Source organism: Pipra filicauda, unplaced genomic scaffold, assembly GCF_003945595.2.
Source record: "Pipra filicauda isolate LSUMZ 115617 unplaced genomic scaffold, ASM394559v2 scaffold298_size1015687_pilon, whole genome shotgun sequence".
Classification (NCBI taxonomy): domain Eukaryota; kingdom Metazoa; phylum Chordata; class Aves; order Passeriformes; family Pipridae; genus Pipra; species Pipra filicauda.
Window position 1 is genome coordinate 736,656 of NW_024104418.1, and position 144,179 is coordinate 880,834.

The 144,179-nt window shown below is 36.7% G+C and overlaps 1 long non-coding RNA gene across 1 annotated transcript; it reads left to right on the plus strand.

The window, feature by feature from the left end:
* The first annotated feature begins 61,528 nt into the window (after positions 1–61,528).
* Positions 61,529–113,061, plus strand: LOC120323601. Its single transcript, XR_005564226.1, has 3 exons — positions 61,529–61,655; positions 111,977–112,140; positions 112,811–113,061. It is a non-coding gene; the product is annotated as an uncharacterized LOC120323601 (long non-coding RNA).
* The last annotated feature ends 31,118 nt before the right edge of the window (positions 113,062–144,179 follow it).

A 144,179-nucleotide genomic window follows, 5' to 3' on the forward strand; every position in this document is an offset into this window, starting at 1 on the left:
CAGGGAACTCATTCAAAGGCAAAAAAGATGTTGTTACATGACCCAAGGAGAGAATAGTATTCTTATTCTTGATGAAAATAAGAGGCCAAGAAGGAAATTTCAAGGTGATTCAGAGACAAACATTGTTTACATTCAATTAAATTTCAAAGCTAAAATCCCAACCGAATTGCTTTCCAACTACTGTGTGTTTTATGCCGTGGTGCCATATGCTACAGTTTGGAGTACTGTCTCCCTCAGTTGTCTTTTAATTGGCTTGACCTATGGGAAAGATGGCAGAAAACCAAACTAATTATATCAATTCACCTTGTGGACTAGAAAATCTGCTGTAGAATGACATCTCAAATGAAAAAATAAAAGTGAAGCAATAGCAGAAATGCAATTACAGTGTCTTTACATATCACATATGTCGTGCATGCTGGACCCTGCTTATTGCAGTATCATCTTATGGAATTTTAAGGATTTTCTTGACAAATTAAGCAGATTCAACAAAATAGAACTCTGTGAGGAAAAAACAAACAAACAAACTCATAACATTTATTGTCCATAGAATTCTTTTTAAAGACATTAATGGTACTTTCAAAATGAGCAGGCCCCAATCCAGAATAACTAGCTCATTTTCAAATAGAAATAGATTTGGTATTTTTATACCTTGTATGCAGCATATATCAGTGTTACTCTCCATTTACAGTGCTTTAGATTGAAATATCATTTCTAAACTGAGAAACTGGAAGCTGATGTCAAAAAAAAAAAAAAAGTGAAGTAGATATCAGATATGTAAGAAAGTCATTCAAGCCACAATTGCATGTTCCACATGTCAGCAAAGTAAGCATCTTATCCAAACTAATGTCATATCCACTTTACAGACTGATATTTGAAATGACGAACAATGGAAAGCTTGTGAAATGCTGTCCCTGGTACACTTTATAGCTAGTGTGGAGTGCATTAGATATAAATGGGTAGTGTTTTAATGTCTATTTACATTGAAATGATAAAGTCTGATTTACCTGCTTTTGACCACCTGAAAGGTAGTAGTGTATTCTAGTTCCCTACTCTTTGTTAGGCCAGTGTCTCTTACTCTTCATTGACATTGGAAGATGTTGGGATAATTTACTTAACCATCAGAGACTTCAGACTGGTGAAATAAGCACCACTTTAAATCCTAAAGATTTAATCCTAAAGATTAAATCCTTGAAATAGATTCCTGAGAGATTTAATCAATGTTTTTCCACTAATAGCATTCATAAATATTTGCTTATTTGTCACAATCCATCTATATATTGGTTTACAAGTATGAATATACACCCTCAGTATGTATTCAAATACATGCCTAGTTTCCGACAGGCTTTCAGAATGCATTTCTATTGGTATCTTGGTTTTATAGATAAGAGAAAAGCCTCCAAACAAGCCCACTTAAACAAAATAGTTCACAGAATAAATATAGAGACTTAATGAAACCACTGGGAAAGAATTAATTAACTGTCTCCACTAAACAGTTCAACTTAAATACAGAAAAGCCCCTGGATATCTGTTTAATTTTGACAACAGAAATAAGCACTGCTTAAATAGTCAAAGAAAAGTCAAAAGTCTCAGCTATGAAGAGAGTATACCAACAACAATGATGTGCACAAAGGCTGTTGCTGTCTTCCATGTAGTTTTCCTGAAGTCCTAGCCTTTTCATTTTCAGAAATGCAGTACATTAAAAAAATTTCAGCACTTCACAGGATTTGATACTTCGGGTCTAATCTCAAACTGAGCTCATTTGTTTATTTGGCTAATTTAGCTTTAAGCTCACTAGCAAATTTTTGTTCTGATACACTGCCTGCCAAACTCAATATGAATCTTATCATGGATTAAGATGGCACTGTGTTAGACAAGTCCTTATTTTAAGTTATATATTCCAGGGGTTTGTGGCAGATGATCTCTGAAAACTGGACAGAGATGATTGCTGCAAATTAGTTATAAACCAGTCCTGTTACTGTTACAGTGTCATAGTGGAAAAAGTTAAGCAAAAATTGCCAGTATCAATGAATCATAATAGCCTTCTATCTATTTTTTCTATTTAGGTAGTAGTTTACTCCAAAAGCAATTACAGAAAATCGGCCTATCTGAGGGAGAAAAAAAATAAAACAACAATTGAGTAAACAGATAAATTCTCTGCAAAATATTTCTCCTACTCTTCACTCTGTGAGAACACCTAATATGTGCTCTGGAGAGATAGCCTACACTCTCTGCAGACAATATCTATAAGGTGCTCACCTGAGGCACAGCTCTTGTCTGCAAACGGGAAAGCATTCGTAGCGCCCTTTGAGCACCCTGCATAGCAAACCATTCTCACAGATAAGACTTCTTCACCCCTACACCTCCAAAAGAAGATACTGGAGCTTTATTTCATCATATACACAATTTGCGTTTGAAAGTAATAAAATCCAAGAGGTTTTGTGAGTTTTTAAAAACTCAGCTCATCTATGACTGACTGGGGTTTAAATCAACATCTCTTTGCTTTTTTTGCAGCTCGTCTAGAATCATAGTCATCTTATGGCAAGAGCACAGCAGACTACTGCTAAAGATCTTTATGATACCACAAACTTGACACTGCTAGAGCAACAAAGAGCAAACTTCTAAAGAACAAACAACTTGTTTCCATGTAAGGACTTTCAGCAATTCAGTATGCTCTAGTAATTCAATCACAAGCTGTTACGTTATGTGCAAGAGTCCCTGGGTGAAATGGTGTAGTTTGGGTTATGAAGCAGTTCAGCCAGGATGATCATAATTGTTCCCTGCAGCTTTTAGATGTATTAACAACAACAACAAAAAGTAAAGGAACAGCTGAAACTGCCATATGTAGGGAAGGTTGAATTGTTCCTAAATCTTGTCTTTCATTTTGTTTTCCTCAAGTGCTGTTCTGACCTAAGATTACATCTTCTTTGATAGAGATGATATGATCTGGCCAACTAATCATAGTGTTTTTTTCCTAAAGACCAACCAACAAACCAACCAGACTCAAAGATCACAGAGATCCCATAATTTTTAAGGTGAATTGCAGGAAAATGAATTGAAACAGCAGATAGTCTGAACTTGAATGCGAATTAAGAATTTTTATTTTTCTTCACATTACAAAACCTCCTAGCATTCATACATAACAGCTCTTTAAATAACCACAGAAACCCATCAAAGTGTTAAGGCCCTTGAGACCAGTGTACATCCAAAAACATGGAGACAGCTCATTTTAATATAAAAAGTGCAATTGCTGCTCTGCCATGTAAAAAGCAGAAGGGAAGTGCATTATGTTTGGGGAATTGAAATCTTCAAAATACTATAGCTTGCCAAATTTTGATTTTCAATATGAAACTATTCTTTCCTTTGAGTTCTTAAAAGAACTCAATAAGCCCAAGATTTTTCCACTACAACTGAATGTTGAGTGCAAACAAACTTCACAATAATAAAATAATTTTAAGAAACTTCAGTAAATATCTCAGAAAAAAGTGCATAAGCATCAAGTAGATCACTTCTGAAATTTCCAGTAATACACTACCATGTTCATTTTTTTTAGCAAAAATTCTTAGAAAGAAAATGAAGAATATAGAAAATTCATGTGGAAGAGTTTCCATGTGGGAAAGACTATGTACTTGTCATAACTAATCAGTTGCAGAGAGGCTGTGATACAAAACCTCTACTGGACAAGTCTCTGGGCAACCTGTCCCAAAACTGAAATTATTTCTGACGAGTGGGGTTTGTACTAGTCCACAAAATACTTTCAATCTTAATTATTCTACAACTGTAAATACGTGGAAATCCCCACTGACCAGAATCAATCATAAAATCATCCTCAACTTTCTCTGATGTATCATACATTCTACTTCGGTCTCATGAGGTTGTATGTGTAGTCCACGACCCTCACCAAAGCAGCTTTCTCTTCTTGTCTTCAGAGAGGCACACACAAAATATCAGGACCCAGACACACAAATGCTTCCCACAGCTTATTGCTTATCCAATCCACATCACAAAAAATCGGAGGTCACTCATAAAATGAGCAAGTAGGGTAAAATTTCCCAACTGAGCTTACCACACAATGACCCAGTTTGTACCATTACACACTCCTCGTCTCCCCTTGATGAGGCCATTTTCTCCAGCTTCTCCCAAAGTTGGAGAGATTTGAAATCTGAAGCTATGCAGCAATCTCAGTTCTCCACCCACAGGCAACTGGTGTTACCATTGATCGATCATGCAATCTCTGCTCCGGTACCTCCCCCTCCTTCTTTACTGACCTTGATGTCTGCAGAGCTGTTTCTCTCACATTTTCTCACTCTTCTCTCACAATTGCTGTGGTTTTTACCCCTTCTTAAATGTTATCACAGAGGTGCCACCAACATCACTTATGGGCTCAGTTTTGGCTAGCAGCAGATCTGTTTTGACCCAGCTGCAGTTGCTGTGATTTCCCACAGAAGCCACACCTGCAGCCCCCACCACCTCCCCACACCATTACCAAAACACTGCCACATAAACCTGTGAAGCAGAAACCTAAGCTAAGAAATGGCTTTCTCAAAGTCACAAATTATATCTTTGGCTGAGGAATAAAATTTAAAAAAACTACCAACAACAACAACAAAACCCAACAGAAACAAAAAACAATCAAACAAACAAAACCCAAAGAAAACCCCCCAAACAAACAAATAAATCCAGCTCTCCAAAACGCTAGTCTACCACTGCACAGTCTCTTCCTAACCTGATTTTGCATTGATGCATTAGAGATAACAGAGTACAAGTATTTCATCAGTTTTGTTCGAGTCAGAGACACAGTGCAGGATAGATCCTTGCTTCCGTAATTCTAATTCTAAATGGAAAGAAACCATAGTCAAATAAATTATATGAATTTGAATTTCTCCCTAACCTCCTAGAATAATTTAAATGACTGAGTTTCTCTCTTTTTTTTTTTTTTTTTTTTTTTTTTTTTTTGGAGAGGCCTCCAGCCCTGTATCTTCAAGCTGCCTTTTGCAAAACAAGACTCTGATTTATAGGTGTATAGTATTAGAGATTCCCAGCCCACTTGCAAAACCAGACTGGGAAACAATTTCACATCAGCAGGAAAAAGGGTTTTACAGGGAAAAAAGGAATAATTAAGGGCCAGCGTGTACATATTAATACACGTTTGCAAATGTAGACACCACAAAACCCAAGTCAAAATAACACTAGAAAGAAATATCCTACTGCACAGTAACCATTGCTCATAGTGAGAAGAGAAATATAAAATATGGGATAAGTAGTGAAATAACACTATACAGAAGATCCACTATATTTACACTGAATCATATTTTCCGTTTCTGCTTTCATCCAATGATGTGTATACTAAAAGAGGGTTGCCACTGAAATTTGATGTTCCAGTAAGTACCAGCAAACATAGAATGTGATCTGGAGCATCATTTGTATTGGCGAAATTCTCAGCTGGAGTCCCACAGAACTACAAGATATTAAATAGATTTATTGCCTATCAGTTTTATACCAGAGGGAGAATATCTGCTTCTCACAGTGAAGAGATGCATTATAAAAAAAGTAACTGTGATACTAAGAAATCATCATTCAGCCAAGCTAAAATAAATTATAAATTCCCTCTGTGGCTGATTTTTATCTGGCTGCACCTGACAGCAAAAGTTTTCACAGGCAGATATACCCACAGATTTTAAAAGGAGATTAAACAACATTTTCTGGTATCAGTTTAACCCTCTCCCTCCTCTTCCCCATTTTCCCAAGCTGTTGACTTAAACAGAGAAAACCTTTTATCAACTTTTCTTCAGTCTGTAGGCATCTCAAGATATAAGTTAGGCAAAATGTCAAGTATAAATTTCAACTACCATTTAACACCTTCAGAAAAGTAAAGGAGGCCACTGTCTCCTCTAGAATTCTCTGCCACTTTCTGGAGATTCACAGCCTTCAAAAAAATGTAAAGGACTAAAAGGATTCTGATGTCCTACAGCATGTGAAAAATAAGATTCTGTATCATATTTCTGTGAGTAACAGAGACTAAGGGAACTCTGTGCTAACAAAAAATCCAAGCTCAAAAAGCAGATTTCTTGATTTTTACAGATGAACTATAAAGTGCATTCTCTATTGAACATTTACTACATAATAAAGTTATTACATTATGTCATAAAAAAACATTGCATAATTCAACTCACTTTTGTTTTGTCAGGGTGTATAAATCACAAATTATAGGAGAAGGAAGCACGCACCAATAGCAAGCACAAGCATCTTTTAAATTCCATAGATTAAACAGGAAAGCCACAGATCAACAGTAAATCTGAAGTAGTAGTCTCATCCTCTTAGCATAAATCTGGTGTAATCTTACTCAAAAGTTTTACACTTTTTGTATCAGTGCAAATGACCAAAGAGCAACAGACTAGCAGACATTGCTTTATTATTCTGAACTCGTTGAGTATATTCTTTTCATTCTGTACTCCATAATACGTGTTTTTTTCATGTGTCTCTCTTGGCTGCACATCTCTCTCTCTTCTTTATCTTTTGTACTTTTTTTTTTTGTATACAGTCATTTACCTACTCCTAATGGATTTTAGAGAGGGATGTGGAGCACACTTCTCAATACAAATTCATTTGCCAATATTGAAATTCACATCCTTTGCCTTTCCTGAAATGTAATTCTTCTGAGAGCTGAAATTCATTTTACTGTGAGCACAAGGCTGTTGTTTATACAGGATTGTTGCCCCTCCTCATGGGAGCTATTGTCTCTGGCAGTGAGCATTAGGATTTGAGCAATTGTACTATAGGTTCCAGTGAAACTGTGCTCCAGTTCTTACTCTGAAGTCCTCAGAGTAGGAAAATGCAGAGGCACTTAGGTCTTAATATAACAGGCAAAATGTCTTGTAAATGACTAAAAGAATCTGTACGGTTCTGGTAAACGTGTAGCCAGAGATCACATCTAAATTAAACCACAACACATTTCATATGAAGAAGAACAGGGAAAGAGCTAGATTTGACACAGGGTGACTCCTTGTTAATATCTATGACGAGTGACTCTGAAGCTGAAGGGCAAATCTAGTACTCATTGTGCATGTGTGATAGATTAAACATGAAGGAAACAAAATATATCTTTGTGTAAACACTGGATTCAACCCTTTCCTTCTTTCTCTCATGTTTGCCTTTTGAATTGAATATGTTAATTAAGTTCATTGAGAATTTGATATGTGTGAGGGTAAATAAACAGAATTATTTACCCTGCCAGGAGAAGGTCCCCCTGCAATCAGAAGCAATAATTTAGCCTATGTTCTAGTTCAATTTTTCTCCTCATTTCTCTCTTCATTATTTTTTTCTTTGACCAATTCTTCTAGTAAATATTCAACAGCTGACTTCATCTGGAACTGTGTTACAGGGTGGGGACAGAGAGGATGCTAGAGCCTCAGTCTTGCAATTCATTCTGTGCAGACAGAAAAAAAGATAGGTTTAATGATTAGCACACTTATTCAAACAAGAGACCCAAAAAGACAAGATAAAATATTGTTTGTCCTGTATATTGAAACAAGTAGGTATTCAGGTTGAGTCAATTTATCTGAACCTAGCAAAGGAATTTCAGTTTAAAAGAAAAAATTTGAAGGCATCAAAAGTAAGTCATGAGTAGAGCAGAAGGGTTTCAAATTGGGGTATAAAACTCCTCTGTTTCTTTGTCATTGCCTAGGTCAGAACAATACAGATGAGTAAACAAGATTTTGAAACAAAATGTGCTCAGGACCCTGAGGCTGGCTGTCCCAAAAGAGCATTATCCATGATCTAAAGCTCCCTGGGCCTCCAAGGCAGGGTGGCCACATTTACAACATCTATGCAAATGCTCCCCAGATTGTGTGAGCTCCCAGGCAACCCTTGGAAATTAGTGGCATGGTGACAAATTCCGAGGCCAGAGATGTAGCAGGGATTTTTTTCAGAATCACAGAATACCCTGAATTGGAAAGAACCCACAGGGATCTTCAAGTTTTCGGTGAATGATCCCTCCATAGATTGAACCCACAACCTTGGCATTAGGCACCAGGCTCTAATCAACTGAGCTAATATCATGCCCAGCAGGGATGAGCCAATGACAGTCCTCTGCTCTGGCTCTGCTCATATGAGTAATTTAAGCCTGGCTACAAAGTTTAAGTACTTTAGTTGTTGTTTTTTTGTGAATGGCTGAATCATCCATTCTTGCCAGCTGAACTGCTTGAGACCTGCTTCGCACATCAGTGCAATTGAGTTCCATAAAGCACAACTTTGCCATCCGTATACCATAAGTTCAGTTCCGTGAGGCTTCTAAAAGAACAATTCGTGCTTTGAGGTGACTGTTGCTTCATTTTAAATCCTTTGTCAGGCGGTCTGAGGATGTAAGGACTGCTTTGACAGGTAGCGTGTATGCATGTGCACGTGTGTGTGTGTGTATGTGTGTGCAGGTAGTGGGAGAGAAAGATAATGAATGCTCCCTTTAGACTCACGATGCCAGATATCAAACACCTGTAGAAACTGCATACCCACATTTGCAGAGGGAGTTCACACATCCCTGCCAAATCATCTCCAAAGCAAAGGACATGTAACTACTCAGCAGATCAGGACAGGTGAAAGCATTCAATTAGAAAGGAAAGCCTAGGATTCCCATCCCTCTGGAGATGTTGCTTTAAATATGTAAACTATCAGGGAGAAAACTTACTATAAGTGATCTTCTGAAAGCAATCCATTACTACTCTGTCACCATTTGGCCTTAAGAAACTTCAGCGCTTTTGTAAAAAGGAAAATATTAAAAGCATGGTCCCAGAAAGGCCTCTCTGTAGTTCTTCATTTAAGGCAGCAAGAGGCCTGAAGTGAGGTCAGATCCTAGCCACGCTGCTAATCCCGAATGCTGAGGTACAGCTTTCTGATAGGGCTCAATAAGACACCTCCATCCTGGAAAAGGCTGTAATTTCATACACATCTATAAAAACTTCCACTCAGCATGCAAAATGATGCAGAGACCTATACATATGCACAACCAGGTGCTGTAAACTGCTGTGTTCTCCTTATTCAATAGTCTGTAATACTCATCTCTGGCATACAGTATTCATTTCTGTACTGCGGACTTGAGCTGAAAGTCATACATCCAAAAGTTAATGGTAACATTTGATACTGCAGTAGCCAAGTTATTTTCACATTCTGACAATTTACATTTCTGACTTGCATTAGAGAAGCTCATTGGAAACCTGGTCATAAATCCAGATGGGAATTATATGATGGGGCAGAATACATGTCCTTCAAGTCTCAGGTCAAGAGCTTGTCACTAAAATTCCAAGAACCTGGACATGTGAGAGCTCAGAGTAATGAGCTTTCTCTCTCCTTACTTCTCTGCCAACCTTCAGAGTTAAACAAACCAGTTAAAAATGAAAGACAAAGTTTCTCACATGCAGATTTAGCAAATTAGCATTCCATAGGCAAGGAAAAAAAAAAACTAAAAAGCTAAAAAATTTTTTTAAAGTGGGTCAATGTATAAGAAATTTTAGGCTAAAAGAGAATCAGGAATTCATATCCTTTTTCTGCCTTCACTAGGAAAATAGCCATTTCAAGTACCATTGACAGGTGAGAATTTTCATGTAAATGTGAGTGAAACAAAAATTCAGAAATATTAGCATCATACATGGAAAAACTATCAAACAGTTCATGTCCCTGTCTGGTTTATATCCTATTCATGTCAGCTGAACATCAAATTTTTTACATTTGGGACCGAAAGTTTTCAGTATTCTGATGACATTATAATTCTTGATTTACAGCCATGGAACTAGTTCCTGGAGCATTTTCAAACAGCAAAATGTCTCAGGAGCACATATTTCCAAGCTGTAGTTTTAGCAAAAAACAAAAATAGCTCTCACTGGATAATATGTGATAGACACCGCATTCCCTGCCAAAACACTCGCTGCCATCAGAGTACATCCAAGGTGGAAGAAGGCCAGTGAACAGCCTGTATATAATACAACATGCAAGATAACAGAAAGATATAACTTTGTGCTTCCTTTCACTGCATACTGACTGTAGGCTCTAATGCTGTCCTTTGTCTCACAGCTGCAATGGCCCATGTATAAAGTGGTGGCCTACATTCTGGAGAGGCAAGTTTCTTCCAGTATCCAGAGTGTTTCTGCACATTTTTGACAATACTCTCATGCTCTTGAGCTGGTGTACCTGGTGTATTTAGTACACATATCTATTAGTGCAGTTTCTCAAATTGTCAAAACTTTCTGCCTTTAAGCACAGAAAATGTGACTTGTACAGCATGCCAAAGTACTTTTCCATGCTAACAGGTGAGCTTTACATTTGCACTTCTTATTTCCTCTTTTCAAGTTACAGGTTGAGGATTCTTCATCTGTTTCAAAGTTAGGACCCTCACCTGCCCAGACTCCCTGACTAGAGTTCCATCTGTTTTCCAGCTGCACGGAAGACAAGACAACCAGCAGAGCTGACACTGGCTGATTAAAGACTCAGAAAATGGATTCTCCAGGACAGAATGTTGCCAGAGCATATAATACATGCCACAAAGTGTCAAAAAAACTAAGTGTTAAAATGTACATTTTCTCTAAGAACACAGTAATGTTTCCTTGGAATATATGTAAGGTTCTCTCATAACAACCAGGCTAAGAGCATCAGGTTGATCTAGTTATAGTAGTTACCCTACATTTTTCTGTAAAACAATCCATCTGAATTTCAGGCTTATCTTCTGTAATTTAGTCCTATTAATTAGTCCATCAGGCCTAATTTAATATTATCTGTAATTCTGCATATTTAGCACGGATAGACTATGCACTAAAAGACCAGCTGTAGAGCTGTCAAGTATGAAGTACTCCTACAATAGCTCCTCCACTTTGTGTTAGATACTTTCCAAGTGATTCACCTTTAACTGCTCCTACTTTCCTCTTAGTATTGTTTTAACTGTGCATTTCCTATAGGTTATTTTTACCCACACTACCTGCAGCTACTTTGTGCTAGTATATGCCAGTGAGAACAGGGGCTTCCCTGCCTCCTTCAGCTGCTTTTCTTGACTCTGCCCACCCACCCACTCACACTGGTTTTTATATGCTTACTAAGGAGCACCATACACCGTGAGACTAATATAGGTGAAGCTTTCCTTTCCCTTGTTCTCCCCAACGTTTTTGTTGCCGCATGATTCCCTGAGTGGCTTCTTCTCTTTTGGCAGCAGGGGATTGAGGACAAATCCCTGTTGTGACTGAGGCTGCTTTTTTGATAGGATTGCTGGTTTGTACCAGTTAGACATACACAATAGCCTTAAATCATGGTGAGAAAGATTACCCAGATCAGCAGTATCATAATACTCTTAGCTCGTCAAGATAACAGTGCAGAAAAGATAAAGAAGTGAAAAGTGAAGAGTAGACAGTTGCTGTCCTGAATATTTATGAATGAAAATCATGACCAGAAGATCTTATTAATTCCTGAAAAAATTTGGATATTACTTGAAATTTCCTTTTAACACCAAAATATTCCATTTAATTTTCATTTGCAACATGTTTTCCTTTCATGCACTATTATCTGGTAAATTTGGGTAAAATTCTTCAGACAAAGAAAAAATTTTAAAAAATCTGCTTTTTTCCCGTGCCAGATAGCAAAGTATATCGATTTCACTGTGGTTGGAGTAGAATATATTTAAACTTCACATTTTATACATATATTGACTATAAAGGCTATGGTACTTTCAGGGTCATTTGAAAGGAAGTGCTCGCAAAGATAAGATTTATGAGGGCTTTAAAACACACCATGTCATATGAGTTGCAGTAAATAGTCTTAATTATTAAGTGACAGCCTCAAACATATACACACAGCTAAGTAACTGCTGTGAAATTCCAAGCCAGCTGAGTTAAGGTGCAGGGATTTGGGAAGCACACTGGTTTTTTTCATACTACAGGACAGAGACATGGAGTTATACTAACTGCACATATTAACATTTCCGTACCATGGATTTCAATTTCAACTAGAATAGCTTCATCTACTTTATCCATTCTTTGATAAAGGGGAGTGGGGGTAAGAAATCTCATGCAAAAACCCAGTGTGCAACACTAAAGGTAAAGCAGCAGGTACCCAAAGGTTTTTAAAATGCAGAAGTAGAACAAAATTTCACACTTAGCCTATTTATAGTCATATGCAACTGTTACAGTGTCCATTCAATGACAATTACCTCATTTCTAATACAATACAATAGAGATCTGTTTGATTTCTCCTAATACATCTACTCCTGTATAATAACCCTTTACTGTATTTCTGTGTTGCAAAGAAAGGATGAAGTTTCGTACAGCACAGGTGGTGACCTACAACATTACAGTCCCATCACGGCCTGCTCTGCAGAGCATGGCCACTGTGAGATTATGATGTAATAAAGTCATCCTGGCTGCACAGTTCTTGGATTTTATGGTTCTTTCCAGATGTTTAGTCCCAAACTGCATATCTATTCAATCACAATGGCTTTAAAGTACGTTTATGAATATTTATTTATTTATTTTAGTGCTTTCAAGTAAATCTATAAAGGAGAGTGGAATAGCTCCAAGAAACTAGAAAAAAAATGGCAGATTGTGCACTGTATCTAGAGTCTGGGTTTTCACTGATAAGATCTTCTCTGTAGTATTTTCTTCCTTCTTTCCAGTTAGAGAGTTTGCTGTAGTACTGAGCAGCTTTGATGGTTCTGCGTTTCAGCAGCCTGGCATTACTTGAGTGAAACAGAAGTCACCAGTAGTTTTCACTGAGAAGGAAAAAAAAATATTTTTTTCTCCCTAGCAGCGTTTTGTCTTGGGAAACTCCAGCCAATATTTTGTTTATTTGCTTTCCTCTTCTTTTTAATTTTGAATCTCTTTGAATTGTTCCTGCTTATTGTCTTCTTTCCTAACTGCCTCCCACAACAGTAGAGCGGAGAAACAAAATAAAACAGACTGTTAGAGAAGGGGAAAGAGAAAGAGAAAAATTAAAATAAAATTTGGAATTATATAATTACAAAATGGAAGCATCTACTTTTTCCACATACACTTTTCAAAAATCTGAAGTTTGTTTGGCTTTTCCTTATCCAGAAAAATAAATATGAGCTCAGTTCAACTGATTTATACTGTCCCCTTTCTGTCATGCAACATACAGTTGGTCGTATTTGGGGCATAAAGAGAGAACACGCCTCAAGTTTCTTATCCAGAGAACCAGAGGCACACAGCAGGAAATCCCTTAGACATCCACAAGAAGGTTGTCTAAGACTTCAGTGTTCCTTACCCGCTACAGTCTAGTGAATGTTGCTGAAATTTAGGACATTTAAGAGATTCATTTCTTACTTATGTAATCGTAAGGAGTAAGTTTACTGCTGTTTCAATATGAATGAATTACTCTCCACTAGAAAAAAAAATTTGAAGGTCAAAAGTAACCTAAAATAAATTAGCAACAATGTAGATTACTGTGTATTTGGTACGAATGGGGTCCAACTAGCTGTGAGTAGCTTAATAGTTTGTGTTCTGTGTATGGCAAACATTTTAAATAGATGTCTGCTTTCTACATCTATGATGCTAGAATAAATCTAGCACCCAGTGATAAATTGATGTTGGTTTCAGCATCACCACCTGGAAAGTCTTATATGGAGCACCATAAGTGTGTTAGTGACCTCATAATATATTACATAATTTTGTAGTAGTTCTTTCTACACTTTTATATGATTCATATTCCCACAGCAGCATACTATTCTCATAGTTGTCATCATTCCATAATATTACACAAATGGTTATTATTAGTGTTAATGGGTTTTTTTCCAAATCTCTGCCAACAGCTCTTATCCAAAGATAGCGTTACATTTGACTAAGACTAAATAATTCTGAAAGTTTTGCAGGCAATCTGAGGATTAAACATCTGTAGAAACAAATGTGAGATTTGTCAGATAGTTTATTCTGACCATAGGTTAATTTTTTTCTTCCTTTTCAGTGTCTTTTATTTTTTAAATCTTGTGTACTTTTCAACAGCTACTTCTCCCTCCTCCCAACTGTTCTCACAAAAAAAAAAACAAATTGCAGTGTTTGATTTCATCCCATCTCAACTTACACATGGTAGGAGCAAACTAAGATATGTTCTCCTGCTAGACATTTCTAAGCAAATTTCCCACCTCCCTTCTTACTGTCTGTAAACCTTTTGTTTTTATTGAAGTCACCCTTCAGAGAAGTTCCACAGACACTGTGTGATCTTTGACACAGACCACGCAAGTCCTGCCATAACCAAACCCTCAGCTTACCTGGTGGCCTCCCCAACAACAAGTAGATTCCCTATGTGTGCTAACAGCTGCTCTTATAGGGGTTAAATTCCTTGCCATAGTAGCACTAAATTAGCAATTTTTTTATCTCCTACATGTGAAATAAAATGACAGCAGGTCATTCTGTCCCTTTCACCTATGGGATGTAGTGGGGTACCAGCAACTTTTGCAGGATTTTCCTGAGGCATGGTGTCTTGGGGATTGTCTGGTCCATCATTCCTCCTGACAGCAACAACAGGCTGGATGGAGACACTGAGTAGGTTAGGTGCCATCCTCAGACTGTCATTTTGACCTTATGAGTTAATGTTACATTGTGAAGAGGTATACATATAAAACAGCCATTGGACTGAGGGTCTATAATTGTATTTTCCGCTTATGAAGCCTCCAAGAACACCTTTGAGATCATAAACTTTTCCTGTCTATGGTATGTTTGGGGTTTCTCAAATCTTCATAGGGAATTGGTGTGTCTGACTCTGTGTTAAGAAAGTGTGAAATATCTAGACAAAAATTTTTGAACTCTTAACCATGAAACTCTGCTGATACAAGGTGGTGCATACAGCAAAAGCAGAGTTCAGTAAGCCACAACTTCTTATCGATTTTTTTAATATAGGAACAGGGCATCTACAGAATTTGTTGGCCACAGAGGATTCACACACTAACTGGCTACAGCCAATTTTCACACCTGTTTTTAAATAATGCCTTTGTAAACACAACCACAGTTCAAATTACTTTGGCACCAGAACAACAAGCAGAAATGAATGGACAAACATGGTAATGACTCACACTGTCTCACAGAAGGTTCCTATCCCAGAATTCTCCACAGATAAAAATCAGACTATCTTTTTCCTTTCCCCAGCCACTGCTACAACCTAAATTAGCAATGCCAACCCATTGCAAAGTGAGAGGCAGTAGGACTTTACTCAGTATGGATCAAAACCAGATTATCATTGTGTTGATTAAGGAACAGAGAGCACCTATCAGAAACTGTTCTGAGCTGACTGAATTTTCCTATAGCAGAAAATTTAGCAGCCACAAGCCATCCCCATTCCTAGCTTTGTTGGATGGACTTCCCATAATGATCAATGCAAATCAGCCTTTGCCTGACATTCCCAAGTATTCTACTCCATATATACTCCCTGTTCAGGGAATGAAGTGATTGGGACCTCAGGCATGCCCTGATGTGCCTAATTGTTGTCTAGTTGCATTGATATTGGCTTCATATTGAGACTTTATCTGTTTACTTGGTAACTGTGATTGCATTCTTTGTAGATCTGCCAAGCCCACTGCTAACAATACATGCTAGAAGTTATTCCATTCCTCCCTCGAAATGTCTATACAGCATTATACAGCCTCTTGCTACCCAGTAAATAGGCTTAAAACACAACCTATAAGTCAGAATTGTAAGGAAATTTATGGAAGGGATCACTTAATGTAAATAAAAAACTAAAAAAAACAACTCTGAAATACACACTATGGACTACACACATATAAGGACAATTCTCAAAAGATGCAGGAAAATAATGTCAAGTACCATTCAAAATATTCCAGGAATAATGAACTTTTTGAGATAGACAAGATATAGGGTTGTAGGCACTTACATTCTTTTTAACATAACTTCTTTTTCAGAAGTTCTAATAATAGGTTATACCAGTGGAATCTGAAGAGAGGGCCCAGAGCCTCCGACTTTACCCTATGTCCTAGTTAGGACAGCTGAGAGCAGTTCATCACTGGATGGGTGTAACCCAAAACTGTGTATTCTATAGCCTTCCATGCCATTTCCCAGAAGCTGTTATCAATGAACCATTTACACCATCTGCACATAGAGCCTGACTCCTCAGGCTATAAACTGGGTACTAAGAGGCCTGCGAGATAGGAGTTGCTCTTGTCCTCACACCCATTAAGGAACCCCCCGCCCTGAGGGAGGTACTGAGTATTCCTGCCTGAACTGGAGGATATATAATCTTGGAGTCTTGGGACCTTTCCTACCACTCGTGGGATCCAGAGGAAGACTGCAGACCACCGCTCTCAACCAGACTGCAACCACCACTCTCGACTGGACTGCAGCCACCACTTTTCAACCAGACTGCAACCACCGCTCTCAACCGGACTGCAATCACCACTCTTGACCAGACTGCAACAGCACTCTCACCAACAGGTTTTCCCCTCTCCTTTTCCTTTGGACTCAGGGGGCCCAAAGAACACCACTCTGTTCATGCCCCAGGGTGCTGGGTTATACATTTGGGTTTTGTGGGTTAAAACCAATTGTTTGTCTGTATAATTATACTTATTGTATTATTTTATTAAATTGTTATTCTGACTTATAATCTCTCTTTTGAGTTGAGTTCATTTCCCCTGCCGGTTTACCTTTAAACCAGCACACCCTATTAAACAGGGAGACTCCAGGAGCAATAATTCTTTCAAATTCTTTCAAAGAGAGACACTGTGTGAAGCAGTGTACTGATGGGATGCAGCCAGTGCCACTGCACCTCTGATACCAGCCTCAGATTGCAAGGGCTGTCAATGGTTTCATCTCAGTTCTCTGGATTTATGCTCTCTCAAGTGTTACAGCATAATAGTGGTACAATTTAGCTCAAGCAAGATAAAATTATCAGCTTTCTTGACTGTCATCAACAGCTTAATAAAGAATTTAATTTGCTGAAGCAAATGTTGGAGTGATTTTGTTTTGATGCTTGTTTTATTTTTTTTTCTCCAGAGTAGCATCACAGACTGGGATATCATTTATTTGCATCTCTAACCAAAAACAGAAGCTGTTAAGATCAGAGCTGCTATAATATTATTAGTTTCAGTTGTGTGCAGTTGGCACGGGATTTACTTTTCTGTAAAGGGACACTAATTATCTCTTGTTATCAAGAGTTTTAAAACAATTTTCAAATATGATTCTAAAGAACTACATATGTCAACAGTCCTACAGCAGATAACAGAAGAATTTAAAATGTCTATCTTCTTTCAGTCCATTTTTCTCACTGCAAAAGAGCTGTGTAATACTCAGCTCATAATTTGATAAACCCAATCCTGAGGAGAGGGAGGAAACAGATGTTTTATTTCAACATGAGAAACATTTTTTTTCTCCTCCACTGTGTTATTAGTATAGATTCAAAGGCACAAAAATGATAATTCTGGCCTGGAAAATGAAATTCTTCAGGGACCCTTTTCAAACTGATTTGCTCAATCAGAGTTCTCTCCATCTACCTGATCATGGCTATGGTTCTTTAGAGAGTTTAGTCAAGAGATGATTACAGATGACGACATCAAGGAGGTTCAGGTTTAGTGCCATCATGGTGACCAATCAATAATGTGATTGTCCAACTCAGTATTCAAGATCTGTGCATAAATCTTGTTATTTACTAACTTTTCATGTCTTGCTATGAAAACAAAATTGATGTGCTCTTACAGGGTAGAAATGCTCATTGTAAGAATATTTTGTCTGGCATAAGCATTCATGTCTCCAAGACAATTCCTTCAGTCTCCTTTTGGCTTTTTTAAGATTAAAAGTGTTTTCATCCTTCCAGTGATTTGACATTTTATCCATGTTTCATATGTTTCAAACTCAAAATAAAACCTGGTTGTATTTTTGTGCATATCCAGATCTCTAGTAAAAGATGCCTTCACAATACTTTGACCCCTTTGATATTGGTTTTGGAAAGACAGCCTGATCAAGGAAATTCAAATTCTTAAAGTTATTAAAAAATAACAAAAAACCTCCAAACAAAAAAGAAAGCTTATTGTGAAATAACAACAGGTTCCCCTTCTTACTTGGTAAGAGTAAATCAATTTGTTTCTCTTGATTTAAAACTATTGAAGTCACATCTTGGTTCATAAATAATTTTACCTGGAGAATCACAAGATATCTAATAGTTCTGCCATTTCTACGCATTAGATGTTCCACTTCAATTAAAAGTAGTAGAATCCAAAAATTCTTTCAAAGTCCTTCTAGGCAGAAGGAACTAATAACAATTCACACTGATTAATTAATAAAGACTCAGAGCGATCCGGCTTTATTTACTTTGCTGCACTGTAAATTTTGACTTTAGAATCTAGTTCAGTGTTCTTATAATTTCCTTCAGGAAATAGACAGTCTTGCCATTTACATTGGCTACATTCTGGTCATAGTCTCTATGTCATCAAGTCCAAGGAATTCTGTGTTTTGGCCAGAGTAACTGAAACCTGGATCTGGCAGAAGATTTACCAAATTTTGATTTAGATAGTTTGATTTCTGTTCTGCAGTGTTTCAGCAAAAAGCAAGGTAATACTGTGACCACTTAAAAAAAAACCCTATAGCTAACATCAACTTTCTGTTGAGGAATATGAAACTGTGCTGTACTCTGACCATGTGAGAATCCCCAGAATTGCTCCACTTCAGAATTCACCAGGACAGAACAAGATTATGAGGTGTTGTGGGTCAAACACTTTGAATAGGAGCACTCTTGGCACAATAATTTCATCATTCGCCATTTAATGAGAGGAAAAAATAAATGTTCAGTTATTAGCTTTCTCTTAGTATCATGGACAAGGTTTTTTGCCTTGGTCTATCCTTATCGTTTGAAGTTTGATGATTGGGTGAGATCAAGTGCTTCTCACACAGATTTTGCCAAAGGGCTTTTTTTTTATACCTGAGGAATCAGACATAAATATTTATTGATGTATAACATCTGTGTGAAAGCCAAAAAAAGCTTTAAAAGGTGAAACTAGAAGTGAGAGTAGAAATTTAAAGCTACCAGATTTAAGATGGTTCAAAGATTTCAACCTGTGATGTGTAACAGTTTGCAAAAATGTTTTTCAAAAGTAGTTTTCCCTAACACTTTTGGGCTATGAGTGAAATCTCTTCTGTTTATTATTTCCATGATGTTCAGATTCTTATCTGATATAGTGTGAAGGATTTTCTCCTGAAAAAACACCTGCAAAAGTAAATAAATCAACCTACAGTGACCAGGCTTAGCTAACAGGAGAAAAACAGAAATCAGTCAGCACTTAAGTTCTGCACTACAAACAGAGCACATTTAAGAACATAAATGAAAAGGCAACAGAGGGAGAGAGAAGAGAAAAAGCAGAGATACGATTTTGAAATAAAACATAAATGAAAAGCACACTTAAGATGCATCACTAAACCAGGTTAAAAAAAATTAAATACATTATCCTAAAAATAAGAAGGAACCAAGGCAAAAAAATTTAGAACTTGAGACTAATCAAACTAAAATATAAAAAGAACAGAAGGAAAATGCACAAAATAAGTAACTCTCAACAACTAGAGACAGATAAATGGAAGCAAAATAAAAGGGATAACCTGCTTGACAAAACCAAAGGTATTCAATTTGTTGTAAAATAACACTACAGAACAATAAATCTATACAGGCAATGCAAAGAACATTAAAGTTATCTGTATTTGAGACAAGAATTCAGGCCTCCGGTGTTTGTAGGAATGGCTGCAACAAGATTTTAAAGGGTTTTCAAACCACTAAGAGTTTTATTTCCTTGCTTTACTTATTTTTACACAAGCAGCTGCAAAGTAATAAACTACAGGATAAGCACCAAGTGATAATAGAATTTGATAAGACAGAACATGTTCAGTGCAGTATAATTCATGCCAGATGGTGAAACTAGTAGAAATTACAAACAAATAAATGATATTGCTCATTCAAGTCCAAAGCTGACCTCCCAGAATTTGCAAGGGGGATGTCAGATAAAAGAAAACGTCTTTGCCCCAAAGCACAGTTTGACATCAGGTACAGTACAAGAAAGCTCAACGTGCCTAAGCAATTACCTGTCTTCTTCCACATTTATTACTTGACCATATTTTGGCCCAACACCAAGTCTACTCCAGTTCTAGGACCTCAGTACAATTGCTACATCCTCCCATTCAAAAGATGAATTTCCCTTCTCTTCCACTACTGCTTGACAACTCCTTTTCATAGCAGGGAAACATTCCTGGTCCAGTCCTAGTGCAAGACTTACTGCAGACCGCTGCTAGGCTCTTGGGACTAAAAGAGGAGAAGTGGGAGGAACAGCAAAACCATCAGAAGCATTCATTCTTGCAGCTCACAAATATTACACATGCCCTAGGCCTGATTTGTTAAAACAGAAGTAATTCTATTGCTAAAGGGGAATTTTTATAATACAGACTCCTGCCAACAAATAAATACTTCAAGACTATTGATTGCCATCAGAGAGACCATCATCTGCTAGAGTTTTGCCATTTCTAGTCTAAGCAGGCTTCAAACTAGCAGCCAAAAGATTCTTTCTTATTCTGTGTCAGCCACCCACTTCCCTACAGGGAGGATAAGATTTGCCAATACTTCTGTAACACATTCATGGGCATAATAAGAAAGGGTATTGCTATTAACTGGCCGCAGTACTGACACTCTGTTCCCAATTAGCAGAGGATGCCTGTTTGTACGCTTCAGGCTGGTGTATGCATCATCCTCGCATCCAGTTGGATGTGTGGCAGTAATTGCTCCAGCTGCAAAGCTGCCATTAAGGTCAGAGGTCCCTCCAGCCTCAGAGGTTTCCTGCAGCTGTGCATCCTCTTGTCAGCCTAGCTGCTGCAATGGAGTCTCAGCCCTGCTGGGGTGACTGCTCTGCTTCCATTGCTCTTTTGTAAAGAGTAAGGGCCTGACTCCCCAGGGCCTTGGGCAGCATGCTGTCATTTACCTCTATGCAAACTGGGTACAACATACTGCTGGAGCACTACATTAGGCGGATGAAAACTACTAAGATCAAGCTAACAACATGAGATGGTTTCCTCTCAGCAAGACTTCAATAAGACTCTTTCAATTTAACTGTAAAATTCTCTGCCTTTTGCTGTACTGTAGATTCAGCAGGGGTCGATTCTTTCACAAGAAAGCCTCTGAGTTGGTTTGTTGGGGTTGTTTTTTTTTTTGTTTTTTGCTGAGTTTTTTTTTAGATTTCTTGTTTTTCTCACAGCTCAGCAAACACAATCAAGGCTGCCACTGTAAAGGTATCTTACCAGGCTTATCTGATTCACACAGCAGGCTCCAATGATGAGAACAAGAGATCCGATGTGAAAGCAGACTGATCCAGAGGGAAAGAATTGTAAGCAAAGATAAAATTTTTAATGGAAGAGAAAAAAATTTTAAGGAACTAAGCAAAAAATGCTGGTAAAGAACAATTGAATTGTTAGCTTTAATTACAGAAGAACAAATGAAAGATAAAGGAAACAAAAAAAAGGACTACTGTCTCCCAGAGATGAAAGTGGCACTTCCCCCCCCCCCTTCACTTTGTAAGGAAATATGCCCTTAATGTAGGAGGCAGGATGGACTCAGCAAAACTGCAAGAAAAGGATGCAGGACCATCATAGTAGTAAAAAAGGAAGAATGCAGTACAGTACACATTTGTACCCTGTAACCTTTAATGGCCCAGAAGAGAGCCATACCTATTTCCTTACTTCTGGGCTTGTTTCTTTTTTCTGTGGTTGTCGGAGTTGGCCCTCTGCGGCCCCGACGGTCAGTAAAGAAGAAAGGGTCCAAACGCTTCAAGGGTTGGTGCAAAAGAGAGTTTTTTATTAACATGGCTCCTGCCTTTTATAGGGTAGGAGCAGAACTTGCTAGAAACATGTGAGGAGTATGCAAAATACAACTCTATAAGGAAAGATAGGGATATGGTTAACATTTTAGGGAAAGAGTGGTCATAAAAGGAAACACTGCAATGCAGCAAACTTTGGCTAATGGGGGAACAGGATCAAGAATACAAGGGATATAAGAGAAAACTGGGGTACAATATAAGAGGGAATCTATACAATAAGATATAAAATACAACATAAGATTCAAACACATATCTCCAAAATGACTGTAAGTGTTAAGAATACATTTGTCTCATGGGTATCTCCAACATGTGGTTACTAGTTCTCCAGTTTTTTTCATTTTTTCTTGCTGGAATTTAACACAATATACCTTTGCTACTAATTTTATAACTGAATGGTTTGGGATATGGTTGGGTTTGGTTTATTGTGTGTGAGGTTTTTTGAGGGGGTTTTGGATTTTTTTGGTCAGCTGTATCATTTTGTGGAATGAGAATACATAGCCTGAAAGAAAGTGTGGCTGTACAGCATCTTCCCCTCCACCCATAGGGGTAGGGACTGTCATAACAGTGCCTAAGTAGTTCAAACATCAGCCATGCTATATATCCAAGCATGTCTGAATTGCAGTCAAAGGTAGAACTGTACAAGCTAGCTTTGAACTAGACAGCTTGTGTGCCAACAGCAACGTCTCAGCATCTCCATGGTTCTTCCTTCACTATTCCAAACTAATTTCTTGATGTGATATATATATATATATACATATATATAAAGAGAACTACAGAGTTCAGCACATCTGTCATTTCAATCTGGGCAATATTAGTTATAATAGTATCTCTTTCGTAGTAGAATTAAAGTGATGCATAAGGGTAATAAACTACATTTTAAAAAAGACTTTTAATTAATCCTTATTTTTTTTCTTGGGGAAATATCATTTTTCTTTCTCTAAACATCAGAAGAATCTATTCATTATATTTGATAAGTACTCTATCCATCCCCCTGTAGACAAGAATATCTCACAGTATGATGCATTTCCATCTCTCTCTATGGAATCCCAATATTTGCTGTTAAATAAAACAGAAACAGAGTCCAGTCTCTGGGTAAATGGTTTGGCTTAGCTATATCCACACTACACAGCACTTAGTATTCATCTTTCCCTGAGCCTCAGTCATCTTAAGTCATGCTTATCATCTCTGTATGTTTTTTTCTCAGTTGAACGTGTCTGGACTACTGAGAAATCTGTGTTGCAGTCTATCAGTGTTTCGCTGACTGAAATTGGGGGTGTTTTGAAGGCTTTGGGACGTAGCCCAAGTGTGGGCACATGGGAGTGCTTGAGGATGCCAGTTTTGCTGGGATACTATTGGAGGACTGTACAGGGCAGAATTGCTACACTACATATCCCTCATGTGTGCGGAGATGAGAGCTCCCTGACACATACTATGCCCCAAATTTTACCCAGACATTGTTTCAGAAAATTCTGCTGCCAAAAGCATGACTGGGAGCATGATAGCATTTCAGTAACATGCCTGATGACAGATTTATTTAGCAATGCAGACAAAGCTTATGATACACACATTTCTGACTAAATTTTCTACCTCTTTTCTCTTGTTCTTTTATTAGAATACCCCTGGTAAAAGGATTGTACAATGCAATTGAGTCAGTGGAATCTTTTAATAGGACACAGAAGTCAGCAAAGAAAAGAATAAAGTCAGGAAGCACGTATAAAGAAACAAAAACCTGATTATAGCAAGACATTACATGCAATTAATAATAATCCACAGGAAAAAAAGGCCTGGATAGCCATGTCAGCAGCAATGTTTCCACTGATACAGTGACCTACTCAAACGTGAAAATTATTCTGTTCTTGGTGTCACAGATCACTGTTACAGCAAAGCTACAAGCGTTTCTCAGGGTCTGTGGGCTTGTTTGCTTTTATTCCCCTAAAACAAAATTATGAAAGAGAAGAACAAGCTAGGAATCCAACTGCAGAGACAGTAACAACTGCCTTTTACTGAGAAGCTGCTCTAGCAGTTCAGTTGGATTCCTTGGTGCTTTGCAATTAGTTATGAATTTTTTAAGCCCTTTTCTCCTTGCAGAAGACACAATGGAGATTACACAGGCTAATCGTGGTGTGTGAGCCAACACTTCCATTAACAGGCTCTGATGTAGTCACAACTCTGCTAACTGCGTCTGAGCACTGATCAGTCTCTGGCACAGAAAACCTGAACTAAGAATAAATGTAGACTGCAATCACATTTAGAAAAACACCTACAAAGAAAGCCAATAAATATGTGGAAAAAGGATGTGTCCTGTTCTTCTAGAGACATTCACATTACAACTTATTTTGCTGCAGTTAGTTTTCAAGTAAGAGAAGGCAAAATCATTATCTGCTGACCAGTATAATTAAAGAAGTGATTACTTTAAGAAGTAATTGGAAATAAAATGCAGAACCAGTAATCAGAAGCATAGACCATATGTTTTTAAATATGACCAAATCATCTGCATAGTGTTTATGTGCAATAAATAAAAACCAAATGAAAAATCTGCTGACAGGAAATAAGTAGCAATAAGGGTAGAGCGATATGTTAAATCCTTCATTCCAGATCATTTAGGCAATGTTCCGTTCATTTTAGATTCATGAGTAGAAGCCTTTATAGATTGGGCATGCATACCATAAATCTCAGGTTATCCATTATTAGGTGGCATTCTGCTGCTTGCAATTGTACATGTTTACTTTGTGCATAATTAACTGCATAATAGCTGTCTGTGTTCTGCACAGAATTTACACTCAGGCTCTCATCAAAACGAATGACTCTAGAAAGTAGGCCCGTTCCAATAAGCTATCCGCAATCTGCATTTTCTAATGTTGGTTCTCAGAAAACGGAGTTGGAGCTTTGATTTTCCAGCTACAATTAGAGTAAAATCCAGTCTTTCAAAGGCCCTATGTTTGTGTTTTCAGGATATTCTATTAAATCTTACAGAAATAGCTGGAACGCCAAGGGGTGGAGACGAAGTGAAGCTGAGTATACCTAACAGAAGCTGGGATGATACATTTCCATAAAAATAATAAATACAGAGCAGATCTGGACAGGCAATTGATCATTGCACAACTCCATGATATGGATCAAAAACTTCACCTTGCATTTTTTCTATTTCTGTGCATGATTACTACTATCAGGTCAACTACTTCTGCCATCCAGTTTCTTTATACACTGTACATCAGCAAAAGCTTCCAGACTTCTTTCTCCATAATGCAGGAAAGGAAAAAAAAAGTAAAATAAATTCATATTGAAAGAAAGCAGGGAAAGCTACCAATATAATCAAGAAAGGCTCAAAGAAAGAGGGAAAAGCTGCTAATATGAAGGCCAGCAGTTACAGATTAAAATGAGACAAGATATAGATGAGTGGAACTTGACTGTTTCATGGAACTGCAAGATAAAGTCTCTATATTTTTAAATTATCTAGATGCTACATAAAGAACATGTAGTACAAATGTGGGTCTGTAGTGAATATTATTTTACAGTTGATCTGCCACATAAAGGAAGTGTTTTATAATAGGAGTTGTTTGAAAATGATTACTGAAAATATGTGGGAAGAAATCTTATAACCTACCCCACTGTTTGAAGGAAGAATTGTGATAAAATGTTACTATCATGGTACAGAATAATATAAATATTCATCACAAATAAAAATCTCTCTCAGATTGGACAGCTTTAAGCTAAAAAGCATGAAGAATATAAATGACCCACTAATGCTAATGAGTTCCCATTTTTTCCCCATGAAATGATGAAGGGTTACACTTGAGGGAGACAAGTTATATGCAAAATTAGTTGCAAAGATAATAATATGTGTTTTATACAAATTCCTTTGTTTCTGTTGTTTTACAGGTTACCCTAATGTAAATTGCTATTTTTTTCTTACAAACTGTACACTACGTTCATTTGGGGAGGAGGTGGGGAGGGAATTGTTTGTTTCCTGGTTTTCTTTTTTACCTTTAGAAGAAGCTGTGGTTTCTTTCAGAATAGCAGTGGGAGGGGCTCTTTTATTTTTCTAATTGCTTTGCTTGGAAGGGATTCTGCTCAGTCTACACCCTCTACACCCTATATTCCCCAGAAAATTTTGGTATATCTGATTTGTGTAATATCAGAATGTAGGATTTTTCATTTGAGGAAATTCCAAGATATTGCAAAGCAAATGAGAGTGCCTTTCCAAAAATCACATTAAAACAGAGATATATTTCTACAGCCTGGCATGGTTTCCTTTATTTATTTTTCTTTCCAAACTCTTCACTTTTGAAAATTACATATCAAAACATATCAAAATCAAAATGAAAACCTGCCACATTCATCAAGCTGATGTCTATACATTTTTAAATTATCTAGATGCCACGTAAACAATAATTAATATCAGCTCAGGTACACAGTGAGTATTATTTTACACTGATCTGCTGCATAAAGAAAGTGCTTTATAATAGGAATTGCACTCAGTCCTCATGCTGATTAGCCTGAATGCATTTTTCTCTTCCTTTTTGGTTTTGAAATACAAGGGATGAGGAGCTAGCAAACAAGTCCTACTGCAGGATTTTCCAGGCTGAGAATTATTTATTTCTTCTCAACTCAGATGTTACAACACTGCTGCTTTATACCCTTCCTTTTAGCAAAACATCTCAGTATTTGTGGGTTTTTTGTAGGTGATTTATTACCATATACAGTTACCTACATTTAATAAATAAGATCAACAAAGGCTCTTAAGAACCCGGTGGAAGTCAAAAGACCTTTGTGCTTATTTCCCATTTATACCTTTGAGAATCCCTGCTCTCACCCCTGCAAACACCACTATACAAGTTGAAATAGAAGTCTGTATTCATCAAACAGCTACTCTGGTAGAGTCATCCTTTTCATTTACAAGACCCCGTCATCTTTCTTACAAAAAAAAATAAATAAAAAGGAACAAGAAAAGAGATGGAACTCTTCAAAGAGAAGTAAGATAGAACTTTAGACATTAAATGCCACCAGAACCCATGTGTGCTCAAGGGTTACCTGCATCGAACCACATACAGGTGAGTCTTAAGCAAACTCTGTCTATCTCTGCTATGATCAAAACCAACACTTCACTTTGAACATCTGATGTCCCTGGCTTTTAGAAGGCTTGTTGATATTCATTAATTGATCATTTGATTCTTTTCAATTTTTTTTCTCTTTTTATATTTAGATAGTGTATACCTACTATACGTGTACAAATGCATAACAAGATATATACATAAAAGCAATTTGTTTCAACAAAGCTGATCTGCTTGTAATTTTAACATCCTCATGAGAATATTTTGTGCCATGAGAAAGGTAAAGAGATACTTTAGGACTTGTACTAGTTTTATAATTTTATTATTTATTGTACAGTATTGAGAAGCACGCTTGAATGAGACGAGAACATTTATCTGATGATTTTAAATGTGCATAATAAGAAACAAGAAGCTTTCTCAGGTTAGTAATCTTCTTTTTAAGCAACATCTGAGGATTTTAGGGTAAAAAAAAATTCCCTTTCTTTATAACACTCAATGGTGTATAAATTGCTTCAGAGATCTTGAGAAACAAAATTTCCCAGTCTGGTACTTTCTTCTTCCTGGAAGTAAGCAGTGAACCAGGGAGTGTGAAAATGTATGTCTGCAGCTTACAACCAGTCAAAATTTAGGTAATGAATTCCAAGGAATAACAAGAGAGGGGAAGGGTAAATCTGAGCAGCTTTGAAGAGCTACATCTGACTTAGGCTACAGTTTGGTTTTCTCCATGTCAGAGAGGGAGTAGTGACTTCTCAGCTCCTCCTTGACCTACTGGATTAGATTCTTTTCATCTGACTGACTATAGTCATTGACAATACAGGTATCTGTGTATGAGTGGGTAATGCCTGGTTCCCCTCCTGGGTGATGAAGAGAAAGAGGTGTCTCTGAGGTTCAATGCTGTATTTTCCATACTTCCTGTGCGATGTACCCCAGAAAACCTCTTTCTCTGAAAAGGGAGAGAACTGAGACGCATACCTTGGCAATAAGCACACACACTGCAAATGTCTATAATTTGGTCAGAATAATCCAGCCTTTTTGTTTGCTCTAGTTCTCTAGTTCTCAGCATCCAAGCTGTTTAAGGCTTGTCTTCAAGAGCTGTAGCTCTCTGGTACAAATATCAACAAGTCGGGGATTTTTTCTGCAAATTCGCAGAGACAGAAATCCTGCAGCATTAGGATTTAATATGGTCTGATCAGATGAATCATTCTAGAAAAAAATCTTGGTCAAAGCTCACAATCTGGGTAACTGAGCAGGTAATGTCTGACTCCTGGCTCCATTTTTTGGTCACTCTTCTGCTTCAATAATGTCTGTCAGATGTGATCTACCCTTTCAAGCTCTTTCCATTTTGTTGCAAGAGCTCTGACTTTTTTCTGTCTCCTGAAGTGCTTTGTTTTGTGATAGAGAACTGTCCTAATTTGCCTCACCTGATGATCTATATTACAATCTATGTTACTGGGAAAGCCAAGACACAGGGCAAACACATTTCCCTATCCAAGTTGGTGGTGTGAGACTGTTGTGCTTTGTCCTACATGAGGTCACACTGCAAAGGGTTCCAGTGGTTCCAAAGGATTCCATAGAAAGCAGGCAATAAATTTTAGTCCTGTTACAAACTTATCCTAACAATATTTACTTCCAGGCTGATCTTAAGACCTCTAGAAGAAATTCTAGAAGTTCTGGATTCCATAAAAACCTAGTTTTAGTCACTTTCATCTGTGCAAATGTACATTTTGTAGACAGTAAGAATAAGGTGTGCATCTCTATTCTCTGGGTAAAAAGTCCCGTTCCCCTGTGAGGCAGTATATTTTTCAAGAACAAAGAGAATCATGAATTTTTAACATATAAAAGCAGGAAAATTAAGGAAATAATTGCATGTAAATTTATTTCATCCCAAACTTCCATTATAACAGCAGATATTTTTTAAATGAACTGATTTTACATCTTGCGTGTCTAATCCATCGTCTGGTTATAAAGGAAGATCCCAAAGAGAATATCAGTGAAGTACAAGCTAAGCAACAAAAACATTCCTGTTTTCTGATCAAGTTTTCATTTTTGCAAATTGTACATATAAGTTCAGAGAACAAAGCCAACTTCTCTAGTGGTTTGTAAATATTTACAGTTACTATCTTGGATACAATCCTGGGTCACTGCTAGATTTACCCTGCTGATTTTTCTTGTTCTAGGATTTTGATCAAAGATTCTATTGGGAAAAGCCATCTTCCACTCTGCCAGCTTTGTTTATTCAAGGTAGCAGGATTTTTCCTAATGGTAAAATGTGTTCTCATCTCTAAACTGTGCTAAACTGATAAGTGTGAAAATGATGACTGCTTAGATCTATATTCCAGTATGTGTATATGGATGCAAATAAAACAAAAGATATTTAAACTTTATGTTATGGATTTCTCTTTTAGTAGGTAGAGGAATTGTAATGCCCTGGGCATTTTTAACTGTTCTGCAAAGGATTACGTCATAGAAAATGAGCACTCTACAAGTTGTCTGATATAAAGAACCTATAAAATTTTTTTAAGTATTAAAAGAGGTTGTACATAACTGTTTTTTACATAGTTATACTTCAATCCACACTTAGAGTTCAGTTTAAATTGTTTTCAGAACATGGTTCCCGTTAATACAACAGGAACATATTTTTAGCATCAGAAACTGTTACATAGCTAGCTTGAGTCCCTTCTTTGATATTTTATAAATATCAAATCACCAAAATAAAAGAGCATAGTCACTTCCACTGGAAAGACGAACGTTTCTCAAATATATTGCCTCACAGTCAGATTCACTGACATTGAAAGTGCTTTTCACAGCCATAATCTCCTAATTGTTGCACAATGACAACACTCAGAAGTCCAACAAACAATTTCTTGCACACTTGTAAAGTGAGCTCAAACCAGACCCTCTATTAATCATATCACTAGTATTGACTGCTTCATTTATTTCCCCATCTAAGTCTTTTAGACATACTTGAATGAAAAGCATGTCAGCCCATAATTCCTAGCTTCTGTTCAGTAATGGGAATGACAAATGTATAGTTTGCAGCAATTTGTGTCAAACCAATGTCATGTTATTTTTAAACTGTATTTGGTAGGGAGTTTGAAGTGTTGTGAATAGGGCTATCAGTCTCTCTACCACCTACAACATCTTTGGAGACAATTTTCATCACATTTGAATAATGTTTTGTCACAGGAACAATTTATCTAAGATCTGGAAGCAGCATTTATACACAGTTTTCTTGCATTTACCATGTGCATTTTTCATAGTTTTAAAAAGTTAGAAAGAAACATGCCATTTTCCTTTCCATCTGACTGGAAATTCTATTAGTGCTTGTCATCAGTAAGGCAAAAAGGCCATCAGACACAAAGCTAGTCATTCTGCAATGGCTCATCCAAACACTAAGTCAGAAATGACACCATCTCTTCCCCAAGAAACTGAGTCTATCCTATTCTAACATTGGTGCCTGCTATGTCTGTAAGAGTCATAGAAGGAAGTTAACCTTAGTGTCACCCACAGCCTAGTAATTCATGATTAAAGAGCCATATATTATATATAAGGGAAGATGGAGTCAAGAGGAGATTTCATTGACAAAAGAGAGGGAACTTCTATCAAAACCCAGAGAAGACATCTCCCTAAGTTTTGAGAGACCCTTTTATACACAACAATGTGTATTACTACTGCCTGTATTCTCATCTGTGCAGCAGTCAGGGGCTTATCTGCAAAGAGTCGCAGATCACCATGACAACTTACATCAGTCTAGATGTTTGTGGTTTTTTGTTCTGGTAGAAGTTTAAATTCTGTTCCTTCCTTAGTAATCTTAACACATGAACAATGAACCAAGAGCCTATGTGTTTATCTTTACTTCTTGTTTACTATCATATGCCTTTCTGATAGCTTTCACCTATTTTCAGCAATTTTCAGCTTAGTACCTGATTTAAAGATATCTTTTCTGTGATAAATATGGCTTCAAAGTTAGGACTATGAGGAAAGTTGCAGTATTCTCTAGAGATAACATATGACTATCAATAAGCCAATTCAACTATCAAAAGTAATTTAGCCTATGCAGGAAACTTTGCATAGGTTAATTTATCTTAGTTATTACTGAATTATGTTATATGTACTTGGGTTAGTTGGGTCTCCTGTTCTTAAAGTTGGCTAATTTAAACTTAACATTGTGTTGTTATGCTGACTGCAGCATAAAACAATGTGGGTTTTTGCAGAAATACTCCAGCATGAGGTTGAAGCTCCATAGGCAGTTTCACCAATGCCCAAATATATGCCTAAAAGAGAAGAGTTTCTTGACTTTCTGTATTGACTGTGAAGGAAACCAAGCCATACCTCTTGGATGTCTAATGAGTAAAGGTTGAAGTGAAGTGACACACATCCCACCATAACCACCTCAACATTTATCACTGTTTTCCAATATTGTTTTCTAGTCTAATTTTCTAGCATGTGTGGTATTCTCTATATGCTTTGCTATTTGGGCGGAGACAGCATATGCTGGAAAACTAAATGGGGACATTTTTTTTGAACAGGGAGATCAAACTTTATTCCTAGGAATTTCAGTGTTTAGTGGAAGGGCAAGCCTAATAGTTTACCATAAACCCAGTCAAAGATATTTAATAATGAAAAGCACTATTGCTAACACATGCTCTCTGTAGTATCACCTCAGATTTTGACATTCCAAGAATCTAGGAGAAATGTTGTAACATTTTTATCACAAACATTTACTACCCCACTACTGCAGTTGTGTTAGAGATGTGGACACAGGTCATGTCTGTGATGGATCAAGACACTGGCATTGCTAGTATTTAGCCTTGTCAAATCCATTTAAAAGAGATATAATTAGGAATGCCCTCACCAACCTTTTCTGGTTCACAGCCTAGTCATGGGGCAAGTAATTACTGACTTAATTTTACTGTGTTCTCTGAAACCGCTTATTTAAATGAACAGAGATTATCTCTTCTCTGAGGACACCAATTTTGTAGATATTATATGGCTGATCAAGTTCACTAACTTGTTGTTGAAGGCATAACATTATTTCTGTGAAACCAAATAAGTAAATCACTAACCATGGTCTTTGACAAGTTACTGCGCTGTTAAGAGTTGTTATCCTTTCAATGAGGTGTTACAGGGAAACTACATCTGCTTACCGCTTTTGACAGATGGAAGTCAAAAGACCCCCAGAAGCACTCTATTCATGCTTATCTTGGTGTCCTTGCCAATGTTCTTTCACCCAGAAGTCAAAGAAGTCCTGATCCCGAGTCATCGCTGAACATAATATATTTTGCAGTAGGCTACATTGTCATTCACAACCCATTTATAACCTTTTTATTAAAATATTGTCAATACTAAACACATGAATTTGACTTTGCAAAGACAAACCTTTGAATTTAGAGGAACTTTTGTTTCCACTCTTTAGAATAAACTTTCTTGGTCTGGTCTCTAGAAACTTTCCCATAAGTAATTAAGGGAAAATAATAATATACCTCCTGTTTTGTGAAATGGTGTGAGATCATAGGCAGATCATCTGCCCTTCAAGTGTATAGATGACCCAGGATGCAGTCTCCAGAGAACTGCATCCTGATCTGAATTCTATGACTGAAGACTGATTTCTAATATAAGTGAGACTATGCGGTAACCCAGCATGCATAAAATGAGTAAAGGACTTTATTTACCCTTATCTCTAAGTAAAGCTTCAGCTCTTCACTCTTTCCTCATATACATTTAAATGACTTCAAGTTCTCTTTATGTTCCAGTCTTAAAATGATACTTGATTTATTTCTGCTTTCTAAGATTTGTGCTTAAGGAAAAAGAAAAGAAACTTCATTAGATATTCACTTTGACATTCTGGCCCCAGAAGAAATAACATTAGTTTCATACTTATCCATCTGCTTTCCTATTTTAGCTGGAAAATCTCTGCTTATAATTATTCTAGGGACATGTGGGCAACCTTCCAGTTGTGCCATTAAAATCCGTTACATCCTAACAACATGTTAATTAATGTCCTCTGATGGTTCTGCATGCAAAACTGCAGTGGAAAATGTGTCCCAAAATGAAAAAGTTTGTAATTCACAAGCAAAATTCAAGTGATGTCTCTTACTTTCTTTGGCTGGTATAAAATCTTAGTTTAACACATATGCAATCATATTTAAATAAAAATTCTTTGAATTTCACAATAGAATAAATAAAGTACTTTAGCTCTCACAAGAACAAAGTTGACCATTCGTGTTGCCTAGCAACTCCATTTTGTTACAGGAAATCTAATATTGTATCGTAATGATTTGGGGAGTATTAGTTAGAAGTAATAATTTGCATGAGAAGTATATAAATGCCTGTTCTCATTAGGAACTACACCTCTTTTCTAAAATTGGTCAGCAGTAGTTTGGAGCCAGCCATCTGTCTGGGAATGCTTTTCTCCATATGAAAAGGCAGATGAACATCATACTATCAGCAGCATATTGATGGAACAATAAAGTGATTCAGAAATTAACAAGGGACAAGAACAAAACTTGCTTGGCCTTTCACAATGCTAAGGTAGTAACATATTGTGCATTTAATAATCTGTCCCATTCGAGGATTTCAAAGACCTTTACAAGCATTCAAGTTAGAAATTATAAGTTATCATCAGTACCCATGGGCAGGACTTCCACTGACCACTTCTAGCAGTTTTTGGTTTGTTTTATTTTTTTACACAATTTTTTATACTGGTTTAATTTTCCTCTACTCCACTATGTTTTTACTATTATTATTATTTTTTATTTTTCATCTTTCTTTTCACTAGAGGAATGATAATTAGCACTTGGGATACAAATTAGGCATTAATATTAGCATTGAAATGTGAAAGTTGTATATGCTCCAGCTCTGTGTTCCTACGTAACATTTCTGTGGACAGAGCCATTTTAGATTGCAGACTCAGAGACAAATTCACTGGAAAGAAACAGGCTCTGGTGGGTTATTGTATATTTTCAGTTTTTTCCTGGATGTTGCAGTGGGTTTCTGTGTCTGGATTTTGGTAGCGAGGGGGGGCTACAGGAGTGGCTTCTGTTAGAAGCTGCTAGAAGCTTCCCCTGTTCCATGGAGCCAATACCAGCCAGCTCCAGGATGGACATCCTGCTGCTGGCCAAGGCCAAGCCAATTAGAAGTAATAGTAACACCTCTGTGATAACATATTTAAGAAAAGAAGATTGTGGCGCAGAAGAAAATTCCAGCCAGGGAAGAGCGGAGTGAGAACATGGGAATAACAAAGTAGACACCAAGGTCAATGCAGAAGGAGGGGGAGGAGGTGCTCCAGGCACCGGAGCTGAAGCCCCTGCAGCCCGTGGTGCAGACCATGGTGGAGCAGCTGCAACCCTGCAGCTCATGGAGGACCATCGGGGTGCAGAGACCCACCTGCAGCCCATGAAGGAGCCTATGCTGGAGCAGGTGGATGAATGAAAGAATGACCCCGTGGGAGGCCCAGGAGGGAGCAGGGTCCTGCTGGAGACTTGCAGCCCATGGAGAAGGAAGCCCATGCTGGAGTAGGTTTTTCCCGGGTAGGACTTGCAGAGCCTGTGGGGGACCCACGTCGGTATAGCTCATTTGTGAAGGACTGCACCCCATGGAGGAGTGACCCAGGGGACAGCAGTTTGGGAAGAACTGCTGCCTGAGGGATGGACTCACTCTGAAGAGTTTCATTAAGGACTGCCTCCCGTGGGAGGGATCCAGCGGGAGCAGGGGAAGGACTCCTCTACCTGAGCAGCCACAGAAATAACAACTGATCATAAACCCCATTCCCTGTCCCTCTGCGCCGCTGGGGGGGAGGAGGGAGAACATGCAAGGAAAAAGCGGTGGGGGGAAAGTGTTTTTAAGACTGTTTTATTTCTCACTCTTTGGCTCTTATCCTGTTAGTAATAAATATAAGTACTATCCCCACTTTGAGTCTTATTTTACCCGTGAAGGTAATCAGTAAGTGACCTCTCCCAGCTGTTATCTCAACTCATGAATTCTTAGCTGTTTTTTTCTCTCTCTGCTCTGTCCAGTTGCAGAGGGAGAGTGAGAGAGCGGCTTTAGTGGGTACCTGGTATCTGGCCAGGGTCAACCTACTACAATGTTAAATTTGTTTTTGAATATGGGCCTTTAAAAAGCTCACGAAGACAAAAACCACACGCACTGCATCAACACATCAATATTAATAGATTATTTACATTTACTAAATTCTGACTTTTTACGTCCAAAATTTTAAAGTGAGTTCTGTTAGTGAAGTTTTGTGTTTCCGTCTGTCTTTTTTTCTCTTGAGGAATTGTATTTATGGACTTCTTAAACTTCTCCCAGAGGAATGATTACACTCTGATATATTGTTAAAAAATAGCACCTTATAAGCCTACAGTTCATGTGTATAATGAATACAAGCACAGCAGAAATCAATTCCATCCAGACTGTAAGAAGCTGGCTTGGCTTCTGGAATCAGCATTTTCTTCAATCAAGAAGCACCAATTAATATGTTTTGTTTTAAACTTGCAAATGCCCCCACTGGAATATGACCTCCCTTGAGCTCTCCACAACTAATTTCTAACAGAGGTTAGAGAAAGACTGAAAAAATGAATATGCTATTGTACCCCCCATGGTGTTTCCTCTCAGTTAATATCAGTCTAGGCTAAAGAACATACTGAGTGAAAAGGTACATCTGTACATTCATATTAAATAACCCCTTTTAAAGTTCTCTTCCTTTGGTTCATCTTACTGCTTTCCACTTTCTCACTTTTACTTTTAGCTTTTACAGCCGTATTAGATTCACAGTCTTATGTCTGTGTTATGCAAAGATGGAATTCCTTTTGCTGCCCTAGAGTTCCTTTGGTACTTTCTGATGTAAGAAATAGTCACCATTTCTACCCCACATATCTTTTGCCTGGCACTTCAATATCATGTGAAGAAGTGGTCTGTCGCTACAGACTAAATAGAATAAATATATCTTCTAGACGTGTGACTTTACAGAACCTACAATGAGATCACCTTTCCTTCCCATATTAAAATATCCTCTGTTTAATGTTTTACAGAAATCATCCCATACTTTGATTGCATCTGCCACCATTACCTTTACCTCTTTTTGTTCTACCACCTAGTTCTTTTAATTTTCTTTTTTTTTGTCCTAGTAGAAACAAAATCACATGAAGCATTCAGGGGGTAGCTCATTAATTTCTGACTCTGTTTCCTTGTTTTATAGTGAGGAATTCTCAAATTCTGTTGGCAAGTTGACTTCTGTAGACATAAAGATGAGACTATTGAACATAAAGATAAGCACTCGCACATTTACTGCGTCAGAGTTCAAGGACCATTGCATATTTTCCAATATCAGGAATAAAGAAAGGCTCTGGCTAATTCTGATTAACTGCCAAGATATAAAGATCATATACTTTATTATTTTGGCATATTTATATTCTACTTGATAAGTTTAAAATTTAAGCCTACAAGATTCAGAACCACCAATCATTCCAGGAGATTGTTTGAAGACCAGCAAATATCACTGAGTATCTAAAATGCTAAGCCAGAAATACTGAGCTGGTAGCAACTGAACACATAATCCTGCACAACTGAAATATATTCGGGGATAGATATTTTAGGGAGTAGATTGAAATTCATCTGTGCATACCTCAGAGGCACAACTAAAGCATTTAATGATTCAGCTGAAAGACCTGTTGCTGCTGAATGGTGCAGTCCAAATATCTTATCACTGGACAAATGAATCATTAAGGAATGGGATGTGCCGCTGATTGAAGAGATGGCTAATCTCAGAACAGATCATAATATGTACCTTACTATATGGTTTCCATTCTTCATACTCATTGAAAGGATCAATATTATAGGCAAAAAAGAACGATCTCTGTTTTAATTTATCAGGCTAAACCAACAGCTAAAATACCAGGTCACTGTTGTTTCTGTCTGCATCTGCATGCTTTCTCCAGTGACGAATTTCAGATCTGAAACTTTTTGTGGGAACAATTGGTAGCAAAATGGATCTAGTTCAAACACACATAATTCTTTTAAAATTAACAAATAGACAACCTATGGCCCTTGAGGTCAGTGTCCTGATTTCAGCTTCTTTTTCTGTCCCTGCACCAGAGAAACATGAAAACACACTACTTCGCCTATTATTAAAGCAGCCATTGCAATAGACTGCACAGTGCATGTGTTTAGAGCTTTCCTGTAACACGTGTATTATAAAAGAACCAGCTTATCTGTCTAGGGGCAAAGCTTACCTACAAAAGTACTAGACATTTCCCAAGTTTAAAATGCTGATGAATAAATATACATTTAGCTTCACAGAAGTTTCTTTTTACATGCCAAATTTTTTAAACGCATTACTGGTGTGTCTTTGCAAAAAGTTTTGGCACTAGATGTTAAAAACCCAAAGAACATTAAATTACATAGATGAATGCACTTTATAAAACACATAATGGTATTATGGATGGTTCCAAAATATTGAGACACACATTATTACCTAAATCTCAGCTTCCTCAGCATGGAAAAGTCTCAGAATCCATTTTCAGGGGACAAGAAAAATTTTTAATATTATCAACCATTTATTATATATTGCCAGCTGAATTACAGGAAAACACAGAAGTCACTATGACCACAATTTTAAGTGTTTACATGATGTTTTTCACATTAAAGTTTCAAGCACCATACAGCAGTTTTTAGGTATCTCAGCAAAATCTTCAGTTTTGGCTTTGGTATTCCCCATAGTTAATGCCAACATTTTTATGGTAGAATTTCTCTAGAAAAAAAACACTTAAAGGACTGGAAAAATAAGAGATGCAACTAAGACAGATGGTAAATCTGTCCTTCTGCAATGTCATCAAGTGAGTTTATTTGCTTAAGCATATGATTTTGTTAGGACTTTATTAGTTTTGGACTGTTCAGAAATGTTAGCCAATTCAAATAACAATGGAAGACTCCTACTTATTCCAGGAGAGTTTCAGCAGTGACTCTGGCATTGAGGGGATTGCCTATCCCCACCTCCCACTCCAGAGGTGCGGAGAGAAACCAAATAGCACTCTCTTTTGCAGTCAACAGCGCTCTTCTGTTCTGATGCCTCACCTTCTATTGCTACTTCAATCTACTTTGAAATCGTATTCTTATGTTCATGATAGAATGGGTTTTCTTGAAAACACTGAGGTTCAATAGGCTTTTTTTACAAACTTCCTGCAAATGTGGGATGAGTAAATGCTTATATAGCTTGCAAATATAGCTGATGTGGGCTAACATAAGGGGAGAAATAAAGTAAGTGCTTCTATTGTCATCTCTTATTGTAAAAGCATAGAGAGACTGGTAGGAACCTGTTGAATGAATAAAGAGAGATCCCGGACTTCGTTTTACCAATGCCCACTTCACCAACTATGTAAACTGTTGCCTGAATCTGAACCCAGATATGCCTAGTAGATACTAAGCAAGTAAACTACAGAAGTAACAATGCAGTCTCTGCTGGTCTAGAGTCTGCCTGCAGCCCTGGAGTTATGCACCACAGTAGAAAGTTCTGCTATTCCCAAGAATGGCTCCAGAGAAGGTCTGCCCAACTACAGTTAAGCAATACAATTAATTATCTTCCAAAGCAGGCTCTCATTCCCATCAGCAAACTGAAGATGTTCTACTTCACAAATCCTGTACCAAGGGAAGCCCTGGCTTTTCTTTGGAAAACTCCTCTGGAGCTCAGTTGTCCCTGCTTCTCACTTTCTCTCCAGTGGACTGTAATATTAATTAAACATTCTCTAGCTTTCTATGCTTTAGCTTGATGCATTTTATGTATTCCCAATGGACATGAATTTCTTCAGGATTAGACAAACAAAACTGAGCCAATATCTTCTGAGAAGTAGAAAAAATGCTTTTATGAGAGATCACTTGTGTTTTAGTCTTTCTGTGGGCAACTGTTGTGGGGGTTTTTTTCTGGTACATTTTCTAGTTGCTGAGAAAATTATATATTTGCTTCAAAGATATAATGGCAAAAAGTTTCTCAGTGAGGCATGAGTCTGGGTCACTGACAAATATATTCCCAAGCATTACGCTGTCAGTGTAAGCTTCACACTACTGTTACTAGCAGGTATTGAGTCCTTTCTCATATGAGTTCTGGAAAAAATGAATTCCTGATTCTTCTCTTACATCTCTGCTCAACAGCATGTATTGCTTATACTTTCCATGGTTATGGTTTCAGCTTGTGAAAGATTTGCTTTTATTTTACTCTTTTTATTTTCTGAATTTTATGTGCAATCCTCCATCTTACATTCTGACCTTTATTTCTCTCTGTTAGTAACAATGTTCTACTAAGTACTACTGAATTTTCACATGAGAACTAGATACTCAAATCCCACTAATGTTCAATTAGGCAGACTGTTCTAACGGAGAGCCAGTGAAAATTTCAGTCATTATTTTTTATTCTGTTCTCATTAACACACTATGACTCATTCTTCAACCTTGAACTAATATTTTATTTTATTTTCTTCCTTTAATAAATATTGGCAGGACTACTCATTTAAAATCTTAACTGGACACTGATCTTCTTGTGGTTTTTAAATGATTTACCTCCTCTTTACAGACAGAAAGACTGACACTATATTTGGTTATATTGTAATCAATACATTTAATTTTTCACAAGTTCATTTCTTTCCAGTCATAGTGAAATTATTGCAAGAAGTCCAAAATTTGCTTCAGTGGAAATCACATGGCAGAGTTATTATTTCCTCATTTCTTAGAAGACTTAGAAGTCTTCACTCCAGGCTGATATCTTTGTGTTGTTTGCCTTAACAGGGAAAAGATGTAGAAGGAAGTGTATCGACCTGAACACAAAGAAACACTCTTTCAAAACAGGTTTTGATATGTATTTTATTTCCTTTATCTACTTACTCCCTAAATATTTCTTTACCTAACAGACTAAAACACTGTGGTATTGAACTTCTGGTGGCTATTTCAGTCACTTGTTAAATTTGACTTTTCCCAAACATACCTCACCAGTTATTATCATATTGGAAGTCTAAAATAACATTAAAATAGTAATTAGCTAACTAAACTTTATCTTAGCATTTCTTTAACTGAACAGACCCCTCATTTCTTCATTTTTCTTTCTAAAGGAAAAGATAGTTTTCAAGATAACAAAGAATCCTCAGTTTCCTCAATTTATTTTAATTAAGAATTCATTTCAGCCCTGTCTTTCCCAGCTTGCGAGGTAAAAAAAAAAAAGTGAAAAAAAAGGAGAAAGACACTAAGGTCATAACAGAATATTCTTACATAACATAGAATATTCTCTTCACCTTGTTGTCTCTAGCAGCAATTCTTTCGCATTTTTCTGTGCCTTTTCTAAGCTGCAACCTAAACTGGATTCTATTCTCTTATCATCATAAACTGCATACTGCTCCCATCACTGTTATTCTCCATTGCCACTCCCCTTTCCTTTCAATATTTTTTGACTGCTTCTAAAAAACACTAAGTGCATTTCAGTACTGAAAACTAAAAACGTAATAACAAATACTAATTTATTTAGATTGTTTGTTTTGTCTGGAAAACCACTTAGTTACATCTTATTTCTGGAAATTTCTTACTGCTGATTACACGAAGCTGAGTGGTGCTTTTGACACACCTGAAGGACAGGATGCCATCCAGAGTGACCTGGACAGCCTTGAGAAGTGGTGCCATGGGAAGCTCACGCAGTTTAACAAGACCAAGAGCAGGCTGCTGCATCTGGGTCAGGGCAACTCCTGGTATAAGAGGCTGGGGGATGAACAGATCAAGAGCAGCCCTGTTGGGAAGAAGTTACGGGTGCTGGTGGATGAGAGGCTGGGCATGAGTCAGCAGTGTGCACTTAGAGCCCAGAAAGTATCCTGGGCTACTTCAAAAGCAGCGTGGCCAGCAGGTCAAGGAAGGTGATTCTGCCCCTCCACTCCACTCTGGTGAGATCCCACCTGGAGTATTGCATCCAGTTCTGGGGTCCTCAGCACAAAAAAAGACACGAACTTCTTGGACCGAATACAGAAGAGGTCACCAAGATAATTAGAGGGATGGAGCACCTTTCATATGAGGACAGGCTGAGAGATTTGGGATTGTTCAGCCTGAAAGGAGAAGGCTTTGGAATGACCTAATTGCAGCCTTCCAACACCTGAAAGGAGCCTACAATTAGGAGGTCCCTTTTAATCAAAGATGACTTTTTGGGGTGTCTGTGTCCAAGTGCTGGCAGTGGATGGCCTGTAGGGGTGGTCTCTGTGAGGAGAATACAGGGACTGTCCTGTGTCAGACACTGCCAGCTCCCACAGACTCACCACAGGACACTGCTGAACCCTTCAGCCTGGTGGTCCCTTGGGGAAAACCTATTTAAGATGGGAAAAAGGATGCACAACAGTGAGGAAAATAGCAACAATGCTGTGAACACCAAGTTAAGAGAAGATGGAGAGGAAGAGATGCTCCAGGACTTGGAGCAGTTATTTCCCTGTAGCCCATGGAAGCTTTGGAATTCACCAGGGGGAGCAGGTGGATATCTCCTGCAGGAACTGAGCCTGTGGAGATGAACCCAAGAGGGAGCAGGTCTATTCAGAAGGACTACAACCCATATAGCAGACCCACGCTAGAGCAGGGAAAAAGTGTAAGGATGAGGTAGTGGCAAACAGGAGCTCAAATTCTCATTCTCCATCCTCCTGCTTGGTGGGGGTGGAGTAATTAGAGGAGCCAGGAACAGGAGTGAAACTGAACTTGGGAAAAAGAGAGGTTGTGAAGAAGGCATTGTTTTAATTAGTCTTTGTTTCTTACTTTCCAATAAATTGGCAATCAGTTAAAGTAATTTTCCCCAAGACAAGCCTGTTTTGCCCGTGACAGTAGTTGGTAAGTGAATTCCCACTCCTGTTTAGGAGAGGGAGTGAGAGAGCAGCTGGGTGAGTGTCTGGCAGCCAGCCAGATACCAGCCAAGGTCAACCCACTGCAAGCAACATGTCCTTGGTCCAGAGAATTTACCAAAATTAAGATTCTAGATTAGGAGTAAGTTTGTAAATTTTTCCCAGATCAAGACGTAGTTTCTACTTTAGGGGACAGAACTTCTAGAATAGCTGCAGATTCCTTCTCTCTATTTATGGGTTGTTTGCAGGTTTTTTTAACAAGTTGGAAGGTTGTGTTTGACTAGTTTTATTAAGGATGTTTGAATTATACAATGTTCCTCTTTTGCTGAGTAGCATTATATAAGTACATAGCAAATATGATTTATTGTACATCAGTGATTAAGTAAGCATAGTGTGGTATAATAAACAGGTTTGTAGTATTAGCAAAGGGTAATTTTGCACATGCTAATGTAACACCAATCTTCAGGATTTTGTGTGTTAAGAAATAAGATAGTTATGAGCTTCTCATTTTTACCATTTTATCAAAGTGCATCCACTGGAACCCTGCATACAAGTGGAAACCACTTCTACTGGTATGTGGCAGTATGAAATATTGTTCACTAACCATTCCCATTACTCATGTTAGATAGAAGCGGAATGACATCAAAGGAATCTAACTGCAGAGACTCGAGTGGTGAATAAAACTAATTAGAGTCACATTTAATATCTTTATGTGGTTTATGTCAAACTAACAGTATGTCTGTACTTACCCATGGCAAGTAATAGGTCTCTTCATTTTTCCACAATAAATCACTATAGTTCTCCATCTCGGATAATACTTGAATAATGTGAAATTACAGGAATTTTTTTTAGAGAAGTACTTTAATCTTCAGTCTACCGTGCCAAAAGGAATGTTAATGTATAAAACCAGTTTTATGGTTAATGTTTCAATCTGAGGTGTGAGATAATAATAACTTCTATTTTCAGCCCCAATATAGAATACTTAGCTATAAAAAAAAGGACCATGCTACTTATTATGAATAGACTAGTTTAAAAAAAATCGCTGGTAATGAGAGAAAGTTTTCTTCCATTCTCTATTATATATGACTTATCCTATGAAAAAAGAAGAACAATTCATCAGAAGTAATGAAGTCACTTTGTCTATAGTGGGTTTAGACCATTTTAAGTCAGATTAAAACTTGGATCATTGAGTATAATACCAGGGAATAAACCCCAATATCTTTCTTCATGCAAATTCAGATGATCTGAATTATTGACTTTTTGATGAGAGTAGTTTCCATACGTCTAAATGTGTACATAAACAAAATCAGAAGGGAGAGTGGTATGTAAGATATACGTCAAAGGTGATCCCAGTTTACCTTTGAAAATCCAGACATTGTATATTATGAAGGAATTTTATCTACATCAAATTAGACACATTAATGTTAATCATTCATTTGAAACATAGGCACCTCAAATCCATTTTAAAGATGATAGAATCATAGAATATCCTGAGTTGTAAGGGACCCACAAGGATCATCAAAATCCAACTCCTGGCCTTGGACAAGACAGCCCCAAGAATCACACCATGTGACTGAGTGCATTGTCCAAATGCTTCTTGAACTCTGTCAGGTTTGGTGCTATGACCACACTGAAATAGGCACAATGAATCTATCCTGAAATTGGATAGAACAGATGCTCAGAATAGGTGAAGTGAAAAGCCATATCGTTATTTTTTCCCTTCAAGATTTAAACAAAAGATTAAGAAGCCTGATTTAAAGTTAGATAAGACCAGTTAAGTCAGATTATATCAATACTGTCTTATTTCATTTCTTAAAAAAAATAAATAAAACAAGCCATGTTCACTTGGTTTGTTATTTGTTATGACTTAAGGAGCACAGATATAAAAAGGAGATGTCTGGCAATGCCCACATAGCTGTGGGTCAAGAAAATTATGTTTACCTCCAAATGCCATTTTATAAGCAATGATAACAGAGTCTTCATAAAAGCTGGTACAATTTTACTCCAAAATAGAGAAACTGCAAGTCAAAATGAGTTCCCATTCATTTTAAAATTATGGAAAAGACATCTACATGCAGATATATGACAACCACGGTTATTACAGACTGTTATTTAATAGAATTTCTAATTAGTATTCCTCTTCAGCACTAGTAAGCATTAATTAATATTATTATTTAATACAAGGAAATATTAAATGTGTGCAATAATAATAGAATAAAACCATCTTGCTTAAAATTCTCACAAAATCAAAAAACAATCCACATTTATATCTGAGTAAATTTTGTTCTGGTTGTAATTACATTAATGAATGTTGTGGATCAAATCTTCCTCATCTAGAGACACGTTATCATTGTTGTGAGGGAATTTTATTCTGCTTCCTTCTGTTCACCTGCACACAGGCAACTATGAGCTTTTGAAGTGTTTTCTCCTTATAAAACATCGCAGTTGTGCATTTCATGAAACACACAAGCAAGGATCCAACACAATCACTAGCTACGTATATACTAAAGAACTAACATTATTTTTAGCAACTTTCATCAAGCTTCTGTATAATAATTTACATGCCAAAATGCCTTATTTCAAAATTATTAACTTCTTATACATTATCTAATGAAAGATACTACTAGTGTTTTAGCAATATATAAAATTTAAAAAATAATCATCTTCAAAATGTCAGTTACATTTTGCAGGATGACTGTATTGGGCACATGGGATTGACATTTTAAAATAACTATTAAAATTAATTGCAAGCATTTTGATAAATATAGCCTAACTATGTAACTAGCACTTAACAGTACCCAATAAGAGCTTTGTCTATAGTCAATCACTTTCTAGCAATTAGGTAACATCTTATTCCAATTATTGCTTACAAGTTACTTCTTTTAAAATGTGTGAGGCCATTTTTATGAAGTTCTGTATTTCAGACTGAGACATTTATTTCAGCAATGCTGGGAGTTGAAAAAGTTGATCTTGTAAAAACAAGAATTTATATTTGTCAGTAATGGAATTGATATGATGCTTTCTTGTTCGAAGGCAATGAACAACAAGCTAATTTAATAATCCAACTTTATAGATGAGACATGCAAAAGTCTTTCAAAATATATTTGCTACATTAAATGAATTTTTCTGAAAAAAACCTAAAGGATGCAGTAATAATTCATAATGAGAAAAACTCTGGTATCCTTAAGAAATAATCTTATTTCAGCTAATCTTATTAGAGGGACAGGTGTTTTGGGATACCTATATAAGTGCATTACTCCCAGATGTGTTCTACAGCATTGTGGTATGTGTGGAAAACTTTTGAAAACCCATTCTTACTCAAACATTCAAGAGTTAGGCATGAGATCTTGTGAAGACAAAGTCAGACACAAAAGTGTTCTTACTGTTAAAAGAAGGCCATGAAACCATTATGGGAAACCGTTTTTAAAAAGTCCTTGAATATTTAGGTTAACAATATAATGAAAAATAGTGAAAGATGCAATATAGTGAACAAAATAGTGAAAAATACTTCAGAACCTCACTTCAGAACTCTTCAAGCATCCATTGTTCTAATTGTCTTTTTGGTGAGACCTCTCATTCAACAACCGAAATACATGTTGGTCTGATTTCTGTTCTGGCTGGAGATGTCTTAGAGTAAGCTGGTATGTACTGATCATTTTCAAAAAATGGGTGCCATATCATAAAGCCTACTGGAAGGTTTTGGAAGTCTACAGAGGAAGTAGAACTAATCGCATTCCACTGTCCACGGGACTCTAGACATGACACCCAAGTGAAGAGCCCTGATATTTATCTTTGCTGATGAGTACTACTCTATTCAAGCTTCTCCCAAGAAATTGCTCCTTAAAAGGATCCATTTTCTGGGATTAAAACCCCAATCTCCCACAAAACCCATAGGAACTTGCAGGGTTTTTTTCTTTACTTATTTTTTTTTAACTTTTTTTTCAATTTTTGTTGTTTTACTTTAATACAATTACCAGATTTGGATCTTTAGTCACTTTCACTGTTGTGCTAAAAATATCAAACTGGGATTGCAAACCTAGATGATGTTCTCACAGATGGGCAAACTGTAGGCATGAAGACAACTCAAGACATTGGAGAATTAATGGAGAAAAAGATGAACAGTAAATTCTGGCCACATCCTTTAAGTTCTTTATTTTGATTATTTCTTAGCAGACTATTTTTTTATTTAAGTACCAGGAATATGTGACTCATAACTGGGAGAAGAGAAGGAGCAAAGTAAAAGAATCGGAAGTAAATAGATTGGTTTGTCGCTCAAAGATGAAGTGCACTACATCAATGCAAAGGTTAATAAACCTTAACACAGTTTGTCTACCAAATGTGAGTCTTTAAAATATTAGGTGCCTAATGGTGTCATTGACAGTAGATTGCAAAATTGCATTCTGCTACAGAAAAAGTGTTTTGCAATCCATTTACTTGATGATGAAAACTTTGTTTGCGGCACCTGTAATAAAAAACCATCTGCAAATGATTCACAATGTGACTCACCATAGCTTCATAGCTTATGCTAGGTGAACAGCAGCCCATCAGAATTACTCTCTAATCAGTTACTTGAATCTGTACTAAGCAGTATATTGACTTTGTGTTGCTCTTTTATAAATCATTACTACATTGTACTGATCCTTCTTTTCATTCTTAACTGGTCTGTTCTATATCTACACTTTTTAACTATTAAAGATAACATAGGCATCCATTTTCTTTCCATTTATTTCCACATTAAATATGATTGATAAAAAGCAAATATCCAGTTTAGACTGGGATTAAAAGTTTTCTCATCTTTTTGTCATTTTGTCTTTGGTTGGGCTTTATGTGCACACATTGCCTTAAAGAAGCACCTCTTGAAATGTCTGGAATAGATCTTGACAAAACAGAGGAAAGGTAAGTATTACTATCTCATTTTGCAAATAGGAAACCTAGAAAGATTAACTACTTTGCATGGGGTGCCACTCCTCTGACCCATGAGATTCAGTTTCTTCATCACAAAATAAAGCTCCTTTGAAATTCTGGGATTTCTAGCATTTGCTCCTTCTTCACAATGTCAGCTCCCATAAAGCAATTCTTCATTTGTAAGGGAAGTTTAGTAGACTTTTTATTCTTTCTGATGCGAAAGGAGTTGGGGTATTTGGGTTCTTTTACTGTTGTGTTCAGTGACTCACAACACCCTGAACACCCTCTAGTGTCATAAGCATCATCTTCAGCATCTAGGGTTTTAACCGTGTTAAGGGTAGTGTTAAAGAATAAGACAGAACTGCTCCCACAGAATTTTTCACAGGATGAGACTCAAGCTGTGCAAAGTCAATTCATTTTCCTTTTCTCATCTTGTCAATATTGACATAAAACTTTTTCATACGGAATATGAGACAGACAAGACCTACTAATTGGGAGGGGGAGGGAAGATGAGGTCTTTCATTATCAGCACAAGCTGTGCTGCCTCATAAACAGTGAGTGATCAAATCTAATAAAGATAAACCCTTGAATGCTTGCTGCTCTACTGCAGCAACACACTGTGAAGGCTTCGGGCGCTGGTTTGGTGGAGGCTGAATCCCAACATATGGAGGGACTGCCAACAGGCATGTAGGAGAAAAACAAAGCTGAACTCCTGCATCTCTGTTTCCTGCTGCCTCTCTCTGTCCTTAGGCTGCAAAGCCATTTCAGATGCTGATTTTTAACAACACACAAACAGTGAAAAAACAGCCTTAAAAATCAGTCTTGGAAGATATTCTCTTTAAAGAAGCCAAACAATTTGGTATGGGGTAAAGTGGGACAAGAAACTCAAGGCAGAGAAAAGTGTAAAGTTAAGGTGATTAAAAACCTTTTCTCAGCAGAAATTTCCAGATTTAGAATTCAACTGTGAAAACATCAGTATATATGCAAAAAAGTCATATTCTAAAGCTGAAAAAACATTTCCCTGAGAAACAAGGTATTTTTCTACTATTTCTGTGAGGCATAGACTGCATGATACTCTCCAAGACATGACTGGGGGATACCTGAGAACAAGTATTTCCAGAAGTGATATGGTTTCAGAATTTAATTCAACCAGTTCTAAGACCCTAACCGTGACTGAGAAAAGGAAGGAAAAAAGGAACAAATTTAAAAAAGATGGAAGAAGGATATAACTTAGGATAAATGTATGGCCCCTGCATTTCTTTCTGTGTTTCAATGGGAGTTGTAAAACTGGAAGTTGAATTATTAAAAAATCAAAAGAAAACACAGAAACAGAAGGAGGATATTTGGGTATCGCTATCTAATTGCATCAAAATACAGGAAAAAATCTAGAACAACAAAAGTGTGGTTCAACCAGATATCTCTATTCATAACAAAGCACGAGCACTGAAGTGGATAATATAGTAGTTTGAGTGCTCTTCATTGTTGGAGGACTTCAAGATATATAGAACAAACATCTAACCATAATGATACAGGGACAGTAGATCCTGCCTTCAGAAAGCTGGCCTCTTTCAAGGTTCTGTCCACTCTGATTCACTAAGACACGTTGTTTATTAAATGCACCCTTTTCAGAAAACATATTTAGTGCTGTACCACGCTAAGAAGTCTAGCAGTCTAGCTGCATGATATGTTTAGGCACAATTGCCTTCTCATTGACCTCAGCAAAGAAAGGAACAGCAAAACCTGTCTTCAATCTTTTATGATCCATCAGCCTTGTCATGATGTTGTATGACAGAAACAACATAGGTCAAGTGCTAACTGTTCAGTTTTTGTAGGAGTTGGGTTACAGGACGGATGCTTGATGAGGCATCCTGGGAAATGAAGTCCCAAAGTACTCCCACACATGGGCAGTGAGATACCCTTGGTAATTGGTCAAGGGAATCACATGTTACTTTGAGGTGTATATAAAAGGTGTTGTCTTATTTGAATAAAGAGGATTTGGTGTTGAACCCCCAGCTAGCTAGCTGGGTCTGTGTAATTCATTTACATATTATATTAATACGCCACAAGTTTTGTGACCCAAATAACTAAATACCTCAATATAAAAAGATATGCTATATAATACAAGGAGGCTTCTGCATATGAAGAATTTCACAGGAGAAGTTAAAAATCGTGAAATGACACTACTTCAAATATTGTAGGACACTTAACAAGTGTGTCTTTTAAAACATCTTTGGAACTAGTCACTCACTATTCTGTGTTATTGAATAAAAGTCTCACACTTCGCAAAAACTTTTAAATGCAAAATCTGTTACTTTCTGTTGCTGTGAAAGGAGAGCATAAAGCCTTGGGTTCTCTTTGGGTTTTTTGTTTGTTTGTTTGTTTTTCCCACAAATCCAGCAAAGTGTTGGCATGTTCTCTTTCTAAATTAGATATGAAGATTTTAGTTCCAAGCAAAACAAACCTCAATCTAATTACATTTAAGGGTAAGCAGAAGAAGGAAGGGACATTATGAAAAAACTGAACTCTTGAATCTTAAATCAAAATATCTATATTAAACTGGCTTTGCTTATCCCTAAACACTGGTACCTACTTATCAAGTCTCTTTCTAACTAAATACATCAAAGAAAGTGCAGCAGTGCCAAATCTATATACACTAATGAAGATATACTTGACTATACTGAGACAAGAGATAGAGGATTTTGAGGGATTTTCGGGAGAGGTTACATCCTCTAATGCCACACAAGAACATCATGATTTACATTATTACAGAGCAGTGCCAATGAATTAGTAATCATCAGATATTTATTCCTAAGTGTCACAAAAAACTCTTTAGCACCTTCCAGAAAAGCACTTGTTCAAATATTTGTCACATCCAGAAAATGTCATAGAACATAATGAAAAAGCGTAAATTATCTGCAGAGTAGTTAACCCTGTGCTAACCTATCACACCAAAAACTCAAGCTCCACTCCACTTGCTACCTGTGATGTCCTGGACACTGAAACGTACAACTGATGGCACAGCTTGTGTGATGTTGTTTGTTCAACAGAGACAAGGAAGGGTGTGAATCATGCCTGAGTATTTGCTGCTACCTTAGCAAATAAAAATTGATTCTCACCTGACAAAAATCTTGTTAATTTTTTGGGGTTTGATGTCTCTTTTTACTATAGGCTGTTACCAGTTTTAGATTGGATCATTTCTCATCTTCTGTATTGTCACAGGATTGCAAGGAAAGAAAGATTCATTAGGGAAATAGAAAGAATGAGAGCAAAGCAACATGAGCGAGGGCTTTGCTGGGAAAGCGGCTGGCTCTGGGAGTGCCAAGGGGCCTTACTGTCCCTATCCAACACCTCCAAGGCTCTCGCAGGAGCCTAAAGCCCAGGATCCCATTTCAATTCCCCAGCTCCTGGTTGGCACAATGGGACTGGTCCTGGCTGTCATGCCCTGCCCTGCTAGACCCCATGGGAAACCCTCACAACTCCAGGTCCTCAGAGAGCGCCTGTCACCTGGCAGAGATGAGAGAGATCAGGGTCCAGGCTCCATTTCCCAAACCAGACTGAGATATCTTGTCCAGTTTCAATTTACATATTCAGGAAAAATGCATCAGAGACAAAGATTTGTATGTTTGACTGTGAGCCCGAACCTCTAATTCACACAGTTGTGCTGCCTTTTCCCCCCTTCTCTGCTTTCTTACATTCAGTTCTCTGTTGCACAGTGGTTCAGCAACAGTATCTAAGAATTAAAGATGAGCCTTTTCCTAAGTTTACTGCACAGAATTCTGTATGTTCTTGTTTTAACCATTTCTTGCAGACAGTCTGTCGAAGGGATGTTTGCTGCTCTGGACCCTCACTTTCCCCAGGCACTGCACAGTGCACAGAGCACAGCATGGCATGTGTAGAAACAGCTTGGTCTTTCTTCTAAAAACATGTTTGCTGACATGACAGTAATATGTCAGCCAATGTCTTGGTCAAAACATTACCCAATTCAACATATTTTTTTTCGTCCTTAGCCCGAAAATCATTGTTTCCCGGTAGAGGAACAAATCACTGGGACCCAGGTGTGCAGTTGGTGTCAGTTGTTTTAAGGAAAATGCTATAAAGATCAAAAGGATATGATTTTTACCACCCTCCTCTGCTTGTTTTAGCTATTATGTCTTCAGTGTCTTGGCTTCTGGAGGAACTGTGGATTCCAACTGTACTCCCAATTTTAAGTGAAGAACAAAAATTTATATTTAAAAGGTTTTATCAATTTATTTATTATTAATGTAAAGCCTTGAACCTAAATACCACTGCCACTTCACCACACAAATTCAAAAATAGATAATCTGACTTAAACATATTGTTAGGTATTTCAATTTGGTCTTAAATTCAGATTGAACTCCTTGGTTAAAAATAATGGATTTCCAAGAAAATTTTAATTTAATTCAAGAGGGTAGAATTAAACATACAAATTAAAAAATACAGTAGAGGAAGAGATATGTGTAAAATACTTTGCATATAATCCGACATCATTATGGTCAAAGTCGTCTTAAAATGGGCCCCATTTCAGTCTTTAACTCCGTGTTTTCAACACAGCAATGAAAATAACTTTCAAATAACAGTTGTTTTAACTGGATGTATTTTCTTATTAGAAACAATTGTCTAAAAGCCCTCACTGAAGCCCATACACCACCCTCAGAGAACAACACAGTGCAGCAAGTTTTACAATTCCAAAACAGAATTTGATGTGGTGGTTTCCACTAATTCAGACTGAAGTATCAGGGAAAGTAACACCAAAGCACTAAGGTTTGGATTTAAGGAAAAACTATTTATTTTCAGATCAAATACCTGGTGGTTTTAATTTAGATATTGGATAAACTGTCTAAAAGGAAAGCAGCAGACTAAAATTGAGTGTTTTCCAACCTCCTCTAATTAAAATCAACTAGTTCATTGCATCTTTACTCAGAATCACCACTTCCTTGCCTGACCAGGGTGACCTGTCAGACAGGAGGGGTGAATGTCATCAAGGACCATTACAGACTCCAGATAAGGAATGAAGGTTTTGAAGAAACTGTGAACACACTCTGAGGAAGAAATTAGACTGGTGGACTTGAAGGGGAAAAAACACCTGAAAATTGTTTAAACAAGAACTTACAGGTCAATAGGGATGTTTCTGACTGGAAATCACCTGCTGGAGAAGAAATTAGTTTTGAATACCTAACACAAATCAGTAGAGTAGGTAGGGAATATTTTAAGCTATTCATCTTTGTCAGGAAACCCTGGTTTCTATCTTCCATAGCCTCCTCTACTCAAAGTGTTACTGGAAAAGTATAACGTCAGATGAACTGCAGTCTAATAATAAGAACATAAAGCAGAGAAAGAAACAAGGCATCTGAGCAAAGGTCCATGTAGCCCATATCCCATTTCTGAAAAGGGCCTGTACAAAATGTATGGTGAGAGAGCTTAAGAATAGCAAAAGCAGAGATTGATACTTTTCTCCCTATTTCTCTGGTTTCCAGCAGTCTGCCATTTGGGGATTTTTTTCGGTTAAAAGCTGCATCTGCACCCTGTTTTGTAGCCCTTGATTGATTTTCTTCTACAAATTTGCCTAAGAGTTTTTCAAATCCGTTTGCAGAGAGAACCTCCACAGGAGCCTCTGGAGATGAGTTCCAGACTTTTCCTTCATACTGTGTGTAAGAGCACTTCCTTTTCTTTGATTTATACCTGCAGCCTGACCATTTCATCTGACGCTCCCCTGGACTGTTGAGAGAAAAAGGAAACAATTGTACCCTGTTACATTTCTCCATGCTAATCTATCATATCCTCCCTCAGCTGTTTTACAAATGGAGGAATCCTCATCTCTTAAAACACTATTCATATTGTACTGGGTCTTAGTGGGATGGAGATAATTTTCTTCATAGCAGCAGGTACGTTGCTGTGTTTCAGATCTGTGACCAAACAATTGAGAGCTGCACTACACGACCATTGTAGGTCCCTTTCCACTGAAATATTCCATTCTATTCTATCCTTAAAACAATGTTGAAAACACAACAATGTTTTATCCATTGCTGAACATTGTTTGCATGGTGCCAAGACTTTCTGTTTCTCACTCTGCCATCACAAGTAGACTGGGGATTGGCAAGAGGCTGGGAGAGGTTGCAGGCAGAACTGCTGACCCAAACTGACAAGAGAGATATTCCACATCATATAACATCATGCTCAACAATAAAACCAGGCAAGAATTTTTCCCAAGTAATCACTGTTGGGCATTGGTTAGCCGACGGTAAGTTATCGTGTTTGCACCACTTGTTTTTTTCTTTTTTTTTCTTTTTCTTCACCTCTACACATTAAAATGTCTTTACCTCAATCCATGAGTTTTCCACCTCATTCCACTGCAATGGAGCAAGCAAGAGAACGGTTGAGGTCTTACCTGCTAGCTGAGGTTAACTCCACACTCCCATGAAAAGTGCTTCCTACTTTTATTCATTTTGCAAACCCCAGGCATTTTCTCATTTGCCCTCTTCCATTTCTTTATGTTGAGGGTGATTTAAGTGAGAAGTATGTTTCATATTGCAGAAAATCATTTATTCCAAGCATCGGATTTTCTAAGACCAGAAACATTGTCTAACGGTTTGAGTCAGAACAACGAAAGAGAATGGCAAAGATAGTCCATTCCCCAGATGAACTATTGTCACATACCCTCTATAACTTCTTACCTGCTAACTCCAGAGACAATATTGTAAAAATAAGTTCTGTATAGTGTAGTTCATCTAGTTCCAAACCCCTGCCATGGGCAGGGATATCTTTCACTAGATTAGGTTAATCAAAGCCCCATCCAACCCGGTCTTGAACAATCCCAGGCATGGGACATCCTCAGCTTCCCTGGGCAACCTCTTCCATTGTCTCACCACCCTCATAGTAAAGAATTTTTCCTTCTATCTAATCTACATCTGCCTTCTTTTTGTTTAAAACCATTACCACTTACCCTATCGCTACGTAACTGAAGCAAGAGTAGATTAAAACAAAATAACATTGAGAAGGATTATGTCAAGCAGGGAACAGCATTTACACTAATGTGTAAATGTGTAGGATACAAATCATATTCAAAAATAACATTTGATGTAAATCAACTAAATTTTCCCCTGGGATAAAAGCTTATCTGCTAAGCAACACTGCAGTGATTTTTGTGATCAAGTTATTGCCAGACTGAACTTCTGGAAAGGAAACGCTAATATTTCAAGAATAATCTGGTTTTAGAAAAGCTGTTAATTTTGGCGTTTTTGGGGGGTGGGGAAGGGCAGTTAACCAAGAAATGTCAAATCTGCAGTTTATACTTGTTTTTCATCAACCTTTTCAGTATATATTGTATTCTATATGTAACATAAGTATGTACATTCTTTATCAGTTTTATATCAGCACATTTTGCGTTTTAGTTTAGATATTGGGTGCTCTTCTGAAGGACATGTCCCTGTGTCTTCCATTTACTAAGATTCAGATCATCTCAGGGTGAAGTGAAAGGGTCTCATAGTGCCTGAATTCCCTTCAGGTGAACCTAAACAAAAATTATATATATTTCCAGAGATTTTTGGTTCTCCAGTTTCTTGGCATTCAGTCCACAGGACCAGATTATAGACAGTGTGAAACAACATCCATAACACATAAATGCAGATAGTGGGAACATGACATCCTTATTCCTTCACATGCTCACTTGTGCTACATTCATTAATGCTGACATAGCCTAGAAAGACAGCTAAATGTAGAAACTCATTGTGGAAGGATTCTTTCAAAGATGTTGGCAAGATTCACTTTCTGATGAAAACATGTTATTCAACAGTTTTTAAGGTGTTCCTCATCCACAGTATTTACAAACATTCTTTTTTTTTAAAAATAGGCTTTCTGGATACATGGAGATGCCAATACATTCTCTAGTGCCTCATAAGAATGTTTCTCTGAGGCTGTTTTATAGATTAGTTGCGTAGCATATGCTGTAAATGCTTAAATTTTGAATGTCTGCAGTCAGTCATGGCTATTTAAAATACGAAATACATGCTTTATCTAGACCCATCTACCACTTGCAAAACTCTATAATCAACACAGATCCTTCAATGTGAAGTGCTAGAAGCTGCAAAACCTAAGTCTGATGCAATTATAAGAAAGTTACACTGTAAGAATCGTATTGCTATTGACAGCAATATGCAAAAGCACTGAGGTTAATTTTGCCTAATGTTAACCTTAAAGGCCCCAGACCCGGCCTGCTATGAATCTGTTATGAGAACTTGCTATGTGACCCAGACATTGCTACCTAGTGTCCTTTGAGGAGTTCAAGCACAAGATGACAGGAAAGGGCTTGAAACATGATTGAATACTCATGACTGTAAATTACTCATTGATGGCACTTACTGGTCACAGAAGAATTGCAACCTTGAGAAAAGACCATTATGTACATGACAAAGAGGAAGCAGCCAAGCAAAAAAAAAAAATCCATCTGATTTTGCAGGATAACACACTTGCCACCATGTGGGTAAGTATCACTTAGTAGTGTTGCACAGTACGTAGTTTGAAGAATGAAAGATGGAGGACAAAAGTTTAAAAAACTGCCTAGAAACTAACACAATCTGTGGAGGGAAAATGGAAATGGGAATTCCACATAAGAACATAATAGGAATTATCTCATGGAGAAATTATCCAAGCTGTGAGCGCCCTGCCTACTTTTCCAGACTGATTTTACTGCCTGCTCCAGTTTCCCCTGCTCCCAATGCCTGATTTCTTAATGTCCTTTTGTACTGACAAACTATTACCCAGGACAGGTTACAATTTTATGAGAGACTCTGTGTGTTTCTTTGCCACGGTCCGTAAGAGGAGGGGAATGGGGCCATGACACAGCACAGGTGCGTCCTGATTCAAGGCAGAGGTGCAAATGGAATCCCTTATTCAGGTGTGCAGGGGTTTTATGAGTTCACGTGGGGAAAGGGCTAGAACGTGGGGCGGAGCATGAGACAGACGACTGGGGAACAAATGGGATTAAGAACTCGGGAGAAGAGGGTGGAACCGGGGAGGAACTGGGGAGAAAAAGATCCAGTGGTAGCTCTCTCCTCACTGCAGCTTTCTCAGCCAATCAGAGGGAGGAGCGGGGAAGCAGGGAGCAGGCAAACTCGTGGCAAGCCCGGGCATGCCCAGGTTATACAAATAGAGGGACAACATACAATGTGCATATTTAAAACCACATAATAACTGCAAAGTCCATATAATAAAGTCCTGTCAATTGCTGTATGACTTTTTCCACTCCTGAAACTGCTCCAATCCTGAATCTTGCTCCTTCACATTTCTTTGTATGTGTATGTGTGTGTTTCTGTGTGCAGGAAAGTGTAGGCTCACAGAAGAATAGGGAATTTACTCAAAGTAGCCTACACAGTAAACTACAAACCAGCCCATAGAGGAAGGCAGGAAAAAAAATCTGTCCAGTACAAAGACCTAATTCCTTTTTGACAAACCTGAGTATCCATTAACTAAGCACATGAGCAAGACACTTTTACCAAGCAGCCATGGGAATTTCCCAAAACCTGTTGAAACAGTAATGCACCTGCAAAGTATCTCCTGTCCAGCTATGGCCATCTGCAAGGCAGTTAAGAGAGGCTTGCAAAACATCAGGAGGCTGAGACTCAAGGTTACTGACACACTGGAGGGAAAGAAAAAGGAACTCTACCAGCGTCCTACAGATGCCCTGAACTATGGAGGAGAATCAAATTAGTTGGAGTGATTTGTTAGGAGTTAGAGAGAGGACACTTACCTTTTTTTTTTTTCCATAAAAGGAAAGAAATAATAAGTGCCCTTGCTCAGTCAGACACAGAGCTAGACCAAGTATGTGAGTCAAGATTTTCATTTACTGAAGCTATACTGAGTCTTTCTCAGTGCTTTTCCATTTGCTCAATAGTCTTGCCTTTTAGATACAGAAATCAGATTTTCCAGTCTGTAGTTTCCAGGTTCCCCTCTGTGGCTCCCAGACTTTTTTATTTTGTAATGGGAGTTACTCTTCTAGCACAGTAGAAATTGCATTGCACTATTTACAGTGAAAGTTTACAAGGCTTTGCCAGATGCTCTGCAGTTTCACATCTGAGTTACTCCAAAGATTTCTCCCAAACATCATCCAGTTCTGGAAACTTACCTGACTTTTCTGTTTGGTCTAATTCCTCCTGTATACTCACAACAAATGTATCTAACTCCTCTGATCCCTCTGCCGTAAGAATAGTGAGGAAGTGGTAATTATCAAAGACTTAAGCAGTAGACTAATTCAAAAATCTGTTGCACACTCTGCTCTGTCTTGTTCATCTCTGAGTAACCTGTTACACCTTGGTCATCGATTATCCTGTTTGTCTTCTTATATCTGATGGAGAAGTAAACAACTACTTACTAGCAACTCGAGCATTCTCTGTGAACCACTCTCTAATTCTGTTCTAGTCTTTGGACTTTGTCTTTAAGCTCAAGCTGCCATGTTTTAGGGGCTTTCTTTTTCTTTTCATTTAGATAAGCTCTCAATTTTCTATAAGGCTGACCTTTCCTTACAACAGCCTCCTTAAGTTTTCTATCACATCACGCTGATCCAGTAACAACTTTTTTTTGTTTTTTTTTTTACTTGTGTTTTACTTTGTAACTTTTTTTTAATTTTACTAATAGCATACATTTTTATAGTACTTTTCCTTGCAGATATCTGAGTGCTCTAGGAAGGAGATAAATAGCACTAGCTCAGCTCTTGAGAAAGGGAAACACAAGTGGTAAAATAGCTGTCCCTAAGCCTTTCGATAGACCACTAGCAAACCAGGAATAAAATCCTCCTAAGTCTCAATAGTCCTTCCATTGTATATGCCAATAGGATGGAATTCATATGCATGTTTATACACTTCAATGAGCATCCATCCAGCCACTTTAGATTTGCTATTCAAGAAGACCTCTACAATCATACATGATTTAGTGAACATTAACAGCAATGCAGAAAAACAGGAAAGTATATCTAGGATAGATTAACAAAAGCAGCCTTGACTTTTAAATTTAAAATATATGTATGTTATAAGAATAACTGAAAAATGAAGCAGTTGCTTCAAACTTCTTTCAGTACTAATAAACAATGAACTGCAGTGGCTCAGCTTGAGTCTACTAAAAAATGCATTTACGCTTCAGTACTGTGACAGGACAGTTTTCAGACTGGAACAGTTTCAGGCTGGGACATGTTGAACTCAGCTTTGCAGTATTCCTTGCTCCATAAAAAAAAAAAAAAAAGAAATATCATTCAAAGTGCAACTCATTGGATGTCATTCTCTATTGCATGAAGGCTCCTTCACACTACTTGGCTGGAGAAACAGTCATAAGGTAAATAAGAACAAAAGTTATTTGCACAAGGTAATTCTTGTCACTATCAGTCAAAATTGTGCAGGTAATCACTTCAGTGTGAGATCTATTATAGAACGACTCCTGCTTGAATTTAAACAGGTAGCAGAGAAAAAGGAATAAAACTAAGAATGAAGGAGAAACTGATGCAGCAGGGAAGATTTCAGTGTGTTACTTGATATCATTGTATAAAATTTTGTGCAATAAACTAAGACTACATCTTTATTTCCTAAAATTATATTCTATAGAGTCACAACGTCACACATGCAAGTAGAATGTCAGAACAAAAGGGAAATTTATGCAAGATTCTTGTTTAAGAAAGTGAGCAGTTTAGGGGTTTTTTTTTGTTCCGACCCCAACTTAAAGAATTGCAATCATTACAATAGGCCAGGCCTTTTTTTCTGTGCTGGCAACAGTTCATTCTTACTGTTAAAAAATGTATATATTCTTAGAACACACTCATTGGCAAGTAATAAATATTTTGAGCCTAAATTTATTTGAAGACAAGACGCAGTTTTGCTGTGATTTTACCAACATTTACCATCACATCCACAGATGACTGGCACTATGAACTCTCTCAGGTACTCTTAGAGCACCTCGCACCAGACCGCCTTCTTCACTTCCACTTGAATGCAGCTTTTCCTTCTTGAATTATTCCTAAATAATTATGAAATAGCACATACAGTAGTCCCATCATATTACAGACATCTCAAAGTTCTTTGCATGTCTTTTATGACATATTTTTAAACTACCGTATCAGAGAAGAAAGTTATGTTGTGATAGCCATTAATGTCATAATTTCTGTAAACTGAACAAAGACCAGAATTAAATATTATTCTTGCTGCATCAGTCATGTTGTCATAAATCAAAGATGTGATAAGTTTTACTGTTAGCTTAGCAGTTTTTCGCTACTAAGAGTATGCATACTCATCATTTTTACTTCTTCCTAAGACTATTTTTCTTTCCATGAGGCCATTTACAATTGCCATTTTAAATTCCATTGCTTCTGTGAGCTCCTGTTCCTGAGAAACATAAACATGTATCTCATTGCAACAAGAAGTGATGAACTGCAGCATGATTTTTTGAGTTTTGTATTTTAAAAAAATACTTGGTATAAATCAAATCTTGGAGTTTAAATCCAATTCAGACTTTATGTTATTGCCTTTGAGACTTAATAGCAACGAGAGTGTTTGACTGATACATCACAAGAATCATCCCTTTCTGTTCACGATCACAGCAGCTGTGCTGAGAGGAAACACCGTGGCTGATGGAGCCCATGAGGAAAAGCTGTTATGCTATTCTGTATTCATTACTGAGCCTAATTACTCTCAGATTACAATGCAAAATGCATCTGCTTTGAATGACATTCTAGTAATAGACATGCAGAGTGAACCAAATAGTTCTTCCTAATGTCATGCAAGTGATTTCTTCTTTAAGAGGGTGAATGACATCAATGTGCACATATATATTATTCACAACAATTTAACAATTTAACCCTAATTATTCACAGCAGTGGAATGGGTTTTTTTCATGTATCCAATAAAACATTCACATTGTAAGTGACATCTATAATATTGTATCCAGGAACATATCCATGTCGTCTGGTCCAGGCACTCTCATGACAATGTGCTTGCAACCCAGCTTGAAAGACTGGTGGTGGTTCAGACTTACACTCCATCTCTGCAGCTCCTGGTTTCCACACAAATAAAATACAATCCTGTAGGCTAAATGGGAGCAGCAGAGCCCTTCAATGAAATGCAAGATGAGGGCAAGGGGGACACTCTTTTTCTTGCACTTGCAGCAAGAGCAATGGATTTATCAGGAGGATCTGATAACTTAAAAGAGAATTGAACTAATTACCACTCACCAAGTTGCTTCTGCTCTTGGGTTTGGTTGGTTGGTTGGGTTTTGGGTTTTTTTTTTGTTTTTTTCTTTTTAGTTATTGTTCCAGTTTGCCTGAAATAATAAATTTCAAATTCCATTTTTAGAGGGATTTAGAATGTCTTCTAGAATATTTAAGGGAAAGCTATTCTAATACTACATTAGCTATTATAGCTAATAGAGAAAACAGAGGTGCTGTTTTAAAAGGTATTTTCTTTTTCTTTTTCTGTTTTTTTGTTGGGTTTTTTTCAATAGAAAGGTAACATGTCTCAAAGAAAGAAGAAGAACAAGCCACAGTGTCCATATCAAAATTTTTGGTATGGATCCTGTAACTTGATAAAAGCAACCTACTGGAAGAAATGTTTTCTGTGGATTAGAAAGTTGTATACTATGATTTAACCTGCATTGAATTTGTACTGATGAATTATAAATGACTTAAAATAATGGTGTAAGCAACTGTAATGAAAATCCTGATTTTGGAAGTTTACTGGCATATGATGGAGTACCACTGCAATAAGACTTTTACATTTGCATAACTCTTCAATATTTTATTAAAAAAAAATTAAACATGCTCCAAAAAACTTAGCCACTCAATACTAATTTATGGTGTTCTCTTTTTTTTTCATAAAAAATTCTGCTTTAGATTAAAATTATCTAAGTTATTTCACCAAATCTCACTTCCTACTTCTCACAGGACCTCTTTCCACTGAAAATATTACCCATCACTTGTTACCTTCTATAAAAAGCTAGTGCAGTCTTTCTATTTTTAACTCATCCTGGAGTTTGAAAAAGACTATTTTGGGGGGGTATAACTGTAGAACCTCGAGGTTCAGCATGGAGATTTGCCTTTTTTTTTCTGTCCTTGGTATCCAATCACTTTCACTTCCCTCTACAATCCTGGATTCTAAAGATATGGAAATTAGTCCTTTCTAATTGCATCAATGAACATTGGAGCTGTAAAAGTGGAGAGGCAAAAAATTGTCTGTAAGACTTGAAAAGAGTCAGTAGTGTTAAAATGAACAAATGCAAAAATAGTCAATATAAGAGCAAGATACTCCTACAGCACACATTACTTTCAAAAGCAAATACAAGAAAATCTCTTGTCATGCCTTGGTAGTAACATGGGAACACCTGAATGAAAAGAATGTTACAAATTTCCAAGCTCAAAACAAGATTTAGAAGAGAAAACTTGAGACCAAATGCTTTTAGCATTCAATTTTTACTGTCATTTGACATGTCTGGAAATGCTGAAAAATTATCCCATATATATATTTGGCTTACAGAGGAGACATGGATAGAAGCAGATGTTTCTGCAGAAGATGGAGTGCTGAAAAACACAGATAAATAACAGTTTTCTGGCATTCAGAGATTTTAATATCATACTTTACTGTTCTCCCAGAAAGGAAAAAAAAGAGGAGGTGGACATCTGAAATGCAATTTTCATCATTACTATCTGGCAGCAGAAAGTAGAGAGAGAGAGATATCTGACTGACAATAAAAGCTTCTCAATCAGTGCAGTGTGGGGGGAGAACTGTATGAGGTTTATGGAGTTTCACAATAGAGAAGACTGTAAAAGGCAGTTTGTGATAAAGCAATTCTAGAGGAACATCCTTCTAAATGTACATAATATCTGACAGTGTGTCAAGGATACTAATTCTGAAGATGAAGATGACATTGAAGTCGAAGAGGCTCATAGAGAATTAGAATGTTTCAGAGAATTTTTCTCATGAGAAGCAAAACAGTAGCTTTCTTATATATAATTCATCATCCCACCTGGTTATTTATAGCTATCACAGATATCAGGTAAGCAAAACATTCTGGATTCATTGTTGATTATGAAGCATGATTGCCTAGTGTAGTGTCATATATTGCTTCATTGTTCCACTGATTAAGAGCAATTGTTTGTTGAATGTTTTTAAAGGATTGCCAAATCAGTGAAATTGGAAAAAAACAGTCAAAAATATTTTTAGAGTGTTTGTCTCCAACAAACTCAGATGACTCAGGAGCATGCATTTATTTACATCTCTAAATTTTTTTCAGTTTATTTTCAGGAATATAATTCAAGAAATTCTACATATTAAAAACATGGAAAGGAAGAAAAATAAACAAAAGCCCTAAACAAACAAACAAAAAAACCAAAACTGCAGGGGAAAGGATGTAACGTGGAAGTGTAAGAGAATCTATTTTTTTCCACTCTTGCTCTTATTTTCCAACTGGATTACCTCTCAAATCATTTGTAACAATTAAAGGTAGTATGGTGGTATGTCAGATTTGGCAGATATATGAGTGAATACATGCATATACAAAATAGAATAACAATATGGTAATGGTGATGATACCTGGTACCATCATTATGGCATTTTAATGTGTCTTATCATTACTACTCCTATTGACTTGAAAGTAAATGCTGTCTTCAAGAAATATAACCCAACCTAAGGTCTTGTTGGAGGCATGTATTTACTACTGTAAAGAAAAAGCTGTTGTCAATATAGGTGTTTCCTTTCAGATTTGCCAATAAATTGACAGTAGTCAAATAGTGTTTGCATTTAGGGAGCAAAGTTTCTTGGCAACAGAGACAGAGGAGAAACATCAGTTTTACTGTTACAAACAGGACTTAAATCCTAGCACCTGCTGTTGTCTAAGTTTTCTTCTGGGCTCCTTATAGATTGAGATCCATATCTATGTCTTCTTTAGACACCTCCTTAAATTTGCAGATGACAGAAGACAAATAAAAAAATGTTTAAGTATACTACACTTTTTGTTATTTACAGAACAATATGCCAAACTTTGGTCATGATGGCTTAAACTTGTGCCTAAGCCACTGATGAAAAATTTGGTGAAGAGTTATAACCATGTGAAAAAAATATGTATTTGTTGATTGTGAATTATGGAATGAAATAATAAGATTTTCTTTTTTTGGTTTGCCTGAGTTTAGTAATCAGCTTGCTACAGTTAGAGTTTATGCCAATCATATATTTAGCTAAATTAGGAGAAAAAAAGGCAATTAGATAGTCAAAAGGAATCTCTATATGCATCCAACTATACAGTATGGGTTATTAGTAGAAAACCATATATGAAATGCTTCGATTAGCCTGAACTGCATGCAGTAAGGACTGTGAGAGAAAAGCATCCGACAATTCCTGCATTGCCAAAGAGAAAGAGGACATACACTGGAGGGAATTGATGATTGACAGATTGATTTTTTGGGTAATTTTGGTATTTTTTCCCCTTGAGAAGAAATCTAATTCTTTTGTGAGCCATAGGTGAATACAGCAGAAGTCTCTTAAGGATTCGTGGTCACATCATATCAGCAGAGAGAAAATGTTCCCCTTTAGTCCTTCTTTTGATATCTGTTCAAAAAGAGTTCACTGATTGAGTCAGGACTGCTTTCCTCCGCTCCCTGTGACATGATAATTGCTTTAACACAGTTATATTTGAATTAAGCCACATTGCCCACAGCTTGTCTCTTTTCCTGTGACATTAGGCTAGACCTGATCTCAGCCTGAGGTGTTAGCAGTAGATAAAACCTTACTGAAGAACACAGTTTTCACACAAGTAAGGAGGTCAAGCTCAACACTGGAAGTGAGTTCTAGTGAGAAACTTGGCCCCTGACACTTCAGCACTGCAGTTAGCCACCCAATCCTGAAGGGACTTTACTATCATGTACGGAGAATACAATCAGTACCCATACAGTAACCTATTAGTCAGGTGCCTCGATTTAGGTTTTGAGGTGACCAAACTACTGCATACTGGGAATGAGCAGTTCATCCCTAGGTTTCTCACTTTGTCTCAGTGTCACTATAGGAGTAAAAAGATTAGCTTAGATACCAAAATCATACTTTTCAGCACAGAGAGAAAAACTGACTTGCTTTTAAATCAATCCTATGGCTAGGAAACCTCTTTTGTATATCAAACTTGTCATAATTCTATTTTATTAGCACAGTAGGTCATCATGGGACATGTTTTTACAGCTTTCCTGGAATGAAAGAAAGATTGCATCCACTGCTAAGATTTACAAAAATCCCTAAACTTTATTGCCATCATATCAAATTGCTGAAGTTATTTTATTATTTTATTTATTTGGAAATTCTCTGGCCAAATTTGCACAGTCTTTTTTTTTTTTTTTTTTTGACTCTCAGCTTTCTATTTGTTTGTTACAAATCAAATTAAAAACACTTTAGGGTGGAGCTGAGGTAGATTTACTATTTCTCTGCCTCTAGGACAATGCAAGATTTAAAATCTACAAAGCTTTTCAATACCACCTCATAAAAAGAAACTTGATGAAATATATAATATTTCTAGGCTCTAAAGCAAATTCTGGCTTTTTGATCTTCATGTAGTTTCTACAGTATTTTCATGAAATCTAAATAAAAAGAGACACTAGGAAACTTTACTGTCTCCTCTAAAACTTAGTTGATATATTTCTTCTGGAGATACTAGAAAATCTCACTAAAAGTAACAAAGAATGAGCATAAACTCTCCAAGCTTCCAAGTAGTGAGAACCATAAAAAGCAATCTACTGTTTCAGCTGTTGGTAGCTTATACTAAAGAAAGCTATTCCACACCTAAGTGTAATTTCTATTCAAACATATCATGTTCAAAAGCGATCCTATTTGTCTCTGTACACGACACTAATGAGCTAATCCTGCCATGGGCAGGAACTGCTGTGTCTCCATGGTATCTTGCAAAAAGGCTTGGTGTCCTAAGAACATAAGAGGGTGGCCAGGAGCTAGACCAAAAACTCTGAGGCCGCATACAGCACAGAAACCTACAGTAGGGGCAGCATCTGCTCCCCTAGCAGGTCTGAGGCAAAATGTAGCATTTTAACTCTGTTATTTTATATACACACACATACACATACGCATACATTTATTATAAATATGCACCATGCTCATTTCCATCTCATTGAATTTTTTTCTTTTAATAATGTCCAGCAAATGTCAGTAATTCTTGTAAAATACTGAAACATTTTGAAGGCATGGATCTATATAGAACAAATACCTACAAATGTAATACTATTCAGTGTAAAGAGCTCTGTATTCACTTGTCACAATGATTGGGCTGCCCAATAGTCCCATTCCAGTTAGGAACAGTAACAACCCTCATTTCTCTTCTTTCTTTTTCCAAAAGTTCTTTGGCTCTGTTTTGTCTCTGTAACTTTGAGAACTTAACAGAAAAATAACTTTACTATAGCTGTGACTGAGCACATAGTATGGTACCTTTGATTTTCCTTCATTTGAGATTTAGGGCTGATCCTGGTAGGCAATGGGAATTAATTTCATGAAAGTTGCTTCAAAAGCCTTTCAAAAAAGCTTTAACTTTCAAAAGATCACACTGTCAACACCCAAACTGCAAAGAAATGCATACTTCCTAAGGGTTTTCTACAGACTTTTTTTTTCTCCGTTAGCATTGAGCTCATTTCCTGTCTAGTGAAAGCTCTGAATCTTTCTTAACATGCTTATTACAGGATAAGGTGTGGTTTTCCCATCAGCTCAGCAAAGAGATGATGTGCTGTTCAGAGCCACAGCTACAGCCTGCAAGACACACTGTGAATTAGAGTTCTGCTCCCTGTCATATCTCTAACCAGTCTAAAAGCTAGGGAGGGGGAGATTAAGTCAGGCTACTCAGGCACTGAATTATTTCTATATTTATACAGGTTTCATACTAGTAATTTATATGATATAATGTTTATGCTTCATATTTCTGTCCGTTGTGCCAGCTAAATTAAGGGGTCCAGTAGTTCTAGGATAAAATAAGTATGATGAAATAAGGTCCTGTTCTAAAGTGTCTGATGTCGCTTGTTGTGATAGACTTCATAAATAAAGTAATTACTTAGTCCTTCAGTATGTGAAATTTCTAATCTGTTAGTTGAGTGTATATACCTTACTTCTATATATTATGAAACCTATTATACTCTTATAGTACATAAAACAGACATTCAAAATGACACAGAAGAGCTTAAAGAAAAATGTTTTAACAACCTGAGGTCAAAAGATTAATATGATTGTAGTTCTACATGCTAAAAAAATATAATGGGTATTTGCATTCTACTTTATTCTAGTGAAATATTTGTATCTAGGTCATCTGCCCAGGGCTGACAGAGCCAACACAGAACTCAGTATATATCTGCTCCTTGCTAGATAAAGAACTCGATGCCAGACCATTCCTAAAAGGACAGCAGAAATCTACATCTAAATAACTTTGCTACACTTAAGTGAAACTTATTTCTCTTGTCTGCTCCAAATTTGTATTCTGGAGGCAACAGCTAGCAAGAATAGAGTAAAAAAACAATAGCTAAAGAAACAAATAAACAAATAACCCTTCTCCCAGTGAGATGAAAAATATTATTTAAAAAAAAAAAAAAAAGGCAAAACCAAAAAAGAAATAAACAAACAAAAATAAAATCCAAAAACAGAAACAAGTTCCTACATATCTTAGTTTTAAGACAGGAATAACAACCAGCTCATCCCACTGCTGCCAGGACAGTACATAAAACATAGAAGAACTAGCCCTGCATTTCTTGAATTTCCAAAGAGGACTGTTGTGACTGTTAAGCAAAGCACATACACTTTAGACCAAACTCATTTAGGTCCAATTTTTAAAATAAAAGACAATGAAGTAGAACATATGAATACTAAGATACGGTATGGAACATCTGTAAGAACATTATTGCGAGCTAGAATATAACAGTATTAGCTGGAAATTCCTAGGTAAGTTTATGCAAAAAATTTTAATTCTATTTCTTTTATGAATTAAGGATTCATTTCAATAAATTTCTTCTCTGTAAAGTAACACTAATTTATGAAATAGAAATAGAGGGAAAGGTTTTTCTTATGAAAAAATCGTTTTCCTATGAAATCACAGAACCAATCACAGAATTGTTGAGGCTGGAAAGTTGACAAGTCCAACGTACTCCCCAAAGCCAAGTCAGCTGGCACAAGTTGCTAAGGATCATGTACAGCTGGGATTTGTATATCTCCATGGATGGAGACTACACAGCCTGTGTAGTAAATGTCTTCTGGTATTGGTTCACACTCATGTCTCACTGAGATTATGAACGTTCATTATGATCACTCTTATTACTTTTAAGCAGAATTTGCTATGTTTAAATTAGTGCCCTCTGCCTCTTGTCCTCTCACTAGGCACCATCAAGAAGAATCTCTTTTTCATCCCCACTCATGAGGTATTTCTAATGTATATATATATAAAATATAAATATGTGTAATCAGATTCCCCCAGGCCTTCTCTAGGCTGAGGAACCCTAGCTCTCTCAGCCTCTCTTTATAATAAGAGATCCTCCAATCCCTTAATTATCTTAATGGTCCATCACTGAACTTGGTCCAATACAATTTTATTTGTATTGAGGAGTCTAGAACTGGACCCAGCACACCAGATGTGTCTCACCAGAGCTGAGTAGACTAGATGGATCACCAGCTCCAACCTGCTAAAAACATTTATCCTAAAGCACCCCAGGATGGTGTTGACAGTTAGAATTTAAATACTATTTTTATTTTCCAAGTACGTATTGTAATTTTTGGCATATTGCCATCTTTTACTTTTATGTTATATTAATAACTTAATGCTCATAAAAAGGAAAAAAAATGCCATAGTGAAAATGGTTTCAATCCACAGGAGATGACCACAGACAGTGGACTACATACATTTGTGAATTAAGTTGTAGCAGAAATAGGCAGGATTTATATGGTCAGATTTAATTGTTGACAGGTATTGTGAGTTAATATTATGGACAAAGAGCATTACTAGTAAAGAGTAAGTGGAATGAAAAAAATTCTAAGTATATCTGATCTTGACTGTATAGGTTGTAGCTTGACATCGCCATCCTCTCCGTCTTTTATCTGCATAGTATGAATTCATATTCCAGTTATACAGTTGTGACTATTTCTGAAGAAAGAGAGACTTCTTTTATTTTTGAGTTGTATTTTTGTTTTAAGGAAACATGAAACAACGTAAGCAAAATGTCTCTCTTCCCGATGGTTTGAAAAATATTAAATATTGCATAATTCATTGCAGCAATGTACTCCTATATTTACAATTCTTTTTGGTTTATTACAAACTTTTTCTTAAGACATAGAACATATTTCTTCTTAATCCTTAGAGGTAAACAAACTGTAGTTATTACATTAAAGAATTAAGAAATTTTATTTTAGTATAGGATTTGAAGCTTGGGGAGTTTTGCCTCTTATTTTGCTGTTTGTTTCGCTTTTTTTCATTAGCTTTTCATCATAAATTTTGTTTTGCTTGAGGTAATTTTACCCATCTGTCTCATCAGATAAGAGAAAAAAATGAAGAGCAGGTCCTGAAAAGAAAGGAGGATACACAAGGTGACATAGAAGAAGCTTCCACATATTAACCCTTTCTGACTTGTCAGCAACAGGGAAATAGAAGCTGGATGTACTGTAAGAAATCATGGTAACTGAATTTGTAATGACCTCTTCCATTGGTTAGACTGCTCTCCTTCTTGATAGTTCCAAAGGAACTGCTAGTCTCCCTGGAAGATGTTGAGAATCACCCAGGTCACTTGTTTTGTGCATCTTTTTTTTTTTCTTTTTTGTTTTTTCTTCTATTGAGTCTGACCTGGTTAAGAAAGAGTACTGTGTTTTGCCACTTCCACAACCTCACAAGAGGTTCAAACTATGCACTTATAGAAATGTTGCACTGCCACAAAACCAAAACCAAAGCAAACAAACAAAAAACCCCCTACTATTGGTATTGAGAGATTTGATATTTCCCTAGTGGATATGTCTAAAAACAAAAAGGGGACAATATCTTTACAGATCAATTTCCTCCCATTGTATGTCTCCTCTCCTCACCTGTCCATGATGATCAAAACTGAAGAGATGAATTAGAAAAACTTACCAAGAGGCAGAATAAAATTAACTAAATTATATACAATAGAACAAACAGCCTACAAGCTCTGCCTTTTTGTTTTACTATAACTGTGGATAAACCATGTATCTTACCTCCACCAAAAATAAGTCACACTAATTTCTGCCTTACAACATAAGAGTTTGCAGTATAATGTCTTCTCTTTGGTTCTCTCCCCTTACTTTTTTTGACAGAAAGTTCTGATTCCCAGTCAATTAATACTGAATATAAGAATTAACCTAATAGCATGATTTTTAAATAATTTTTATAGTGCTTTGAAACTCAGTGTAAAGCATTTAATAAGTCTAACGTGCTTCTCTCATTTACCAAAAAAAAAACAATTAAAACAAAAAACCATAAGGTTCCCTTCAACTACTTTGCCTATGAGCAGTGCACTTTTTTTTCTTTTTATTTATAGGTGTATCAAAAAAATAGAACTAGCTGGTATTTTTAGGGAAAAGTAGTTGTAATGCATACCTTATTAGTTCAAATGACATTAGAGTTACCCAGTGTTTGAAAACCTCTCATAGAAGATTTCTGAAATGAGCTTTATATTATTACTCTTTGTCATGGTTATACCACAACATTGCTTTTACTGTTGCAAAAAGAAAAAATCTTTCTCTTTTCTTCCCTTGTTTCCTTTCAATTATTTTTCTGGAATTTATCCTTCATGAGTATGATTACTAACTATTGGAGAAGAGCAAACCAAAACAAAATAAACCCTTTTCCAAGACTGTATTAATGTTTTCATAATCATTCTGTTTCTACCTCAGAAGAAACAAATAATTCCCTTAACTGTGCACAAGTAACTTTACTTATGAAACCCACATTATGGCTTCAGCCTCTTGGCATACACTCAGATTGCAGCTGCATGTGCACATTTTTCCTGAAAAGACTGCTCTGGATTTCCCTCTGCAAACTAAAGATCTCTATAAAACACTCTTTAGAGTGTTCTGTGTGCTGGGCGGCAGTACTAAGTTTCCACACCAGCTCTAGACCCCTTAGATATATTTTTAACTTGGCAATCTCCCTGGGATTCCCAACTAAAACACAGTCCAGATTCAGCAAACTATCAAAATATGAATTTAATTATGTATTTAAAAGCCGATTAGGCTTGGCTTTTGTGATAATAAACATTAGTGCTAATAACATTTCCCGATTATCATTTCAACAAGTGATCATGCATTTATCTTTTTTATTATCAATTTAAAATAGCTTTCCAGTTCCTGCTTAAGCTGCATTCTCTACAAGAGGTTTATGCCCTCTCTCTCAGAAGGTGGAGACGCACACAGTGTGTCATCAGTTTGCAAAACTGGAGCAACAGGCAAATTCAGCAGAGGAAAAAGGAGTGAATAGCTGAGAAGAAGACAGGAAAACTTGTTTCTCTTTTGCCTTCTGAGTGCATGCAAGCAAGGTTCATTTGCCTGATTAGAAGTGGTCCACTTCCACAGTCATATGGCTCCCAGTACTCAGTTCTGCCTTGGCTTTGTCTACCATCACCTTTTCAGCCAGTGAATATTAAAGCTGCCCAGTGAACCTTAAAGTTAATCCTCTTGCAACATGAGGAGGGAGATGATACTATGATGTATTTTAGCTAATTAACAATATCAATGGGAAGATTTGGTGAACAGATTGAAATTCTGCCCGGAGCATCCATGAATAATGATCACTATTTAACAATGAATTTTGTGGGTGACAGTGCAGAACACACCTGATGGAAACTGAAAAACATAGAACTGGGAAATCTGTTTTATTCTATAGTATCTTCTTTTTCTCAGTGTTTCCATTGCAGTGGAACTTGCAATGAGTAGAGTCCTTATACTGAGTTCTGATCTGCCAGACTAGGGAAACAAGTAAAAGAGTGACAGGTGTAGGTGGAACTGGGGCATGAACACAGGATGGACTTCCAAACAGTTTTTTCAGGTTGTCATATGAAAAGATTTATTGAAATCCCCAAATGATTAGTGAAGTATAGCTCCTGCTTTTTCAAAGCACAGCGTACTGAGCAATTTTAGCTGGACAATCTTAACAGGATTGTTCAACAAGACAAATTCAAAAAAACTAGCAAAAAGTACTCAAAGAGGATAAGAGCCATGACAACTGAATGCATCATTCTCAGTGGTGAAAAATCAGCTAGACAGAAAATATATTAAGGGCATAAAAAGATCAGTGGTATACTATAAATTCATAATGCCATGCTGTCTTAAATACCAGTCTCACTTCAGGATGTGTACTAGGAGGTACTACAGAGAAGAAGAGAGGTAGCTATCTTTGCCCTCTTTACTGGTAGTATGGAGTCTCTAGCTAGAGGATTCAGGCTCATTGTGGATATCTTTCTCTTCAGAATGATGCTGACAAACTGCAAGTTCCAGAGGGGAAAACTGGAGTAAATGTGGAAATGCAAAGGGTTTTAGAAGGCATGACTTAGGAGAAAAATTTAGTCCAAAAAAAGAATGGTCTGACTAATAGAAAACATAACTGCTTTCATTACTTAAAAAGCAGTTATAAAGAAGGAAGATGAACATTTGTTCTTTACACACATAGGAGGAAGGACAAGTAGAAATCAGCAAAGACTTTAGGTTCAGAGCAGCAAAAATGTTCTAATGAAGAGTAATGAGGCACTTCAGCAGGCTACTCAAAGATGTGATGCACCATTCTTCACTATTTTTAAGAACAGATTAGACAAGCATATGGTAGTTTTAAAAGATACATCTTCAGTGCAATAGATGGAAAGAAATATCTTGAACTTTGGAGTTCTTGAACTTTCTGACAACATATGTCTATGATCCTTTCCTCTTTTCCTGTTACCCCAAAATGAACTTTCAAAACATCACAGTGATTACACTTCTTTGAAAAAGAATTATTATCAGTAATAGCATATAATGACAGCTTAATTTTTAAAATAACAGGAGCTAAAGTATTGTCTTATGCTTCTTCTGCAATATGATAAATGATTCCTTCATTTGCAGTATATAGGGAAAGCTTCCAATACCATACATTCACCTACAGCATATCTCCACTACAATGCCCTTTTTCTCCTCTTAACTGCAACAAAGAGGATTTCAATCAAATATCCATAAAAGGACATCTGATGAGTAAACTGAATATATTTAAGTATAGCAGAAGCAGGCATGATCAAGTGCATAAAGAATTGAGGTTGAAAGAGGCTACAATAAAAGGTTGAGTAAAAATTAATTTTAGCATGCACTTTGTATAATACTGCATAAGGTATTCTTTTCTTTCGTTGCCTCTTTTTTAGGACCTTAATTTTCAGTCAGTCACTGGCTTACATCTTATCTCACACCATAATGGCAGAAATTAATGGGATAAAAGTACTCAATTCAAAGACAAATTATCATTTCACTGATCTACTTCACTGACTACAAATTCCCTCTGCTCCCAATAAAAGCTTTAGAGCAGTAGAAAAATGCTAGTTAACTAAAATTGTGTTTCTTTTCTTAGACCATAAAATTTTCATTTATTCTGTCAGTAATACCCTTGTGTAAATACAGTAATTTTGAAGCCTTTCAGTATAGTGTGATACATATTTTGGCATTGCTGTATGTCTGGATTTCTTCCATGGTACTTCAATTTTGTGGTTCAGTGAACAAAACTAAGAGTTCTTCTGAAGGGCTTGTGCTTAAAACAATCAGGGGCGTGTTGACTGCTGAAGCAGTCAGTCTTTCCCCTTGATGAGAGTGTCCATCCACTGTTTTTATGAACTGCATCTTTGTTTAAATTTGCATTGGTTCCTAGCAGCAACTACTTTCAGGAAAATAACAACCTCAAATAGGCAGCTAGATGAGGAAAAGCACTTTCAGGATATGATAAAAAAATGTAATATTTGTTGGAATGTAAGGGGTTTCAACACTTGGAGAGGAAGTTTGAATTCAAAATACACTGAGAAATGTCTTCAGCTGTCTGAGGTTGCAGCTCCTCTAAAAAATATGGAAATAATCTTTGTATGTGGTTTAAGCTTGAAGATAAAGATTTCCTTCGAAGGAACAGAGTATAGATTAACTATATTTTCTGAAATACGGGAATTTCCTTCTACTGTTAGGGGAAAAATAATTGTCCCCAATTGTGATTAGAAGAGATGAGATTTTTGATAATCTTAATCCTTCAGATCAATCCATAAAATTAAGTGTTACTTGGTAAAGGTTTTATCAGTCTACTATATTATCCTTACTTTAGAGAGAGCTTAAAGCTATTCACACTCCTCTATAACACAGAACTTCAAACCACAGAACAGAATTTTACTGCCTCTCATTAAGTGTCCCAGATTATTCATCATCAAGGCTTACTGTATGCAACTGCCTTGTGCAAGTATAATAATGTATATCAGTGATCACAGCCTTCAGGGCAAAGTAAATAAATCAATCAAAACACCAAAACAAGTAAAAACACCAACACTTCTTCCTCAAAAACCCAAAGCAATATATTTGCTAGGAGCATCATGAAATAAATAATTTTAAGTATTAAGAAAAACATATGTATATTCTTTCTTATAATTTTTACAAACAACAGAAAAACAACTTGTTTTCACCTGCTCATAAGCTTTCTGCTAATTTTAAAAATATTTATTTTTCTTCACACCATTCACCAAAATAATTGTAATTGAAGTCCTGGAGTTTCAGCCCTAACTGGAAGAAAAATTTAATGTAAATCTTACAAATGTGGCCCCAAATTGCTCTTACTTAAAATTTTCTCTCCTCTGTAGCTAGAGCAAAGGAGAACGTAGAAATGGACAAGGCTGACAAAGCAAGAGCAGGCACCAAGCCTTTACCTTTTCTATGCAACTCATCTCAACCAAGGTGCATTGGAAAGTCACCAAGTGAATTGCCAGGTTGGTAAAGACAAAGAAAGTTTTAGCCCAGAAAAAAAAATCAGGACATTATCAATCATTCTTGGTGGTCCTGGAAATGTAACCACTTACCATAAACAAGAGCTGCAGGTTTGGGAGTTCTGTGGGAACAAAGAAAAAGTAAAGACCCAGACGGTGTCTCAGTTTTGTAGGCCAAGCAGCAAAAGAAAATACCCACTGGACTAAGTTGATTTGAAATGAAGTTATTGCATTTCAGCTATACAAGCTCATGGAACAAGTCTACAATTACCTTGATTTAATTAATACAGCACCCCTAAAACTATAAACATAGTAACATTATTTTTCAACAGTCAGACAGAGAAAGTATAAACTTTTGGTGAATCCCAGAGGAAGTTTTGAATACAAAGACCAGTTAATGTGGGGACAGGTAATAAAAGCATATTTCAGTACATGCAAACTGGGAGGAATCCAATTTTCTCTGTATAATGACCTCCTACCTTCTGGTCTAGGTGAAAGTGGATCCATATAGACAGAACACTATACACTTGCCAAGGAAAGGCCTTCAGGCTGTTCTTCTTGAAGCAGCATTTCCAAAAAATAATGCAAATGGATAATATACACTGCATTTCCAAAAAAAACCCACATAAATTCAGTCTTTATAAACTATTAATCAAGTCTGATTTAATGGGATCATTATATCTGGCATTCTGCATGTGCTAATAGCATCTAATGCACAGATGCTTTTTTTGACTGTTGAATGAATAATGATCTGGGATTCAGGTTTCCTTAATGGTTCCTTAATATCAACCACTTTGGCTAGAGCTGCAAATAAACATACATGACATTTATTTTATATTAGCAGCATGGAAAATGTGTACATTTGTAATCAAGGTAAAATTTGACAATGTAGACTTAATGACCTTACTGAAGAGGAAATGATTATGAAGTGCACTGCTTCCAGCATGTATATGAAATGCTGTCACATTAAAAAGTGATGGGAGAATAAACAAAATATTGATAAGATACTTTGAATTTACACAGCAAAAATGAACTACTTCTTTCTGAAAAAAATTTCTCCTTAGAAACTGAGCAAAAGAAGACATCAAAGCAAGGACAGAACCTGAATTTCATGTGGTTTTTCCCACATAGGTAGAGCAAAAAAAAAAAAAAACAAAACGAGAAAAAATTCAGAGAACATATGTATAACTATCCTGTTGATTGATGAAGTTAATAAAATTAAGTCCATTAAACTTATTGGTATACAATTCCTATCTGTGAAATTTGTGTCTGTCATCTGTATAATACATAACTTTTACAATCCTTTGTTGGATTTTTTCCGGTATGGAGAAAAAGATGTTAACAAACCTCACCAACGAGTGAAAGAGAACACAGATCTATTCTGTATTGCCATCAGAAACCTGACTTTAGCATGCACAGGCATATAAAAGAGCTTGAATATAGCTAGACAAGTATGAACAAGCCACTTGCGAATGAGTCAAGAGAGTTCAGCTTGTATATGCTCAAACCTAAAGTTCAATCTCCTGAGAATTTATTACTATAGGAAGTTCTTGAGTAAAAGATAATATGGGTATGAATACTTGCAGTAGAAGCACCAGCTGTGTTATTGTATACTGGCAGTGATATAATCTTAGCAAATGTTCCTAATATTTACACTGGGTTTACGCAGATACATGGTTAAGAATGAGACAAGGTGAGCTTATACTGGTAGTCAGACGACTATATAAGTACTTGTCAAGCTCAGTCTTAATGGTGCAACTCATGCTTCAACTGGTCTGCCCATTTTGGTTTGTGTCAACAGCTCACTATGAGAAAGGAGGGAAATTTAACCTCCTTTAGAAATTATTTTACAGAGGACTTAACTCTGCATATACTCTCATACTCACTACTGAGAGTCTCCACACTATGACATTTCAGAGTCATTGAGATAGTAGTGACTATCTAACTCAGCTTAAGGACATGTAACTCAACTTAAAACCTTCTCCATACAAGACTGGAGTTGTCAGTGCTGGGATGAGACTGAATATACCATCTGTGTTTAAGTTATAGATTGGTTTAGGTTTGCTACAAGTAAATACAAGACCTTGGTCATGATGCTGCTAGAGATATAATCACAATAAAAAGAATCATCAAATAAAATCCTTGGTTTTGTCACTTAAATAAGTAGTTGTGACAGTACATACAAGAAAAAGATCAAATATGAAGTATTTTTGAAAAAAAAAACATGAATGCAAATAAAAATACCAAATTTAGGTTGTGAAAGCAGAAATTAGTCAGATTGGGGAGGTTAAAGTTGCAGTCTAAAATAAAACTTCTTGAAAAGTTAAGGAATGTTCTTATCTTAGGGCTTGATTTCACATACACATACTCATCTCAAGAAAATATGTTTTAATGTTAACTAATTTTGTCTGACTGAAAGATTGTTCAGTCTGGCTTCTGTTAAATTTATGGATCATTAGTCTCTTATCTTTTCATTATGGTCTCCTGAGATGAACCATCATAAAGTTAAATGAACACAGTAGGAAATTATTACAAACCTCCTTTCACCCTACCTCCCTCACTGAAGGAGACAGGGTATCAGTGCATTCATTCTATGCAACAAATGATAAATATCTTATTTGATTTAAAGTCTCTAAAGATCTGATTTATTTTGTCATTTTATAAGTGCTGTGATTAATGAGAAAGATGTAATACACGAATTTTCCCCAATACCAAAAGTAGCAAGCCCACATTAAAGCTTGGTTGCCAATACTTAAACGAAAGACAAAAAAACAAACAACAAAACAAACCCAGGCAAATGTTTTAAAGGAAACAAAGTTAATGATATTTTGTACTCTAATGAATGAAAGTTAACACCCCTCTACCCCAATTTCACAGCTAAATCTAAAAATTTCTGTACTCAACCAAAATGTTTGTGCCTAGAAATATATGTTCTTTTCTTTAGCCCTAAGCTAATTTTTGTGACTAACTGAAAGATCATTCACTAATTCAGAGAAGTGCACAAGTATACCAGTAATAAACTAATCACAAAATTCATTTCTTGTAAATCATACTACCAGAAAATAAACTCTAAGAAACAGTGATTATTTATAGAGTAAAATATGCCCACAGCACTTCTTGTAAATGTTGCAATACACAGCTTGTATTCACTCTAGGAAAAGAAGTAGCTTTTTAAAATGCAGAGCTCAATTTTCTTTGCATTCACATTTTCACTTACCAGACTTTTCAGCTGTATTCATCAGAACTGTTTCAGGGTTTTGTTTGTTTGCTCCTTTTATTGCTTGTTTCCATTTTTGTTTGCATATCTTACCTGCTTTCAAATATATTAAAAACATTTAAAAATAGCACAGAAAAGTGTTTTGCACACAAGAAATTCAGTGGCCTGAATGTTTGTGCATCTGCACTTTATCTCCTGCAAACAGTTGCCTCCTTGACAAGAGGCATAATTCACTAAAATAGAAGGACACAAAGTGCAACTGCCAGTAATATGGAGAAGAAAGCAATTAAGTGTTCACAAATGTAATTTGAAAGGTCCATGACACATAAAGGGGATTTATAGTTAATACCAAACCAAACAGACACCCTTGACTGTTGGATAAAAGTAATGGTATTTTATAGTCATAATTTCCTTCTGTTTACCAGATGGGATGGGAGAAAATTCAATTTCACTCATTGTCACAGAGATTTTAACACTGAGATCAGCAAGACACACAGTACCTGATAAGCAGCCCAATCCTTTTCATGTTCGTTTGGTACAACTTGTGGCAAGACACTGCAATCAGAAATCATTGCTAGAAAGAAAACTCAGCATTCATTGCAATCGGACATTGGCAAATTCAGCAGCATGTGCGCTAAAGAGATATATTGTTTTTCTAAATATGCCACTGGGATATTAGTAGTGTTCTTGAGGGGAAATGACATGATACTATGTACAATCAATGATGGTAGAATAAGTACCTTTTTGGGTGGATGTTGCACTTGATTGTATAAAGAGACTGGTCATTGCTTATTCAACTGTAGCTCTGGTTAATGACTCATATGATGTGCAGACGAAGTAAGTACCTGCTGACCTTAAGCTATAAAGAGAATGCAGGGTTTAAAAAACAGAATATGATTCTGAGCTCTTCTTGTTTTCACGCCTAAGGAACCTTACCAATGTGATGTATTTCAGATTTCCTCTATACAACTGAAGACAGAAAGGTAACATGGCACATGTAAATTTTCAGAGAAACTGAACCTTTTCAGAGTTATCAGGGTTGTGCTGTGAGGTGTCGGATGTGCCAATGGCTAATAGCCATTCTGGGCTCCAGAGGTTGTCATGTGGAGCAGTGCTCCCATGGTGCCAGTGGCTGACAGCTGCACTAGAGGGTCTAAAGGAGGTAGGATATTGGGTTGGCAGAGCACTATTCCACCTTGGAAGAACCTGATCTGCCTCCTTCCCCCCCCCCCCCAGAGTTGTTTTGAGCCAGTAATAACTTTTTAACAACTTTTTTCAGTCCTTCACAGAAGCTTGATGTAAATAACATAAACATGTCTTAAACCTAAAGGTGTGAAGTATGTTTATTGGCTCATAGGCAAATCAAATCCTCGCTGCCCCACTCACCTTACGTTTCCTCATTGATCATCAGATTACTGCTTAGTCTAAAATATGCTAAGATGATGTGACCTACCTATAAGACCTATTGATGTATACTAAACTATTGCTCTGTTTCTATCCTATCCCAGCTGTATCATGTTCTCTATTAAAAATTTAGAATCACAGAATCAGAAGTTTTTAGGTTGGTCATCAAGTCCAATTGTTAATTCTGCACTGCAAAGTCCGCCACTAAACCGTGTTACCAAGTGTCCCTTCTACATATCATTTAAATACTTCCAGGGCTGGTGACTCCACCACCTCTGTGGACATCCTGTTCCAATATTTGATAACCTGTTTGAGGAAGAAATTTTTCCTAATATCCAATCTAAGCCACCCCTGACACAAGCTGAGGCCATTTCATCTTGTCCTATCACTTGTTACTTGGCAGAAGAGACCAACCCCCAACTGGCTACTTCTAGAGAGTGGTAAGGTCCCCTCTAAGCCCACTTTTCTCCAGCTCCCTCAGCTACTCCTCGTACGCTTTGTGCTCCAGACCCTTCACCAGCTTTGTTGCCCTTCTTTGGACACATTCCAGCACCTCAATGTCTTTTTTGGAGTGAGGGGACCAAAACTGAGCACAGGATTTGAGGTGCAACCTCACCAGTGCCAAATACAGGGGGACAATCACTGCCCTAGTCTTGCTGGCCACACTATTCTTGATACAGGTTGGCTGACACTGGCCTTCTTGGCCACCTGGGCACACACTGGCTCATGTTCAGTCAGCTGTCAACCAGCATCCCCAGGTCCTTTTCAGTTGGACTGACTACAGGCACACTATAGGCTTGGACAAGCAGGATGTCTGGTTCAATGTGGGAGAAGCATATTGCCTCCCAGGGGGGGCCAGATTTCCCTAGCTGTTCCTGTGGAGTAGTACCATACCCCTCCAGCATTTGACTGAAACATCATGTGCAGGCTTAGTCACACATGGAAGATGATTTAGCAATGTTTAAAAAATCACTATGCTCTGTGTAAGCTACTTGGCCACTCCAGCATTGACAGTACTTTTATGTCATACATTTTTTTAACAGCTCCCTCAGGCTTAGCAATGCCCAGTGGCTCTACATCCAATCTTCTACGAAGAAAAATATTTACTCAACATACTGTTACATAAAGATGCAAATGCTTCAGAAATCTCCTGATATTTCCCAAGCTATTTATCACAGAACTGCAATCCTCTTTTCCCTTTGAATGCATATAAGTACATTCAGATAGGTAATATAAATTGCAAAATGTACACCTGACCATTCAACCATACTGCTTCAGACCCAACATCTTGTCTCCAAAGCCACTCAATAACAACTGCTTACAGAAAGACACGGGAACATGGCAATAAAGGGAAACATCCTAATCAGATCCTCTTTCTAGAAACCTTAGATGGTTACAAAACTTTACCAACAAAGCAGATGACCCAGCAGTTTGCCAAAATAGCACATGAATTTTGTTCAGCTAGTGCAGAAGCTGCTATTATTTGGAACCAATGGGGCACAAGGGCCTGACTGTGAGGGTTTCTTGATGTAGGAAATAGACCATGAGAGCAGGGAAAGCCAGACAACCTGTTCTGACAAGCAACAAAAAGTGGGAGTTATTCTTACATTGGATTAATAGGACAGCACTGACCAAGCTTAGTCAGTAATTGTTATACATCCCACGTGTTGCTAATCCTTTTACAGTCAAACCCTTATAAAACTGTTATGATCATTGCTATTTATCAATGACAGATGTATTTGGTGCAGGTGCCTGGTCACTGGCAGTGGGGGCTGCAGGGCAGCCTCTGTGAGGAGAGGCCGAGGCTGCCCCATTCTCAACATGGCCCATTCCAGCCAGCACCACATGGAACAGCTGAGCTCTGCAGACAATGTGGTGGTACCTCTGGGAAAGCATATCTAAGAAAAGGCAACAAAACCTCTCTTAGAGAGATGAAAAGGGAACCAAAACAGTGAGAAATAATTGCAAGGTCAAAGGAGGAGGAGGAGGAAGCACAGCAGAAGCCGGAGCAGGTATTCACACTGCAGCCCACTGCGAGTCTGCAGGTGAGCAGAGTAACTGTGAGAAGGAAGCAGCAGCAGCAAGAACCTGCTGTGGATTAATTCCCTTCCTATTTTCCCTGTGCCACTTGAACTGGGAGTGGAGAAGTCTGAGTTCAGTGGGACAGAGTTAGGAAAGCCCAGGAGATTTTTTTATCTTGTTTCCTTCCCATGTCCGACAGAGGAGATAGAATGAGTGAGTGAGCAGCTGGGTGGGTGTTTGGCTGATAGTCAGGGAATATCCTGTCACAACAGAAGAGGTGGGAATTGGCAAAGAATACAAAACACCCGTCTGATAGTCAGAAATATCTCACTGCATGCCTCAGGACACATCTTAGCTGCACTTCCTGAGAGATAAAAAACATTTACATCAGGTTTGTACACTTGGAAAAGCATGACAATTGGTATACACTCATCTTTCTCTTATTTTTGGTAGCATAAGATCAGAAAACAGGGTAAGAAAACCTACTGAAAATAATAAATTCTTTGAAAATTTAACTCTGAAATGAGCAGCAACACCCTACATGCAAGTCAACAGCTACAAACAAGCACTGAAATATAATGTTTGGAACCTGAAGCAACTCCTTGCACACACTGGAGGGTAAATGAACAGGGACATATACATCTATTGTTAGAGTGATAAATGCTATGAGTGTACAAAGCAGAAGGTATTAAATTTCCTTGGAGAACAGAGCAAAGCTTTAGACTAGGGTTGTCAAATTATGATTACGTATAAATTATAGTGGCAGCAAGGAAAGGACTAAGTCTGCTGAGCTGAGATTAACAACAAAAAATTCCTATTAAAGTGTGCATATGATGAGGATTAATGACTGCATAAGTCTTCCAAAGTTTCTAAGATATTCCCTACAAATAGCTAGATGATTTTCAGGGATAGGTTCAGAGAGACTATAAGTCTAGGATCAATATAATTCACACCACTTACGATTGCCTAACATTGGTTAGCCACATTTATACTGAAAAGGAAACTTTCATTTGAGTCTCTGTGGACAAAAACCTATGTTATCAATCAAGTCTAAAGTAACATTAATAGACACAAGGTGTTGCAGCTATACAGCTATGATTTTCTTAGCATACTGTTCATTCCAGTGATACTAAGTATTGGTTTAATAAAAAAAAAAATCAAAACCGTGTAAACCAATGCCTAACTCATGAAAACACTGATGTGTGGGATTTTAAACCATAGCACATTCAAAATAAATATTTCTAATTGTACTTTTATATGAAAAGCTCTGGCTGCATTTCTTTTAAAAGGTGACTTCCCACATTACAAGTATCATATATCACCACACTATTAACAATGCAATGGGCACTTTCAACTGACTGACAGGTTGTTCTAGCCAGGGACAATGATGAAGAGCCATAGAACAGTATTAGGCAGCAGGCAAAAATGGAACTTGATCTAAGGAGTCGAGACACATGAACATTTGCTGTGCAGTAAGACTGCATCATACTTGAAGAAAGCTTTTGAGCCTAACTTCTGTTCCTGGCAATTTTTATCATTAAAAAGAGAAAAACACTGGTGCCAGGAAACATAAGCAGGAATCCTGGAAACAGAGCCGCTCACCTCACTGAAATCAGTGGGGGAACCACACTTTTAACTATTTAGCTGATTTGATTTTTACATACTCATTTGCTTGCAAATTATTGACTTGGAAAAGGGACCATGGAGCAACAAGGTCTGGAATAACAACACAAGATTCATCAGAAATACAAATCTCTATGACTTGGTAGATGTTTGTATCTACATTAAATTTATTTAAAACCATATCTTTCTAATAAGAAAATTACTGACTAATATAAAACACATCTGACCATCTTTCAACACACGCGTACTACCTACGTGTCTGTAGAATAAAAAAAGAGGTATATAGCCTTGTTTTAACATTTTTAACAAGACTTTTCTTGACAAATATTAAGGGTTAATTTTTGCAGTAGCCAAGAGGGGGCATGGCTAGGACCTGGAGGTGATTCTATACCACCTGAGATCATTGCAGGCGGCAGGGGGAAGGAATCCCTTCTGACCATGTAGAGGGAAGCAGGCATTGTCGGTGTCTGTCTGGAGAGCATTCGCATGTGAATCGTTTGCCTCTCTTGTACACTTTGCTAAAAATATCATTGCTCTTACTGTTCATTTTCTTATTTCATTGATGTTTCCAGTAAATTGTTCTTATCTCAACCCGTAATCTTTACCTTTTGTGCCTCCAATTCTCCTCTCCAGCCCACCACAGAGGGGGAGGAGGGGGGAGTGAAAGAGCAGAGCATGGTTTGGAGAGTTTCAATGGGAACACTAAATTGGGGAATACCATTCCTAAGCCATGACATCGTGTTAGAAACTCTTGATAAGACCATTCACTGTTATAAAACAGTAAAGCTTATTTTTCTTTTTCGTTTTTAAATTAAAATTTTCTGTAATCCTAGAAAAAATAATTACTAATCACATAGAATCACAGAATATTCTGAGTTGGAAGGGACCCACAAGGATCATTGAGTTCAAGTCTTAAGTGAATGGCCTGTACGGACATCAAACTCGTTATCTTGGTGTTAGCACCATGTTCTAAACAACTGAGATAATTATGCGGTTTTTTCACCTTGACAAATACATTATTGTTTTTCATCTCATTTAACTCTCTTCTTGCTATTCCACCAATCAAAAAGACCAACATTACTGAAGTTATATCCTGTCTTCCAGAAGTCATTAAAAACAGAACATCAGACTTCCTGTCATATTTTCTGTTTAAAGTGAAAAAAACATTGAATAAAAGGAGAAACTTCTTACAGAACAAAAGTCAACAAATTTTAAATTTTTCAAGCCCTGCAAGATCTAGCAAATTATGAAGCACAAAACATTAGTATTATAAGTACATTTTTACAAGACATTAATATTATAAGTAGGGTTAGCATACCAATGCTCTAAGACAGTATCCCATCATATATTAACAAACATGGTATAAATACTTTTATAATAACAATAGAAAAGTTTTTCATCTAAGAAGAGTTGATGACTGGATAAAATTCTAGTTCTAGTATTAAAAAAACTCAATTATTACAGTTCATTCTGTAGGATTTTTTTTTTCATTTTCTGGTTTTGTATTTTCTAGAGACTATGTATCCTTCAGCTCATGATATCCTTTAAAATAGATGTCAAGGTGGATCTTTTTACCATTCTTTTCTCTCTCACAAACATCATTATTTCCAGCATTCACTTAAATGACATCTTTTATAAATTCTGCCTAGTTATATACATGACTCCAAGTTTGGCCTGGTGCTTTTGCCAACTGAAAATCCTCAATAGGCAAAGTATTTTGAATCACTGTAAAGGTGGTCTGTCATTTGTGCTCTGAAAACCTCTTATCTCTCCTTTTTCCTACAGATTATTGAAAGACAATCTTTTTTCATCATCTCTGGCTGGAATGAAAATGCAGAGGTTTAAATTTCAAAGGTCTCCTATTGTAGACTTTTTGAGATTCAACCATTAGTATTTTCCTGTTATTCAGTGTAAAACAGTGGTAGTCACTAAATGGTTCTTTTATACTGTGATTTAAGAGGAAGATTTCAAAAAAGAAAATAGAGAATAATGTAAGGATACACAAGGATATATGCAGCCTTAACATGAAGGAAAGAAACACCAAAAAAAAAAATAGAATTCTGGATAAACAGAAGTGACAAACTCAGATATGTTTTTTTATTCTTGAAGCTAAATGTGACACAGAGCAACCAAAGTTTAATAAAATTTCCATGACTGTGCTGATTAGACTACAGCAATTTTTATTCACACTTCAGGCAGTGCCCATTCTCATCTCTTTTTGCAAATTTTGAATATATAATTTATATTTTGAAAATGTGATTTCATATTGCAATGGCAATTTTTTTGTTGTTGTTTTTCTGGTGCACAACAATAATCTCTTCTAAGTCTGAAAGATGAGACAAAATAACAATTAAGACCCGTAGGACCAATCTTCTATGACACAAAACACAAAGCTGAGCTCCACATGTAAAACAGTGAGATTCACACATACAAACCTGTATTTCCGAATTATTAGACTATTACTCCAGTGAAAATCACACAAGATTTAGCTATATAAGTCAAATAGAGCAATATTCCTACAGGAAAGTGATCCTGCCGTTACCACATATGGTTTGGTCCCATTGAATCTCCATATAGCCTGTTTCCTTCACAATATCTAACACTTTCCACCCAACCCAGCCTGCCTTACTCCACTCTACAGTTGCACAATATCAATGGTATTTGTTTCAGTCTCTGGTGGCATTTATTCTGTATTCAACACACTTCTTTCTATACATTAGGTGGAACCAGTGTGCAAGGATCCAAGTCAATGAGAAAACACCACAGCAATGGTAGAACGAGCACTAATTTGATGTTTAGCTTGCTTTCTGCTTTCAAAAGGAACATTTTCTATGATTTCCTATCAATTTTTCCCAGCTTCAACCACCCAGAAGAGAGAAATAAATCTGCCAGATGAAGTCTAATGGTTCCTTTATTTTGAGACAGTGTCAGAGGTGTGAGGGCTCTGTGAAGCCCTTTTACCTCATTCATGTAGGAGAGTACCTCATATGCAGCAGCTTTGCTGTGGGATCAGAAAAAAGGCCGTGGGCACTTGACAAATGAAATTATGTAGATTCACTGCCCCACATATATATCTGTAAAAATTTTCTCCACACAGAAAGGTAGTTTGTTTTTTCACATAACTGATTCACAATATCAGGTTTTGGGCTAAAGATTATTCTTATGTACCCTGAAAAGGTAGTTATTTCAAGCTTGCCATGTATTTAACTGTATTTAAATTGTACAGTTGAAACAGAAGCTACCAAAAGACACTTAAAAATTGGTTATAAACCAAATATACAACAAAAGAAATTAGCAACTTAAGTGAAAGAAGGGGCAAGTTGAATTGATTTCAGGGATGTTTAAGATTATAACTTTAATTATTTTTAGACCATTACAAGGTAATTATTATTGTTTCGGTTTGCATTTAATTGACAGCCATGAGAAAGACTCAGCACATACCAACTTAGTTTGTAATTGAATTTTTGTTTTAAATGAAATCCACTTGAAACATGAGAGATTTGGACAAATCTCTTCTCACCAATAATGTAAATAGAAGTTTATCCAGTAAAAAATGCTAATTTCAAACACAAAGTATCACATATGGCAAAATTAAAACCTTCATAATGAAAAACATTTATCCACAGTGGCTGTTTGCTTCGGAGAGAACTAGCTTTTCAATTTAACTTTCTAAAACAGAATTTGTGTTGTGTAATATGTTTCATATATTTTTTCCAGCTTGTGAGACCAGAAAAGGATACAGACACTCATTATTCCTTAAGCAATTTATGATTAATAATACCTGTATCATAATGCAGATCCACAGAGCTGTTAAAAAAAGTGGGCATCTACAAAGGAAAAAAAGTACCGGAAGAATACTTCAGACCAGGCAGGTATGGATTTTTGCACTAGAGGTCTTAATAAAAGTAAAGAAAATTTTCCGTCATATTTTTAATTCCCTAGAAAGTTGCTAAATGGTAAAAGATAGTCCCCTACATAAGATATTTTCCTGACCTTTCTCTTTTCATCTCTGAGCATTGGAACTTGTAGTTAAAACAAAAAGGCAGACAAGGATAAAAAAATGAAAAGATGGAAATGTACGTACAGATAACACTCTGCAAATGAGAATATTAAGGAATAAACTTTCACTGTTCCCCCAGAAACACTGTTACTTTGATGTCAGAGCACCTGCTGTGATGGAGGCCTTCTTTGAAATGCTTAAGGTGGTGTGGTTTTATACAGCTTTGTAACAAGATCTTCTTGCAAAATCAGAGACCTTGGAAGCTGATGTTAGAGGTAATTCAATAGGTGACCAGCTAGATTGTGCTTCCAGGCACTTTTACTGAAAAGAAACCAGCCATAGCAGACAAAAGGGCCAAACTGCTTCTTTTGGAATCAATATCAGCTTTCACTGGCCTCTGGTTCCGGAAGGCAAAACTGACTTTCTCTGCATTGTTCAGTGAAGGAAAAGTTATTCTGGATGTCAGTACTGACTACCGTAGCTAATAATAGGTGTTAGGCTGTTTTCTTTAACAGCTGAACTCATTATTTTTTCAATTAGTCACTAGGCTATGCTCTAGCAAAAAAGACTTGGTGAACTTTCTTCAAAGTTAAGCAGAGTGCATGGTTTGTTGTGCATTTCATAAGAGTAGTCAAGTGTTTAAAAGTAAGCATGGCCTTTGTTGAACCAGGGCCATCCGTAAGGCTGAGTAACTATGTGCAAAAAGAAACCTTTTTTCAGGACCATTCGTTAAAACCCCACTGACTAAAATATATTCATTGATAAAGATGAAGAAAAAAAATCTTGTGGTATAGCATAACACAAAAGAAAGGTACCTCCAAATAATACTTTAAGAAGTTTAATCTTGGATGCAAGGTCATCATAGTTACCTGCAACTAGTATCCAAGGGTTTTCTAATTGAAAATAGTAAATTATAAATGTGCTATTAGATTATTTATATTATAATGCCTCTTATTTGCAGAAGTCAAATACTTTCACTCCATTATTTAATTTTACAGTAAAGCAAGGAATAAGGCTGGCATTTATGAGTGTGATTGATATTTGATGAATATGTAAGGTAAATGTATGAGGTAATTAGATTTTGCTTAGCACAAACCTGAATTGACATGCATAATTTAAAGGGAATATTCCCTAGAAAGAATGTTTTCATTTTCTGAATATTCTCTTTTCCAGTGGCTATATGACATCAATAAAATGCGTTATTATTAATTATCGTAATATCTAAATTTCTTAATTATCTTTTAACAACATACTATAATACTTTGCTGCTATACATACTTTTCATTTTCTTACAAACTGCTTTTGTACCTTATCTGGCATTATCTTTTATAATCTTAATATAATGAATGCATCTTTTATCATCTTAATAATAATGACTACTGAAAACAAAATATTCTCAGATGTTTTGAAATCATATATACTGAAGTGGTGCAGAATACTCATAGGCAGATCACAGCTACTTATGTAAATACAGCAACTAAATGTTGGTGCTTAGTAAAGTTTCTAAATATGGTGAAAACCTATGTATTGCATGGGGATACTTAAAAGATTATAATATATCTTAGACAATGCTTTTAATTTTGTTTTCCTGTTAGCAATACATATTTGAATAATTGAGTTTTCATCTTTAGATTCTACAGCTGATTAAAATGGTGTAGAGAGCAGATATCCCATGTTCCGAGTGCTTGTCAGATTTTAGGAAACAACCTAAAAGCTCATGTTCGAAGACACATTCATTTTTTAAATCATATTCTTACACCCTGCTTGGTCAAATCTAATAGAGAAATCTTTCATCGTTTCTTATGCCTGGGCTGCATTGTAAATGTTGTATTACTATTGAAGGAAAAAAGATAACTCATTTACATTTTGCTGTGGGTTTAAATAAGAACAGATGTTTTGTCTTGCTGGGGATTTTACAGTTCTTACTTCTCTATATAAACGTGGATTGGATTGAGGCTACTCATGCACTCTCCTTGGAAGGAGAGTAATAATATTTTACAACCTTCTTGAACTTCAAGCAACTACATCAGCTTCCAAACCAAAGATACCCAGTGTTGCCAGACAGATTCCACTCTGCCTGTTCTTATTTAGTTCCCTGTAAAATTGAATACTGAGAACTGGAAGTGGGTTCAGAGAATAAGCAATTTATGGAGCTCAATAAATTCATATTGAAATTGAAGCAGTGACAAGACTCTGAACATAGGCAGAAAAACAATGCTTCAAACTATAGAACAAAAACACAATACAATGACTAGAATTAGAAGTAGGAAACCTTAATATAAGACACAGTGCTTTAAAAGATATTGGAAAGTAATATAATTATTGATACTTCTCAAGAAACATGATAACATATCTATCATTGAATCTTTAAATTGGTGCTAAAAAAACTTTCTTTATGGAATGAGCAAGAAATCCTTTGCCTCTAAATTACTTGGAAATTTAGCCATTGATATAAGAGGTCAATATTTATTATTGCAAGATTCTGTCAGTATCTCAAAAAAGGCACAAGCCAGCTGTGAGGTGAACCACACAAAGACAGTAGTAAGGCCTGTGAAGGACAACAAATGGCAGTACAAGGGCAAGACAACCTGAGCACTGCTATTTTGGAGGAAAACACTATATTCCTCTGCATCTTTTCTCTCTTGCCTCCTTGACTGTTGGATAATTTCATACCTGCTAAAGAGTTGCTGTCACTAGTGCATGAGAAGGCTAACTGAAGAGTTATGCTAAACAATATAATTGCATTTATCTTATGTTAAAGACTTACTCAGCTGTCTGTAGTTTAATCTGGAAAAATACTGACAAGAACTTTGGCCTCCCTGCACTTACTTTGGATTATAAGCAGGATGTCACTAATTAATAAAATTTTACATCCATGACAGAGAACATGATGAAGAATGAGGGACCTGTCTCTGTGAGTTGACATGACTACCTCATAGGGTGGTCATGAATTTCAGCATCAGATTATTTTCCCAGTCAATAATGCATCAATTGTGTTTCTTTTGTCAAACAAATATTGATCTACTTATATCTGATTTTAAAGATCTGTGTCTTCATACTTAATGGACTGAAATAATGGAATATGTGTTCAAATGTTTTCTCTCATGAACAAAAATAGATGGCTGAACTCACTGGTAAATCCATTGGTTCTAGTCCCTGAATTGCAACAGGCCTTTATTTGTACATTCCTTTTTGATTAATACCTTAAGAGCTCAGATTAAGTTCTAACTAAATCATATTAATGAGAATGCTGATTTCTTAGAGAAACAGTGGGAAAAGCAGGCTAAGCACCAAGCATCATTCTGGTCATTTTTCATCCATATTCTGTGATGGCCTTGTTGACATCACAATTAATCATTTCATTCTTCAGTGAAAGTATCAATAAAGCCTCAAGAGTACCCCTCATTATACAGCCTTCAGTACATGCACACCTAATCACACACTTATTTGTAATTGTTAAGACACATTAGAAAGTTAAATTTATATGAAAATACTTAGATGGAAAGAAGCTAGTAAACTCATATACAGTGGCAATGTAAGAAAATTGTATATTTAGATATACTATTATCAAAATACTCAGAAATATATTTATATCCTATAACTCATCTTTTTCATCACTTTTTACGTCCCTTATGTGTAGAACTGTTACCAAGGTGCTATTTTTCATACACCTTGGCACTCTTTTAATATGGTTTTTTGCATGGTGATTTACATAATTAAGATGTTCTGGCAACTCTGAAATTTGCATGTCCTAATTGTCAGCTACCTGAATTTGAAAGGAAGTTTACCTTGTCACAAAAGATTTCCTAGATCCTTAGAGAAGGCAGTAGATTTTTCAGGTGGAAACAGTTACATTCAATTCTATTCCAGTGAAATAAGTCACTTCTAATACTTTCAGAGGATTTGATTTTTATGACTTCTGCCCTAGAACTACAGTATTACAGAACTGATTTACAAGAGGAGGAGGGTCATTGATGAAAAAAAAATGGAAGAATTGGATCTCAAAGAGTTAGGAGTTGTCCTGAGACATATCCAAGGCCAGAGGAGCAATTTTAAAAAGAAAAGTTCAATGCAGATCTCTCAAGTCTCTCTTTTGTTTCTCACCAGAAGGTATGGGGGCCAAAGTACCATGGAATTCATTGCAGCAGAGAAGGACTGTGTTTACCAGAGATGTCTGCTGTATACAAGAACACCCACAGATGGTCCACCCTTTCAGAACTCCTTACTCCAGCATCCTCTAATTGTTTTGAATGGATTAAATGTAGCCATTTCTTCCAGAGGAGTATTAGATCCTCCTGTAATATTTGTATACTTAATGATAAGCCAAATCTGAAGTCATTATTGAGTATAGGTACTCCTTGAAAACAAGTAATAATTATTATTTTGGACAAAAAATTATTTTAGCTGAAGGAAAAAAAACCATAAAATTCTATTGAAACATAATTTATTCTATTTTTAATTGATGGGATGGAACCTATTTTCATGAGGAAGAAAAGTCAGATCAAAAACATCCAGTGAGCTCTACATGACATTTAATTCAGTTCCTATGAGAATTTTATTTAATAAAATGCTGAGCCAAAATTTCAGAAATGTGGAAGGAAAATTTGAATCCAGAATATGGAAGAAGTAGGCAAAAATAGAGTTCTCTTAGAGGGTGTACTCCTTCTTTCTTGCACCAACTGCCTATCTTTCCTTGATAAAGAATGACAAAATATGAGTTTTCACAGAACGAACGTTCAGCTTAAATACATAAAATTAAAGACTTATAGCTAAAACTTTTAATTAGTCTAAATAATTCCTGTGACATTATTGGTGTACCAATCCTCACGTGTCAGTGGCAACAGTTAATATCTAGCAAAGTCTTGCTATATTCATTGTGACTAGAGCTGCATAGTATCAAAGAATAATACAAGACTAGAAAAATTAACTACAACAAGATCGTAATTCCAAAATCTGCTGAACCTAAAATACAACAAAAATAGCAATCTTCATCATACAATAGAAGTTACTCAATACCCCAAAGCTATGGACTGGTTAAGAAGCAAATCCAAAGTGTACAAAGCTCAGGTTCATAGGACCCACAATGTCTTTGACCTCAGAGATGGTTGTGGAAGTTTATTAAACATTCTACATTCCAAATTCTTCTTTATTTTTTTCCGGGGGTGATTTGAGTTTGTTCAAATCTCTACATACAACTTTCATGATGCTGACAATATTAAATTTTCTGCCATCCATTACAGCTCAATCCTATAGCCAAATATGCCTTTTGCATACTGATGTGCAAGCCCTGCTGCCAGCTTCTTGAAATCTCAGTAATTATAGCGGGTCTAGTGAAATCTCCCTCTACACTCAAGTGGTTTCTTATATAAATAAGAGGAGACACTGTGAGCAAATCACTGTCAGTTATACCTTCTTGTGTAACGTCCAGCTAAGTAATCTCATGCATTAAATGTTCTTCACTAGTTACTCAGAGAACATATTGTAACCTTTACACTGATTATCATAAAATTTCCTAGCCATTTTCTTTTTAATGAAGTAAATTTAGTTCATCAATACCTACAAGAAGCATCAAAGACACTTGGAAATGCCATTTAATTGATGTTCAAAATGGAAACAAAATTAGAGATAGCTAATGATATAACCATCCATGAAAGACAGGCTTGGAATATAGGGAAATCCCTATTTTTAGGCAGAAACTTCCTGAGACTTTATAAAGTCAGTTGATTAGGCTGACAGTCACTACCTACATAATTAATTAAATGCTCTAAATAAAGTGTCCTAGACAAGCTAAATAAAAAGCAGACCATTTCACACACTCTACTCTTGTTTGTATATGACATGACATTTCCCTAAGAAGAACAAATTTTAAAGATGGTTAGATATGTTCTGAAAAACTCAGATGTAATGGGCATGGTTGGGTGAAACAAAAGAGCAGACAAAATGGCTAGAAACAATTGTATAAATTCAAATTTCAAAAAATTTTTGCACCGTTTTGGAAATGGAAGCAATTCACCACTAGAACAATCTGCCAAAGGAAGGGATTTCTCCATCATTAGAAATATTGAACTTAAGATTGGACATGCTCCTAAAACTTGTGCTGTACTTCAACACGCTCCTACTTACAAAGAATACCAGGCAAAATTGTCTGTCTGATGTGGCATAGACTACAATGACCATAACAACTCCTTCTGGCCTTGAAATCTATTGCTTATAAATTACAGCAACTGAAAGCAACTTTTGTGTGACCTCCTTGAAATACTAGCTCTCGAAGTAGCCATATTCTCTCCCCTGAAGTATATGTATCAAAAAGATTTGAACTGTATACAATAACATCACATTCTCAGAGTCAGGCACGATCCTCCAGCAGCTAATTGCACAAAGGGATTATGGAAGCACACCCGTGTTGAGGGCAGAAAAAAATTATCCCTATAGTATCTCCAGATCTCTTCTGGACTTCTCCTTTGTACTCAGTGTGCACAGACCAGTATCCATTTCCATAAACTCAGTCATTCTGGCTGGAGATTTCCTAAGTAAAATTTATAAAGTACACCACAGAGCATGATTTATTTCCCCATATTTATTTTCCAAGAAATTGCAACATGAATTTCACTAAATAGATCCCTCAACAAAATAACCTCTAGGGAAATCAGCATCTGTGAAAACTGATACACAAGACAAAGCAAATCCTGGTTGAAAATAAGAGAAACCTCCTCAGTCAAAGCTTAACTGATGAAACTGAATTCATAAATCATCAATAACCTTTGATATAATTGCATGAATTTGTATGGATGTCATAAAACTTCAATCTGCTCATACCAAATCTCATTTTCTTCAATTGCTTTCTATAGCTGACATGTTATTAATTATTCACTTTCCATAGTGCACCGGTAAGCCCCAGTGTTCCTTGCTGAGCCAGATACTACACAAACCCAGGAAAGAATGATTGTCTTTAATATTTGGAGTGTTTCAAGGTGTTATTTACCAGTAATCCTAAATCCTATTTCCAAAAAATATATCCTCCATTCCATTAATAGAATGTCAGCTCTATCTACCCATGATAGTGGTATCATCAGTATCATGTACAACCAACCAATTATTTGCTTTAGCTTTCATTTTCCAATGTGTATCATAAATCCCAAGATGCACAAAAACTGGAAAGAAATTAATGGAAAACATCATGAGAAATTCCTAGTCTACTTTTAGAGTCATCATTAATTCCACACTTAGTTATATCATAAATATGACTTCATAAGCACACAATAAGCATGACAGATAATTGTTGCCCATCATGAACTGTTTTCTATGCTTTTTCAGTATTTACTTTCAACATAAATTTACCAAAATTAAAATCCAACAATACAATGCTATAGCAAAAATAAATTAATTTCTATTTTAAGTAGAAAAATATATATCCCCAGCCACTATCTTGACTATTAACATCTGTGTCTCCTTATTGATGCAAGTGTAATAACTATTAAGGTACTCTGCAAATGATGATCCATCCCTGTATATTGATTGGTATTCCTTACCAGGAGGGGAAAACAGCCTTCAACATCTGTACACAGCCCAGCTGCATTTGCAATACTTCAAAACTTACTTGGCCCTTTTTTTAACTTTAGAATTTCTTTTTAAATCAAGACAGTAGATAAGAAATTTGCTAGAAATCTCTTCAGACTTTTACAGATTAGATTAATGCTCCTGAAGAAGTGTTCCAAGATTGCTTTCTGATTTTGCTATCTTTCTTCTAATGTTCAAGCACTGTCTGATCATCAGAGAATGAAACAAAAAGTTCCCAATAATAAATTTTAGAAAACTTAACCTCTTTATACTTAAAAATGTCCACAGCTCAGATTCTGTACAACATTTAATTAACATCTTTTTTTTTTAATTTCAATATGAAGTCTGATATTTTCACAATTGCAAAAGAATTGCTTTCTTGTGACTGACCATTTACAGAAATTCATAAACCTAAATTAAGTATATGCCAATTCATATATATTGAAATTCTGCTTCTGCAATATTTATAATACCAATTTATTTCAACCTCTTTCTTTTAGCAAGTGTAAATAACGGAGAATTTAACATAGTCAGAAAAAAAGCAGTAATTAGAAAACAGCTGTTTCTTGCCGTATTTCCCCACATATATTAAATAACTGTGATTCTTCCTGTATGGGCAATGCGTCTGTTTTTCGTACAAGTCTACTCTCTTGTTAGAAGAGGAACTTTTTATAAGCATATTTGCAATTTGAAGTGTTGGTTTCCTTAATAATTCAGTTTTAGTTTTGAGACAGTATTGGTTTTGGTCTGAGTAAAATCAGTTAGTTATTAATAACCGCATAAGAGAAAAAAGGTCTTTTGTAACCAAAAGGAAAGTATAAGGATGATTTTCAGAGCTAAATGGAAGAAAATTAATAATTAAGATCTGACAACAATTAGAAAAAAGGAATAGATACAAATATTTAAAATAAAAGTTAAAACTATACCAACACACGCCATGGTACAGTTAACACCAGTCCAGCTGGCCATAAGTACCTAAAAAAGTTATGTTTTTTAGGCTTTTTAATAACTATGTCTGACCTCAAATGCTTCCTTAGTGATCTTTCAATCCTATGATTTTCAACCATATGTTCATCAAAATTGTCATAAATTCCTAAATTTTATAATTTGTGCATATAAACAAAAAAAATTGAAAGGCTTAAAAACACATCAAAGAGAACTAAATGTTCTATTTGGTAAGAATCTTTTCAAGTTCACAGTCATAGGCCACAGACTTTGACATTCCTACAATTTCAAAGGATTTCTGAAATTTATGATTGTTCTTTACTGGAACTGTCATTTAAGAAAGCTTAGGCCAATTTAAGGATTCACAAATTCATCAACACTTTCAGTTTTCCAAACAAGAATTTTGAAAAATTCTTCAGAGTTTCACCCACCCACCATTCTCTGAAACAAAACTAGAGGCAATCACACTGTGTGATGGAATATGCTCTCTGGTGAGTCTACTGCTGCTTTACCTAATCTATAGTCTATAGACACTTTGTACTTTCCTTTTATGGTAAATACACACTAAAACAGTATCAAGTAGGAAAAGACTGCACAGAGGTTAAAATTCTGATTTTCTCTCTATAGGCCCATCTAAAATTAGACTTGACTTTTTTTTCATTCACTGTGACTTCCAAAAAGAGATGTGCTGCTTTTATGTCAACTGTATCTAAATTCATTAATTATACCTGAAGTACTATATGTTAGTATATCTGCATGGCTTTCCAGTACAAATATAACAAGTTGTAAGGCTGAAATTTCTATGGCAAATCAAAAGAAAAGATTTCACAGAGCACATTTATATCTGCACCGCCAGATCTGCAAAACCACCGGAGACAACTTACAAGTGATTTACTACCACTGAGCTAAACCTCTCTTCACTCCTGTTTTTGTTTTCCCTGTCCCTCTTGGAAGTACATTTTACTGCAGTAGGTGCCACTGGATGATGGATCACTGGACACTGAGCATATATTTATCATTTTCAGCGGATTTTAAACAACAACTGAATAAAATAAGAACACCATGTCTCCTCGAATTTCTTTGCTAGAGGAAAATACTATTTTATCCTTCAAAAAGCATGTACATAGAGAGAAATTTAAAGATACATTTTCCAGGGTAAGCGTAGCAACACTTCTTGTGAGTTGTTCATGAGAATGTGCTTTTACTGACCAGTACTTTTGACAATCCAAAAGGAGCTTACAGCAAGATCAGCACATATAACAGAAGCTGTGTGGAAAGCATTCAGCTATATAATGAAGACAAAAAAAATCATAAAAGGAATTTTAGGGAATAAGGCTTATAGGTAAACTAATTTGATTCCTTGAGAATCCTAGATAGTCTCAAGATGATTTTTAACAGTCATGAAGGACATGCTGCTGGCTACTTTCGTTGTGTAAATGACAGAAATGCTGAAAGCAAAAACATATTAGGCAAGACTCAATACTAAAGAATAGACTGTTTTTAATAACCCGATACTATCAAGAAGAAGACTTGAATGGTTTATTGAGCCTTTTTCTTCTCTAGATTCTAAAGTTCACAATCTATTTTTTTCCTCTTGTCCTTAAATTTTTAAAGAATATAACATAAATATATTCCAGTCTCAAATAAAAAGCGCAGTCTTGTGATCAGAAAGGCTATGAACACTTGCATGTCATGATCAGGGGAGTGTAAAGATTCAGCTGAGACTACCAGCACCATCATGCTTTGTGCAGAGGGAATGCTCAGGACAGAAAATCTCTGATCCTTTTCTGTCTGAATGTCAGAGATCACTTTTTACTCTAAAGGTAACCAAGCACTGACACAGGCTGCCCATAGAGTTATGGAGTCTCAGTCAATGGAGATATTCAAAGGACATCTCAACACAGTCCTGTAAAACTGTCTTTAGTGAGCCACGCTTGATCTGGGGGGTGGGGATAAATGATCTCCAGATGTCCTGTCCAACCTCAGCCATTCTGTGGTTCTGTGATTCTGTGACGCCTATATTCAACTGACACTGACTTTGCATGTAGATTACTGTAAGCCTTGTATCTATCAAGTCTACCTTTCCTCCACTGATATAGTAAAAAAAAACTGCATCAGGAATGTAATCTAGCTGTCACTTTCTATGTGACTTTTATATATGCTTTCTATATTCAGTATGTCATTTTAAATATGTAAACATGCCATGAATATTTTACAGCGTAAACACAATCAGAGACCCATTTCAATACCATTCAGTAGCAGAGTTCCCAAGTCTTCACTGGCTTCCTGGTCCACTAAGCTCAGATGCCTTTATATGAGTTAGAGGCTATTATGTCCCTCCTGTCTAAATCTTGCTTTGTAGAAGTACATTATTAAAAACTGCTGGCACCTCACATATGCATATGATGTTATATCAAAGTGGCGGCTTTTTTATGTCTTCAAACTGCCAACGAAAATATTTACCGTCAAGGATAAATCCCATAGTAGGCTGCAGTGCCTAAAGACCTGCAACAGCCATTTACTTATAGTATCAAAACTTTTCTAGCAGACTTAGTCAATTATTATTCTGCCCACTGATATATCACTAGAAATACAATCTGGTATTCTTTTTTATAAAGATGTGGTATTTAGCATTAATAGCATCTACATGAGATCTGATTTTATTTTTATGCACATCTATATTCCACTGCACAAAAACCCTGCAGTTAACTATTATTATGATACCTGTTGGCTATCTTTTTCATTTTATTGATGTGCACCAAGCACTTCTGAAAGATGTTTCATAGTTTACAGAACATATCTGAACTTAGTTGAGAAATTATTTCAAAAGTAGATTGACATGCCACTGGGAATGTCAATGAGGTAAGGACATTTTTGACATATTATCTGCATTACTGAGCTTTATTTGATTTGCAAGATTAAAAGAGATTGAGTTGAAAAAAGTGGAGAGCTGCACTTTAATGGAACAATAGTCTGACATCAAAGATGTGTGTGATTTGAAAGACTGAGTGGCAGCTGCTACAAGGAGATTATAAAATCAGAATCCAGGCTTCAGTAGTGCACTCCGTCTTGGTGTGGAACACAAACCTGCAGTTCAGTCCAGGAATAATTTTAGCACATCAAACATGTAATCTAGGCTGACTACTTTCTCGCTTCTGTCTTTTTCTCTAATTAGATAATAATCAACATCTTACATGACTGTCTGAAATACCCATAGAGAATTATTTTTTTCTACTTCTAACAGCTCTATTCTTAGCCTATTCTTAAACTCACTGTCCTCATCATCTATGGAATGGTTCAGTGGGGTGAGGACAAAAGTGGCAATCCAGGTATGTAATTTTACTTCTTAGGAAAGGAAAACAGAGAGAAATTACTTGTGTCAATCTCTGATTCCTATGCAGGGGATACGTAAGAATTTGAACCTACAAGTCTCTAGTTGGTCTAGTTCCTAGGTAATGTATGAGCTGAAGAATTCTTTTCTAGGTAAATGTATTTCTTCTTCCCCTTTTTGTCTTCCTTTTAAAATAAATGTCTGACCTGGTTTTGACACTGAGCTCTAGGATAGGTTTGGCAGCTGTGAGTTTCTCTGATCATGAAGTATGCTCCTAAATGTTTGCTTGACTGGGATAAGGCCATGCTTTAGCACTTCAGTATTTTCCAGTGACCAGTCAACACTTGCTAGCAAGTGCCAGTTTCATTCTTAGGCACTTAGCTCCCCTTATTTGGAGAATCCTGGCATTTAACTTGGGCTCATGAACTCAGCTGCATGGCAGGATGACAAAAAGGAACTGAAATGTTCTGTCTAACAAAACCTGAGGAGTGGCTTTTAACTCAGTGATAATGTAAGAAATATTCTGAAGTTGGTATAAAAGACTGAAGGTTTTAAAAGCATTCTGAAGGGCAAATCAGGATGCTCTTGTATTAGGGCTGTGTTGGTTTTGGCAAGATAAAAGGCTTGAGGGAAAGGACTTGGCTACAGAAACTCACATTCACTTTCTCTGGTAGCTGGTAGCTTATCCAGAAGGCTGTTGCCCATTATAAATATGTCAGCCTATATTAAGAAAGAATGTGTAATACAGAAGAATAAAAATAATAATCATATATGACAGGAGAGAGATTCGTTACCCATGTTTCAGTTGGAACAATGGATCATCATGGTGACACTGTCATACAGAACACAGGAAAATAGAAGGTGCTCTTTGTGCCTGTAAGAGTTATTTGCACTCTCCTTCCCTTAAAATTATATGCCTAATTCAAGGAATATTTTTCAAGTACTTGAGAGCTACGAAGGGAGCAGAAAAGTAAAACTGAAGTACCTATAAATGGCATTTTCATGGAGTGTAATTCTGCACATTTGAAAATTAGTACCTGATGTACCTTTAAAACCCTGGCTACCCAGTGCCAACATCAGTTTTGAAAATTTGAGTTACATTTAGAGTGAAGACATCAGAGGACAATAAGGCCAATAAAATCAAAGCTTCTGAAACATTGTTTCCGGCACAAAACTCTTTGTACTACTCTTATTCTCATTTCATTTCTACTACAAATCTTTACTACAACATCCACATATTAAAGTGAGCCTGGCTGTGAAGACAAATTTCTAAATTTGAAGCCTTTTGTGTTCATCAGGGCTGTTGATACACACGTAGCTCTGCATGATCAAACAGATGTGACAAGTGACACATTGTTATAAAGATGCCAGACAAAACTGGATGTAGGTGTCATCCCATTGTAACTCTTCTGTACACACCATTGCTTTACTGAGAGTGTTTACTGCAGTGAATAAAGAGAATACTTTTTTTCTGTAAGGAACAATTCCAAACACAGGGCTTTAGTAACAGCTAATTCATCATCAGTAACAAAAAAAATTCTTGTCTCATAAGCAAATGAGAACCAAAACCTTGAAAATATTAAAAGCCTCAAAAATAAATTCAGAAGGTAGTATAATGGAAAAATGTAAATGTAGTTTTTAGAGAAGGAAAATAAATTTTCACTTAATTACTACCCAAGTTTCCTTCCTTGTGACCCAGTCTTGGCATATTCCTAGACTCAGGCAGGAGCATCACACAGAGCTTAACAAATCAAACTCAGATTAGTTAATGTTCTTGACTTGCCAAGCTCAAAGTTATTCAATTCACTGTGGATTTATGTACTATCAAATGCTTCTCAGAGGCAACATCCTATATATGGGATAATAATCACTTCCTGAGCTAAGCAGGATAAATCATCAAGAAGGTTTGTTGTTTTCTTTTTTTATGTGAATTTTATTACGAATAGTATGTGATCAAAGTAATTAAAAACTGATAAAAGTACAGTAACCCACCATTTAGAAAGTATTTTAATAGTCGTGTAATGCCTATAATGGTCCACAGTGTTTAAAATGCCAATAAATCTGGAAAAATCATGCCATTTTTATAACCTGGATGTTCAAAAAATGTATTCTCAGCCAAAACTCTGGGCACTATTTTTTCTGGAAGCAAAACTCTGGTATGAAGATGTTGAATAACTAATAATTCATAATGCAATAATTACGTAGTAAAATATGTCATGTAGTCACAAAATAAGTATTTTAGTATCAGTCAGGAACAATATTACATGGAAGAATTCTCTTTTTAGAAAATACTTCCCAAAATAAAATTTTTAAAAAGTTAAATATTAAATCCAATATATAAATTCCTCTGTAATCTTTTGCTTATGACAAAATAATATTTTTATAACAAAAAATGCAGTGAAAATATTTGAACCAAAATTAGAAATTACTTATGAATTTAAAAAAAAGCTTTACATGTTGCAATTACTGCAGATGTAGAGCAGAATGAAGCTGTAAAAAGGATAACGAATACTACAACTATTATTGCTGACCCAGCATTTTTACTTCCAAGGCTCCTGACCTTGCTCCAGATGCTTAACATGCCTCCATCTGGTACACACAGTGACAAGATCACTGTCATCACAAGTATTAGATCAATGGTCATTCCCATGTGGCTGCAACCTAAAGAGTCTCATACTTTATCATTACAGGCAATGTTATGAGAATATTATAAGCTGTCTAGGAAGTACCTAAGAGCATTTATTTTTTTTTATATTCTATAATGCATCATCAAATCTCTCCACATATGTCCTTATTTAGTACAAATTCAGTGAGATAGTTTATGTTCATTCTAATCATTATTTAAAACTGTTTTCTAACACAGTTGTAGTGTGCTGTGTTATTCATTTCTATGTCTTGAGTGACATAGCCTTGTATGCTTTCCCTGGGATTTCTGTTCCCTGTGCATTTCAGCCTTTCAGAAAAATATCAACTCATGTAAACATTCATTTCACTCTCATAAATCAAACTTTTCTTGGCTTAATTATCAATATTGCAGTACAAATAAAAAGAGGACTGTCTGTTAAGACATGGGTATAATGCTGCCTCATAAATTGAAATTTGTATCAAATGGAAACTTTTTAACATGAGAGATAGTATGGTGTGGTGGCCTCCTCTTACTCCCCATCAAAATTTCTAACCCATTAAAAGTTTCAACAAAACATTGTTTCTTTTGGCTGAACTAGAAATGGGTACATTCTCATGATTAAAACCCTTAATATGCCGCTCTCTGCCAGACCAGTCATCTCTGGGTTGTATAATGCTTGCTAAGTACTTGCAAAACTTTGCAATTTGGTCATGATAGCACACTTTGCTTATCTGGAAAGGACTGGGGACTCATAAGTCTAGAGCAAGTAGCTGATGCCTTACAATGATGAATATTAAAACCCTAAAAGGTTTTGCTATGCTAATGATGAAAAATCTCACTTATTCATATCAATATAACAAGCCCCGATAGAGGTTCGAAAACATGTTCTATGCCAGCAAGAAAACGACATGCAGGAAAATTGCAGCAGATGCATCCAGTGTTACTATGTAAGATAAAACTATGACTAATGAAGGACTTACATCTTTTTTGCATTGTTTATGTTGTGAAAAAACTATTTTATTAATATATACATTGACACAACTGAGTTTAATAAACCACTTGTCTCAGTGCTTAACCAGGTGCCAATGTTGTAAAAAATTTAAGTATTTCAACTCCACACCAATAATTTTAAGTTACAACGGATTATTATGACTTTTTTATGTCCTGCGTCCCTTTTCTTTGTTATTTTATTAACCTGAATAAAACTAGGCTAACATGAATATGCTGGAAAAGACAAAGGAATAAAGCTGAAACTGTCATGGACAAGACTACCAATGGAAAGCATTAATTCTTACGTAAATATCTTCTGCAATCAAAAAAATGTAAGTGGATAAATAATGGGTTTCCATGTTATAAAGAGGTGCACACATTTAATTCTCCATGCTGATCTAATCCTCTTGAGTTTCTCCCATGTGAAACACAGGTGGAATTCTAGTGGTATACATCATGCATCAGTTTGTAGCGGACCCTGCTTTCAGGTGCTTGGAAAGCATTTACTGAACAAATAGGTGTTAGCAAAAAGTTAAAAAAATTAAGATAAGTGTCTTCCTTCTGATGATACCATGTTTTGTTATCAACATTTTGATACTAGCATCTCACAAGTTCGTTCAAAGGCTACAAAGGCATTGACACCTGAAAATCTTAATATCTTTATGTGATCCTAAATTGGCGCATGTGGACAGTAGGAAACCCTGATCACTGATGGATGGGCTTAGTAAGTACAGAACAAAACTACTGGCTTTTCCTGTAATCTCAGATTTACTATCCTTGATATACATCTGGAGTCATGCAGGTAAGCCTCTTCAATCACCTTCTTTATTCACAACAGTATGTAGTATTTGAGGGTTTTTTTAATAATGAAAGTCAAAGGGAATTACCATAATAATTTCTCTGGTCATCATGACTCAAGGGGAAAAAATCAATAAATGGAGAGGTTGTGTAAAGGGAAACACAACTGAAGAAGCAAGGAAAAGAAGAAAAACTGAAATATTTTTCCTGTAGAAATGGTAAGCAGAAAAAGGACTGAATGAAAGCAAATGAAATTAATAGTTCAGAGAAATTAGATGGGGTTTTGCTAACTACTCTTTTTTCATGAAAGAAGAACACAAGGGAATTGTTTAAAATTGAAAGGCTGAAACATCAATCTGGTAACAGAAAAACCTTTTCACCCAACAGTAATTAAGCCATGGAATCTCCTACTGCAATTTATTGCTGAAGCTAATAAAACAGTTAGTTTCCAGAGAAGGATCAAACCTGTAAAAATATTATAATAACAGTATGAGTTACAGTAGAATAAAAACCTAATCAGGAATTTTGCTAGACATGTTCTCATACACTGAAACAAAAAGCATCCTTCATCAAAATGGTCCAGCCTTTCGCAGCTGTAGTTACAAGTTAAATTTTAGCTGTAGAATCTCCTCAAAGATCACAGGTTCCCCCTAATCTTTTAACCCTCATACATAAGCCTTCCCCTGTCTCTTGGATATAGTAGCCACAGCTCAGCCTCTGTGAACCAGGCTGTTTGATGGGATAAGTGGAAGTACTAGACTATTAGGGGAAGAATATTACTTCCAAAAACCACTGTCATCTCCTTTTGTTTTCTCTCATCTTTCTTTCAAGCAGGTGATACAGTCCACTGCCAGGAACAGGATAATAGACCTCCATTTCGAATCTGCATGGCAAATTCTGTGTCTGCATCTGTCAGTGTCTGGCAAACCTTCTGCTTCCTCTGTCTGGATAGAAATAAATATAGGCAAGGTTTCTGTAAAGGTGCTGTTGACTTCCTACATTTTTAAACAGTTTTAAAGCTGCATTTTGACAGCGGAAACATAGCCACTGTGCTGATATACTTGATCCAGTTAATGTCAAAACCTCAATATGAAAGCACAGCGAGAGCCCTGTTGTATAAATGCATAAAACTCAATATTGTGTTGCTATTTGTGACTTAAGTGCTATTCATGCCTTAGTTTTGAAAGGAACTGTGTAGCAAGAGAAATTCACATGAGAAAATAAAAACTCTTACCCAGAAGAGGAAAGACTCAATAATGGTGTAAAATCCTTTCTGTACATAGGATTTATTAATATTTTGCTGCTGGTAGAATTCAACTCTCTAATTTAGACAGCTCATTAAACAAATGCTTAAGTGTTTAATAAATTAATGTATGATAACAAATTAACAGCTTACCCAGAACTCTTCTGACCACACAATTATCTCCAGTTCCCCAAGGCTCCCACTGTACCATAACCCTATACCTGGTAAACCAGGCAGCACCCTAAAGATTTTTTACTCATAATTATATTAGCTAAGTTGGTTTGTTGTTTGTTGGGGTTTTTTTGGAAGATGACGCTGAAAGGTTAAGAACTTCATATAATGGGCTCTAGAAGCAATACTGACTCAACTATAAGCCATAATAATATAATTATTGTGCCCTACAAAGGTTGCCAGTCTTTCATTATTCTGTTTTTAAACCACAATTATATGTTAAATCTATAGCAAATCTACCTTACTGAGAAAGTTCCATAGATATGATAGCATGTGTTGCCGCTGTATTTTGGTGCTGAAAAAAATCTCCAGGAGCAGTTAATTAGGGGTGAGATAAGAAAGGGTTTATTCTGCCAAGGCTAAGATGTTATACAACGCACGCCAGGCCGTGCCTGAGAGGTTACATTTTATAACACCATCCATCCAATCCCAGATGTGCCCAACCTGTGGCCTTTACTCTGGACCGCCCCGGGTCCACCCCCTGAGAAATGGGTCTGGGGGCTTTTACTTCATCATCTTCACCATCTTCAGAGCACAAAGGGTACATAGTTACCTAATTTCTGACTTATTCTGTGGTTTAGGCCCTGATATGCTGTTCTGTCAACTGTCTAGGCCTTGCCTTGACAAAAGACTAAACACTTCTGCTGTATTCAGAAGCAGGATTGATATGGGGAGCATAGAATGGGGTAAGAGGGTTAGGGAATGTATAAACAAGGGTGCTGGAGAAAGGGAAAGGAACAAGGGACAAGGAGGGGGGAAGGTTGCTGCTTTTAAAACTTACTTATAAAACTTACAAGTCTTACAAATATTAGAAAAATAAAAAACCATTAGGGGCTTAAGGCATCACATGTTTCAGCAGAGCTACTCTGAAACCTACACAACTAGGAGAAAATAATAAACAGTCAGTGTGCATTTGAGATGAGTAAAGCATCTTGTACAATCTTATAAATATCTGAGGATATCCTTTTCAGTAATGTTTCTACAGTGGCTCAAGGATCAAAAATACCTTCAGTTCTTTGAGTAATAGCTTCACATATACCTCCTTTGAGCAACCACTTTGAGCAACCACTTTGCATACACTTATAGTTCATCCTGTTGTGCTATAGATGAGCCTTAGCTAACGCCAGAAATTAAGATATCTGGATTTTTCTCTTTCATATTTGAATACAAACTTCATTGTGACAAGTCTATTGTAAGATCCAAAACATATGTCTGTAAGATAGATCACAAAAACAGTGTTTATCACGTGTTACTGGATCTTTCTAGTGAAAGAGATCATGATCACAAATCATCATCATGGTTAGGCTTTGCAAACAAAGATTTGGGAAGGGCTCTACCCACGTTTGTTGCAGGCGCGTTGGCGGCTAATAAAGCCAATACGAGATAGGCATGTCCGGTTGCAAAAGGCACAGCAGAAAGACTCCTTAGATGGTATATTCTGCAAGGCACGATTCTTTCTGCGTTGCCTTTTCTCTTCAAAGGTGATCCTGCATGCTTTCGCAAAAGCATCAGCAGCATTATAAATGGTGTGTCTCCAGGTCTCCCGATTGGAGACCAGAGTAGACGAGTGATGGTGATCAATATGGCCGAGATGTTGTTTCAGGGAGTCCTTGTATCTTCTCTTTGGGGCTCCTCTCTTGCGGCAGCTGGTGGCAAGTTCACCATAAAGCAAGATCTTAGGGAGGTGGTGGTCCTTCATCGTTGAGACGTGTCCTGCCCAATGCAGCTGCGTTCTCAGCAACATGGCCTCAATTATAATTACATAATATGCACAGGGTACACATAATTTTAGCAGTTTAATAACTGATTTAGCCTTTGAATAACTCTTCCTGATCAGTGGAGAAATTTCTTGAAATGATCACTCTAGGGAGGTTGAAGAAAAACTCTATACCCTTGCAACTGCATAGAGCACTTGTTAACAAGGAGAGAGGAGTGGATGTCATTTGCTTTGTCTGTAGCAAGACACTGTCTCATGTAGTATTCGCATAATCATGTTAGGACATCACAGTCTGAATGGATGGACAACCAGATGGGTCCTGTTTAATGTTATTATCAGTGACCTGGAGAAGGCAGGGGACTGTGGTCTCATGAAGTTTGCAGATGAAACTAAATTTGGGGGAGCACATTTGACATGGTAGAAGGCAGGCTGCCATTGAGAGTGATCCAGACAGGTTGGAGTAATGGGTGAACAGGAGCCTGAAAAAGCTCAAGGCATATGACAAGCCCTGCAGCTGGGAAGGAAAGAATCCCCTGCAACAGTAGAGGCAGAGGTCTGACTGACTGTCTGGGAAGCAGGTCTGCTGAAATGCTCCAGGCATGGTGGCAAACAGTGCACTGGGCAAGGAATGTCAATGGTGCCCCAAGGTTGTATTAACGGTCTGTCTGCCCATAGGTTGAGGGAAGGTGTCATCCACCTGAAGTCAACACTCATGAGAACATATCTAAATTGTGCACCCAATTTTGGTCTATCCTATGCCAGACAGACTTTAGTAAAAAGTAGTGAGTTCAGCAGAGGTCTGCCAGAGAGTGGAGAGGTCTGGAGCATTTGCCTCATTAACAAAGGCTGGGGAAATGGGGCTTGCTGAGCCTAGAGAAGAAGTGGCTTCAGGGGGACCTAATAGCAGGCCACCAGCTCCTATGAGGAGGTCATCAGGAAGATCTTGATGAAGATACACCAGGATCTTCTCAGTTGTACATAGTGGACAGACAGGTAAAAACAGGCATAAGTTGAAAGTTAGAGAAGTTCCCACTGAATATAAGAAAAAATGAGTTTTTTCCTTATATATAGTAGGAAGTGTAGCAGATTGTCCCCAGAATGCTTATGCATTCTCCATCACTGGAGGTTTCCAGCATCTAGCTGGCTAAAGCTCTAAGCAGCTTGGCTTTATTCCATAACTGACCCTGCTTTGTGACAGGAATTGGACCAGAAATCTCCTGAGGTCCTTTTCCATCAGAGCTCTCCCATGATTCTGCAGCTAGATATATGACTTGTTAGTCTATGTGTCTATCAGATGTGGAAAATAAAAAACAAGTTTATTTTAATTATTTTTATAATTTTGAAATATTATCTGAAAGAAGAGTTAAAATATAATAACTTATTCAGTTAATAAGTACATATTTGCAGAATTACGTTTGAGGTGCTTTTGCAAAATGTGATGTCTACATTTCCAGGTTTCTTTAAATCTTATCCATTTTGTATTTTTAAATTGTATCTTCATACTAAAAAACTTCTGTCCCTTCATCTCTGTTTCTTAATCAGTTCTTATTTGGATGGTTCACATCACATGTCAAAAGAATATGACCTGCATACTTAGATGTAAGACACTGAAAGGAGACACTGAAATTAATTTTTTTTTAATGAGTGGTACTACAGTATCTATCATACGACATTCTCAAATTACTTTGGTCCTCAAAATCATAGATCACATTTAAAGATTAAGAGATTAATTAGAACTTCCATAAACTGCCTAAATATTCTGCAAATAAATTCCTTTCCTTTCCTCACCACAGACATATTCCAAATACAATCCACTGAGCTCTCTCATCAAGGTTCTTTTATGATGCTGTAATGAAACCTGTTATTCATGCATTTTATTTTCAGATTTACATTCATTTTCTCTACTAATAAAACACCGACATATAAACTAGGTCCTGACTTCTCAAGGACCACTCTCTGATGAGAAAGTGCAATCTTTTGAGGGTAGCATGCCAGCCTGCATTTTTCTTTCTTAACTTAGACATCAAAGAGGTCAAAAAGTAATATCAGTGAGGACCAGAAGACGCTGCCTCTCAGAAACCTCAGGTGTCTTATCAGTAAGTGTATCAGCCTTTCTGAGAGGCCTAGATAGCAGGAAATGAGGATCTCAACAGGAGTAAGCTGTTGCTGCCTTTCACTGCTGTGTTGCCCAAGATGGTGCAGCTTTCTTAGCCCTTTTATCTGAAATCCTAAACCAGCTTTTATACCAGGCTTTTCTTTTCTTTAATAAATTGCTGATCTCCAATCCCATATTATAAATGATTGCATTTGATGACAAGTTAGACACACTATAACAGGAGCTGGTAATTTCAGTTCCAATCTTTTCCACAGAATGAATAAACCATTTCTAACTCTACAATCTGATGAAAACCCCTCTCCAGAATGTCACATGGATGAGACGCATCTTACAAAAATTACAAAAAAAACTATTAATACAACCAAATCCAGATCACACATATGGAGATACAAATAGAACCTTCAAATAACAAGGAATTGTTTGCAAGAATATGGTTCTCAGCCAGTGCCATTCAGGAAATACTGAAAGAGTAAAACAGCATGAAAACTTTATCATGCTACAGTAGCTATGTCCCATTATGTATTATTAGGAACTGTCATATTACCCTAGAGTCCAGCACAATCATGGATCTCCATTAACTTAGCAAAAGGGCTTTCTTCTCTCCCTGACATAACTGCTAAACTACACAATACTACTCTTTCCTTCTGCCAGAATATGACTCCATCAGATTAACCATCTGGCCTGAAATACTTTCCTTTCCTGTTCAAAATCTGTTCCATATTCCACCCAGAAGGGTTTTTGACACAAAAGGGCTATTCAGGCCTTGACATTTATCTGGCAGAGCAGACTTCTATCCAACTGCAGATAGACTCACAGCTGTGATGGTGTTCTGCAGAGAGTAATATTCTATCCACAAGAGAAACTGTTTAATAATAAGAAGAACCTGTTCTCTGATTCAGAAAGGCCATATCCCACAAACACAAGGGTGTACCATAAGTATAATTTCTTCTACTATTTGTAAATCAATTCCAGCTAATCTCAAGCAATTTGTGCCAGATTATTTTAAATAATTGTATATAATAAATACACATATTTCAGGGAAGGAAGTACGTTAACAATCGTGGTCTTCCTGCTCTAAATTATCAAAACAGACATTAGTTATAACTAAGCAAGCTGTAGTAATACCATTTTAAGGAAAATAAAGATCTGGTTTTACAATGAAAAATACTTAACCCCAAATAGATCATGTGATCTTCGAATCAAAATTCCCCAGTGCCCAAAGCTCTACATCTTCTCTATACCAGAAAGATAATCCTTTTCTTTCTTTCATTTATCCTAACTATAATTCAATCATCCACAAAGAAAACAGTAAAGGAATGTTGCTAAAAGCAACACAAGTACAGACATTCTCATTGAGGAAAGTTTAGTCATTGCATATAACATTATGTAAATTCTTCTTTGAAAGTGTATTGTAAATCCTAGATGAAAGAAGAAAAACTCTTTCAAATTGGCATGTACAGTAACTAGCAGCATGATTATCTCCCTATTCTTTTTTCAGTGAATTCAAGAAGACTGGACAACTTTTATTTCCAGTGTTTCGTAGAGCAAATAATCTAGCACCTTTCAATAAATACTATTTTAGATCGAATGCAAGGGAATCTGACTCACACAAGGGAATAAGTACATTCCTTAAAAATCATAGCTTTCCCTCTTCAGTGCATATAGCCAACAGAATGACAGCTAATTGAACATCCAATTGCCACTGGGCTCTATGAGGAGCTAGAGCTCTATGAGGAGCTAGGGAAGAGGTGGTACAATATCAAGAACCCAAGTAACATGCAGAGTTGAAAAAATTACATCCATTTTTAGGACGTAAAGCCACAGGCATTGTCCTGAGCTTGCTGAGATCAAGAATATAGGCAAAATAGTCTAAGCACAGGGCTACCTAGCCACATGTGTGCCTTCACTAGTTACAGTGAAAGATGCAAGTGCGAAGTACTCAGAGTGCAAAAGACCTCCAGTAACACTATAGACCTGCTTCACACTGCTGATGTTGGTTTTTTCAGAAAGCATTCAAAGATTAGCAGTGACAGGTCATAGGATCTCAGGAGACCAATGTTTTAGCTTTGGGTTCTTCACTGAGACAATCCCCTGTAATAATAGAGCAATATGATTATGCACAAGAACCAGACACAGTCAGAGCCTCTGTAACCTATGCCTTTTTGGGGAAGCAGAAAGGGGCTTATTCCATTCCTGTTGACTTAGGGACATCATACTGTAGCACAGATACAAGATGGCATGTAAATGTCCAGTATTGCTTCTCTGTTTAGGTGGTTAGTTCCAACCTATGTAAATGTTGGGTTGGTGTCTTTGCTCTCATCCCTTTCAGGGAGTAGGTCCTTTCTAGATACACATCTGAAATCCGCAAAAATGAAGATTTGGAAACAGATAATAGCTTCAGGACCTACTGTTTTTTCTTTTCTTTTTTTTTACTTTTTTTTTCTACTACCTATTCATTTACTCAGGCACTATTAACAGGACAGTGTATATACTAAAAAGTCTAGTGACAGTCTTAAAATGACTGTTGGTAACCTACAAAAAAGAGATTTTTGTTTTATAACTGCTAACATAAGATTTTTTTATATCTTTTAGAGCATATGAACCTTTAGATTTGTTATTTTCCTTATGAAGTGTACACCTTTTCATTTGTTTTAATTTCATTATAGGATTTTTTTCTATTTCTGAGACAGAAGTGTTCTTCTTCTCTAGGTTTATTCATCTTTAGGGAGACTCTTTACTTCTACCTGGTTTTATTTCCACTCCATCAGTCTGTAGGGTTCTTTTCTTACAACACCGTGTAAGACCGTGGTGGTTGACCTTGGCTGGACACAAGGTGCTCACTAAGCCACTCTATCTGTCCCCTCTTCAGCAGGACAAGTAGTTGGGAAAATAAGATGAAAAAAACTTCATGGGTCAAAATAAAGCCAGTTTAATAAAGCAAAAGCAAAGGCCACATGCAGAAACAAAGGAAAACAAAAGATTTATTCTCTACTTCCCATCAACAGGTGTTGTCAAACCACTCCCTGGGAAGTAGGAACGATGTTATGATTTGTCCACAGGACAAACTCATAATAAGGAATGACCCTAACCCCCTCTCTTCCTTTCTCTTAGCTTTTGTAACTGAGCAGGTGTCATAAAGTATGGAATATCCCTTTGGTCAGTTTAGGTCAGCTATCCTGACTATACCCCCTCTCAAGACCTGGCCCACTCACCCTGAGTTTACTGGCTCAGCAGTATTCAAAACCCTGCTATATCATCAGCACCTTTTTAGCTACAAAGCACAGCACTATGAGGCCTGCTATGGGGAACATTAACTCCATCTCAACCAGATCCAATGCAAACACAAAACTGTACTCCTCAGCTTCCAGGTTCTCTTTGGTTTGCACACTACCCTCTATTGCTACAGTATTTATTTTTACAGCAAAATAAAAATGTGCTTTTCATGTGACCATTCCCATCTCAATATTACAGGTACTACAGATAGATGCATTAATTGATCTAACCTTTCCCCACTGATATTTGTGTCTTTGATCTGATTTTCTTGTGGAATTGTGAGGAGTTTTTCAATTACTCAAGACTTAAACATTCGGGACCTGTGGATGGGGAGGGGTTTTTTTTCCTGAAGAAACACTTGTTCGTGTTAGTCATGAACTGTGAGAGATTCTACATGTTGGCACACAGTTAAGAGATGGAGTCAGGGAAAATAGTACTTATTTATTTACTTACTTTTAATTCATAAAATTAATTGGCATTGCCTCTAGCCATGAATCTTACCTACTGCTCCCTTTTTCAGCTTCAGGCTTGATTACAAAGATCTTACTCCTTTTTGTAGTAGTAGTGGTGGAACTGTACTTTAGTGAGACTGTTCATGCAAATAATAATTTGCTGCTGATGTTATGAAGTTTCTAGGAAGTAAGCAGGTTCAGATTAACAGGCTCAGACGGGGAAATCCATGGGAGAAAGATGAAAGGCACATGCCATCATTCTGAGGGGTGCTCAGCAAAGTAATCTGAAGCTGGATGTCAGTATGATTCTGATGGCTGCATTTACTATGGAGTACTCCAACACTTAGGACTTGTATTGTTCTGACAATCCCCCCTGCCTGAGGAATCTCTGACTAGTGTAATAGGATATATTTGGTTTATGTCCTTGCTATTTATTATCCAAACAGCATAAAATCTTCAATAAGATTCAAATCCACCATTTTATCACCATAAGAGGTGATAAAATCATTAAGATGAGTCTCTGGGCCACTTCCATAAGTGGGGTATGTTATACATGACAACAGGAGCAAAGTTCTAAATTTAGAGCTGTTGTAACTCATACACCAAGAAAGCAAAGGGTTCTAGTGCAGCAGAAGAAGCTGAAGAAAACATATACAATAGAGAAGTGTACTCTGTACAAGTAATGCCATAATAGCTGCATGGTGCTACAGCAAAGCATGTATCAGTCTTCCCAATACGTGTATCCTTTCTGAGGGACAGAAATACAATTATGTCTGCAGTCTGAGCATTTTATTAATTTTAAAGTTGATGAACTAAAATAATAATCAATGAAATCTTTTCCTTTTTTCAGAAGTAATATTGAAGGGTTTCCTACTATAGAGCATCCTGAAGGTCATCTGCTGAAGGAGAGCTAAAACCTGGCAGGGGTCGTGACTGTCATAACTGCCTAATCATCTGGGATCAGACCAAATCACCCAGGTTACTATTGATAGCATCCTTTGTGACTGCGTGCAGGTCAGTACAGCCCCAGCTTCTTCCCACACTCTCTGTTGCAGGTTCAGCATCTCCTTCTTTCCATTAAAAGGCACTATTTTTAGGTAGGCAATCAAATGCTCTTTGTACTTGTTTTAAGGAAAGGTATTCAATAGCAATAAAGGTGATCTGAAAACTAAGCTGAATCCTTAATACAGTCTGAGCCTTTCAGCACTTCTACCAGCTCAAATAGTACAGTGATAAGAAAAGACTGGATATCTCTTGTTTTTTCTCCTCTCTCTACAGGCAGATAAAAATTTAGAAAATTAATCGCTTAGGAAGGTGACAATATGATTTATAAATTTAGGGGGAAAGGGAAAAACACTCAGAAAAACAATATGCAGTTTTTTCCAGGGGGTACACAGTTTAAAACATGCCTGTGCCACACGGAACATTGATGATTTATAACCAGGGGACTTCAAGCTTCCAAAGTGTATAAAACTGCTCCCAAAGTATTTATTTAAAAAAAGAGTAATTCACATACAGAACAGCATTTACTATGCTAATTTCTCCTGTTTATATGGATGAATAAAAGAAATAATGCATAACTTAAAGGGTCAACCATTTATTTGTTTCTTTGTTCTTAACGATGAGCTTTACACAGCAAATTATCCTTAATTGTTTATTTCTTATTTATTTATTTTCCTTTCAGGCTAGCCTGCAAGTATGGAAGTTGTGAAGAAGTATTAGCAAGGAATTGAAGGTCACGGGCTGCTGCTGGCTACTGTGACGTGAAGCTGACAGCCTCAATCAGCCGGGTGCAGTGCGCTGGTTTGCCAGCATATGGAACTCAGTACAGTGTGATGAACCACTCCCTCAGCATCACTGGGCACATCTGCACTGCACGTGATGAAACTGTGCTATAAAGGCACAGGGGAAAAAAGCACCAGGATACATGAAACAGAAACAGCTGTATGTTTTCCCAAGGTAAACTGCGGGTTTAGCCTTGTTAGGCAGCTCAGCCCCACACAGCTGTTCACTCGCTTTATATACTGAGCATGAATCATGCAGTGTGGGATATCCCTTTGGTCAGTTGGGACCAGCTGCCCCAGTTGTGTCCCCTCCCAAATCCTTGTGCACACCCAGCCCCCTCACTGGTGGGTTGGGGTGTGAGAAGCAGAAAAGGCCTTGACACCATGCAAGCACTGCTTAGCAGTACCAAAAAATTCCTATGTTATCAACACTGTTTCCAGCACAAATCCAAACCATAGGCCCATACCATGTACTGAGAAGAAAATTAACTCTATTCCAGCCAAAACCAGTACTGAACGGTAGTCCTTTGACATACATAGTCGGGGGAAAAAAAAATATATATATATATTAAGGACAGAATAAGAGCAGAAGGAGAAACACAAAGCAAAGGTCCTTTAACAATTCTGTGACTGAGAAAACAAATGTTTCTGTTCTACCGATTGCAGTTAAACTAGATGGATTTTGTAGGATAAAACAAGTCACAGGGAATAATTTTTCTGTAACTGACCCACTTCCCTCTTGCACTAAAACACACAATTTGAGATTGGCCCCTGCAGACCTGTACAAGGGAAGATCTGATCACTAAGGCAGACAATACAGACCAGGGCTGGTCATCAGACAAAAGATGGCCTCTACCACCTTTCCCCACAGTCAACCAAGGCATTTTCAGACACTACCAGTTCTCTATTTCTGAACCTTATTTCCATTAAATATGGTGTCAGGTTATTGACACAGCAGCTATTAACATTCTTTGCAATGACATGATTATTACCATGCCAGACATTTTGTACTTATACCTAGTAAAAATTATGTTATGAAACACTCCTTGAATGACTGTTAAAAGCAAGAGGAAAAAATTGGGGTGAATAAATGAAGTTTAGGTCCAGACAAAGAGTACATGAGTATTAGAAACTTTTTAAGAGTGTCTATTATTCTTGCATTTCAGGAATGGTTATTGGTGTCAGCGAGCCTTGTTGTTTCTGTAGGCTACCATCATGAATGGAACTGCAGCCTTGGTTTATTTCAAATACCTAAGAGATTTTAATTGCTATGAATAGGCTCATTTAAACAGTCAAAACAAATTCTTTTTAAAAATAAATTAAGAACATCATATCTCGCCATCAAACTTCTCTGTTGTTATTTGAAAAAATATCTCTTAAATGTCATTGTAGCAAGCACAGTTCACAAAGTACTTATCAAATCATTAATTTCTCTATAGAGCCCAAGAGGTCACAGTGAATCTTCTTTAATTCCTCTTTTTTAGTTCCTTCTTTTTGAATTTTGTTACAGAAAGGAAACCTGAGAGATGATTGAGCCTCTATAACATAGCTTTAAAACTTTAATATTCTGGTTTACACTTTCACTAAGTACTTTAATTGATTGCCTTTCCTGAATGATTGATGTACAGGATTTTATGTGCTGTTGAATGCCACCTGTTGTATAATCATTTTAATTATTGAATTGCATCGTTGTACCAGCACAGAACTTCTTCACCTTAGTTTAAAATTATAGATCTATTTATGCCTCTGTATGATGATCTTTACTTGCATTAGGTTCTTAACTGTCATAATATAAATCCAGAGGCCCTTATTTAGGAACTAGAACAGGTCTTCTCTTTTTCTTTATTTATTCTGTGAAGTGTGAAGCAGGAAATAGTCATATTACTTCAGGGTAATTTGGGGGTTTAATGTAACACGTCTAAAAGTGGGGCTGAATGACATTAAGTGTCTTCAGGTTTTCTTTAGTCACTATTACTACTAAAAGAAAGGGTCAGTTACAGAGGGAACTGTTTTGGTTTGTTTTCTTCAAATGTTGGAGCAAAGCAAGCCATAAACCTAGGGGTAATTTCATACAGTTCACTCCACAATATAAATTAATTTCTTAGATTACACCAGCAGCTGTGCATTGAATGTACATGCTTATGGTTATGGTTGTGATAAAACCTTTGAAGAAAATCTCTTCTGTAAGCACATCAGTTGAGGCACATAGAAAATAGAATGTATATCTCACACCGTTAGTCTCAGTTCTTTTTCTTTAGTATGATAATCTTTCATGTTTGTCTACAAAAGCCTTTGTAAACATATTTTTTGAGAAGTTACTCAAAAATAAGTATTGCTCAGGATATACAACGAGCCATTATCAGTAAATCACAATATGAATACTACAGTTTTTAAACAAATTAACAAGTCTCACCAGTAATCTTACTCTTTCCGGAGTAGTATCTTGGAGTTTGAGCTGTTCATCACTTACGGTGAATCCTTCTTCACACTAACTTGAATATGATGGGGAGGTATATGTAATACAAAAAATCTCAATAAAAACATGGAAAGGTATGAAGTATATTCTTCAGTGGTATTTGCATGTTAGTTTAATGAAAGTATTACAGGAATGAATGAATAAATAAATTAATAGTCCATTCTCTCAATTCTTACCATGCCCTTGACTATTTGGGTTAGACTGTAGTTTGGCAGAAACACGGAATGCCTTACATTTCCACATATATTGAAATGGAAAAGCTTCCTGGAAATTGAAATGAAAATCCTCAGCTCAGTTGTCTATTTTGTTGTTTTGTATGACAGCAGAACAAGCTGTAACTTCTTCATTTGTTTTTTACTGTATCATAGATTCACAGCAACAGCCTTCATTTTATCTCTGAACCTAAAATAATATATGCAGCTTTTATGTTGTGATATTAAAATAAGCTTTCCCATGACTGCTACTGTTTTATAGCAAAATTTTATTTCCAAATGTAAAACCCTGGAAGTGACCTATATCTATAAAATAAATCTATGAGTAAGGCACAGGGTAGGTAAGTAGAAACAAAAGAACACTGAACAATAGAAAGAAAGAGAGTATTAGCTTTATGTCTTCATCTTCCTCAAGACCTAAACTCTAATCCAGGCTTGGTTCATAAAAGAAAATTAACTTGATCTTCTCATTTTGGCATCCATTTGTGGAAATCACAGTACTTCAATGGAAGTACTGGTCAAGGGAAACATGAAACTGAAAGTCCCTGAGTGTTCAAAGCAAGCAGATGGAGGTTGTTCTGGGATAAATTACCTTCAGCCATTCTCTTCCTTGGGACCATATCTGACACAAGCCAGTGCAACTCATCTTTATTTTAGAGAGAGAGTAATAGACCAGATAAGTCTCAGGATGATAATTGGCATAAAAATTATTAGCAGAACAGACCTGGCATTGACCATGAAATGACAACAGTGCCTCAAGAATATTTAAGAACCTAACACATCTATTCTTTAATATTACTTTCAGTTTAGTATTTTTAAGGGCTGAAAATTGCAGTTGCTTCTGATTTGGAAAATGTCTTAGAACCTTACGTAGTGTCACAAATTAAATAGATAGACTTTCTTGATTTGTTAGGTTGACTTCATATTATGCAGCTCAGTTCATTTGAATTTAATTAATAACATTTTATTCAGTGTGGGTTTCCTTTGGGAATCAAGAAAATAGACATTTCTATAAGGAAAGCCTCTTCAAGCAAAATGGTAACCAAAAGAGCCCAGCCTCGTTTAGTCCAGCAAATCATTTTTGCCTTTTGGGCCGGAATGCATTGACCTCACTGAATCATTTTACTTGTGTGACAACAGGTAAAGAAATGTGGGTTTGGGAAAGGAAAAGGTGTATAAACCCATAAATAACCCAAGCTCTATTTCTCCATTCCACAACTAATTTTCCTCCTATTTTTTATTTATATATTCTAGTGTAAGATCCAATCCTGCAGTATCGTTTACTAGGGCTCTTTCTTATAAGGGTTTATGGAAGTATCCATCCATTTACAAGCAGCAAACTGTGGAACTCTTACTCATGTCAAGTGGGGCTTTAAAGTTAATTTCCATATCTTGGTATTTTGAAAATACAGCTGAAAAATCACTTGATATAAATAGTTCAATGTTATTTCAGAAGAATTTTTAGGAAGTATCTGCCAAACAATAAAATAGTAATACAATAATTTAAATAAGACAGTAGCAGTAGCCCTGAATTTGAAAAGAAGCCATTGAGAATAAAGAGAAGAGAACCAGGAAACAAAATTAATTTAAATGACAGTATTTTTGATATTACAGATAAAAAAAGATGAAACTGGAATACTATCTGTTAAAAAAAAATACAATTCACACTAACTTCAGGAAGTTTGCTTTTTCCATTTTTTTCCTTGCACTTTACAGGGAGCAGAAAGATCATCATAGAATCATACATCATTGAATCATAAAATAGTTTGGGTTGGAAGGGACCTTTAAAGGTCATCTAATCCAACAAGATGAGCAGGAACATCTTGAAGTGGATCAGCTTGATCAGAGCCCTATCCAACCTGACCTTGAAGATTTCCAGGGACTAGGCATGCACCACCTCTCTGGGTAACCTGTTCCAGTGTTTCACCAGCCCCATCACAAAAAAACATTCTTCCTTATATCTAATCTTGATTTACTCTCTTTTAGTTTAAAACTATTATCTCTTGTCCTATTGCAACAGGCCTTACTAAAAAGTCTGTCATCTTTTTTCTTATAAACCCTTTTAAATATTGAAAGACTCCACTAAGGTCACCCTGAAGCCTTCTCCTTTCAGGCTGAAGAATCCCAATTTCTCCTAGCCTTTGCTAAAAGGAGAGATGCTCCAGCCCTCTAATCATCTTTGTGGCCCTACTCTGGGCTTACTCCAACAGGTCAAGGTCTTTCCTGTGTTGGGGACCCCAGAGCTGGATGTAGCACTCCAGGCGGGGTCTCAGGAGAGCAGAGTAGAGGGGCAAAATCCTCTCCCTCAGCCTACTGGCCACACTTCTTTTCATGCAGCCCAGGACACGTCTAGATTTCTGGGCCAAGTTCTTCTCAGCAGGGCTGCTCTGCTGTTCATCCCCCAGCCCGTATTGATACCGGGAGTTGCCCCAAGCCAGCTACAGTCCCTTGCACTTGTCCTTGCTGAACCTCATGAGGTTCACATGAGCCCTCCGTCTCTTCCAGGTCCCTCTGGATGGCATCCCATCACTCAGTTGTGTCAACTACACCACCTGCAAACTTGCTGAGGATGCACTTGATCCCACTGTCTATGTCATTGGTGATGTTAAATATACTGGTCCCAGTACGGAACCCTGAGGGACACCACTTGTCACTGATCCTCACTGGGACATTGACCACTACTCTCTGGATGCTTTTAGGGCATCAGATTCACTTTTCAGACTTTAATAGGAAGTTAGATGGGAAAAATACTCAAATTGCTTCATGTGTTTGGAAAGGTCTTGTTGAAGATTTGGCTAGGAAAAAAAGTTTGTTGTCCACTGTCTCTTAAAAAGGCTATAGGTGCTAATAACATTATTTTGTTTACCATTTCTGGCAACTGACATGATGTGCCAAGGTGACAGGCATTTTCAACTATAACCATATAGGCTATTTATCATTATTTTTCAAGAAATCCTGTTCAGTCAACCAAAGACAGCCACTTCCTTTTCCCCCAAGCATGCTATATCAAGAGTTCAACAAAGTTGTCAAATATTTTCATATTTTAAAGAAAAAACAGTCCCAAGCTCTGTATTTAATGTTTCATTTGCAAATAAAAATAGATATGTTGACTCCACACAAGGAAGTATTATTGTGAACTGTTATCTCTGTTCAATGTCTGCTATTAGTTTGTAACAAATAGGTTTTCTTTTCAACACCAGCTCTTACTTATGCAGGACAGTTAATAAGAAACAGTTGTTTAATTTTATTGTTTCTCTTCAACATGCATAAATGTATCCTGAGCTGAGTAACTCTCACAGGTGTGGTGAGCTAACAGGAGAGATAAACAGACATATCACAGGGAAGCAAGCCACCATGCATCAACTGATCATGGCAACTATCCATATACATGCTCTTAGCCCACAGCAAAGGTCAGGTCACACAGAATCACAGAATCACAGAATATGCCAAGTTTGAAGGGACCCACAAGGATCATTGAGTCCAACTCCTAGCCCTGCACGGAACCATCAATATGAGTCACATGGGGATGTGCCTGAGAATATTATCCAAACCCTTCATGATCTCTATCAGGCTTGGTGGTGTGACCACTTCCCTGGGGAGCCTGTTCCGGTGCCCAACCATCCTTTGAGTGAAGAACTTCTTTCTAATATCCGACCTAAACCTCCCCTGACACAGCTTCAGGCCATTCCCTTGGGTTCTATCGTTGGTCACCACAGAGTGTCTATTCCTCCTCTTCTGCTTATGAGGAAGTTTGAGATTACAATGAGGTCTACCCTCAGCCTCCTCTTCAACAGGCTGAACAGACCAAGTGACCTCGGCCACTCCTCATACGGTTCCCCTAAAGGCCATTCTCCATCGTTATTGACCTCCTTTGGACACTAACTGAGATTATAAGTCATTAGTGCTCAGTAGCACGGTGAGTGCAGACAGTTTGCACAGATCAGCTAATGGATGGTAACTTGTTCTCTACCATTAAACTGGTTGCTTGCTTCAGTCCTATATGTGATGGTGCACCAAGGCTTTGTATAGAGCATTCCTTTAATATATAAACTTTTCTCTGTGTTTGTATAGTACATAGCACAGTGCTGCCTAGGCTGTGACAGAGCTCCTAAACTAGATGTCATAAGGCACAACACAAATTGCAAATACCAGAGGCAACTTTTAGCGCAGAATTATAATATTTCACTTGTGGAGGCAGGGCTTTCCTGATTCCACCACAGTCCAACAGGTTTTCATTAGAGTTAGACTATGTTGGACATACATTGACTTTGAACAACCAATTTTCACGTATAGACTCTTAAATCTTTCAGTCTGTCTGTGAGGGATACACTTAGGACAGAAAGTCTTTATATCATATTATATGCATTTAGCATCTCTAGTACTCATCCTTGAGAGAACGTAAGAAACATTCAACAATATAAAAGGTATTCTGATATCAACAATATTAATCAGAGAGAAACGTGATGTCATTTTCAGAGGAGAACACAAGTTAAATGCTTCTGAATTCTGATGTGAGGGGGATTTTGAAAGATATGACCCAGAAATCAACTCATCTGAAGGAAGTTGTCAGTGAAATACATAACTTCGTATTACAGAATTGAAGATTAAAAGGGAGCAAATTCTGTGGTTGCTCAGCAGACTCTGTTAAACGGGTCATTCAAATTCTGCCAGTTACTTCTCTCTGAGTCCCGTAAGTTGTGTTTGACTTTCAGAAAGGACATTCAACAATGATTTGAAGACTGCAGTACAATGAAATTCAAGCACTTCTTTTGTTCCAATGATTAATCAATCTCACTTTTAAGAATATTGTACCTAATTTTAATTTTAACTTGCATGTCTGCTGCTCCCAGTCATTGGTTCAGTGCTCTGTATTTTTCCCCTGAAGATACTTATACACTATAATCAAATTATCTCTCAGATTGTGCAGTCTCCAAAGGGCATTTTACGGTTCCTTTCTGTACCACCATTCCAACATCCTTTTAGAAAATGTCTATACCAGAGTAGAGCATGATACTTCTCTACCAGGCTCACCACTGCTGTGAGTTAAAATTAAAATCACTTTGCTGCTCCCATTTGTGGCCCCCCACCTATACACCAAAGGATCTTCCAGCTCCTTGCTGCAAAAAATAAACATAAATTTAGTTACTTGTCCTCTATAATCCCTGACTCCCAACACTGCTTTCCAAAAAGCAATACCCCAGTCTGATTATTTTCCTGATTTCCTAATTCCCTTTCCAGTTCAAAGATACTTTGTTTCACAGTGTATGTCTTAGGTGAGAGTAACATTAAAGCTACAGTGTCAGTAAGAACATTATTATCTTAATTTGGAAGTAGTAAATTTAGCTAAGGACGGTTGCCTTTACAGGTTGAAACTCTGGACATGCATTGTGTATCTATAGTCACATTATTGTTGCAGCATAAAGAAACACAACTGTTATGTAGACAGAAAGAAAAATCAGTGAGATAAAGTATATAGGTATGTATGCATGCATAAAGATTAATATATTGCAATATACATTAATATTTAGGGCTTGACACCATTTTAATTTTACTGTTTTGATGTTTAAATCAAAAATTCTTCTTCCTTTTTTCATGCATCTCAAATTTTATCGCACCATCTGCACTATACAAGTGCCTACATGCTTCACTGTAATTGTGTTTTCTATGCAAAAAAATACATATCTTAAAATTATATTATCTGTATCACTTCTGGAAATTCTGCATCTGCAATCAGCAGCTCTCATTCAGGCAGGCCTGTGCATTTCTACAGCTAATCACAGAGGTTTTGGTACTTCAGCTCCTTCAAAGGTGAAGCACTGTGAAGATGTCAGTGGCCAGAAGAGCTTTGCTGTGCCTTCAGCTTGTAATAAACTGTTTACAGCATCTTAGTGTTAGAAAAATGCTGAATTAAAATAACTGGCACTATTGATGACCCAGAGTATCTTATTTATTGTGGGTTTGGGGTTTTTGGTGGGGTTTTTGTTTGTTTGTTTGTTTTTGTTGAGGATTTTTTGTTACATTTATGTATTATTTATTAGGCTTAAGAGTTACTTTACATTCATTGGGTTGTCTTTATCCCAGAGTAGGACAACCACATAAGATGATTTAGGATAACATGCGAACAGAAATGAGTTTAAACTGTGATTTTAAGACTTTTACTGCTGTATTATATACTGCCCTCAATATAAAGTTCATGGTCCACAGAGATTTTGAGATGAACTCAAGTTTATTTGATCCATTCATTCTTTTCAAGTTCTTGAAGAAGAATGAGAAGAAAAGAGCAGAAGAGACTAAGAGAATCACCACGTAAGGAGGCAGAAGATAAAGTACAGCTTGGACTCAGTCCTGGAAACTGCTGTTTCCCATGTGCATGGTTATAGAAGTTGCCAAATGATCCTGACACGTAGATCTCACCACACTATAAGGCAACAACAGAAAACATCCCTACTAATTTGACAGAGGGAAGTTCCCTATGGACTCCAAAGCTGCCAAGCCTGATAGAGACATTTCATTACCCTCTTATCCTCTTCAGACAAAGAAAGTGAGAATGAATGTGTGAAGTTCTGATTTTTGGAAAGAACCTGATGAGTAAACATCACTGTAAAAGCTAGGGCTATGCCTCGCTGTTTCCAGTTGGAAATTAAGCACCACGCAGCCACTTGCTCTAACACCCTCTGTTTCTCCAGAAATACAAATGGATTTTGTCCATACATAGCTTGACAAGAGTCACCTCCAGAGACTAAAGACTTATGTCTTTTTTCCAATTGCTTTGTCAATGCCTGGTTCCTTAGCAAGTGATCCCAAATGCCTGGCTCCCTTACTTTCTAATTCCACACTCACTCATCAGGGACACAGACATCTGAAATGCAGGTGCTGACCCTGAAAGCAGGGTCTTTGGTGAGCACAACATATATCCAACCCTGAAGCCACTGCTGAGCTTTGGAGACGTAATGGTGCACAGCTCCAAAGGCTCAGGGGCTTTTGCAGGTCCTTCTCTCTGTGGTGCAGACCGTCCCTCTGTTATCCTGTTATCCTAGAACAGGCTGTCATTTTTTAAAATTTACAATCTGAAATACATACTAAAAGTTAGAGTATAAAAATATAAAATACAGAATATGGCTACCTGTACTTAATCCAATATAACAGAATTTCTGTGTATACAAAAATAACTCATCACACGCTTCTGTTCTTCACATTCTTAGTGACCAGGTGTTTACCTCCACAGCTAATGCCCAACAGATCTTCCCCTTGAGGAAAACTGGAACTGTCTGAAAAGCAGAACACATTTGGCAGAAATAACCATAATGAAGATGAGTGTTAACACAACATGCTAAACTCAGTCCAGGACACAGGCTTTCAAGCTGCTATTTTCAGCTTGCTGTTAAGAAACTGTTTCAGACAACATAAAAAGCTGTATCTAACACTTTCTGGCAGTGCCATATTGTCTGGGACTAACACAAAAGGGAGGTGAACATGAAAAGGCATGGATGCGTTCACCTTCATTGGTTCTAAAACTTCTAAGCTATCAAAATAATCAGAAAATTAAGAACCGAAACGCAAGGCAGAAATCAGTCAGCTTGCCTTCCAGCAGCTTCAGTTGGAAGATCAATGGGATCTTGACAGTATTGGTATCATCTGTCCTTTACAGCTATTCAGATGTTTGTTTAAAGTGAATTAAAGAAAGGCAAGCTTTAAGAGTGAAAACAGAAATAGCGATAACAGGAAAACTCAATCAGTGGAACAAAACTGTACTATAGTCCACAGACAGTCCAGAACAGAAAGGTGTGCACTTACCATTGATCGGGACAAATAACACCCAGTGAACAAAGGTTAATAAAGCAATGAGAAAAGTACCAAAAGCCACTGAAAATGACAAGAAAAAGGACAAGCTGAAAGCATCCACAGATCTTTAAAAGAGGGCTGCCCAAGCTTTGTGTAGCTAATATGTATACTGACAACAAGCAGAGAGCTAATCTGCATGTAACAGAGGGGAATGCAGCCTTCCTCCTTACTTTTTGCCGGAAAAAAAAGCATTGATTTAAAATTGCTGTTGCATGACCTGAAAAAAACCAGCAAAAATATCTTCCCAGTTCAATGTCTCAAGGACTGAATGCTACTGTTTGCCAGCATCAATTACTTTTACAATGGTTTCACAATGACACAGTCCTCAGCAGGACCCAAAACTACCTCCAGAGGCAGGCACCAGGAGACCTGAATTAGGACACCATAAGAGTTTGCAGCCACTCTCCCCCTCTTTGTGTAACCAATTCCTCATAAAACAGCCTAGGGGAGTGTCTTGTTTCCCTTCCTCTCACCAAATCTTAAAAGTTTTGAAATTCATTTTTAAACGAGAAAAGATATTATTTTAAAAAGCAGCTTTTGTTTTCTTTAGTATTATAAAGCATATGAAGTATTATTCACTTATACTTATTTTGTATTCTTTCATGCAATGTAAGGACATCCCATTGGTTTTCTAGAAAAAGTTTTCATAATATACACAAGCTTTACACATAACCTGCACTTGCAAAACTAAAACTTAATGTTATAATGTTATATGGGATCCTGTACAATGATATCTTAGATAACTAAAATACATTACAGGGGTGCTAAAACCAGTATATGTTCTTCCTCAGCTCAGCCCCAGGAAGCAGCAGGAGCTCATCCATCAGTGCCAGGGGTCTAGTGAGGTTGCTCAGGAACTTGACAGTGCAAAATAAAGAGTCAGTAAGGCAGAAAATAAAGCCATGTGGCCATCCCAATGCTGAGTGCTGGAGTTACTGACTGATGACTTTTTGTGCAGACATAAAGTAGTGTAGACATACCCACAGCTTTTTCTTTGAAAAATCCAATGAGAACAAGCCCAGTGTGAGGAGTTTATATAGCCTATTGCTATGCACCAATTACAAAAATAAGATGATCTAATGAAAAATAAATAATATAGTTGTTCAGAGACTCTCACAGATCTTGTTCCTCAGCAGGACATTTGTGAACTGAAGAAGTGCCTAAGCCAAAGGTGATACCAAAAGAATGGAGAAAGGAGAGCCTAGCTGGTGGAGTATGTTTAGTGGCATTAGGTAAATGCAGATGCTTTATGTTTAGTTCTTGGGTTTTTTTTGGTTTTTGGGGGTTTTTTGTTAAAATAAGGGAGAGGAAGATAATTTATTAGAATTTTCCATTGAGGGAACAAAAAAACTGAATCCAAATAATCCAAGCACTCTTCCTGCTTTGCAAATACCAACTCGTCAAAAACAAAGAATTTCATAAGAACTGTCTGATGTAATAGATTTTTTTTTTCAGTTTTGTGGTTTTTTTCATTCTTTGGAATTTTACAGAAAGAATATCCCAAGCTTTGTTCCCACCTTTATTTTGCTGTGTAGAATGTAGTTATCTTTAATTCTATGTGATAAAATTACAAGAGCTGTCATTTAATTATATAATTACAGTTATTTAAAACTTTTTTTGGAATAAATATATTAAATGTTCTGAACTCACCATATTTGTAGCAGCTTTAGTCACAGCTAGCAGTATTAATTGCTCTAATTTCTGCCTCCGTTTCTCTCTCATCTTTTACTTTGTGCTTTCTCCCTGCTGGAGATAAAATTTTGCACTCAATGTGATGTAACACTTCAACCAGAAAATACAGTTGAAATCATATGGTTAAGACCTTCATTTTTACCTAGCATTCGCTGTTATCAGAATCAAGCTGGTCTCCAGAGGGCTTTGGCAAACTTATTTGCACCTGCAAATGATGACCTTTTTGCAGTTTGCATGCCCTAGATCAGTAAACAGATGCATTAAAGAACATCTGAAGAGGAAAATTCCTTTGGACATTGCTCATTGTGACCACTTGAAAAAACTGTTTTGTCTGGTGCTTTGGTTGTAAGGTATAATTTATGAGCTGTATCCTAGGAGGAGAGTTGTCACTTCTGTCTCATTCATTACCACGAACACATGGTCCGCGGGGACACAGGAACACCATTGCGAGCAGAAGAAAGACAACATCAACAGTGGAAATACATCATGCATAAAAGTGACACACGCACAAAAGACCTATAAATAAGATAACAAATTAGCAACAAAAACAGGCAGCTTCCTTGTTGTCAATATCCATCACCAGAGGAGCTAGGGAGGCATTAGATAGGCAATGCGTTGCTCTGATTTAGCAAACCTGCAGATCCCTGACAGCACTTATTTGATGGTCAGCACATGTGGGTATGATGGTTCTCCTCAAACATGCAAATGAATTCTGAGAAGACTGCTCCTATGCATGGAGTTAATGCCATGCATAGAGATAGTTTTTTTTCCCTTTGCAGAAAGGGGACTTGGGTATTTATAAGTGGGCTCATTCTATCCCTCTGATGTAACTAATTCCCCAGCATTTTATTACAGAAATTTCCAGGCGATAAAATTTATTGATAAAAATAAAGCTAGATAAGAACACTCATGTGAGTGTATCCGTGTACATACATGAATGTATATGAGGAGAGGAAAAGAGTCAGACTAGGTTAAAAGGCCAACAAATTTCATATTTCACTTTTTTCCTTCCTTTAAAGAGGGAATTTAATATATAATTTAAAATTATTTTCATAATTCTTACTTGTTTACATAGCAGTGAATTCTGTTATTTTATATAGGATGTTATAGAGAAGAAATTAAAATAATCATCCCTTATTAGAGATACAATTCACTGATGAATGATAGCTAAGTAGGAAAAGAAAAACATACACAGAACAGCAAGGTATCAGTCAGTTGGTAAACAAATGTGTATTTTATTTTATAACAGCTGGACCATGAGAAAAACTGGTCTCCAAATCTACAGATAACTTCATCCTTTTCAGTCTATAAAATCCAATAGCAAGAATGACTACTGAAGCAATTTACAGCAGGAAGCTACTTGCTTAAAATGCGAGAGATAAGTATGTTCTGATTTTGTCTCAAGCTTTGAGAGAAATGACATTGCTAAGGACAGCCACAAGGCTATGTAACTCTGGAATTTAAAAAAGAAAACATATTAAATATATTAACATATTAAAGTATAGTTTATTTTTGTGCATTATTTTTTCTGAAGTAGCATTTACATCTATTTTTTAATTGTGAAGAAGACAAAACCTTTCTCATATACTTACATAAACATAGACAAATGTGGGTATGTGTGGGGGGGAAAAAAGAAGCAGCTTTTCTTGATCCTTCACATGGATCAAAATACTGTGGCCCAACAATGAAATAATTTCAATGGTGTGAGACAATTTAGACATTCTCTATAGACACAAATTTAAAAGATACTTATGCCAGCCTATCCAAATACTAAATCACAGTTTTTCAAGCAAATCTGGGGCAAGGTATATTTTCACATCTCAAAATATTCTCAAATAATTAAGATCCAATCTTCTCTAACATAATTCAATTTACTAGTGCTGTGCTGTGGTTTTTAACCACTTTAACTGCTTTAAGGAATAAAACAATACAACACTTGAGATTTTTCACCTTAGACAAGAACAAAAGAGAAAAACACATAGTGCCACTCTGGCATTGTACAAACCCAACGATCGCACCATCTCAAAAAAGAGATAGCAGAACTGGAAAAGCACAGAGAAGGTGACAAGACAGAACAAAGTGACTGAACATTTGAGGAAGAGTGAGAAAACTCCTCAGAGCTTCAGCTGGAGAAGAAACAGTTACCGATTCTATGTCAACGTGACATAGATGTGACACAGCCTATAACATCACGAATGTCATGAAACTGAGTGATTATTCCATGAAGTAAGCACTCATTAAGTTACAGGCACAAATGACTTCACTATGAAGTGCATACCTAAACTATGAGTTCATTGCTATGACATGGTGGAAATCAGCATTGCGTGTTTAAAGACGGATTTGTAGACTGGCAGAAGAAAGATTCATCAGTTATTATTACCAAAACACTATGGATACAACAGATCAATGGGAGCTGGAAAGGCTTATGAAGGTAAGCTCCAATAAACACTCACCCTCTTCAGAAATCTCTTCTCTACTCTATCTTGTACAAAATTCTATCTCATGGGAGACACTAAGATCAGCAGAAGTTTAGTGTATCTAGTGCTGCTATGGCTTTAAATGTTATTACTTGTGGAATTTTGGCAGTGCATTTTAGTCAAACAGTCCTATTTTTTAACCTTTTTTTTTACTAGCAGAATATGCAAAAAAAAGGAAAATCTGACTTTCCCACATCAACCCTTAGGGGCCTTTCTGTATGATCTGTGGCTGTGTCTTCAGTCTTTATTTGCAGCCAGTCATCACCGGTGGGAATGCTCTCTGAAGCCATCTACTGTTCATTTTAAGATCAAACTCCCAGAACATCTGATCTTGAGTCAGGTTTTACAAATCAGACCTTGTTTTCTGTTAAAAAGTTTCCCACAAGACTTCTTCTGCAGACAGTGGGAAAGGTATATATTATTAATGCTATCCAATTCCATTAGAAATTATGGGTTTGCTATCTAGGGCAAAGAGATAATACATAATCTCCATCTGTATAGAATATTTGGTCCTGAAGAATTTTAACGTAAGCAATGAAAACAAGTAAGTCTACTCAACAGTTATTGCAGAATAAGAGTGCTAATCATCTACTTTTAAACCCATTAAAACTTGTTCCTTCTTTATTTTTAAACCCCAAAATGTAGGCAGGTAATGGAACTTAATGTATCAGTCTGGACTGAGTCTAAAATCATACCACCATTTACAAAACAGATTTTTTTTTCCATCAAGTTCAGAAATATGCCTAGGAAATCTGACTGTTTTATACCTCTGGAAAATGTCACAACCACAAAATATTGGTCTTTTTTATCCAAGAGATGTTGATATTAATATTAAAACTCTCTGAAGCAAGGCACTTTCATCTATATTTCATTTCACATTTATATTCAGTCTCATGTTTTACTGAACCCATCTGCATCTCTATCTGTCTTTAAAATGTTCTGTGGGAAGAATTCTCCTCTCTGATTTATACCTTGATCAAGTTGAGTAGAACAAACACATACATTTTGGAGACCAGCTACAGGTGCTGAGTCTCTGATAAATGCTGAGAAGGTTCCCAGCTCCTGTAAATTGTATCATGGTATCCACTTTTCTCTCCACATTTTATCCACTTAAGAAGATGGGCTAACTGAGGCTCAAAAAAAATTAAAAGCCGATAGGATTACAGAGACTGAAGGAAAAAAACTATCTTCCAATGCTGCATGAAAGAACCTTTTATCTATCATGGATGGCAATTAATATTTTTAAAAGATAGAACAGCTTTTTTCCAGTATTTTGGAGCAAATAAAAACAAATAAAAATGTTTGAACACTACCTTCCCACACATTCTGTTCATCAGGGGCAAAATTCCTTTATATATTTAAATCTCCACCAAAACACCTGCACAACTTGCCTTTGGACAGCATAAAATTTCTCCCTTACACAGCAATTTGAATGAGTCTTCAAAATCACTGCAGTGACCATTAACCTAAGACCACCCCTATCAAAGGAGTGCATTTCTGCTGAGCATTGTTGCTGCTCAGTCCCCACCAAGGCATCCCAGCTTCCCACTTCCTAAATTAACCATGTCCACACATGAGCGGGCAGTTTCCCAGGACTCCTGCGAGCAGCCCACCTATGCGATTGCCCTCATATCCCAATAGTCTTCAGAGGCAAACAGAAAATGGGATCCAACCACTATGAAGCAGCAATGTATATGAAACAGTTTGCATATCATTTATCAAAACAGGATTTTTCCACCACTATTCTAAGACGAAATCACCCTTCCAAGGGGGCAATATGGCACGGGTATCTCTCAGCTTCCCCAGCTGAGGATGCCGAGTGCACAGAGCTGACACATACCTGCACTGAGAAGCCTTTGGAGAGCAAGAGTCTTTCTGTTTATGCCTATATAGTAATTTTCCTGTCCATGAATAGAGCATGTAGGCATAAAATCATCACTAACAAAACAATAGCAATGCACTAAAGTATGAAACCATAACTCTGCTCAGGATTTTTATTTTATTGCTGTTTTATTGATATATTGGTACACTGTACTCCAATATATACAGACAAATATATTTAAATCATGCTTATTATGGTATAGCTATTCCACTTAAGCGTCCAGGGAAATCTCTTTTTGGGCTTTTGAGCACTAAATTGATTTCAATGGAAAACAATTTCTTTAGTCTTTCCAAAAAGATATGCTTCTGAGTGAAATAGCAACTCAGCCTCTGCTCATTTGAAACTCATATATTCTACAGCATATGATGGTTCCTGCTAGTATACAGTACACAGATGACCCCTGTTGAACACAAAAACATAAGACACACAACAGGTGACACAGGCTCTTGAGGGTCAGTGATGAGTCCAGTCATCCAAATTTTAGGTAGCTGACCAGAAACAGAGGAAGCTTTTTGACTTCCCCGAACACTGTATTATGACCCTCACACCCATATTCCATGGATGAATAAGTCTTTGAATAGATGCACAACACCTCTCTAGAATAGTGCACATTGCTTTTTCCACAGTGTCAGTTTGAAAGTAGAGAAGGGTTAGGATAGCATAGTATGAGCAGAGGCCTGCTCTACAAACACTGCGGCTTAGTGGGGCATCTCATTTGTAAAGTACTACACGAGGGAAATGAAGTCAGCAAAGGCTTACCCTTGTTTTCACATGTAGAAATGAGCATAAGAGCATGCTTTTGTTTGGTCTGAGAATATTGATTAAATTCACAGAAAATGTCAAGGAATCAACTTCACAAAATTTTTATGTAGAATGCTCTGGGGGACTCCAGTTTCACTGTGGCCCTGAAGCAGAGGAGTGATAGGGAAAAAAAAGATGCCATTTCCCTATTCATGTTCCCAAGTTGTCTGACATTCTCCCTTCTAATTCCCTTTCTTTACATACTTTTAATAAATTGAAGAAATCACGTGATGAACACAGAGTTAATTTTTCCACTGATTAAAAAGAAATCATTATCGAGTTACAGTCAAAAAAAGAAAAGGAAGACATGCACCTCCCATGCGTGCATTCGCATTATGAACTATGCTTGCCAGTCAATAAAAGTATTAGTCTGATACACTGTCTGGCAAGTTCCCAGTGAAAATGACTTCTGTAGCTTAGAAATGCAGACCGCTATCTGCCTTATTTGTATTAACAGTGAGCTAATTCTAAGAGGTGACAATGACTGTGGCAGCAAAAAGACCAATCTACAAGAAATTAAATTTGGCCCAAAAAAGACACTCTGAAGTCCTATTATGCCAAACAAAAGCTTTCCTTCCCCAGCTGAGAATGTTTAATTCTCAAATATTCAGAAATAAAGAGATTGTATTAAAGATCATGAGATGCTTTAATTTCATACTAGGTTATATGTAATTCATATTTCCAAGCTTCTCTGCTCCACAAGACACCTAAATTTGCAATTTTTTTAAGTGAAAGTGGAAATTCTACTGTAATCACAGAACTTATGGCAGACCTTCAAGGAAAGACACTTACTGCATTAAAACCACAAGAGTTGGCAACAATGAGTCTGATTCTGACAGGAGCTTTAGCACTTTCTAACTTTAGCAGTGTTAATTAATGATTAGCAAGCTTCTGTTTCACACAACAACCTGTACTTTCCAAACTTATTTTGAAACTTTTGTGTACATATACTAGCAACACATTATATCCCGAAAAACCCAAGTATAATATCCAGAACATGGGGAATAGTGAAACAAAAAATTAATCTGTAACCCTGAACAAGGTTTTTGGTTGCTTATTGTGCTTTGACGTGTTCTTTTTTCCTGAGAAAACAGTTTGCATAAATGTTATTTCTCTCATCATATGGTAGTTGGATAATTTAGGGAGAGGGTTTAGAGAGTCTTTTATTTTAATCAAAACTAGCAACTGAAAAAAACCAAAACAAAACTAAACAACAAAAACAACAGCCTTTGACTGAAGCCCCAAATCATTTCATACTGATCAATATTATTAAAACACCTTCTCTGTATGTGTTGGAAGAAAATTTTAAAAATTGCAATCTTTTTGCTGTACCAAAGTGGAGTGAATCAGGAGTTAGGTAGGCAGGGAAGGTTTTAAAGAAATATCTGTCATACTTTCCAACATTTAAAAGAGTTTTCTGGCTCAGGTCTCAGAACTAATTGAGAGATTCCTTGATGCCCAGGGGAAAAGGAAAATTGTGGTGAACTTCGTATAAGTTTAATATAAGTAACTAATTTTTCAGGATCTCAGAAATCTTAGCAATGTTTCATCTTACCAGCCGCAGTCACAAAAACAGTGCTCTGCTACAGCTGCCTGCAGCAGAAACTGTGTTAGGTGTGTTTTGGGCTCCAATTTAACCTCATTCTGCCTGTCTCATCTTAATTTTTTCAAGTTTGTGTACTTTGCCATCATCATCACCACCACCACCACTTCTTTTGAGCATGTGATAATCTTCACTTGCCATACTTAACAGCACCTTAACCTTCCTGAGCCCACTCCTTTCATCCCAGGTAAAGCATCTTCTTTCTTGTTGCTGTTCTGGAAACTTGCAGCACCTGTATGAGTGCGTGGCAGAGGCTCCCAGTGGTGGCAAAAGCAGCAAAACAGGTTGTGACAGTCAGTCCCATGCATGGCCAGTTTCCGTAATTCCTCAGCTTCTCCTTTAGGTGGCTGGGGCCACAGAGAAGTTGTTCGTATTGACAGTGCACAGACAGGGCCAAGACATCTGTTCCTGGAGCAACTGTATGTTCTTGGAAATATTTACACATAGCCAAACAGCATGAGTTCTATTAAATGGGAAAGGAGCATCTGTATTTTCCAATGGAAATAGAATCTTTGAGCAAGCTAGAGAAGGCTAGTACAGTTACTGCACTTCAGTAAATCTTTTTATTCTGCTAATTTTCCTTAGTCACCACAAGTAAAGCAGCTCCAGTAATAGAAATCCCTAATAATGGATCCATGAATCTAATGATCACTTCCCAGTTTATACTTCCGTACCTATTTTATATGAATTACGGAAATGAAACATAGAAAAGGATCAAGCAGCACACACAGGTTCTTTTTACAGAATTTCTAACACAGTGAGATATTATGGACTCGTTGGGTCATACAAAGCTTGGCATCATAGATGGACAAGAGACTAACAAAATAATGATCAATTTTTCATAATTTATTATGTTTTCTGTTGACCTTATTTGTCCCTTGTTTTTTTACACACTGTCTAAAACACCACAGCACATCAGCTTAGCCAGACAGGACAGCAGGTATTCTTAATGCATAAAAACATCCTGTATTCCTTAAAAAAAAAATTGATCTTTACTAATTCTGGGAAAAGGAGAGAAGAAGCTGGAAGAAGCAGAGCATAAAATGTTACAAATTAAATTTTATGAAAGTTATGTCTCCCGCACAGTAAGGCACAGCAAGGCACAGCAATGCGTTAGTTAGAATTCATACTGACCTTTACCTCAAGAATTGTGTTGTCCGAGTAATTAGAAATTTAATGTTACATCCTAGCCTAACTTTTCGGCCTGTTTGACATCAGCCAGAAGGATCATGATTAAGAATGTAAGCAACAATTTCCTCTTGACACAAACACAGACTCCTATTAAAAGAGATGAGAATTTTTTTTTTAGCCATCTTTTGAAGCTCTCTACCAAGTAACACATCATCTATAATGGCAGGGTACACCATCAGGCATGAAAGTCTAGTAGACCTCTGTAGTTTATGTCAAAGATAACATATTTGATCTGTGTTAGAGTGCAGTATACAGCCACTTGGACAGCAATGTCTCCCTCATAAAGGGTAAAGAAGAGCACTGTGAGGTGTCCTCACGGATTGGGAAAACCTCTTTTCCCACAATAAATTAGAGTGAATTGAAGTTAAAAGGAGAGGAGGGGAACATCTTTATGCAGCCATTTCCATTTTGTTTGCAATTACTAGTAGGAACTTTTGAAAACATGAGTTACCCTAATGTGCTTATTAATGCTTAAAAGATTCTATTAGGAAAAACCATTACAGTGTTATGCCAAAATGGGAAACAACATTATTTATAAGGTTATAATTTCATTCTGTGATGTGCATAATTAAGTTCATCATGCCATTTATTTAACAAAATATTTTAACTACATGTGTTAGTTTCACTCTGTCAAAATTATAAAAATTCTTTCATTTGAACCGGTGTCTATTTTCATAAACAGATTGACCTATTCTTTAAGTGGTAAAATATATTCTATATTATTTAAGAATCATGATTATGAAATTAACCATTTTCAAGTATTTCTTCTGCTCATCAAAACAGATAAATCCTTACTTTAAGAAGGCATCAATAAACAAACAGTAGAAATCACACTTTTCACATTTTAGACCAGAAGGTACACAGCCATTATACACATAAGCAGATAACCTGCATGCTTCTAAGCTCTTAAACTTCATAAATGCATTCTCTTGTATGATGATATGGATTTACTTATCACATCTTGCATTTACTCATTTTCAGTATCAGTTATCAAAGAGTTATCAAAGAAAAGGGAGTACTCTCTACTAAAAAAAATCTATGTTTCTTTACTGGCAACAAAATTCCCCATTTAAGATAGAGAAATGGGAAAAGGTCACTTACATCATTTAAGCAAGTTTTAAATTTTCCTGTAATGTGATCAGCGTCAAGTGAGAATTATTCCCAAAACAACTACCTATGCCACAAAATACCTTAAAACAAACCTACTAGTACAAAAATTCCAAAAGTCATAGTGAAAAGTGCTAACGGAAGAGCACAATGGGCATTACAGATTTCACAAATTACTACAATAGCAGGCAAAAAAAAGGGGGAATGGCTTTAAAGTGAAAGAGTGTAGGTTCAGAATCGGTATTAGTAAGAAATTCTTGAGAGTGGTAGGGCACTGGCACAGGCTGTCCAGAGCAGCTGTGGATGTCCCATCCCTGGAGGTGTTCCTGGACAGTTTGCACAGGGCTTTTAGCAAGCTGGTCTAGTGCAAGTTGTCCCTGCCAATAGTGCCCATGGCAGGGCAGTTGGAAAATAGATGACCCCTTCCTACCTAAATTATTCTTTGCCTTTCTGAGTTTTATAGCAAGTGGATAGAGACTTGGATGACTTAAGTTTTTCAGACAGTATTTCTAGAACTTAATGAGCTGCATCAAGGGACAATGGAGACTTGTGATATGATTTCTGTGTAGAACATCATTTAGCAGTTGGAGTGGTTTTGTATCATAATGTGTTTTCAGACTGAGGATGAATATGTTCTATCAATCTCAACATTCTGCTAATAGAAAACATTATTATTGTACATTCTAAACCCTGACTTTTTTCCAAGTGTCCTATATTCAGGAAAAAATATAAGAAAAGCAATTAGAGAAATAGACACAGCTTAGTTGTCAAAGATAACATATTTGATTCTATGTTCACCTGAACTGAGTAGTGGTCATCTCCCACATGTGGTGGTGCATCCCCTTCCCTTCCCCCTTCAGGCCACACTATGATCTGAGAAATTTTGTCATGCTGTCGCTTTTATATTAAACTTGTTTTTGTTGATACCTTTGCCAGTGATTCTTTAAGTGAACTTAAAACGCTCATTCAAGACATCACGGGATGACCAAGAAAGAGTAAACTCCATACTTGAGTACTCTATCTGAGAAAAATATGCTTACGCTTGCCTGTATTAATATCACTTGTAGCTTGAAAGAGTTCTGATTTGAGAAAAACAGATATATAAGCCATTTAGAAGTCTCAGACGTGTATTAGTTTTTGTACAGTGTATTCCTGCATGGATCAACCCATCTGTACTGTGTCATTTTGCCTTCTGCTGGAAAAAGGCTTTTGTGGGGGGACAAGTTAAATGGGTAAGGTCAGGATGTTCTTAATATACATTTCATAAAGATTTAACACAGAACAAGTTCCCCTACAAATATGTTCTTCTTAATGCAGAAACCCTAAAATACTGCAATATACATAAAAACTTATAAAAATGCTTTCTCTTTATTTCTCTTTCTCATTATTTCTCTTCTGTTACTTTGCAAGACCACATTTTTAGTTTTTTCTCTCATTTTATGCTTAACCCTGTAAAATGTGGTAAGGTTTACGAACACCTTCTCCTTGAACTTTGGGCATCCTTACCAAGGAGCAGCCATCTTTATATAAGATCAGTAGATATGATCTATGTATTTGAAATGAGAGAACTAAATATACTGGGATGTACAAACATCTTGTTAGATTCCACTAAGAACTTTTTCTGTGAACCAGTATGAATGTTGATGCCAAGAATTCTGAAGTTATAGCAGAGAACATGATTTTCTTACTCCATTTTCTGGGTTGAAAACCAAGTTCCCTATGTATATATATATATATATATATATATATGCACCTTCTTTTTCTTCTTTTCTCATCCATTTTCTTCCGGATTTCCATTGAAAGAAAAGTGGCATATTGGTTGCAAGGAGATGTAAAATACTCAGTATGTCCACATTAGCCTGGCAGACAAAAGACTAAGCAGCTGGCATTGTCCTACCCTGAGGTGAAGCTAGGTGAACAGGACATGAAAACTATGCACATAACATGAGAAATTGCTAGAGATGTCAGAGATGAATCTAAGAAACCGATGAAAGTTACAGATAGTCCCAAAAGGGGCATCTGGGTTTGGCAGATGGATAAAAATGCATTATGTGAAAAATGGTTGAACTTCACAGATAGTGGAGGGGAGTATTAGGAAGTTTCAGGGAACAGATTCTTCCAAGGCCAGCAATGCCCAGGTGAGCACATCAATAACACCTTAAGAGACCCAGATTAACTCGTTTTCAATACCTGAAATGTCAAATTTGTGCACAAATATATCACTGGGACCAAGGTGGAAAAATTTGGCCAGATTGTTTATTGCTATCTGCTGTGTTGGTTCAAGATCCTGAGGAATCAGTTTATATTGTAAGTTATTGTAAGACCAAGGCAGCAGGTCTCCCAAATGTTGCTTTTAGAGGAGGTTGAACAGATTGGATCTGTTCAAAAAGGCATTGGAGAAGAATGGTCGACGGAAGAGTCCTTCTCCTCCAATCATCCACTCCACCTCTTGCTGATGGTTTACAGTTCCCTCCCTATACACCATGGTAGGAGCTGAACACTGGAGATGGCAAAGCTACCGTCAATAACTTTTATCTTATAGGTTCACAACATGTCCAAGGGCACAAAATTATTTTAGATGATTGAAGAATTTGACCTTCAGGCCAGATAAGGACCTCTGTGTTTTAACGATGTCATCTGAATGGCTTGCCACAACCTGATGAGACAATGTTAAATTAGACATTTCTGCCTACATCATGGACTGACTCATAAAAGCATCATAACAGTAAATGAGATCAGCGATCTTCTCTAAGTATTTACAGACAGCTCTGCAGTTTCAATTTTTCTCTTTTAACATTCTCTATAATTGATATGCAGTGCTTTCCTATGGATAGCTCAGATTTGCTCTGCTTTATGAAGAATATCAGCCTTTTGAGTTTCCTCAAACCCTTTAAACTAAGGATGTGTATGAAAGGGTAGAGCTTGTTAGAGGGCACTTTGAACAGCAGAAAACTATCAGTCAAAACAATGGCTTGATGATGCAGCTGAGGCACTGAGTTATCTCAGAATGAACAGTCCCTCGTCCAATTAACCTGATATCAGAGTGGAAGTCCGTCTGAACAAAAACAAAAGAAAAACCAAAAAAAAAAAAAGAGAAGGGAGAGCAAGAGCAAGGAGAGAATCTTTTACTCCAGAGGCTTTCTTTTGCTGCAGCCTTTCTAAGACAAGCCAGTGCAGATGATCAGTGCAGCAACCTGTTGCAGAAATCACCCATAGTTTGATAAGGTCAAAGCAAAGCCATTTTCCATCCTTTCAAAATACAAAGGTCTGGAAAGTGAAACTTGTTTGCCAGAATGACAGAGTTTTATTATAAAGAATGTAGCATCTTTGTCCAGAAACTGTTGAAAATCCTGGTTTGCTATTTTGCTATAGTCCTAAAAATACCAGCAACTTTTGCTGAAGTTCTGCAAAAGTTTGGTATAACAATTCTTCATATGAAAGTAGTACCTGAATAAATAAAACCCTGTTATGCCTAAAGGCCTAGTACTGCATGTCATCCCCTTCAATCCATCCAAAAAAGCAAAAATTGAGCAAAAATCCTATTAAACAAAATAATATTTTATTGCTAAAATTGGCAACCTGAAAGCACAAAATTGAGCATCATGACATAGTTGAAAATAAATGGTGGATCATATTGGTCACAGTGAGACAACTGAAAGCCTGATTCTTGTCAGTTGAATCAAAGTAACACATATGATCCACTCTATTTACAGATCCCAGTATCCAACTACACCTCAAGCAATAGGGAAAGTAAAATCACACTATTCCTATTCCCATATTTCTGAATTAGAATGGCTGTGAGATTTTTACTATCAAATTGTAGACATGCAAGTGTCCAGAAGGGAGGCCAAGATATAAATCAGCTACATTCAGGGAGGCCAAATCAATGGAAGACTGAGACAACTATTTGCTTACAATTCTTAAAGCCGGTCGGTGAGAAGATGTTCTCTAAATGGATTGTTTGCTATCCTAATAGCAATTGTTTCCTAGTACTCAGATAAATAATCCTTGATCCAAATGGAGTTAATTCCATCTCATCCTTGCTCAGCAGACAGAGAACAATCGCTCACTATCTTTTTATAACAGCCTTTAAACATGAGAAGATCACTTATGATTCAACCTCCTCTTCCATACACTAAACAAATACTCCTATTTCAAACTTTCCCTATAGATCATGTCCCTGTACTCTCTTTGTGCTCTCTCCTGGACTGTAATGCATTTTGCTTACTTCTTATTTTAAGACCATCAACCAAGCAGTGGAAAAAGTATTCTTTCTGAGGCCTTACCATCCCTCACCAAGTTATTTGTGCTCTCTTTTTTCATATTCCTAGTAATATATATCAAAATTATCAGGGTTTACCTATTTTTTGATAGTAACTTAGAGTTTTTTGTAACTATTCCAAGGTGATGGGCTTTCCCACATCCTCATTTCATTTTTAGGATATTTTTCAGTAGGATCTGACTAACATCTTACAAAGAACATTGTGCAGACTGAATAATCATCACAGCTTGAAAGAGATGGGTTTTATTCAATAAGCAAAGAAGAAAATTTGAGACAAAGGTGTCACTCTGAGTCCATGACACTGACTCATACATAGTTTGTGAGACTCTTAGCTCGTACACTGGCTTAGCCAGTTATTTCCCATTTGTGCATTTTATTTATCCTTGATGAAGTGTAGCCTTTTCTACTCCTCTTTTGTCAAGAGGTAATTGAAATCTGAACCAGCCCTTGAATGAGGTGGTAATCCTCCCAGTTTGATGTCAGACATAACATCTAATGTGCCATCCTTTCCACTATCCAAGTAATTTGCAAAAAAAGTGGAACAAAATTGGCCAAGAACAAATTCAGCTGAGCATCCACCTGACAATAATTTCTCCTCAGATGCTTTTCCTTCAAGCTTGGAGTAGTGGAGACTAGAGCGAGCAATGGAAATGGGTTCTTTGACAGGACAATAGCGATATGTCTCACAAAGCAAAAGGACTATGGGAACTGTTGCACAAACATGATTTAGTCTCAAATAAGATCACAGCAGATCATACTATTACAGTAAGAAAATACAAGAAAAGGAAATGGTAGAGGACTGTGTTTTCTAGTGTTCTGAGGTAATTTCGAGTAACTGTATCTTCTTACACATGTGTAGAGTCATATGTCACTACACAACTACCATAAAAATACACTATTTCCTGTTCAAGATTGATTTTGTTCCAATACTGACTTACACAAAAATCCAATAGCTTCTTAGCTACTATTTTGGCTTCAATGAGAAGCTAGTGTTTTATATTATAACTCCATCTCTTCTCTCACATTGATGAGTAATGTTAAGGAAAAATATATACTTTTATTAATGCCTATTTAGTACAGGAGATTAAATCTAGTATAGAACAAGGTTCAACTAATAGAAGTGTAAGTTTACCCCGTAAAAAGATTGATAATTTTTGCCCATAAGAATTGCTTAGATTTCAGATGTATAACCTGAGAAAGTCAGATTTTAGCTATACTGTACTTTAGCACAGATATGTAAAGACAGTTAAGGACACAATAATATAGATTTTGCAGCAATTTGTTTACACTTACAGAGTACTTTTTTTCAGGTTAAATGTGATGGGAATTCTAAAACAGCCTGTAATGAACACTGAGGTGTTTGTCCTGGAATTTTAAAAATCTTACTAAATAGCTAGTTTTAAATATTTGGCTATATGTACATAGATATATATAGTAACAAAAAGAATAAATACTCAATACTCAATAATAATAATAATAAGAAGAAGAAGAAGAAGAAGAAGAATAGTAAAAGTTGTAGTAACAGTGGCAACCATAATAGTAATAATAATTCAGTGGAAGGTTTTACTATTCAAATATTAAAATTATCAAGACCTATATGTTGAAATATATTAAAGAAAAAAAATGGGTCCTAATTCTCTTTTGATAGATATTTATGAAATAAAGATGGACCCAGAGCAGCATGGAATATAGACAAATTTTGTTCACAAATGCAAGTTTCTTACCCCTTATGCATAGGCTGATTATTATTCTCAGATCTAATCTAATTTAACAATATACCTAATCTTTAAAGTGATAATCAGAGTTGGCATAGGAACTCTTCAGTGAAGACATTATTGTAGATAAATAATAACAACAAGGCTTTTTGGTTCTGAAATGCTTTTTCCTCACACAGGCACTCTGACTTTCAGTTTGCAAATAACCATTTTCAAAGGGTACTAAAAATTCTTTTGCACCAGGACTGAGTCAACTCAGAACTGGGGCTTGATTTTATCCATTTATCAGGATCAGTATTTCCATTAGGAAAAAAAAAAAAAAAAAGAGGAACATTTTATCCACTGTAAGCTCTACTCAATAACCCCTAATAACCTCAAATATATGTGTAATGTCATTAGCACAGACTATTCCTATGCTTTATAACTTTAGCAATCTCCCGAAGTGTAGTATTAAGAGGCCATTTTCCACATTATTTCATGTGTTTTGCAGCAAACAACCAAGTAAACTTTCGGTAAGACAAGGCACCTCCTTTCTGCTCATGACACATTCATGTCTTAAATATATATAAAAAAAAAAAGGATTAATTTAGACCTTAGAATAATTTTTTTATTATTATTGAAGCTTAAAGAATTATGTTTTTCTTTCCTCAATTCACCACTCACATGGCTCCTTGACAGATTGCTTGCTATCTGGGCAGCAGAGTCCCATGACATCTTGTATCCTCATTAAGGTTTTAAAAATACTGATTATTAATAATCAGTAGTGACTATCCACTATAGCTTTTTTGGTTTTTGTTGTTGTTGTTTTGGGTTTGTTGTTTTTGTTTTTTCTTAGCTTGTCAACTAGATCTCCTAAGGCTTACTGAAATTACTTATTAAAATTAAGCCTTTATTTGAAGTGTTATGAAAAATACAGTGCTAAAACAGTGCATTTCAAAGTTATAACTTAGAAAATCAGCTGGTGTGAAACAATAGCTCTAAAATGTAAGATGAAACTAGCAGTGTTATCTTTTTTCTCTAATTAGAAACATGTTAAGAATATCTTTAAGGAAAGTTCTAAGGAGCTCAAGCCATCATTTTCTTCTAGTGATATCAGGACATGTCTCCTCAATTAATTCATAGAATCATAGAATATGCTGAGTTGGGAGGGACCCATCAGGATCATTGAGTCCAACTCCTGACCCTTCAAAAAGAAACATGCTAAGAAAAACTAGGAATGCTTAAGCAACTGGCATATTATTTTGGTCAGGAAAGTAACCAGCAACAGCACACTCACTCTGTGACCTAACCAAAGAGAAGTAACCTACTGTAAGGAACTGCTTTCTAAATACATTTTAACAAGGCAAGAAGTAGTGCTTTTAACTTGCAAGTATAGCAACTATTGCAATGAATGACTCCACATTCAATAAAGTCTTGTTTTGAGTAGTGTTTAAAACATTACATTTCTAAGGAATACATTTATTTGCAACCTCCATTGTTCTGAAAATTGCATTCCTCCCTCTACAATAACAGACCTTCAATTTTTTTCATTAGGTACAAAGACTAGAATTTTCAAGGAAACTGCTTACAACTATACTTTAAATTCTAGGGCTAGATGGCCTACAAAGCTGTTTTGGAAAGCCTAGCCAAAAAAACCATGTCACAGTAGTTTACAGATTGCTCCCCTCTTCTCCACTAAGCCCTCCTACTTTCCTAATTGACTCCACTCAATTACATTTTGTGCTCTGCAAAATGTTACAATCCATCACATTTATAGTGTGTTACTCTTAAACAGATTACTCAACCCTGATGTTCTTCATCTTGCATATATCACAAATACAAACTGCAATGACCAGAAACTAATATTTGCATAATGGCTCTGGAAAATGACTCAGAGGTGGCTCTTAGGGAATTTGTGTGCTTTACTTTTAAAAATGTTTACCACCAGTTCAATAGCAGAGGTCAAACAGTAAGAAAAGATGGGATTACCTGTATTACTTCAATTTGCACTATATGCTGTGTCCTGTTTATAAGTAATGTATTGAAAGATGTGTCAGATCTGCAAAGACATTTCTCTTTTTCCCTGTTTTATCCAAATTTAGTTTTTTTCATTCTATTTTTACAAAATGTTAAACTTCAGGAAGGCAACCAACTGAGTGAAAATTGGAAACTTAATTATTTGTTGTTCCTTTAATGTGAAGAAAAAAGTTACTGAAGTGGTTTTCTGGATCAGTAAATCCTTCCCTGCAGAGAAGTATTACCTTATCCTTGCTCAGCCATTGTTATTTAATTAACTCTTCTTCTTAGGTTGTTAAGTATGCTCTAACATTTGATCACTGGGTTTTTTTCTTACTTTTCCTGTTTACATTGACTACACTGGCTAAGTAAAACAGGATTCTTGAATTCTTATCCATGTTGAAGGAAAGCAGTCATGTTTTCCATCCATGAACTTGTTTCTTCTTTTTCAAACGAAAGCCCTTCATGCAGTAAATCTTGCACAAGCTGCCAATGCATCCAGTGAGTTTACTTAAGTGGGTAAGTGCTGGCACACTAAATAGGAGTCTTCAGATTCTTGCTATGTGGTTATTCCCTACACACAGAAAGTGATTTAGCTTTTTTGGGTTAAAATAACCACTTTCTACAACCAGACCACACACAGGAAAAAGCTACTGTCATCTGCCTAGCCAAAACAGATAACAGTCATTTCTCACTACAGTTTCTATTAAACCAACTGTTGTGAAAATTTAAGAACTGAAATAAACCATCACATTTATAAGCCAAATCTGTGATTAAATACCACTATTCTACATTGCCATTTTATTTTTACTAGCTGTGGATTGGTGGGTAGACACAGTCTGAGGTTAAGTTCATTTCAGGGCCACAGGTTAAATTATTACCATTTCAACTGTATTAAACTTTCTATAAAATGGAATAATCATTAAAATTTAGAAAGCTATATCTTTTTACATACTCATTTTTGGCAGCAGCACCAGTGAACTTCTAGCCATATTACTGTAAGGTATGTCTTGTACCGCTTAGAATCTGACCCTGTGTTCCTGAAGCACTTGTTCAATAAGAATGGAAAGCAGCTCTGCAGAGAAGGACCTGGTGGTCCTGGTGGACAAATATGATGAAGAGACTGTCAATGAAGGTAATTAAGCGTCTGTCCTGTGAGGAAAAGGATTTGGGAATGTTGAAGCTGGAGAAGGCTCAGCAAGAACCTTGCTAATATATATAAATATCTGAAGAGAGGGTATAAAGAAGAAGGAGCCAGACTCTCTTCAGTGGTGCTCAGTGACAGGACAAGAGGCAATGGGCACAAATTGGAACAGAGGAATGTCCATTTAGACATGAAGAAATACTTTCTTATTGTGAGGTTGACCAAGCACTGGCAAAATTTGCCCAGGGAGGCTGTGGAGTCTTCATCCTTGGAGATAATCAAAAGCCATCTGGACATAGTCCTAAACAACTGATTCTAGGTGGCCCTTCTTCAGCAGTGAATTTGGACCAGATGACTTCCAGAGGTCTTTTCCGACATTAATCGTTCTGTGATTCTGTGAAGAGTTCCATAAGGAAACACTAAAAAGAATACGCAGAGATACTACTTCCAACAACCCTCATCCAACATTCATGGATGGAAGGACAGCAAAATGGGAACATTCAGAGCATGGCCAGGCTCACTTGCACCCTAAATGTCAACTTCTTGCTGCCACTGTCACAGACTGCTGTCTATTAGACTGATCCAATAGGATATTGCTTAGTCATTCTCCACCATATTTGAAAAGCCGTGACAGTCAGGGGAATTTGCCAGTGATTGGAAAAAGAGAAACATCACGCTCATTTTTGAAAAGTTTGAAAAGAAAGACACTGGGAATTACCAACCAGTCAGCCTCTCCTCCACACAAGATCGTAGAGCAGAACATCCTGGAAGATATGTTGATACTTATGGAAGACATGGAGGTGAATAAAGGCAACCAACATGGCTTCACCAGGGCAAATCATGCCTAACT